The sequence below is a fragment of the Dendrobates tinctorius genome, unplaced genomic scaffold (genome assembly GCF_039654945.1).
Source record: "Dendrobates tinctorius isolate UK_male_01 unplaced genomic scaffold, ASM3965494v1 ptg000089l, whole genome shotgun sequence".
NCBI lineage: Eukaryota > Metazoa > Chordata > Amphibia > Anura > Dendrobatidae > Dendrobates > Dendrobates tinctorius.
Genome location: NW_027361757.1, coordinates 15,324,571 through 15,468,749, shown reverse-complemented (window position 1 = coordinate 15,468,749; position 144,179 = coordinate 15,324,571).

The window sequence follows — 144,179 nt, the reverse complement described above, 5'->3', positions numbered from 1 at the left end:
TATGGCTTAAGATTAAAGGGGTTTTCCAATCTGAAATGAAACGTGCCCACAGTGTCACAAATCCCCTGGATTCCCCAATCGAACGAGCTGTCACTTGACTGCATGTATGTGATTTGCATACTTGCAGTCTCATGCTGACTATTCTCATCTGCCTCAGCAGATTTTTTTCTTATTTCAGATGAGAAAACACCTTTAAAGTATGATTAACCAGTTAAAGGTTAGACCACTTACCGATGTTCCTGATCAGGCACATTTTTGGGGTTTTTGCAACTGTGGTTTAAAGATCTGACAATCCCTGCCTCCCACCGTTGGTACACCCACTCCTCCTAGCCCATGATATGCAGCTGTGGGGAACATTATACTGAGAGCTGTGGAGACATTATACCTGGCCTGTGGAGATGTAAGGGAGTGAGATATGATGTCTTTCTTGCTTCCCCTCCTCAGATTGCCCTTCCTACTGTGTATATAGTGCTAAGTTATAACCACTCCACATACCAGACCTCTGTCCTTCCCTTGTAGGGGAGGTGGACTGACGTATGGACCTGTCTGCAGTGGGAATGTAAAGGTATAGTGTGCTTTAGGTGGACTGTTGCATTTATAGATGGGAGACAGCTGAAATAGTGGAGATGGGTGCAACACTGAAGTTTGGCCACAAGATGGGAGTAGAGAGAGTTGTGAGAAATGGACTTAACATCAGCTTATGGCTACGAAACCGCATAGTCATGGGGGGCAGGGTTATAGGAACTCTGGGAGGAATCCTCAAGGAGGGGGATAAAAAGCAGGGAGAGAGTTTTAAAAGCGGTCAGTCCAGGGAGAGGAGCTGAGGAGAAGAGTAGACCTGAGGACAGTGGTGAAGCTCCAGAAGGGACTGACATCTGAGACAGTCAGGGGGGTGACCCTGACAGGAGAAGCCGCAGACGGAGAGACAAGAGAAGCCGCAGACAGAGAGAGAGCCTGGGGGTACCACAAGACGGAAGGACTCGGGCAGGCGAAGCGCTGTAGTGGATAGGCCTAGGCAGCTGCAGTGAAAGAGCTGCGAGGGCCATCATACAGAAGTAAGAAAGAAGCGAAGGTACCCGGGCCTGTGTGCGGAGAGTGTCTAGCTGCTGCTGTATGTTGCTGCGGTCGTCAAGAGGATGGCCAATAAAGAGGACCTGTTGGACGCACTTCAGTCTCCGTCTCAGTCTATTCGCGGCGAGAAAAGGTGTCACCCCCCAGTCAGCTCACGTGCCTATACCTTAATAACCTCCCTCTCCAACATCACTGAAGGAGAGCTTACTCATCTCCTTTCCAAATCACACCTCACCACCTGTGCACTTGACCCAGTCCCTTCCCACCTGCTCCCCAACCTCACTAACATGATCATTCCAGCCATAAACCATCTCTTCAACCTATCCCTATCTTCTGGTACCTTCCCCTCTGCCTTCAAACATTCCACCATAACACCCATCCTCAAAAAATCAAGCCTTGACTCTACTGCTATGCCCAGTTATCGCCCCATATCACTGCTCCCGTTTGCTTACAAACTCCTTGAACAGCATGTCCATGCTCAACTTTCCTCCCACCTCTCATTTAACTCCCTCCTTGACATCCTCCAATCTGGCTTCCGCCCCCATCACTCCACTGTAACTGCCCTGACCAAAATTACTAATGACTTACTCACAGCCAAAGCTAACAGACAGTTCTCCATCCTCCTCCTTCTCGACCTGTCCTCTGCCTTCGACACAGTCAACCACTGTCTACTGCTACAGATTCTTTCTTCCCTTGGCATCAAAGACCTTGCCCTGTCCTGGATTGCTTCATACCTTTCTGACCGCTCATTCAGCGTTTCCCACTCCCACTCTACCTCCTCATCCCACCTTCTCTCTGTTGGAGTCCCCGAAGGCTCTGTCTTGGGGCCCCTACTTTTTTCCATCTATACTCTTGGTCTAGGACAACTCATAAAGTCCCATTGCTTCCAGTACCACCTGTATGGACGACACTCAGATCTACCTCTCTGGCCCAGATGTCACCTCTCTGCTGTCCAGAATCCCCGAGTGTCTATCAGCCATATCCTCCTTTTTCACCTCACACTTCCTAAAACTCAATGTAGACAAAACTGAACTCATTATCTTTCCTCTATCTCACGTATCTTCCCTACCCGATCTATCTATTATGGTAAATGGCATCACACTCTCTCCCGCACCTGAAATCCGCTGCTTGGGAGTAACTCTCGACTCTGCCCTGTCCTTCAAACCACAAGTCCAAACTCTTGCCACCTCCTGTCGCCTCCAGAATGTGTCCCTTCCTCAGCCCTCAATCTACTAAAACTCTTGTACATGCCCTCATTATCTCCCACCTTGACTACTGCAACACTCTCCTCTGTGGCCTCCCTGCTAACTCTCTTGCACCACTCCAGTCTGTCCTCAACTCTGCTGCCCTACTAATCCACCTCTCTCCTCGCTACTCCCCTGTCTCTCCCCTCTGCAAATCCCTCCACTGGCTCCCAATTCACCAACGAATCCAGTTCAAACTACTAACACTGACCTACAAAGCCATCCACAACCTATCCCCTCCCTATATCTCTGAACTAATCTCCCAATATCTTCCCTCATGTAATCTTTGATCCTCCCAAGACCTCTTACTCTCCTACACACTTATTCGTTCCTCACACAACCGCCTCCAAGATTTCTCCCGAATATCCCCTATCCTCTGGAACTCCATGCCTCAACACGTCCGATTATCCACCACCCACGGATCCTTCAAATGGAACCTGAAAACCTATCTTCTCAGGAAAGCTTACGGCCTGCAATAACCATTCTGCCGCCTCACCACCGCCCGAGCCGCCGCCTCAAAACGACCTGAGCTGCTGCACCCCCAACCTTCTGTCTCTTCCCCACTATCCCATAGAATGTAAGTCTGCAAGTAGAGGATCCTCTCCCCTCTGTTCCAGTCTGTCATTGTAAATTTGTTTACTGTTAACGATATTTATAACTTTGTATGTAACCCCCTTCTCATGTACAGCGCTATGGAATGGCGCTATATAAATAAATAATAATAATAAAATAATGCTTATGATTATCCCCTGTGGTACTGCTACATTTAATGATGTATTATCACTAGTTTTTAATGGTATTACCACATGTATGTGTTACCATTGTGTAGAAAGTTGTAACATATTGTCTTGTATTCCTGTGTTATATTATTGCATAATATAATGTGCCTGTTGTGTATGTACGGTTAGGTTAAGATAGTGCATCCTCTTGGGGACATTGGAGGAGGGCACTTTAGTTTATAGTTTGCATAGTCATGGGTAAGTGTAGTTCTGTTGCGGGCCACTAGATGGGGGCATAATAGTGGGCTCTATAGATATAGCTGATAGGATGTTCATAAAGGGTTAAGAGTAGGATGGGCTGTTGTAGTAAGTAAGGTCAGACACGGCCTGGGTTCCCTAGTGTCCACATGGACTATAGGCCCGGACAGCTTGCCAGCCAAACAACGTTCAAGTGCTGCAGCCCACGTTACCCACGGCCAATGTGTATCACAGCAGGGGGCCTGTACAGAAACAGAAATGGGTCGCCCTCCCAGGGCTGTGGGGTACTCTGTACCGGGCCAGTCTCTCAGAGGGGAATGTCACAGCAGCGGTGACCCGGTCCGTGGCCCTGGGCGCCCATGTAAAAGGGATTAAGTGATGGAATAAAGTTTATGAGTGAATGATCCGTGACGCCACCTGTGGTGTTCGGCAATGAAGATGTTTAGCCGACGCTGCAGACAGATCCTCTGGGATAGATAGTGTGGTGCAGCAATGATTTTGTGGCCCTCCACAGGTAGGGCCGTAGTCCCAGGGCAGTGTAGATGAAGAGGTAGTGAGGAGAGGGGCACAGTGTGATGTTAAGCACAGAGATGTAGCAGTGCTGAGTTGGTTAGCGCAGGAATAAGCGGAGGACACCAGGACATGTAGTTCCAAAGCTTTACTCACAGTCTGTTGTGCATACAGGTGCCTGCATCCATGCCGTGTTCTCCGGGTCAGGGGCTCAGTCAACCTCCAGGCCAGATGAAGTACTCCGTTCCAACACTCCGCCAACATATGTGCCTTTTCTGAACGTCTCCCTTTTGAGCCTAAAGTGAAGTACTCACAGTACTGAGTTACACTGGAGCTCCTCCTATCAGATGTTCCTATGAACTCTACTTGTACGGCAGACAGCTGTAGCCTGCTTCAGGGACTCCTGGTTACCAAGTCCCGGCTCAGTCTCGTTGCTGTTGTGCCCCCAAGTCTTGTGTGGGAATAAAGTGGTGACAACTTCTATTCCTCCGGTGTCTGTCGCAGGACCATTAGTATCCATACAACCTCGGGGACCGGACCCGGGCCTTGCGTTGTGAACTTGGGAAGGGTTCTGCTCTAACCCTAATCCTTAGTCCTCCTCTCCTTATGTTCTGTACTAATCCTTCCTTCTTATGGAGAGAGTCAGGCTTTCCACGAATGTTGCTTCCCTGTGCCAGTGGACCCAGGTCACTGAGGTCGGCTGCAGCACTTCCTTCATCCATCCCACTCAGGGGATCTTCACTCTTCCACTGACTCTGTCAGACTGACTAAATCCTAAACTCTTCCCGCTCTTTTGGTGCCAACTAAACTCCACCCGCCTCCCAGCACTCTTCGTATTCCAAGCAGGGAGCCACCAAAGGTGCTTTGCTACACTACTATGTTGTGTGGGATGCAGGTGTTGGAGTGTGGTCAGGTGTCTCCAGCTTACCTGAATGCTGGGGTACCACACTTCAGGAGGAGGTGCAGTACCTCTTTGGCGACTGAACCCTCAGGGGCACCACAGAAAGATGTGGCGACTTCTCACCTTGGCTGATGCTTTTAGGGCAGGAGTCGGCTGGACAGATGAAGTGAAGGAAGCTGGGACTTTGAAGAGTTCGGCACAGACAGGCCGGATGCTTTACCAGAGGCAACCAAACCTGGGGACTGATGATTTCGAGTCTGGGGCGAAACAAGCAGAAGGAATTGTCATCATGGCAAGGCTAGGCCAGAAAGGAACTGGGGAGCATTCTAGGACCGTCTGGTCCGGGTGTGTACTGCACAGAAGTAACAGGCAGAAATGGAAACATGAGGAAACAAGCAAATGTCACAATGTACCAACTGTGGATATAACGTGTGAAATACTCAGTAAAGAAAGTGTTAAAGTTGACTCAGACTGTGTCTCCATTGCAGGGGGTCACTTGGAAGAGGGACCGTTATTGCCTGGGAAGTGCCCAGAGGAAGCTGATCCTGAAGATGCAGGTATGCAGAAGAGAACAGTACATTTTTCTGTAGGGGAAGGACTGAACATGAATATAACAGTAATTCAGGTCACGACTACAGTTCTGTTCCTCCCTTACAGAGACATACTATATACAATATGTGAAGGGTATCATACTATATTGGGGACTGTGGGTGACATTATACTAGGAGTATCATATTGTGTAGAGTGCTTTTAGGGCTATCACAATGGGGGCTGTGGAGACAACATATTTTAAAGGGGGCTGTGGTCACTACACTGCATAGCGGGCTGTAAGGGACATACTGAGGTATGTGGTGACCATGACCATACTATGCTAGGGGCTGTGGAGACCATACGGTATAGGAGTCTGTTGGGGACATTATACTGTATAGGAGACTGTGACCATATTATATAGATCTGTGGTGGACATCACACTGGATATTGGGGAACTGTGGCAGATGTCATACTGCAAGGAGAGGCTGCGATGGACATCAAAGTGTATATTGAGGTCTGTTGCAGATATCATACTGTACGTGCAGCTGAGGTGACCATCATACCATGTTGGTGGGACAGTGTGAGAAGTTTGATCCAATATAGAGAGAACAATGTGTTAGGCAGTATGAGGGTATAGTGTGAAATGGGTGCACAGTACTGAGAGGGGTAAGCATGGCAGGGGACAAGTGTGGAGTTATAGAGAGTGTAAGGGAAAACAGTGGAGAGGGGACAGCCATGGTATAGGCCATGTTTCATAAGGGCAGACAATGTGGTGGTTATAGCTGATAATAGCAGACAATTTGGTGATGATAGCTCAGAAAGGCAGACAGTATGGAGATCATATACAACAGGAGGATCATTTATGCCATAATATGGACAGATATTTTTATGCAGAGGGCATTGTAATAACACTATTATTTCTAAGGGCAGAAGACCTGAGAACAGGGATTTTGCATAGATAAGCAGTGGATGTGAAAAGTCTTCATGTCATCTGGACAAGATGGAGATGAAGAGAAAGAAACGATTCACTAAGGCTACTTTCACACATCAGGTTTTTTCTGACATGCAGGATCAGAATCTCGTCTGAAAACCCAATGAAACAGATCCATTTTTCCGCCGGATCCATCAAGCGGATCAGGCAAAAATCCGGATCCGATTCATCAGGTTTTCCATCCGTTTCTTCCGTTTTTTTATCCGTTTTAAGACGGATCCGTTTTTTTAAAATGCCCATGGGAGTCTTCCAAACGTGATTGGCTACTGAAAACCTATATATACCGTATTGCTACAGCCCAACTTTGACAGGTTGTAGAGGAGCAAGTGCAGGTTGAAGAGGAGAGCAAGTGGCTTGCGAAGATGGAAGGCGTGATAGCAAACATTCAGAAGATTAATGTTGATTTTACTGGTGAGGCGAATTGTTTGAAAGCGATTGTTCTGGAGAAGGAGCGAGAGAGACAGCAGTGCATCATGCTTCTGCGCCGACGACGTTTGTAGATCCACCCCATCACAGCCAAGAGAATGACGCGTGGGGTGTATTCTACACTATACATGGAGCTATGAGGAAACCCTGAGAAAATTTTCTCATATGTTAGAATTAGTGTTGAGCGATACCGTTCGATACCCAAAAATATCGTATCGGATGGTATCGCCCAATACGAAAAAAATATCGGGTATCGCCGATTCCGATACCGGAAGTCCCATTCAAGTCAATGGGACTTCCGGTATCGGAATTAAAAAAAGGCCTTTATTTCCTTGTTGGCTAATTCTACATAATTGAAAACAAATAAGAATCATGTAGAATGTATTGTGGGAGGTGGAGGAGACATTAAAAGCATAGTGGTTTATTCAAATCACTTGGCATAGCATTAATTCCAATTTTTTTTTTCAAGACGTTCGGAGTTAAAAAGATATTGACTATGTTAACCTTTTTTATATTTAGTCAGATATGTATGTTTCACAACTTCCATGCTCTTCACCTTCTTTTGTACTTCTCCCACACTTTCTCCTTCATGATCCGCAGCAGTAGCATTTTTTCATCAACTTTTTCTTCACCTTATTCATCTTCTTCTTCTTCACCTTCTTCCCATTAATTTTTTTTTTCCATTCTTCATATTCTTCTTATTCAGCTATTATTAATTTTCATATGTTATTTCTTCATCTTCTTCCTATTCTTCTTTTTCTTCATTTTCTTATGGTGACAGGCATTCCTGTAGTACTTATCTATAAAAGTTATAAGATTACACCTTACGTTCTGCCTGTCACAAAAGATTTACAACAGGATTTGTCCACGTTCAGTTTGGCCTGCAGCAGCAGGCATTTTCCAGGGGCACCACGAGGAGGAACGGACTCACCCCCATTTACTGCTTAGTCTTCTTCTGCTTATAATTTTGATTTCTTCTTTGCTGATTTTTTGTCTTATGCTTAATGTTCTTCTGCTTTCTGTTCTTCTGCTTTTGCTTCTTCTGCATCTTGTTCTTCTGTCTTTTGTTCTGTATCTTGGTGGTTGTCTTCATGCGAGAACCAGCTGACAGTACTGGAACCCGTAGTGGCAGCAGAAGGAACAATAGCCAATGGCACTACTGAGGAACAGCTGACGGTGCTGGACCCCAGTTACTATGCAGGAGGTACCTGTGCTAGAAACCACTACCAAGGACCAGCTGACGGTGCTGGACCTTGGATACCGAGATGGAGGCACCTAGGCCAAAGGCTCTGGCGAGAACCAGCAGACAGTGCTGGCACCCGGATGGGTAGCAGAAGGAGCAAGAGCCAATGGCACTACCGAGGACCAACTGACGGTGCTGGACAACGGTTACTAAGCAGAAGGTACCTGTACTAAAAAGCACTACCAAGGACCAGCTGACGGTGCTGGACCTCGGATACCGAGATGGAGGCACCTAGGCCAAAGGCTCTGGCGAGAACCAGCAGACAGTGCTGGCACCCGGATGGGTAGCAGAAGGAGCAAGAGCCAATGGCACTACCGAGGACCAACTGACGGTGCTGGACCACGGTTACTAAGCAGAAGGTACCTGTGCTAAAAAGCACTACCAAGGACCAGCTGACGGTGCTGGACCTCGGATACCGAGATGGAGGCACCTAGGCCAAAGGCTCTGGCGAGAACCAGCAGACAGTGCTGGCACCCGGATGGGTAGCAGAAGGAGCAAGAGCCAATGGCACTACCGAGGACCAACTGACGGTGCTGGACCACGGTTACTAAGCAGAAGGTACCTGTGCTTAAAAGCACTACCAAGGACCAGCTGACGGTGCTGGACCTCGGATACCGAGATGGAGGCACCTAGGCCAAAGGCTGTGGCGAGAACCAGCAGACAGTGCTGGCACCCGGATGGGTAGCAGAAGGAACAAGAGCCAATGGCACTACCGAGGACCAACTGACGGTGCTGGACAACGGTTACTAAGCAGAAGGTACCTGTGCTAAAAAGCACTACCAAGGACCAGCTGACGGTGCTGGACCTCGGATACCGAGATGGAGGCACCTAGGCCAAAGGCTGTGGCGAGAACCAGCAGACAGTGCTGGCACCCGGATGGGTAGCAGAAGGAACAAGAGCCAATGGCACTACCGAGGACCAACTGACGGTGCTGGACCACGGTTACTAAGCAGAAGGTACCTGTGCTAAAAAGCACTACCAAGGACCAGCTGACGGTGCTGGACCTCGGATACCGAGATGGAGGCACCTAGGCCAAAGGCTGTGGCGAGAACCAGCAGACAGTGCTGGCACCTGGATGGGTAGCAGAAGGAACAAGAGCCAATGGCACTACCGAGGACAACTGACGGTGCTGGACCACGGTTACTAAGCAGAAGGTACCTGTGCTAAAAAGCACTACCAAGGACCAGCTGACGGTGCTGGACCTCGGATACCGAGATGGAGGCACCTAGGCCAAAGGCTGTGGCGAGAACCAGCAGACAGTGCTGGCACCCGGATGGGTAGCAGAAGGAACAAGAGCCAATGGCACTACCGAGGACCAACTGACGGTGCTGGACCACGGTTACTAAGCAGAAGGTACCTGTGCTAAAAAGCACTACCAAGGACCAGCTGACAGTGCTGGACCTCGGATACCGAGATGGAGGCACCTAGGCCAAAGGCTGTGGCGAGAACCAGCAGACAGTGCTGGAACCCGGGTGGGTAGCAGAAGGTACCCATTGAAAGCAAAGTAGCCAGACCGCAAGCCGGCCGCAGTTACCGAAACCCACAGTCCTACAGGGGGTCCCTGTCCCATTGGCACTACGGATCCAGCCTTCAGTGCCAGTTCCCGCAGCCCACATAGGAGTCACCTAAACTGCAGGCACCGTAGAGTCGGCTAACCCGGCCGCAAGACGACAGGACAACGGATTGGTGGCATAGTGACCTTGACACTACCCGGAAACAGCAGGCGTGCTGGAACCAGGCTGGGCAACAGGGAGTCCCCGTGCCAAAGACACTGCCGAGAACCAGCTGACGGTGCTGGAACCCAGATGGGTATCAAAAGCTACAAGAGCCAATGGCACTACCGAGGAACAGCTGACGGTGCTGGACCACGGTTACTAGGCAGGAGGTACCTGTGCTAGAAACCACTACCAAGGACCAGCTGACGGTGCTGGACCTCGGATACCGAGATGGAGGCACCTAGGCCAAAGGCTCTGGCGAGAACCAGCAGACAGTGCTGGAACCCGGGTGGGTAGCAGACGGTACCCATTGAAAGCAAAGTAGCCAGGCCACAAGCCGGCCGCAGTTACCGAAACCCACAGTCCTACAGGGGGTCCATGTCCCATTGGCACTACGGATCCAGCCTTCAGTGCCAGTTCCCGCAGCCCACATAGGAGTCACCTAAACTGCAGGCACCGTAGAGTCGGCTAACCCGGCCGCAAGACGACAGGACAACGGATTGGTGGCATAGTGACCTTGACACTACCCGGAAACAGCAGGTGTGCTGGAACCAGGCTGGGCAACAGGGAGTCCCCGTGCCAAAGACACAGCCGAGAACCAGCTGACGGTGCTGGAACCCAGATGGGTATCAAAAGCTACAAGAGCCAATGGCACTACCGAGAGGAACAGCTGACGGTGCTGGACCCCGGTTACTAGGCAGGAGGTACCTGTGCTAGAAACCACTACCAAGGACCAGCTGACGGTGCTGGACCTCGGATACCGAGATGGAGGCACCTAGGCCAAAGGCTCTGGCGAGAACCAGCAGACAGTGCTGGAACCCAGGTGGGTAGCAGAAGGTACCCAATGAAAGCAAAGTAGCCAGGCCACAAGCCGGCCGCAGTTACCGAAACCCACAGTCCTACAGGGGGTCCATGTCCCATTGGCACTACGGATCCAGCCTTCAGTGCCAGTTCCCGCAGCCCACATAGGAGTCACCTAAACTGCAGGCACCGTAGAGTCGGCTAACCCGGCCGCAAGACGACAGGACAACGGATTGGTGGCATAGTGACCTTGACACTACCCGGAAACAGCAAGCGTGCTGGAACCAGGCTGGGCAACAGGGAGTCCCCGTGCCAATGACACTGCCGAGCACCAACTAGCGTTGTTGGAGCCCAGGGACAATCATGGTGTAGGCCGAGGCCTACTTGGTGGTAGTTTTAGATTGTTTGTAGGCTACAACAGACTGTCAACGTGCTCCAATTAGGCATCTGTCTCCACTCTGTTTCCAGGATTTCACGTGACTACCAACACCGCCAGTTTATGCGTACAGTAGCCGTCTGCCCAATCCACACGTGTTCCTGTGTTACTGGTGTTCTGTAATGTCAGCAGACCCCCTGATGTGTGTCTGCCACTGTCTCCTGCTCTGTCCACCTTCCCACTGCTTGCAGTGGGAAGGTGGACAGCGCAGGAGACAGTGGCGGACACATATTGGGGGATCTGCTGATGTTACAGAACCCCAGTAACACAGGAACACGTGTGGAATGCGTGGACGGCAACTGTGAGCAGGAACTGGCGGTGTTGGAGGTCAGGGGAAATACTAGAGACAGAGTGGAGACAGAGGCCAAATCAGAGAATATTTAAATCTGAAGTAGTTACAATTTGGAGGCAGCAGCAGTTTGCCCTCCACACAGCAGGGGATCAGCTGACGTTACTGACCCCCACTTTCACATGAACGAGTGTGTTTTTCTGTGTGGACAGCACTTCCGAGCACCAACTAGCGTTGTTGGAACCCAGGGACAATCATGGTGCAGGCCGAGGCCTACTAGGAGCGAGGTGTAAAGCAGAGGTATTTTGACTTTGGAGGGAGCAGGACACTTTGCCCTCCACACAGCAGGGGATCAGCTGACGTTACTGACCCCCACTTTCACATGAACGAGTGTGTTTTTCTGTGTGGACAGCACTTCTGAGCACCAACTAGCGTTGTTGGAACCCAGGGACAATCATGGTGCAGGCCGAGGCCTACTAGGAGCGAGGTGTAAAGCAGAGGTATTTTGACTTTGGAGGGAGCAGGACACTTTGCCCTCCACACAGCAGGGGATCAGCTGACGTTACCGAACCCCACTTTCACATGAACGAGTGTGTTTTTCTGTGTGGACAGCACTTCCGAGCACCAACTAGCGTTGTTGGAGCCCAGGGAGAACCAGGGTGCAGGCCGAGGCCTACTTGTTGTCAGTTTTAGATTGTTTGTAGGCTACAACAGACTGTCAACGTGCTCCAATTAGGCATCTGTCTCCACTCTGTTTCCAGGATTTCACGTGACTACCAACACCGCCAGTTTATGCGTACAGTACCCGTCTGCCCAATCCACACGTGTTCCTGTTTTACTGGTGTTCTGTAATGTCAGCAGATCCCCTGATGTTTGTCTGCCAATGTCTCCTGCTCTGTCCACATTCCCACCACTTGCAGTGGGAAGGTGGACAGGGCAGGAGACAGTGGCGGACACACATTGGGGGATCTGCTGATGTAACAGAACCCCAGTAACACAGGAACACGTGTGGAATGCGTGGACGGCAACTGTGAGCAGGAACTGGCGGTGTTGGAGGTCAGGGGAAATACTAGAGACAGAGTGGAGACAGAGGCCAAATCAGAGAATGTTTAAATCTGAAGTAGTTACAATTTGGAGGCAGCAGCAGTTTGCCCTCCACACAGCAGGGGAGCAGCTGACGTTACTGAACCCCACTTTCACATGAACGAGTGTGTTTTTCTGTGTGGACAGCACTTCCGAGCACCAACTAGCGTTGTTGGAGCCCAGGGAGAACCAGGGTGCAGGCTGAGGCCTACTAGGAGCCAGGTGTAAAGCTGAGGTATTTTGACTTTGGAGGGAGCAGGACACTTTGCCCTCCACACAGCAGGGGATCAGCAGACGTTACTGACCCCCACTTTCACATGAACGAGTGTGTTTTTCTGTATGGACGGCACTTCCGAGCAACAACTGACGATGTTGGAGCCCAGGGATAGTCATTTTGTAGGCTGAGGCCTACTTGGAGGCAGTTTAAGATAAGACGTTGTTTGAATTTGGAGGCAGTAGCAGTTTGCCCTCCACACAGCAGGGGATCAGCTGACGTTACCGAACCCCACTTTCACATGAACGAGTGTGTTTTTCTGTGTGAACAGCACTTCCGAGCACCAACTAGCGTTGTTGGAGCCCAGGGAGAACCAGGGTGCAGGCCGAGGCCTACTTGTTGGCAGTTTTAGATTGTTTGTAGGCTACAACAGACTGTCAACGTGCTCCAATTAGGCATCTGTCTCCAATCTGTTTCCAGGATTTCACGTGACTACCAACACCGCCAGTTTATGCGTACAGTAGCCGTCTGCCCAATCCACACGTGTTCCTGTGTTACTGGTGTTCTGTAATGTCAGCAGACCCCCTGATGTGTGTCTGCCACTGTCTCCTGCTCTGTCCACCTTCCCACCGCTTGCAGTGGGAAGGTGGACAGCGCAGGAGACAGTGGCGGACACATATTGGGGGATCTGCTGATGTTACAGAACCCCAGTAACACAGGAACACGTGTGGAATGCATGGACGGCAACTGTGAGCAGGAACTGGCGGTGTTGGAGGTCAGGGGAAATACTAGAGACAGAGTGGAGACAGGGGCCAAATCAGAGAATGTTTAAATCTGAAGTAGTTACAATTTGGAGGCAGCAGCAGTTTGCCCTCCACACAGCAGGGGATCAGCTGACGTTACTGACCCCCACTTTCACATGAACGAGTGTGTTTTTCTGTGTGGACAGCACTTCCGAGCACCAACTAGCATTGTTGGAACCCAGGGACAATCATGGTGCAGGCCGAGGCCTACTAGGAGCGAGGTGTAAAGCAGAGGTATTTTGACTTTGGAGGGAGCAGGACACTTTGCCCTCCACACAGCAGGGGATCAGCTGACGTTACTGACCCCCACTTTCACATGAACGAGTGTGTTTTTCTGTGTGGACAGCACTTCTGAGCACCAACTAGCCTTGTTGGCACCCAGGGACAATCATGGTGCAGGCCAAGGCCTACTAGGAGCGAGGTGTAAAGCAGAGGTATTTTGACTTTGGAGGGAGCAGGACACTTTGCCCTCCACACAGCAGGGGATCAGCTGACGTTACCGAACCCCACTTTCACATGAACGAGTGTGTTTTTCTGTGTGGACAGCACTTCCGAGCACCAACTAGCGTTGTTGGAGCCCAGGGAGAACCAGGGTGCAGGCCGAGGCCTACTTGGTGGCAGTTTTAGATTGTTTGTAGGCTACAACAGGCTGTCAACGTGCTCCAATTAGGCATCTGTCTCCACTCTGTTTCCAGGATTTCACGTGACCACCAACACCGCCAGTTTATGCATACAGTAGCTGTCTGCCCAATCCACACGTGTTCCTGTGTTACTGGGATTCTGTAATGTCAGCAGATCCCCTGATGTGTGTCTGCCACTGTCTCCTGCTCTGTCCACATTCCCACCGCTTGCAGTGGGAAGGTGGACAGCTCAGGAGACAGTGGCGGACACACATTGGGGGATCTGCTGACGTAACAGAACCCCAGTAACACAGGAACACGTGTGGAATGCGTGGACGGCAACTGTGAGCAGGAACTGGCGGTGTTGGAGGTCAGGGGAAATACTAGAGACAGAGTGGAGACAGAGGCCAAATCAGAGAATGTTTAAATCTGAAGTAGCTAAAATTTGGAGGCAGCAGCAGTTTGCCCGCCACACAGCAGGGGATCAGCTGACGTTACCGAACCCCACTTTCACATGAACGAGTGTGTTTTTCTGTGTGGACAGCACTTCTGAGCACCAACTGGCAGTGTCGGAGCCCAGGGAAAATCAGGTAGTAGGCCGAGGCCAACTTGTTGGCAGTTTGCGATTGTTTCTAGACTACTACTAACTGTCAATGTACTCCAATTAGGCCTCTGTCTTCACTCTGTTTCGAGTATTTCCTCTGGCTTCCAACCACGCCAGTTGCTGCTCTGAAATGCCGTCTGCACAACCCACACTTGTTCCTGTGTTACTGGGGTTCTGTAACAGCAGCTTCTCCCTAGAGGTGAGTCAGGCAATGTCTCCTGCTCTGTCCACATTTCCACTACAAGTAGTGGGAATGTAGACAAAGCAGGAGACATTGCCGTGCTCAACTCTGGAGATGAGCAGATGTTACAGGACCCAGGTACCACAGGAACAAGTGTGGATTGTGCAGACGGCACTTGAGATAAGAAACAGGCGGTGTTGTAGGCCGGAGGAAATACTCAAAACAGAGTGGAGACAGAGGGCAAATCAGAGAACATATTAAATCAGAGGTAGTCAGAAGTTGTAGGCAGCAGGAGAGTTTGCCGTACACACAGCAGGGGATCAGCTGACGTTACCGAACCCCACTTACACATGAGAGAGTGTTTTGTCTGTGCGGACAGCACTTCCGAGCACCAACTGGCATTGTCGGAGCCCAGGGAAAATGAGGTAGTAGGCCGAGGCCTACTTGGAGCCAGGTGTAAATCTGAGGTTGTTTGACTGTGGAGGGAGCAGGACACTTTGCCGTACACACAGCAGGGGATCAGCTGACGTTACCGAACCCCACTTACACATGAGCGAGTGTTTTTTCTGTGCGGACAGCACTTCCGAGCACCAACTGGCATTGTCGGAGCCCAGGGAAAATGAGGTAGTAGGCCGAGGCCTACTTGGAGCCAGGTGTAAATCTGAGGTTGTTTGACTGTGGAGGGAGCAGGACACTTTGCCATACACACAGCAGGGGATCAGATGACGTTACCGAACCCCACTTACACATGAGCGAGTGCTTTGTCTGTGCGGACAGCACTTCTGAGCACCAACTGGCGGTGTCGGAGCCCAGGGAAAATCAGGTAGTAGGCCGAGGCCTACTTGGTGGCAGTTTGCGATTGTTTCTAGACTACTACTAACTGTCAACGTACTCCAATTAGGCCTCTGTCTTCACTCTGTTTCGAGTATTTCCTCTGGCTTCCAACCACACCAGTTGCTGCTCTGAAATGCCGTCTGCACAACCCACACTTGTTCCTGTGTTACTGGGGTTCTGTAACAGCAGCTTCTCCCTAGAGGTGAGTCAGGCAATGTCTCCTGCTCTGTCCACATTTCCACTACAAGTAGTGGGAATGTAGACAAAGCAGGAGACATTGCCGTGCTCAACTCTGGAGATGAGCAGATGTTACAGGACCCAGGTACCACAGGAACAAGTGTGGATTGTGCAGACGGCACTTGAGAGCAGAAACAGGCGGTGTTGTAGGCCGGAGGAAATACTCAAAACAGAGTGGAGACAGAGGGCAAATCAGAGAACATATTAAATCAGAGGTAGTCAGAAGTTGTAGGCAGCAGGAGAGTTTGCCGTACACACAGCTGGGGATCCGCTGACGTTACCGAACCCCACTTACACATGAGCGAGTGTTTTGTCTGTGCGGACAGCACTTCCGAGCACCAACTGGCGTTGTCGGAGCCCAGGGAAAATGAGGTAGTAGGCCGAGGCCTACTTGGAGCCAGGTGTAAATCTGAGGTTGTTTGACTGTGGAGGGAGCAGGACACTTTGCCATACACACAGCAGGGGATCAGCTGACGTTACCGAACCCCACTTACACATGAGCGAGTGTTTTGTCTGTGTGGACAGCACTTCTGAGCACCAACTGGCGGTGTCGGAGCCCAGGGAAAATCAGATAGTAGGCCGAGGCCTACTTGGTGGCAGTTTGCGATTGTTTCTAGACTACTGCTAACTGTCAACGTACTCCAATTAGGCCTCTGTCTTCACTCTGTTTCGAGTATTTCCTCTGGCTTCCAACCACGCCAGTTGCTGCTCTGAAATGCCGTCTGCACAACCCACACTTGTTCCTGTGTTACTGGGGTTCTGTAACAGCAGCTTCTCCCTAGAGGTGAGTCAGGCAATGTCTCCTGCTCTGTCCACATTTCCACTACAAGTAGTGGGAATGTAGACAAAGCAGGAGACATTGCCATGCTCAACTCTGGAGATGAGCAGATGTTACAGGACCCAGGTACCACAGGAACAAGTGTGGATTGTGCAGACGGCACTTGAGAGCAGAAACAGGCGGTGTTGTAGGCCGGAGGAAATACTCAAAACAGAGTGGAGACAGAGGGCAAATCAGAGAACATATTAAATCAGAGGTAGTCAGAAGTTGTAGGCAGCAGGACACTTTGCCATACACACAGCAGGGGATCAGCTGACGTTACCGAACCCCACTTACACATGAGCGAGTGTTTTGTCTATGCGGACAGCACTTCTGAGCAACAACGGGCGTTGCTGTAGCCCAGGAAATAAAGTTCAGGTCATAGAAACATGAACACAACAGGAGACCTGGATCCTGTTGCCAGCCAATTATTTATTCTGGAAGAGGACTGGCAAATTCAGGTGAGATCCAGGCCTTGTTCATTTTCACAAAAGTAAGCCGGTCAACATTATCAGCGGATAGTCGCGTGCGATGGTCTGTTACCACACCACCTGCAGCACTAAAGACACATTCCGATAATACACTGGCAGCAGGGCAAGCCAGCACCTCCAATGCATACTGGCTAAGCTCTGGCCATGCATCCAGCTTAGAGACCCAATACTTGAACGGGGAAGAGCCGTCTGGGAGAACACTAACAGGGCACGACAAGTAGTCTGTCACCATCTGACGGAAACATTGCCTCCTGCTGACTGGAGCCGTCTGTGATGGTGTAGCCGTTTGTGGCGGTCCCACAAAACTTTTCCACATTTGGGCCATACTGGCCTTGCCTTGTCCTGCGGCACTGCCTCTGCTACCTCTTTGTGCAGAGCTTCCTCCACTGCCTCTACCCACATGGCTGGTTTGAAAAGCACTACCAGCAACACTTGTGGGGGGAATGGAGAACATGATGGCCTGCACAAGTGTTTCTTGGTACTCCCGCATTTTTCGCTCCCGGTTCAACTGTGGTATGAGGCTTTGTAAGTTGTCCCGGTAGCGAGGAACTAGGAGGGTGTACACCCAATAATCAGCCGTGTGGAGAATGTTGGCGATGCGGCGGTCATTTAACAAGCACTGCAGCATGAAATCAACCATGTGCTGCAGACTGCCAACTGGACCGGAAACGCTGTCCCCAGCTTGAGGCAGCATCTCTGCCTGCTCAGCATCACCCCACCCTCGCTGTACACACTGACTACTAGAGCCTTGTGTACCTCCCTCCTCTGGAGAGATGTGTTCCTCCTCCTCCATTGACTCCTCGTCATCCTCCTCACTAAGTGTCCCCTGCCTGGGCCTTTGTGTGGAAGCACGTTGCGCAGACTTGCCAGAAGCAGATGGCATTTCTGACTGCTCATCCTCGACCTCTTCAAAAACCTCCTCACTTAGTGCTTGTAAGGTTTTTTGAAGCAGACAGATGAGGGGGACAGTCATGCTGATTAGTGCATCATCTGCACTGGCCATCCGCGTGGAGTCATCGAAGGCACGCAAAACTTGGCAGATGTCCCTCATAGTGGCCCACTCAGTGGTGGTGAAGTGTGTCCGGCGCACAGTGCGACTTGTTTGCGCTTGATGCAGCTGGTACTCCATTACTGCTGCCTGCTGCTCACACAACCGCTCCAACATATGTAACGTTGAATTCCACCTGGTGGGGAGGTCACATATGATGCAATGTTCTGGCAGGCGGAATCGGCGTTGCAGAGATGCAATGCGCGATCTTGCCATGCTGGAACGCCGCAAGTGAGCACACTCTAGGCGAACCTTGTGCAGCAGTGCATCAAGATCCGGATAGTCCCTCAGAAAGCTCTGCACGACCAAATTGAGCACGTGTGCCAGACATGGTATGTGAGTGAGGTTGCCTAGGCCCAGAGCTGCCACTAGATTTCGGCCATTGTCACTCACTACCAAACCTGGCTGGAGATTCGCTGGCACAAACCACACATCGCTCTCCTGCTCGATGGCATTCCAGACCTCCTGTGCTGTGTGGCTCCGATTCCCCAAAGAAATTAATTTAAGGACGGCCTGTTGACGTTTGGCCACACCTGTGCTCATATCTGGCCTAACAGGCTCACGCAGTGCTGATTCCGAGGAACTAGAGTAGGAGGAGGACTAAATATGTACAGACTGCATTCCTGCAATCCTTGGAGTTGGCAGAATATGTACAGAGCCACTCTCCAGATCTGTACCCGGCTCCACAACATTGACCCAATGGGCAGTGAGGGAAAGGTATCGTCCCTGTCCATGGCTACTGGTCCACGCATCGGTGGTCAGGTGGACCTTGCTACTGACGGCATTTAGTAGCGCATTTTTAATTTTTCCCTCCACATGCTTTTGCAGGGCAGGGACAGCTTGCCTGCTGAAATAAAAGCGGCTGGGCACATTGTATTGTGGAACTGCCAATGACATAAAGTTCCGGAATGTGTCAGTCTCCACCAGCCTGAATGACAGCCTCTCAAGGGCCAGTAGTTTGGCAATGCCGGCATTCAGAGCCAGTGCTCGGGGATGGTTTGCCGAGTATGGCCGCTTTTTCTCCCATGCCTGTGCTACCGATTGCTGGTGAGTGGCCTGGGAGGGTGCTGATGACTGCGAACGTGGTTCAGTGGGTGGAATTTCACTGGGTCTCTGGACAACAGTGGCAGTGGTTCTTCCATGGCGTTCCAGTGAGGAAGCCGAACCAGCTGTGTGTGAGCTGGAGGAAGAGGCCCCAACACGAGCTGAAGAGGTGGTAGGTGCTGCTGAAGGTTGGCCTACATCTTCAGTGTGTCTGTGTAACTCCACCTCGTGCTTGGTACGCACATGTTTCCACATATTTGTGGTATTGAGGTTGGTCACATTTTTGCCTCGTTTCACTTTCTGATGACACAGCTTGCATTTGACAAAGCAAATGTCATCTGCAACTGTGTCAAAAAAGACCACGCACTGCAAGTCCTGGGAGCGCCCGTTTTGTGTTTTGGAAGAGGATTGCTCCTCACGGGTGCCAAAGTGGAGGCTACAGGCAACCAAGTCTGCCCCCGCCCTCTCCCTCCTCTTTTGGCCGTTCGGGGAATCTCTTCCTCAGAGCTGCTCCCACCACCTTCCTCTGGCTGACGCCATGATGGGTCAAGGACCTCATCATCTCCATTCCCCTCTTAAAGCACCGGCTGGTCCTGGGTTGTCACGCCAGCACCGTACGCACCAGAAATTGGCAACTGAGCCTCATCATCATCTGATGCATACTGAGGTGTGCTGACCATAGGCACTGGCCCACCCGCCTCTTCAGATTCAGAGGGACAAAGCAGTTGCGCATCACTGCATACTCCCTCTTCTTCACGCTCTAGAATGCTGCTTGGCTGGCCACCTCTTTCCAAGCCAACAGATTCTGAGAACAGAAGTAAAGATTGAGATGGCTCCTGTCCAGGGCTCTCAGACTGCCTGGGCAATTTGGCAGGTGGTGAAGAGACAGATGGTTGCTCTTCAGTGCTCTGGCCTTGGGAGGATGCGGAAGTCATTGAAGTGGATGCGTTAGCTGCCATCCATCCGACAACGGCTTCAATTTGTTCGTCACGCAGCAGTGGGGTACGGCGAGGTCCTACAAAGCTGCGCATGAAGGACTATTGCCTGGTAAAAGTGGGGGATGCCGGGTCACTGGTGGCTGCAGCAGACACCGAATCCCCACGTCCTCTCCCTGCTGAATCCCCCCGTCCTCTCCCTGCTGAAACTCCACGGCCACGACCACGTGCCTTACTCCCTGCCTTCTTCATCTTGGTAGACTGATAAAGATAGGCAGAAAAGTAAAAAAGGGGTGGCTTAGTGTTCTTATTCCTGAACACCTGCTAACCAGTATAAGAAACACAAATTTGGCTAAGAGTGTGTGTACTACACTTTAATATGATCTAATGTGGCCTAGACAACTGTAAAGTGGAGTGTTTGGTGAACTTTATTTCCTTTTTTTTTTGGGTGGGGGGAAAGGAAAGGATGTGACCAAAGTTTGAAAGCTATAGTATCACAAACTTTTTGGAGCGATTACAATGCGGGAAGCTAACCTACAATGCAATTGATGAGGCTCCAAAAAATAGGGTGATACTAGCCTGGCTGGCCCTGAAGGGCACAAGCCAGCAAAAAGGCTCCTCTATCTAATCCTATATAGTGTTTGCAACCAACCAATGACAATGGATGCGGTTGGAAGCACACTAATATAGGAGCAAAAATCTGGCTAAATTTGCTGCAAAAAAAGGACTATGTATGAGGCAGTGACGCACGCTGAGCGGACTACAGCTAGCGGTGGCTGTAGAACACACTGCAACGTGAGCTGCACTCACACACAGAGAGACCTATCAGACAGCCAAAAACAGTGCAGAGAAATGGGCTATAGCACTGAAAGGCTGCTGAAAGGCTCCGCTGTCCACTCCTTTAGTGTTTGCAACCAACGTATATGGATACGTATGGAAGCACACTATACAGGAGAAAAAAAAAGCAGCAATAAAAGAAAAATGTGTATGAGGCAGAGACACACGCTGGCCGACCTACAAGCAGACGTGCCTGCAGGACACACAACACAGCGTGGGTCTGCACTCACACAGCCCTTGCAGACAGCTGTGAAAACAGCGCTGATAGGGAAAAGCAAGCTACAGTGGTGGTTTATGTAGCCTGGATAAAGCACAATATTGTTTTTAGAATCGCTATTTCTAACTGTCCCTCACAGTCTTCAACAGCAGCCTGTCCCTAACTGAATTCACAGCAGAGTGACCAGAAATGGCGGCTGCAGCGCTTTTTATAGTGCATCATGACATCATTTCAGCAGCCAATCACAGCCATGCCAGTAGTTAACATGCCTACATGCCTAACAGGTATGCCCACACTTCTGAGGATCCCCATTGGCTGAATCAAATCGAGCGGGCTCCTAGCATTATGGGAACTTCCGATTCCGGTATTCGATATGAAAAAAGTATCGGAACTAAGTATCGGAATTCCGATACAGCTAATATCGGCCGATACCCGATACTTGCGGTATCGGAATGCTCAACACTAGTTAGAATGCAAATGGAGAACTTTGATTTATTGGTGGAACGAATTAGACACCTTATCAGAAGAAGTGACACATATTGCCGCTTCTCAATTTCACCGGCGGAGCGTCTGATGGTGACTCGTCGGTAAGCCATTTTTATTGTATCTCCTCCTTTTAAAGCACACTTCTAACTGTAATGTTATTTCTGTTATTTTGTACTCATTTTCCCCTTTTTTTGTCACAGATTCCTTGCAACTGGTGAATCCCTTTCGTCACTCCATTTCCAGTTCAGACTTGGGATTTCCACCATCTCCGGAATTGAGAAGCACACATACCATGCATTGTGGGACTCTTTACATGACGAGTTTATACCACATCCCACAATGGAGAGTTGGCTGGAAATTGCAGATAAATTCCAACAAATCTGTCAGTTTCCCAATTGCTTGGGTGCAGTGGACGGACAACGTATCTGCATCGTCAATCCTGCTGGATCTGGATCGGAATGTTTTAACTATAAAAAATAGTTCTCTATTGTGCCCATGGCCATCGCTGACGCTGAATACAAGTTTATAGCGGTTGATATTGGGGCCTATGGCAGCTCCAATGATTCCCTAGTTTTCAAATTGTCTGCAATGGGGCGTCATCTCTATGGAAACACCTTCCAATTTCCACCCCCAAGACCACTGCCTGAAACCTCTGGGCCACCAATGCCATTTGTTTGTGTTGGGCATGAAGCCTTCCAACTATCAGAACACCTGCTGAAACCATACTCCAGTAGTGGATTGATGCCAACTAAAAGAATTTTTCATTACCGCTTCACAAGAGCACGAAATGGTGAGTTCTATTGACCCTTATCAACCTGAAGACTGAAACTGTGGATGAAGTGGTGAAAGCTTGTGTGGTTCTGCACAATTTTGTTATATGCAAGGAACAGATTTGCATTGATGACCACTCTGAAGAAACCACCTTGCATGATTATCACAACATTACTTATAGAAGTTCTGTGTCAGTTTCAAGAATGAGGGACAAATTTGCTGAATACTTTATTTCACCTCAAGGAAGATTAGACTGGCAGGATGAGAGAGTTTGAAAAATTTGTCTTGTACCTTGTAACCAAAAGTTATTGACCTTCTTTACCCAAAGTATTTTACCTTCTTTACCTAAGTTGTGTACCTGGTTGTGTTTTACCCAAAGTATTTTACCTTCTTTACCCAAAGTATTTTACCTTCTTTACCCAAGTCGTGTACCTGGTTGTGTTTTACCCAAAGTATGTTACCTTCTTTACCCAAAGTATTTTACCTTCTTTATCCAAGTTGTGTACCTGGTTGTGTTTTACCCAAAGTATTTTACCTTCTTTACCCAAAGTATTTTACCTTCTTTACCCAAGTTACCCACAGTATTTAACTTTGTTTTAACCAACATTTTTTACCTTAAAAACCTTATAACTCAATAAAAGACAAATTTTAACCAATAACTTTTTTTATTTACAAATTCTTAAGACCAAAAAAAATTATAAATCGACATAGTGGGGGGGTGGAGGGGCTGTCAGATTGGGACACTTCGACATTGGGAGTGTGGAGAGAGAAAAGTGATGGTGGTGGTGGTGAAGGATCAGTAGGTAAAACAGGTGAAGGGGTGGAGAAAGAAATAGAAAGAAATAGAATGGGTGGGCATGAAACCGGGAGTAGTATTGGGAATTTGGAAGGTTTGAGGGGTGGAGTAGATGGATTGGTAGGCAGAAGTGGTGGAGGCTGGAGAAGAGGGGTGGGTTTGGGGCATGATGGGTGTTGAAGGAGACTGGTGGTAGTGGGCAGGGAGTGGAGGTGCGGATGATGTGGTTGGGAAGTGGTACGGGGCGGTATGTTGATACGGGGCAGGGTGCTGGTACGGGACATGATGCTGGTATGGGGCATGATGCTGGTATTGCAAAGGAGGGGGAGGAGGGACAGTGGCTGGAGGGGGAGCAGGTGTGGGAGGAAGTACCGGGGTGGGTGGAGGGGCTTGTGAGCTAACATGCGCTAGAGCAGACTGGCACGATTGTATTACATGCATCTGCTGATCAGGAGATAGCTTATCCATGCGCTCGAGTACCGACTGGAAAAATCTGTGGTTGGGAGCGTTACTTGCATCTGACTGCATCCTAACCAGGAGTGTGCGCAATTCAAGAATACTCTTGTTGAGCATATTAAATCCTGCGGTCATTTCCTCAGACAACAGTTTCAGACAGTTCTGAAAGGATGCACTCAGATGCAAGAATTCGGGCGCATAAGTCTTTTCCTGACCCCTCTGGCGCTACCGCCGAGAACCCACAAGTGTACTAGAGGTGGCAGCAGCAGAGGGGTGGGGTAAAGGAAAAGCTATATCCTCACCAGCAGATTCATGTAAGGCAGTGGGCCACGACGCTCCAGCGCAAGGGGATGGGACCGAGGGATCAGATGTGAGGGAAGGTTGGGAAGGTGCAGATGGGACGGGACTGTTGAAGTGTCCCTCGGTGGCGGACTTCTGAGGCATCGCCCCAGAAGGGTTCAACTCTGCAGGCTCCCGAGTGCTGCAGATGGTGCTGTGGAATAAAGAGAAAAAAATATAATTAATATATTGATATTACATGGCCCTGGCAGAAAACAAAAAAAGGGTTAGACATGTAAATATTTTTTATTAAATGGGGTGGGTAAAAATTACCTTCTGCTCACCATCGTTGACCGGAGGAATGACAGGGCATTGGCATATTTGTACTTGCTCCTGCATCCTCCAGATCCACTCGGGGCCCGCATCTCTTTCTTGAATTCCTTCTTGAACCGATCCTTGATTGACCGCCACCACTTGACAATTCTCTCGCCTGAAAAGTGAAAGCACAAATTGGTTAGGATACAACACTGTACACCCAGCAACATGACTGAACTGTGTATACTTATGCGCATTATGCTGGGCCCGAACATCGAGGCCCTCCCAGCTGGGCAAAAGTTGCCGGCATACTTCTTCTCAGAGCCGACGGGTCACAATGACATCGGCGTGGCTGCAGTCCCCCATATTCCATAGTGGCTCCCGCTCACGGATCAGATCGATGAGGAGGTCGATATCTAGTCCGGCCTCCTCCTCACCGTCTGACTCGGGAGCACACTGTGAAGGCTGTTAACCCCTTAAGCCCCAAGGGTGGTTTGCACGTTCATGACCGGGCCAATTTTTACAATTCTGACCACTGTCCCTTTATGTGGTTATAACTCTGAAACGCTTCCATGGATCCCGGTGATTCTGACAATGTTTACTCATGACATATTGTACTTCATGTTAGTGGTAAAATTTCATTCATATAACTTGCGTTTATTTGTGAAAAAAATGGAAATTTGGCGAAAATTTTGAAAATTTCACAATTTTCCAAATTTGAATTTTTATGCCCTTAAATGACAGAGATACGGCACACAAAAAACTTAATAAATAACATTTCCCACATGTTTACTTTACATCAGCACAATCTTGGAACCAAAATTTTTTCTTGTTAGGAAGTTATAAGGGTTAAAAATTGACCAGCGATTTCTCATTTTTGCAACACCATTTTATTTTTACGGACCACATCACATTTGAAGCCACTTTGAGGGGTCTATATGATAGAAAATACCCAAAAGTGACACCATTCTAAAAACTGCACCCCTTAAGGTGCTCAAAACCACATTCAAGAAGTTTATTAACCCTTTATGTGCGTCACAGAAATTTTTTGAATATTTAAAAAAAAATGAACATTTAACTTTTTTTCTCAAAAAAAATACTTCAGGTTCAATTTTTTTTATTTTACCAAGGGTAACAGGAGAAATTGGACTGGAAAAGTTATTGTGCAATTTGTCCTGAGTACGCTGATACCTGATATGTGTTGGGGGACCACTGTTTCGGCGCATGGCAGACCTCAGAAGGCAAGGAGCGCCGTTTGACTTTTTCAATGCAAAATTGGCTGGAATTCAGATCGAACACCATGTCGCGTTTGGAGAGCCACTGATGTACCTAAACAGTGGAAACCCCCAACAAGTGACCCCATTTTGGAAACTAGACCCCCAAGGAACTTATCTAGATATGTGGTGAGAACTTTGAACCTACAAGGGCTTCACAGAAGTTTATAACGTACAGCGGTACAATTAAAAAATCATATTTTTTCCACAAAAATGAACTTTTCACCCCCAATTTTTATTTTCCCAAGGGTAACAGGACCCTAAAAGTTATTGTGCAATTTGTTCTGAGTACGCTGACACCCCATATGTGGGTGTAAATGACTATTTGGGCACATGGCAGAGCTCGGAAGGGAAGCAGCGCCATTTGACGTTTTTGGCAGGAATTGAGATCGGACACCATGTCGCGATTGGAAAACCCCTGATGTACCAAAACAGTGGAAACCCCCCACAAATGACACCATTTTGGAAACTAGACCCCCCAAGGAACTTATCTAGATGTGTGGTGAGAACTTTGAACCCCCAAGGGCTTCACAGAAGTTTATAACATACAGCCGTACAATTATAAAATCATATTTTTTCCACAAAAATGATCTTTTCACCCTCAATTCTTATTTTTCCAAGGGTAACATGACCCTAAAAGATATTGTGCAATTTATCCTGAGTGCGCTGATACCCCACATGTGGGGGTAAACCACTATTTGGGCGCATGGTAGAGCTCCATGGAAGCAGCGCCATTTGACGTTTTTGGCTGGAATTGAGATCGGACATTGAGCACTTTGAACCCCCAAGGGCTTCACAGAAGTTTATAATGCCCAGGCATGAAAATAAAAAAATCTTATTTTTTCCACAAACATGATCAATTAGTCTCCAATTTTTTTATTTTCCCAAGGGTAACAGGAGAAATTGGACCCCAAAAGTTGTTGTCCAATTTGTCCTGAGTACGCTGATACCTCATATGTGGGAGAAAACTACTGTATGGGCACACATCGGGGCTCGGAAGGGAAGTAGTGATGTTTTGGAATGCAGACTTTGATGGAATGGTCTGCAGGTGTCATGTGCGTTTGGAGAGCCCCTGATGTACCTAAACTATTGAAACTCCCCACAAGTGACCCCATTTTGGAAACTAGACCCCCCACGGAACTTATCTAGATGTGTGGTGAGCACTTTGAACCCCCAAGTGCTTCACAGAAGTTTATAACGCCTGGGCGTGAAAATAAAAAAATCATTTTTTTCCACAAAAATGATATTTTTGCCCCCAATTTTTTATTTTCCTAAGGGTAACAGGAGAAATTGGACCCCAAAAGTTGCTTTGCAATTTGTGCTGAGTATGTTGATACCCTATATGTGGGGGTAAAACACTGTTTGGGCGCATGGCAGAGCTTGGAAGGGAAGGAGCACTATTTGACTTTTTCAACGCAGAATTGGCTGGAATTGAGATCAGACGCCATGTTGCATTTGGAGAGCCCCTGATGTGCCCAAACAGTGGAAACCCCCAATTCTAACTCCAACCCTAACCCCAACACAGCCCTAACCCTAATCTCAGCCCTAACCCTAGCCCTAACCCTAGCCCTAGCCCTAACCCTAACCCTAGCCCTAACCCTAACCCTAATGGGAAAATGGAAATAAATACATTTTTTTAATTTTATTATTTTTCCCTAACTAAGGGGGTGATAATGGGGGGTTTGATTTACTATTTATGGCGGCTTTTATGTTTGGCAGCTGTCACACGCTAAAAGACGCTTTTTATTGTAAAAATAGTTTTTGCATCACCACATATTGAGAGCTATAATTTTTCCGTATTTTGACCCACCGAGTCATGTGAGGTCTTATTCTTTGCGGGACGAGTTGACGTTTTTATTGGTATCATTTTTGGGCACGTGACATTTTTTGATCGCTTTTTATTCCGATTTTTGGGACGCAGAATGAACAAAAACCAGCGTTTAATGAATTTCTTTTGGGGGGTGCGTTTACACCGTTCCGCGTGCGATAAAATTGATAAAGCGGTTTTATTCTTCGGGTCAGTACGGTTACAGCGATACCTCATTTAGGTCGTTTTTTTATGTTTTGTCGGTTTTATGCAATGAAAACTATTTTATATAAAAAATAATTATTTTTGCATCGCTTTATTCTGCGAGCTATAACTTTTTTATTTTTTTGCGGATGATGCTGTATGGTGGCTTGTTTTTTGCGGGACAAGCTGACGTTTTCAGCGGTACCATGGATATTTATATGCGTCGTTATTGCACTTTTTGTTCGGTGGTATGATAATAAATCATTATTTTTTGCTTCGTTTTTTATTTTTATTTTTTAAGGGGTTCACTAAAAGGGTTAACTAATGGGACAGTTTTATAGGGCGGGTCGTTACGGACGAGGCGATACCAAATATGTGTACTTTTATTGTTTTTTTTATTATTTTCAAAAAATGAATTTATTGGGGAATATTTTTTTTTTTACTAATTTATTTAGCGATTTTTTTTAAATTATTTTTACACTTTTTTTTTTTACTTTATTACATTGTCCCAGGTGGGACATCACTGTCCTGTGACAGATCGCTGATCTGTCACATCACAGATCACTGTGACAGATCAGCGATCTGTCACAGGCACTGCTGCAGACTTAATCATGCCTGCGCTTTGCAGGCAGTGAGGAAGTCAGCTCCCTACAGGCCCCCGAAGGTCCCCGTCGCCATCTTGGATCCGGGGGCCTGTAGGGAAAGAGCCCCCCGCAGCAGCACTGCAGATTGCGCTGCCGTGGGGGGCTCAGGGAAGCACGTAGGGAGCCCCCTCCCTTCCGATGCTTCCCTTTAACCCCCCCGGTACACCGCGATCGTGTTTGATCGCGGTGTACAAGGGGTTAACGTGCCGGGGACGATCTGTGACCGCCCCTGACACATTGTAACGGGTGTCAGCTGTGATAATCAGCTGACACCCGGCCGCGATCAGCGGCGCTCACCAAGTGGGCGCCGCTGATCGCTATGACGTACTATCCCGTCCCTGGAAATTAAGTCCCAGGGCACATGGACGGGATAGTACGTCTCATGGCAGAAAGGGGTTAAATAGACAAAAAACAACAACATTAAACTCAAAACAACAACATAATGTTGGGAAAAAAAGGTGCTTACCCGCTGTCGACCGCCCGGCCGCTCACGCCGACGACCCTGGAAGGCGCTTTGAGGACCTCTGGATCGAGCATCAGAATCAGAAGACTATAAAATTCAAACAAACAAAAATTATGTGCTTTGATGTAGGCGTTGTGTGCAGTGTGATGTCTGTAATAATAACCACTTTTTTATGTGTTGTGTGTAGTGTGATGATGTATTTCTGCGATGCATTCAAGAAACTTACCAATTGAGAGCCCTCTCCGGGTATCTCTACACCCCCTCGGTCTTCTTCTGGAAGCACCTCTTCTGCTGCTTCAGCTTCCTGTTATACAAAAAAAGATAAATATATATATATATATATATATATACACATACATATACAACAGTAGGTGGACAGTATGTGTAAACTAGGGTAGTGAAACATTTCCCAATAACTGGATTGGCCGAAGAGGCCCACTTGATTGGCCATCACGTTCACCAGACTTGACCCCCATGGATTTTTTCTTTTAGGGAGTACTCAAGGACAAAGTTTACAGTCAAAATTCAAAACATGTCAGCGATTTGAAAAATTGCATAAGAGATGCATTTCAACAAATTAATACCCAAAGAGACTTGTGCAAAATTGTTTGTCGAAGCATAAGAGGCAGACTTCAAAGCTCTGCAAATTGTGATGGAAAACAGTTTCAGCACCTGCGTTGATTTAAAAGGGGAGTGAAGGGGAGTGTAAAGGGGAGTTGTGGACAAATCATACTGTGTATAGGGGAGCCGTTGGACCATCATACTGTGTATATGGGCGCTGTATATTGGGGGATTCTGAGGATATTATTAAATATTAAGTGGTGCAATTAGAAGCATTATTGTTATAAGAGCACATTGTGAACATCAAAAGAATACACAGGGCATTGTTACTTTCTAGGGGGAAAATGTGCTCACTGTTTTCTAGGGCACTTGCACAGGGCATTAACATTTTCTAGCGGACAATTTTACCATCTAGAGGGCACGATTTTGTGTGACAGCAAATGGAGCACTGTTATTGTGCCAAATAGCCGGTGCTGTAAAAGGGACGACGGGCTCGGATATAGCATATCAGAGAAGGATTGGGATAAAATTTAAGGGCTTTAAACTTTAAGGGCTTTGGGATTATTGGTCAGAATAAACAAATATATATATATATATATATATATATATATATATATATAGAAATACATACATAAAAACAATACCAAAACAAATTATTTACCTCTAAAAGCTGATGATGCGGGGGAGGGCTCCCAAAAGAAGAAAACATGTCTGCCGCTGGATGGCTGTAGCTGTCTGTCTGGCTGGCCTGACTGTGCGGCTGCTGGCTGCTCTGCGGCTGCTGGCCACTCTGTGGCACCTGGCTGCTCTGCGGCTCCTGGCTGCTCTGCGGCTGGCCACGCTCTCTCGCTGGCCCCGCTCTGTCGCTGCCCGCTCTGCGGCTGGATGCTCTGCGGCCGGCTCCTGTGTGCCTGGCTCCTCTATGGCTGGCTGCTCTGTGGCTGGCTGCTCAGTGGCTTGCTCCTCTGTGGCTGGCTGGCTGCATGGTAATGGATGAGGGCCTCACTGGCATTGTTTATATCTGTTTCCTGGGGGCTGGCCAATTGGATCTGAGCATGCTCAGACCTAAAAACCGCATTCAATGGCCGGATCAGGTTTTTTCTCGATCCGGCGTATTCCGGCACCCATAGACTTCCATTATAGCTGTCTGTTTTTTCGCCGCAGACAAAAAACGTTACAAGAGACGTTTTTCCCGACGCCAGAATGAAACATTTAGCCGGATCCGGCGAAAACCAGAAGAAACGGAAGGCCATGCAGCGCGATTCGGCGCTAATACAATTCAATGAGAGAAAACCAGATTCGGTGGCAGATTTCAACGGATCCGGTTTTTGAAAAAATAGCTGGATCCTGCCTCTCGGAAAAAAACCTGATGTGTAAAAGTAGCCTAAGAGGTCACCTATAAGGTACCTGAATGTTAATGTCTACTTGTTGATACTGATTACGTCTCATCAGTACTGTGGTTCCTGTACGGTCTGCAGTCTGATAAAGACTCATACAACTCTCAGCATCTCATTACATTGTTAATGACATATTGAGAGTTGTAGGTTTATGAGATATAAATGTATATGGGCCTGACTTGCCCATACTATTGTGGCTCGGTTTGAGGATTTGATCCACTAACCTGCTACTCTGTGGTAGGTTTCTCTGAGCTATTGCCTTTTCTTCCCTGTCCAAATGCTAACGGTTCCAATTTGTCTTTATTCCCCCTTCTTGGTTTGCTCCTCTCCAGGTGTTTTTATGCGCCCTGTCACATTCTTGGTTGGGTTTTCTACGTTCACCCTTCACTGCACTTCCTTGCTGACTATACCTCTAGGTGGACTTGGGTTTAGGAGTTTCAGCACTTCAGGTAAGAGGTTTACCTTTCATCATAAACACCAGTTGAATTCCTGTGGTTGGTCTGTTTGTTTTCCTTCCCAGATCATCTTCCTTTCACCTCTTTAATTTTCTGGAAGGTTACTTTTGTTCCGTTTATTTTTGGCTCTCCTTATTTTTACTTTCTAACTTATATGAATGAGTTTTAATTTTCTCACCAAGTTTTTTCATATCTTTCTGCACATTTTCCTGTCCTCTTGTTGGCAGTGTGTTGCAGCCCCCTCACTGGTTCTTCAGGACTCAGGAATGAGAAACCCCTCAACAGCATTTCAGGGAGTTAGATCCTAGGTGGTATTTTTGAATTGTGCATTTAGGCTCTCTATTCTGTACTGGGACAAGTTGGGTGAGGTGCTGCTACTCCCTGTAGTAGGTCTTCCCTTTTTCCTTTTGCTCTTGAGTGAGTGTGTTTTGTTCATAACACAATTCATTGGTGTACTAAACTTGGTGATGTATTGATTTACTGATGGTGGTTCTAGTGATGTATTCATGTACTGATGATAGTACTGGTGTTGTGTTTATTTACTGACAATGTTCTCCAGATATACTGTATTCATGTACTGACTGGGGTACTGGTGATGCTCTAATGTACTGATGGTGAGTTCTGGTGATTTGTTCAAGTACTAATGGTGGTTCTGGTGACAAATGTACTCATGATCATACTGGTGTTGTTTCTTCTTACTGACAGTGGATCTCGTAATGTATTCATGTACTGATTGAAGTTCTGGTGATGCATTAATGAACTGATGGTGGTACTCTTGATATTATCTTTGATGTTATCAGGTTCCAATGATTTTAGAGCCACTGGATCTATTATCTTCTACATGCCACAATAAATACCGATCACATCATTTAGCCGATTGAAAGAGGGAGTGGACTACCTCTCTTATCCCAGTGGTAACCTTGCATCATGATCATGGGGATCTGATAGTAGTCATGGCAGCTGGAGGTTCAATAATGACCTCCGGGTCTGCCAGCTACAGAGGACTTTTAGACCTAGTCATAAGCAGGGTCTAACAGTCTTTCTGTCAGAGCAAAGCTGACACGTCTAATGGATTGCAATGTGTAATTTATATAAAGGTACTATGGAATTTGATTGCATGGGATAAACGAATCTGAGCCCAAGGTTGAGACAAACTGCATTAACAAAGCAATAGTAAACATAAACTAACAGAGGAAATACTGAAATTACAGCGAAGTGCAAAACAGCACAAAATAGAAATGTTCGACAGCTATGCTAGCGGAATGCGACTGCTAATGCAAGCAAGTCCAAAAATTATATGCAGTAAGAGTGCGACCTGCACTTATACTTAGTTGTCCAGAAATATACAAACAGTGAAGCCGACACCTTTCATGGAAGTCCAGTAATATGAGGACGGTGAACCACAAGGAGAAGGTTTTCTAGTGTACTTCCTTTAAGGCTGAAAAAGTCCCGCTAAGGTCCAGCACCGCAGCCACACACAGTCCAGGAGTTAATGTTCAGAACATAATATCAAAAAGTCTTATGGCCCACAGCAGTTCCAGAGATGTGTAAATGTGAGCAGTCTGGATGCAGTGACAGACAAGAGGCAGAGCAAAGATTAACAATTTTTACCATTTTAATTGAACAGGGGGATAACTCCTTGCAGGGAGATGAAGGGTTAAAAGAGGGATTAAACAGTCCAATTGCAAAGGTTATGCAGAGTTAATGAACAAGGTAACGACAGTTCTTTCGTACACTTATTGTGTCAGAAGTTCCTCAGACTGCAGATACTACTGGGGGTTAGTAATGCCAACAACACCTGGCGCGGTGCTTGTTCAAGAAGGTTCTGGTGGTAACAGCGGTGCGTCTACTGGCGGCAGTGGTTGGTCTCCAGCACCTTCCGCTGAGTCCCTAGTCCATAAGCATATTCAAGAGGAACAAACAAGGCCACAGCACTATCAGGGTCCAACGTGAGTGTGCAGGTATGTACTGATAAGGCCGCAAACGTCTGTCCAGGACCCAGTTTTCTCTATGTGGCACGCGCGCTGTACTCACGGTCACAAAGTGCATGGCACCTCGCTCTCTGCCAATTACCAGACACACTGCACTTCTCCCCCTGGAATCCCCGCTGGTGATGGCGGGAGTAAACGGATGCGGGCCGGAGCTGTCATGGTGCTCAAGGGACGGAGCACTCCTCTCTCAGTGCTGCGCACTGTCGGTTCCCGCCAAGACTGACTGCTTCCACGCACGCTGTGGCCCCTGTGGCTTAGCCACGCCCTCTGCTTCCGAATGCAAAGGTCTCTCTGGTCTCTGACTCTAATTTGGACAACAGAGGAGACATTGTATGAAAACGAACAAAAGGGATGGCACTCACCGTTCTGAAGAAGTTAATTTATTTTCAGATAAAAAGCATAGGCTCAGGAGAGATGTGTGAACTGTGGACAACGGCCGTTTCACGCCAACTGCACTTCAACGGGTCCTGGAGTCAGGTAACAGGAAGGTCGAACTAAATACACTCATAGTTGTGAACTCACCTCCTAGTTACCGACACCTACTCCCACTTAAGAGAGTGACCAAAAATGTGAATATACATATAATACAATTAAAACACAATAACTAAATACAGAAAAACACCTAGACACTGTTGATATCATTATAATTTTTACAAGAAAACAGACATATCAATTTTTTCATTTAGTCCTAGTGGTCCTGTAGCATTAGACCGCAGAATCCATCTGGATTCTCTCTGTAAGGGTGGTTTCACATTAGCGTTTCCAGCAGCAGTGTCGGCCTGCGCACGGCGATGCTAAGCCCCGCCCCCTGCCACGCCTCCTCCGGTAGCTCCGCCTAGGGGCGCATGACGCTGCATGCGACCTGCATCCCTTATCTTTAGCACTGGGGATGCAGGCCGTGCACAGGTATGCGTTTGGCGGCGCATGCGTCCTTTTGACGGTGCGCCGACCAGCGCCAAGCACAACCTGTTGCAATTTGGTGCGCTGAAGTGAGATTGGATGGAGGCGTCTGTGAGCAGCAATTTTCAAGTCAATTTTTACCACCAAGATTGTCTGTTAGCCCCAAGTTTTACATTTTCACACTGGGAAATGGGTAAAAATGGCAACTGAATTTGTCCCACAATTTCTGCTGAATGTAGAAATACCCCATATGTGACTGTACTGTACTACTTTGCTATATGGAGTGACTTGGGAGGGACAGAGCGCTATTTGCTTCCTGGAGCGCAGATTTTTCTAGACTAGTTTGTGGATTCCATATAAAGAGCCTCTAAGTGCTAGAAATGCAGAACCCCCTACAAGTGACCCCATTTTGAAAATTATAACCCTTTGGGAATTTATCTATAGATGTAGTGATGATTTTGACTCCATAGGTGTTTTCCAGAATCAGGCAGCAGTAGATGTTACTAAGTGAAAATTGCAAACTGCCATTTTAGTGACCAGTATGCTGTAGGGACCAATACCTTGCTTTTATCAGCACATTATGCCCAGATCATGCTTCTGGAGACATGCACCTGTAAATTAGGCAGGCTCTCATCACTATAGAAATGCCAAACATGTGTGCAGTATATGTAGTTTAGGCACACTGGGGCTCAGAAGGGAGGGGGCATTTGGATTTGGTAGCGGAGAATTTTCTGAATTTCCTTTGGCAGGGGAGGAGCCTTTTTGCTTTTCCAGAGCCTTTTCTGCTGCCAGTAACGTGGAAGCCCTCTATATTTCCGTTTACAGATGACATATCTGAGTTGGGACTAGCTTTTTTTCTGGATTGAGTGGAAGCTTTTATTGGGAAAATTTTACATAACATTTGGGATTACAGTTATACAGCGCTTTATGCTGAGCACTTACTTTGGTGTTTCCATCTAAATCTCTGAGTAACGTGATTCAGATGAAACCCCTGATGAATCCATTCACTATAGTAAGGCAGCAAAATTACTCTGGACTCCGTCTGGCCTCTGTTCCACGGTGTCCTTCCTTTCAGAAGTGCACAAAACTGTGGTCGACGGCACTTTTATGCAGTCATAAAAAGACGGACGCCACCGGATCACAGGTCAGAGTGGAAGATAAATGTGTGCCGAGCTTTACTGCTATCTTTGGGAGGCAGAATGAAAAATCAACAGCATGTGAGGAATTGGTTTTATTTATTTTCTATGTCGCTCCTCATGTGGTATAAGTGAATAGGCGATTTTATTCTTCGGGTCGGTACGATTACAGTAATACCAGATTTATATTGGGTTTTTATATTTAGCTGCTGTCACACACTAAAAGACGCTTTTTATTGCGAAAACTAGTTTTTGCGTCACTATATTTTGAGAGCTATAAATTTTTTATATTTCAGCCGACTGTCATGTGAGGGCTTGTTACAGAATGAACAAAAACCAGCAATTCAGGAATTGCTTTTTGTTTTTTGCTTTTTTAATACCGTTTCGTGTGTTGTAAAACTGGTAAGACAGCTTTGTTGTTTGGGTCAGTACGATTACAATACCTCATTTATAAGTTTTTTTATATTTTGGCGCTTTCTACACAATAAAAACTATTTTATAGAAAAATAATTATTTTTGCATCGCTTCATTCTGAGAGCTACAACTTTTTTACCCAATATGTGGACTTTTCTTGTTTTTTTATTTACATAAATAAATGTATTTATTGGAGAAATATTTATTTATTTTTCTTTATTTAGGGATTTTTTAAAAAATATTTTTACACTTTATAATATTTTGTTTTTACTTTTTTACCTTGTCCCAGAATGGGACATTACTACTGTATATTACATCAGATCGCTGATCTGACACTCTACACTGCAGAATATCAGATCAGAATCTGACAGGCAGGTAAGGAGGCATGCTGGCACCTGCTCTCAGCAGGCACACACAAGCCACCTTACCTGCAAGACCCTGAAGGACCCCATAGCCATCTTGGTGCTGGGGATCTCCATGGAGACCATCTGGATGTCGCGATCATCACGATGTGGTGATGGAAGGACGCAGAGAGTCCCTTTTCTGCACAATGCTTCTCTATGCCGCTGTCACTACTGACAGTGGCATCAGAGGGGTTAAATGTCCACGATCTGTGCTAGCACCGATCATGGGCACTGCTGCGTGGTGTCAGCTGTCACATACAGCTGACACCCTCATGCAGTCGCCACAGCGCTCAGCATGAGACCACGTGATTGTGCCATGGTATTAATGCTGCTCCGGGCACAAACGCACCTCTCGCAGAGCAGTACTAGTACAACAAAGGTCTCAAAGGGGTTAATACTAGAAGTTAGGACTGTCCCAATTGTGGTACACCTTGAAATGTTCCCTGTGCCATTGGCTGAAACACAACCTTAAAGCATGATTGATCCATCCTCATGCTTAATAGTTGGTGAGATGCTTTATTCCTAAAATTTTTTGCCCTTTTTTCTCCACACATACAGTGTGGAAAATGTAATGACACCTAAGGATGAGGTTGTATGCCCCCCGCAAATCTAATTTTGAAAACCATTTGGCGCTGGACAATTGGTTATACAAATCGTGGATGAGTGGCAGGGGATATGTGTTTCTTACACTAATTTTATTTAGTTCTCAAAAGTCAAGCCATGGGTGGAGACAACCTTCTTTTTTTTTTTACAAAAAAAACCTGCAGCAACAGGAGACATGGAAGGGCGGATATGCCCCTTGCGGAGACTCTCAGATATGTACTCCTTCATGGCAACCCGCTCGGGACCAGAAAGGGTAAACAATCGGGCTTTTGGCAATTTAGCCCCAGGAATAAGGTCAATGGCACAATCAAAAGGGCGGTGTGGTGGTAACCCCTCAGCCTGATTTTCAGAGAACATGTCCTCGAAGTCTTTCAGGTACTCTAGAATACCCTCCAGACCGACGGACAATACAGAAACAGAATTCAGACATTTGTTTTCGCAGTTGGACCCCCATTTAAAAATTTCCCGGGCCTCCCAGTCAATGAATTGATTATGACATTGCAGCCAAGGAGACCCCAAGACCAAACCAGCTGGAAGGTTGTACAGAACTAAACAGGCTATCTGCTCCAAATGAACAGACCCCACCTTAAGGACGAACTCTTTAGTAACAGAGCGGATCCCATCCTTGGTGAACGGGGTTGAGTCAATAGCCGCCACTCTCATGGGTTTGTCCAACCAGACTGTCCCTATCTCACAGTGGGCCACCAACCTCGAGTCAATCAAGTTCACTGAAGACTAGTGTTGAGCGACTTTTGGTTTTTTAGGGTCGAGTTTCGTTTCATGAAACCCGACTTTTCCAAAAGTCAGGTCGAGCAAAATCGGCCGACTATAGGGAAAAGTCGGGGTCGTCCCGAAACACGAAACCCAATGTAAGTCAATGGAGAATTAAAGTCGGCAGTGAGAGGAGGACAGGAAACACACCAACAGTGCCCATTTGAATGCCAAAAGCATAAATTCTTGTTACTGAAGCTTGTCAACCTTAATTAACTTCATAATACTAGTTACGCACTGAAAAATGGGGGTTATTTGGCTACAGTTGTGGGGGGGAGGGCTGGCCCCAGGTTTTCGTGGGCCCAGGGCCAAAGAGCGCCCCTTTAACACATACCACAACTCATGATGCTCCGATACGGCAGAGAAATAGCAGTATAGTACAATGAAAAATACTTCACTTCTTACATCTCATGACTCATATCCATTTTAAATTCTCCAGTACCTCCAAAAACGGACAGTATATAACTCCATACAGTATTATGGCCAGCGCTTAGTGCGCTATACAGAGTAATGAGGCCCATATATTTCTCCATACGGAATCATTATTCCCATATAATGTTTCAAACCGTATATGATGATCTCCACATAATGCTACAGTATATGTTGGTCCCAATGGATGAAGTTCCACTGTCTTATGGGCCCAAATAATGCTCCATATATAATGGGCACCATTTCTACTGCTCTAGTGTATAATGGGCCCTGTAAATGCTGCTCCAGTGTCTGATGTCCACCTTTGGAATGCTCCAGTGTATGGTGGGCCCCATATATCATTCACCAGAGTATAGTGCTCCCCAAAAATTGCTGTCCCAACATTGAAAACAATTACATAAGTCTCCTTGCTAGGGAATCCCTGCACTACTCTGAACTCCTTGTCGTCCCCATCTTCCATCTCACTGCACTTGGCTGTTTAGGCCCTCCCACCGGCAGAGACACTTTTGCGTACTATGCGGTGCCCTGTGCCAGTGCCATCGCCCATGAGTATGCCCCCCCACCTTCTCAAGGAACCTGCACTTTCATCTGCACCTTCCTCTTTGTCACCGTGTAAGGTGGTATAGTATGCGGGAAGGGGAACCTGAGTTTCCTCTGGGTCAGATTCTGGCTGTGTAGAGTGCGAGGGGAATGTAGAGGTCTGGGTCAATGTACCAGCAGCATCATCCAGCAGTGGCTGGGCCTCAGTGCACTTGTGGCGTCCCCAAGAGTACGGTCGCCACTGTGGCATTGCCTTCCTCCTAGGGAGTGTGTTGTCAAGCTTGGGAGCAACGAAGGATCTCTCTAGCAGTGAAACCAGCACACAACACATTTCCCACTCCAGGCCAGCAGGGAGACCTCTGAACATGACTGCTGAGGAGCTGCTCTCTGTGGTCGGGAGGAGGTAAGTTAGGGCACTCTGTGCAGGGAAGTGTGTGGACGTGAGAAGGGGAGCTGGAGGATGAGCAGAGTTAAGGCTCACTCCTAGCTGGAGCGCATGGTCCGGATTCCGGTCTCCGAGTTTGTAGGGACACTGACGGTCCTGCAGCAGAAACCGGGGGAAGTAGCAGCTATAAATGCTCTGTACCCAACTAAGGCTCGGAGGCCCCAGCATCGACGTGTGCGAGGCAGAAGGAAAAGGCTACAGCTGTCTGCCATACAAGTAAAGTCTGAGGAACATCTGTTAGACAGGAGGCGTTTCAGTGAACCACGGTCCTGTGAGTGCTTCCCCCACAAGCGCTAGAAAGGAGACGTTCAGGAAGGTACATGTTGGCGGAGTGTTGGAAGGGAGCTTTCCATTCTGGTCCTGGAGGTTGGCAGAGGTCCTGACCCGGAGGACACAGCACGGAGGCAGGCATCTGTGTAACCTGCAGACTGTGAGTAAAGCTTTGGAACTGCACGCTCTGGTGTCCTACAGTTATTCCAGCACCGCTACATCTGGGTACCAGCACCTACACCGCCTGTGCCTTTCCCCCATCACTACATCTACACTTCCCTGGGACTCCAGCTCCACCTGTGGGGAGCTTCACCATCTTTGCTGCACAACACCATCAGTCCCAGAGGATCTGCATGCAGCGTCGGCCTAACATCTATGTTGCCGAACACCACAGGTGGCGTCAAACTATCTATATAAACTCTTTACCATTATACCACGCCATTTACATGGGCGCCCAGGGCCACCGTCCGGGTCACCGCTGCTGTGACACATCCCACTGACACCGGCCCGATACCGAGTACCCCACAGCCCTGGGAGGGCGACCCATATGCCGACTGCTGATTGGGCGGCGTTATTCCCACGAACCTCCAAACAGTGTCCCTGAAGGCAAAGTTTTTGGTTTCCGGGGGCAGTATGATTGCAAAGCTGAACCTTAAAGGAATGTCCAAAAGGGCACCACCAGGAGTGGAGCCTGTGGCTTAATTGGACTGCACCCGGGAAACCACTACCATACAAGCTACAGAAAAGATGGACAGATTGCAAGCTTTGTCGATTCTGTGTGTGGTGTGGTATGTCCGTTTGTAGTTGTGCTAGCGATTTCTCAGCTTTATTCCGTTAACGACCGAGACTCCGGCATGGCCCCGCGGTACGCATCAAGCTTACTAGAGGGATACGCGAGGCTGTGGCACGTGAGATCGAGCAATAACAGGTCTAGCATTCCAGTACATGTCCGGGGCTGCATGCACACTACACTGAAAGGACCAGCTTTTGTCACTTACAGGTGCAGATAACCTGCTGAACTCCGTTAGTGATGGGGATCTGGGATTCAGATTATTCCCTGCGAACGATGATTTCCCAGTAAGTTCAGGTCAATCACAATTCCGGAGTTGGGCCTAACCGTCATTCCTGAAAAAATTACGTGTCCAAACCACAGGTGCTGTAGCTTGCTTAACAGCTCGGCAGCCGTTCTCAGGCCCAGTATGGATTCAACAACATTGTAGAAAGTTGATAAAGGTACAGTTTCACCGGATAACACGTATATATGTAGCCTAGTTTACACATTAAAAATATATGTCTATAGATCAGGAGGCAGACTCAGATGTTCTCAGGCCCAGTATGGATTTGACCAGATTGTACAAAGTTGAGAAAGGGTACTTTATCACTGGATAGCAGGTATATATAGCATAGTTTAAACATGTAAAATCTCCGTGTTCTCAGTATGGATTACACAGCAATCTAAAAAGTGGAAAAAAGGAAATGCATTTGAGGCGTACACAACTATATACTTTTGGTGTTATTTTTAAATCTTCATATATATTTCTGTCTCAGTAATACAGTCCAGCCTCTCCGCAATAGGAAATGAGATGCATACAATTAGTGACATAAAGGCTATTGATTGCAGAAATCTAGGAATTATTATTCACGGGAAAAACTTCTGTCACAATTCTCATAGGCGATGCTGACCCTCAATTAATTTGTGTGTTGAGACAGTGAAAACATTTTTTTGTGAATAAAGTCTTGCTGTATCGCACTTCCGTGGATTCCATCACTGTTACTCATCTCAATCCTATTTTTATCACAGGGAGCGATGTAAACATGGTGCTCACTGGCTATCATGATCTGTCACGTAACTTTGGAGTGCAAAAGACAGAAGCCACAGGCCGTAGGCGATTCTATTTGATTGGCATGAGAGGGCACATTTTGAAATGTGTGCAGGAATGTCACACGTTTGTGAGTAGGAAAACTGTGAAAGCTGATGATAAACCACCACTGCATGTAATTGTGAGTCGACGTTCATAAGAAATGGAAGCCACTGATCATCTGGAGCTAGAGCCCGGCCAGCAGGACAGGGCATAGCTACATCTTAACCATCATCGTTCAGTTCAATCAATTTGTAGTGGCAGTCCCAGTGAAGGATTTGACAGCCCAGACTACACAGCGGAGGAGCAGGGAGAGGTAAACATTGCAAATGCTGGGGCCCTGCCCAAGCAAGGGGGGTACACTCGTGGGCGTCAGTACTGGCACTGGGCCCCTCATAGTACGGCGGTGTGTCTGACGGCGGGTGTGCACCACCACTGTCAGAGACACTTGATTGCACTATGAGGGACCCTATGCCAGTGCCCGCGCCCAAGAGTCGGCCTACCCACCTGTCCAGGGCAACGGCATTAGCACGGTTTTGTGCGCTAGGTGGTGACCCTGGCCATGGGGGGCCACCCACTTAGGGAGGTTTACAAAGTGGCATATGTAGATGTGGGTCATTCAGCTGCTGCAAAAGGCGAAATAGGTCAAGTTCGCGGAATAGGAGGAGGACCAAAGCAAGCCATTTTTCTGGCAACCTATGTGTCATCAAGGGAAGGTGGGACAAAATCCTTGGAAACCCATGCATGGTTCATTTTAATGAAGGTTATATCATCCACATTTTGGGTTGACAGACGGGTCCTTTTTTCTGTCAGGATTGATCCAGCTGCACTGAAGACTCTTTCCGATAGCACACTTGCAGCTGGGCAAGCGAGCTCCTGTAAGGCATATTGTGCCAATTCAGGCCAGGTGTCCAGTTTAACGGCCCAATAGTCAAAGGGGAATGACCTGTGCGGGAGAACATCGATATGGGAGGAAAAGTAGTTGTTAACCATAGTTGACAACTGCTGTCTCCTGTCACTTTCCATCGATGCAGTATTACCAGTTGTGTGAGCGGTTCGTGACAAATCAGTCCACAACATTGTCATGAAACCCCTGTCTCCAATGCCACTTCTGCTGTGTGCACCACGAACACCTCTGCCAAGCTGCCCCCGGCCCGAACGGCTCGTGTGAGAACCATCACCGCTGCTGTGTGCTGGGAATGCCTCAACCAACCTGTTAACCAGAGTTGCTTGTTTAGTAGCCAATATTAGGTCAAGGTTCTCCTGTGGCATGATGGTTTGTAATTTGCCTTTATAGCGTGGATCCAGGATGCTGGCCAACCAGTAGTCATCATCGTTCATCATTTTGGCAATGCGTGGGTCCCTTTTTAGGATCTGCAAGGCATAATCTGACACGTGGGCCAATGTTCCCGGTGTCAATGATGCACTGCGAGTGCTGGGTGGAGGAGCACTTTCTGGCAAATCCACATCCCTCCAGTCACGCACAAACCCTGTTCCAGACCTTGCCACGCCAACATTTTCACTTGCCAAACGAGATGCATCCTCCTCCCCTAAGTAATCATCCCCATCATCATCCTCCACCCCCTCTTCTTCCTCCACCTCGTCCAGGAGAGGTCCCTGAGCAGACAATGGCTGAATGTCATCAAGGATTCCCTCCACCTCTTCCTCCTCGTCAACATTGGCTGCAGGCGCCTGCTCCTTAAGGTGCGTCAAAGTTTGCATGAGCAGACGCATAAGTGGGATGCTCATGCTTAGGATAGCGTCGTCTGCGCTTACCAGCCGTGTGCATTCCTCAAAACACTGAAGGACTTTACAGAGGTCTTTCAGCTTCGACCACTGCACACCTGTCAACTCCATGTCTGCTCTCAAAGTGCCTGGCCGTGTATCCTCCCACAAATGCATTATGGCCTGCCTCTGCTCGCACAGCCGCTCAACCATGTGCAGGGTGGAGTTCCACCTTGTTGCAATGTCGATAATGAGGCGGTGGTTGGGAAGGTGGAGCAATCGCTGCAGCTTCTGCATACGAACGGAGTGTACAGGCGACCGGCGGATGTGCGCGCACAGTCTTCGCACCTTCTGGAGCAGGGCTGTTAACTCCGGATAATTATTGAGGAAGCACTGCACCACCAGGTTCAAGGTGTGAGCCAAGCAAGGTATGTGGCTGAGTTTTGAAAGGGCTATGGCTGCCACAAAATTACGGCCGTTATCACTAACTACCTTGCCTGCCTCAAGATGTACACTGCCCAGCCATGACTCAGTTTGTCGCTGAAAGTACTCGGCCAGCACCTCGGCAGTGTGTCTGTCGCCCAAACACATCATCTGCAACACAGCCTGCTGACACTTTCCACTAGCTGCTCGATAGGGGGACACCTCGTGTGCAACAGTGGCAGCTGCAGATGGAGTGCTGGTACGACTGCGCTCTGTGGACGAGCTTTTGCTTCTGGAGGAGGAGGAGGAGGGTCGAACGCCTACAGCCAACTGTTTCCTATACCGTGGGCTAGGCAGCACTGTCCCACCACCGCTGTCCCCTGTGGACCCTGCATCCACCACATTAACCCAGTGCGCAGTGATGGACACGTAACGGCCCTGGCCATGCCGACTGGACCATGCATCAGTTGTGAGGTGCACCTTTCCACTCACTGACTGTTTGAGTGCATGGACAATGCGGTCTTTCACATGATGGTGGAGGGCTGGGATGGCTTTGCGAGAGAAGAAGTGGCGACTGGGTAGGTCATAGCTTGGTACTGCATAGGCCATGAGTTCGCGGAAAGCTGCGCTTTCCACCAACCGATAGGGCATCATCTCTAACGAGATTAGTTTGGCAATGTGGGCGTTCAAACCCAGTGTACGCGGATGAGAGACTGAGTACTTTCTTGACCTACTCATAGTGTCTGGGAGAGTGAGCTGGACTTGAGAGCTGCATATGGTGGAAGTAGCTGTGGACAGGGCGGACTGAGAGAGGGTTGATGATGGTGATGGAGTTGGTGTTCTTTCTGATGGCCTAGATTCAGTCTTTCGTTGATATAACAGTGGGATTCCCTGACTGCTGTGGCCTTGCAACGACACCTCAACATTTGCTGCTGTGCTAACCGGTGGGCTTACAGTGGGGGAAACAATGTAGCGTTGCTGACTACCTTCTTTGTGATCATTTGCACATGTGGTACTTGAGGTTTGGTGTTGTGTCCACGCTTGCAAGTGCATGCTGGTTAAATGTCTAAGCATGCAACTGGTATTCAAATTTTTCAGATTTTTCCCTCGGCTAAAGGTCTTTGCGCACTTCTTACAGATAACCTTGGCCTAATCATGAGGATTTTGTTCAAAAAACTGCCACACTGCACTCTTCCTACTTTGGCAGACATTTTGCGGCCTAGCACGCTGTGATATTTTGAGCCTCTGGACAAGCTGTCCAGCAACTCTTTTGATTTTTGGAACCTGTCTTTGGAGTGCTCCGGGCCTGCCAGATAACAGCTGTTGCGATGTCGATGTCTGCTGTGGATGCTCCTCCTCCTCATCTGAGCTATTGGAAGCAGCACCCTCTTCCCCCAATGGATGCCAATCTGGGTCAACAACTGGGTCATCCATCACCTCCTCTTCAATGTCATGTACACCTTCCTCTGTGTCACCGTGTATGGTGGTATAGTGTGCGGGAAGGGGCACCTGAGTCTCATCAGGGTCAGAATCTGGCTCTGTACACTGCGAGGACAATGTAGTGCTCTGAGTGAATGTACCAGCAGAATCATCTATCAGTGGCTGTGCATCAGTGCACTCCATGTCAGATTCATCTTGGCCTGGGTAATTCACCATTTCACTTGATAATCCAGGCATGGTATGTGAAAACAGCTCCATGGAGTAATCATTAGTATGGCCTGCGTCATCCTTCAATCTTGGTTGGGGTGAAGGACACAAGGAAAGGTGTGGTTCATGAACATTAGCCTCCAATGACGACTCAGTGCTTTTATTTTTTACAACTTCAGAAGAGGAGGCGATAGAGCTGGAGGCTGAGTCAGCAATGTAAGACAAAACTTTTTCCTGAAGCTCTGGCTTTAAAAGCGGTTTGCCAACTCCTCAAAAACTAAGCCTTCGAGGCCTTGTGGAGCCAGACGATGACGCAAGCTCAACACCTCCTGCATTCGGTCTTATTTTGCTTTTGCCACTACCATCAGATCCACCACCAACACCATCATTACCAGCTGCCAACCCCCGCCCAATTCCACGGCCTCTTCCACCAGCCTTCCTTATTTTTGGTAGAAATGTAGACAAAATCCAACAAACTATATAGTAATGTAAAACATGGTACAAGGTGTCTATAGGACAGGGGAGATTTTGAATTTCTGCACACACTTGTGGACACTGGACACTTTTGGATTGTGTGAGGCCCACTGAATATCACAGCGCTATGTCACAGGCTCGATGTCGCAGGTGTGAAAAATGTCACTAGAGGATAACAGAGATTTTGAATTTCTGCACACACTTGTGGACACTGGACACTTTTGGATTGTGTGAGGCCCACTGAATATCATAGCGCTATGTCACAGGCTCGATGTCGCAGGTGTGAAAAATGTCACTAGAGGATAACGGAGATTTTGAATTTCTGCACACACTTGTGGACACTGGACACTTTTGGATTGTGTGAGGCCCACTGAATATCACAGCGCTATGTCACAGGCTCGATGTCGCAGGTGTGAAAAATGTCACTAGAGGATAACGGAGATTTTGAATTTCTGCACACTTGTGGACACTGGACACTTTTGGATTGTGTGAGGCCCACTGAATATCACAGCGCTATGTCACAGGCTCAATGTCGCAGGTGTGAAAAATGTCACTAGAGGATAACAGAGATTTTGAATTTCTGCACACACTTGTGGACACTGGACACTTATGGATTGTGTGAGGCCCACTGAATATCACAGCGCTATGTCACAGGTTCGATGTCGCAGGTGTGAAAAATGTCACTAGAGGATAACGGAGATTTTGAATTTCTGCACACACTTGTGGACACTGGACACTTTTGGATTGTGTGAGGCCCACTGAATATCACAGCGCTATGTCACAGGCTCGATGTCGCAGGTGTGAAAAATGTCACTAGAGGATAATGGAGATTTTGAATTTCTGCACACACTTGTGGACACTGGACACTTTTGGATTGTGTGAGGCCCACTGAATATCACAGCGCTATGTCACAGGCTCGATGTCGCAGGTGTGAAAAATGTTACTAGAGGATAACGGAGATTTTGAATTTCTGCACACACTTGTAGACACTGGACACTTTTGGATTGTGTGAGGCCCACTGAATATCACAGCGCTATGTCACAGGCTCGATGTTGCAGATGTGAAAAATGTCACTAGAGGATAACGGAGATTTTGAATTTCTGCACACACTTGTGGACACTGGACACTTTTGGATTGTGTGAGGCCCACTGAATATCACAGCGCTATGTCACAGGCTCGATGTTGCAGGTGTGAAAAATGTCACTAGAGGATAACGGAGATTATGAATTTCTGCACACACTTGTGGACACTGGACACTTTTGGATTGTGTGAGGCCCACTGAATATCACAGCGCTATGTCAGAGGCTCAATGTCGCAGGTGTGAAAAATGTCACTAGAGGATAACGGAGATTTTGAATTTCTGCACACACATGTGGACACTGGACACTTTTGGATTGTATGAGGCCCACTGAATATCACAGCGCTATGTCACAGGCTCGATGTCGCAGGTGTGAAAAATGTCACCAGAGGATGACGGAGATTTTGAATTTCTGCACACACTTCTGGACAGTGGACACTGGACACTTTTGGATTGTGTGAGGCCCACTGAATATCACAGCGCTATGTCACAGGCTCGATGTCGCAGGTGTGAAAAATGTCACCAGAGGATAACGGAGATTTTGAATTTCTGCACACACTTGTGGACACTGGACACTTTTGGATTGTGTGAGGCCCACTGAATATCACAGCGCTATGTCACAGGCTTTATGTCGCAGGTGTGAAAAATGTGACTAGAGGATAACGGAGATTTTGAATTTCAGCACACACTTGTGGACACTGGACACTTTTGGATTGTGTGAGGCCCAGTGAATATCACAGCGCTATGTCACAGGCAGAAATTGGCTAGTGTATGACAAACTACAAGGTGTATATAGAATTGGGCAGAATAGGAATCTCTCTAGAGTGTAGGTCTGTAAGAACGGAACAAGTCCTCGACTTATCCTTACAGAGCGACACACAGATAGCTTCACTGTGGCCGTGATAACAGCTGTTACACGGTACTGAGAGAGGAGCGTGCACGTACACGGCTGTCCAGTGTACGTAAAATTGTCAAGCTCCATGTTTTTTAAGTATACGGACTGACACACGCTGTCTCTCTATAGTTTTGAATGTGATCAAACAGCAAATATATTTAACTGTTTGAAAACTAGACAAAACTAGAAGGTGCAGATCTGTAAGAACGGAACATGTCCTCGACTTATCCTTACAGAGCGACACACAGATAGCTTCACTGTGGCCGTGATAACAGCCGTTACACGGTACTGAGAGAGGAGCGTGCACGTACACAGCTGTCCGGTGTACGTAAAATTGTCAAGCTCCGTGTTTTTTAAGTATACGGACTGACACACGCTGTCTCTCTATAGTTTTGAATGTGATCAAACAGCAAATATATTTAACTGTTTGAAAACTAGACAAAACTAGAAGGTGCAGGTCTGTAAGAACGGAACATGTCCTCGACTTATCCTTACAGAGTGACACACAGATAGCTTCACTGTGGCTGTGATAACAGCCGTAACACGGTACTGTGTGAGGAGTGTGCACCACTGTATGGTGTGAAAAAATGCACGCTCAGTACCTCACCAGGACAAAAATAAAAAATTGGGATTGCTTTTAAAAAAGCAGTTTGCAGAGCAGTGGGTAAACAGCAATGTAGCCGTCAGGAAGCCTTAGAAGGCAGCCTAACAACCAACACCGCTGATCCAGCAAAATATAGCCTCCACTTGCACTGCACACACAGTGACTGGTGTGTTGTACAGGCAAAATCGCTAGCAGCAGAAGCAGTTTTTGGTGTCTTCTTCCCAGCCTAACGCTCTCCCTACAAAATAATCAGCAGCAGCAGCTCTCCCTATTCTGAGATCAGCATGAGTAACATGGCGGTCGGCGTGCACGCCCTTTTAAACCTCCTGTGACGCCCACCAAAGCAAGCCAATCACTTGCATGCCCTTCTGAAAGATGGTGGTGACCCCTGCCCATGTCATCACGTTGCCCACAGTGTCCGTGGATCCTGATTGGCTGAAAAATAGCGCAAAACAAACTTTTGAAACGCGACTTTGGCGCTTATGTCGCCGACCTCGTGGCCGACCTCATCCTAGGGTCGGGTTTCGTTTCATGAAACCCGACTTTGCCAAAAGTCGGCGACTTTTGAAATTTTTCGACCCGTTTCGCTCAACTCTACTGAAGACCAATCCACAAAAGGAGAAGAGTAAAAAAAAATGTTCACACCTACTTCCACTTTTAACAATAGTATGAGGGCTGAGGAAAAAAGTACCTGTGGGTATGGATAATCTCCTTGGCAGTTACCCAGACCTAGTCGTTTCCTGAGACCTTGGAATCCGGGGGATAGGAGGGACAGTCCTTTATCCAATGACCCGGATCTCCACAATAGAAGCAGAGTTTTTCCTCTCTGCGACGTCTCATCTCCTTTTCCTTCAAGGAAACAGCCCCCACCTCCATGGGCTCAACCAACGCCGAAGACTCTTACTTCACTGGCAACAGAGGAGCATCTCGTTGCACAACACCTCTTTTTCTCAGCCTGCGGTCCATACGGACGGCCTGGGTCATAGCCTCCTCAAGAAAGTCGGGCGGTGGGTGCAAGGTCAAGGCATCCTTTAGATGCTCAGAGAGACCACATCGGAATAGCCCCCTGAGTGCCGAGTCATTCCAGGAAACTTCGGGTGCCCATCGTCTGTACTCCGAACAGTACCACTCAGCTTTCCCTGGATAAGACTCATAATCGTGTCCTCTGCCAATCTCACCAGATCAGGTTCATCGTATATAAAACCCAAGGCCTCGAAGAACCGATCCACAGACATTCTCTCAGGAGAGGTAGGGGATAGAGAGAAAGCCCAGTATTGTGGCCCCTCACGTAACAGGGAAGTAACTATCCCCACCCTTTGGCTCTCATCACCCGAGGACGCAGAGAAAAAAGTAATTTACAACTCTCTTTAAATATCTGGAATTTTTTCTTATCCCCAGAAAAAGTATCCCAAGTTTTGCAGAGGGTTCAGGAGAGGATAAGGACACATCAGACATGGTACCCTCCCCATTGCCTGATGAGGAAGAGGCACCCCGAACAGCATTAACAGTATCCGCCAATTCTCTCTGTACCTGTTGGTGAGAAGAAACCAGCGCTCTTGCTCATCAGAAAGGTTCTGCATCAACTTGGTCAGGTTAGATACCTGATCTGACAGAGCATGTAGTGGGTCCATAGAAAATACACACACACACAAAAAAACAAAACCTGAAAAATTGTATGGATCGTGATAATGTAATAACACCAATGGTGTCACTGGCGTTGCCTTGGGAGCTCTATCAGGGGGCGCGTGAATGAGCACAGGGAGTGCAGGCAGAAGGCATGCTGTGCACAAGGACCTGAGATTAGTGTAGTGAGCACAGGATCTGGCACTAAACAATCACGTGACCAGGGGGTGGGGCCACCACACGTGAGGGCAGGGAAGGACACTAAGCTCGCAGAGCACAGGGCAAAGTCAGTAAACGTGGTCAAGGAGAGCTGAGAGTCAGAAGCCAGATGAATGTGCAGTACTTAGGAACATGACAAAGAGTAAACGGGGACAAGCCAAGGGGATCAGATAACCAGGAGAGACAGAGCAGTACAAAAGCAGGATACAGAGACAGAAGTCAGGGGACAAACCGAATCATACACAGCAAGGCTCACAAGCACAGAGGCACACATTTAAGGACGAGTCAACAACCACTAACCAAGTATATGGAAGTATCATTGACACTAAATGCAGGTACTGCCAACATTAAATAGCTACCCCAAAACCAAAGGCAGGTGGACTAAATAAACCCTGACCTGACCAGAATGGAGGCAGAACCATCCTGTCCAGTGTCATGACAGAAAATAAGTATTTAATACACAACCAATTTTGCAAGTTTTCCCACCTGCAAAGAATGGAGAGGTCTGTACTTTTTATCGTAGGTATACTTCAGTTGTGAAAGACAGAATCTTAAAACAAAATCCAGAAAATCACATTGTTCAATTTTTACATATATAGAGAAAAGAAATCATTTCAGTTCACCATTTGCGTAGGAACCTGGATAAATTCCTTCAGCGAAGCAAAGGATTGAGTCCCTGCCAAACTCCACAAACCATGAGCAAACATAATCTCGCTTCAATGTTAAAAATTGAAAAACCTTTATTCCAAATTTAAAAAAACAAAACAAAGGATAACGTAGAATACAAAAATTAGTTGCAAATGCAAATAGATTAGAGGGTGCGGAAAAAACTGTGAACAAACCGGATGTGTTTCGAACACTGAAGTGTTCTTAAACTCGGTATACACAGAATAACAAATCACAGGTCATTTATAGGAGTTACGCCTCAATTGATAATGTCGGCTGAAAATCACCTGAGAAATAGAGGAGAGGTAAACTCTAACATGGAGTGAAATACTAAAATCAACCATAAAGACATAGAAAAGAGAAAAGAAAAAATAAATATATAAATAAATAATCATGAACAAACCATAGTATGATATGACAAATGTATTCAATAACGCAAGATGATTTTCTCTTTTAAGGTTTAAGACTGTGGGAACTGGTGTATTTAAAACAATAAATCAAAACTGCTTCCCCATTACAGAGAGTTTTGTCCCTATCACCACCCATGAATATTATTTGGGAATGTGTTCAATAGCATAAACTAAATCAATCAGCAAAAATTCTGCTGTCACAGACCTGTAAGTTTATCTTTAAGAAACCCTCCTACTCTGCACTCATTACCTGTAATTAATTCCACCTGTTTAAATTCGTTACATGTATAAAATACACTTGTTTGGGCTAAAGGACCGTAGGAAAGCTGCTTGGTGAGAAGGCAACAACTGTTAGCACAATTATTAGAAAATGGAAGAACTACAAGATGACTGTCAATCTTCTTCTGTCTGGGGCTCCATGCAAGATCACTCTTCGTGGGGTAAGGATTACTCTGAGAAAGGTCAGAAATCCACCCAGAACTAATGTACATGAGAAGACCTGGTCAATGTCCTGAAGAGAGCTGAGACCACAGTCTCAAACATTACCATTAGTAACACATTACGCCTCCATGGATTAAAATCCTGCAGAGCACGCAATGTCCCCTGCTCATGCCAGCACATGTCCAGGCCCATTTCACCAATGACCATCTGAATGATCCTGAGGAGGCATGGGGGAAGTTCATGTGGTCAAATGAGACCAAAATAGAACTTTTTGGTATTAACTCTATTCCCCATGTTTGGAGGAAGAATAAGGGTGAGTATAACTCCAAGAACACCGTCCCAACTCTGAAGCATGGTGGGGGAAACATGATACTTTGGGGGTGATTTTCTGCAAAGAGGACAGGACGACTGCATTGTTTTGAAGGGAGGATGGATGGGGCCATTTATCGCTAGATTTTGGCCAATAACTTCCTTCCCTTAGTAAACTGTTGTGATTAGGTAACCAAGGAGGATAGCAGGTGAATAGGCTAGGTAACCAGATAACCAGTGGGGTTGGTAGCTTAGCGGACTGCAGAGCCCTAAGCTGACGACACAACTAGAATTAGCCGTGGGGCGTACCTACGATTTCCTAGATGACTCGGCACAGCCAAAGAATTAACTAAGCCTGAAGAGAGAAATTGGAAAGCTAAAATGCCCCAGAGTAGAACCCCAAAGGAATAGATAGCCCCCGAACATATATTGCCGGTGAGACAAGATGAGGCACAAAACACAGGCAGAAAATAGAGTAATCAAATGATGGGGCCCAAACTGTCTAGATAGAACAGGACAGAAAAGGATACTGTCTGCAATCACGCAAAAAACCCTAAGAAAAATCCAACACGTCTGGTATGCAAAAATACTGAGGCCACACGACCTCTCCCCCACTAAATCAGAACTCTGGTGTGAACTGGACACTAAACAAAGATACTGATATACTGATATAACAGGGGATTAGAGATACAGAAAAGACTGACACAAGCTGTAGCATATGAAACAAAGTCCAGCACAGGTCCCATCAGGGAACCCGGCTGAACTTACACCAGCCGAGCAAAAATCAGAGAACAGCAAAAATGAATCAAAATGCAAAAAAGATTCAAGCAGACAAATAACTTATCTGAAAGATGCAGGACGGAGCTGGAGGCAAGCAGACTTTCAAAATGCTCAGGAAGCAAACCAAATCACCGGCAACAACTGAGGGAAGGTTGCTCACTTAAATCTCTCCAGTTTGTAACACCTGACCTCCAATCATCATCCTAAGGTGATTGACTTCTGTCAGCCAGACCAGCTCCATTACCAGCAGCAACCACCAGAGGGAGGCAACACTCAGAAGCCAGGTCAAAGGTGTTCACAACAGTAAATGTATTGAAGATGGGCCATGTCTGAGTCTTCCAGCAAAACAATGTCCCGAAACACACAGCCAGGCCAACTAAGGAGTGGCTCAGTAAGAAGCATTTAAATGTCAAATAAGATGCAAATTAATTACTGTATATACTCGTGTATAATCCAAGATTTTCAGCCCATTTTTTTAGGCTGAATGTCCCCCTCTCGGCTTATACACGAGACATATACCTGGGGGTCGGCGGGGGTGTCAGAGATCATACTGAGCCCCTGGCGCAGTCTCTGCAGCCCCCCCGCTTCTCCCACGGTCTCCCTTCCTGCCTTCAGAGGTCACGTGGTACCGCTCATTAAGCTCATGAATATGTGCATATTCATGAGTTTAATGAGCGGTACCACGTGACCGCTGAAGGAAGGAAGAGCTGGTGGAGACCATGGGAGTCGGAGAGGCGGGGTACAGAGACCGCACCAGGAGGGGGTAAGTATATCCAATATTCACCTGTTCTGGGTCCATCGCTGCTCATCACTGTCTGCTGCGTCCTGTGTCAGTGACATTTAGGCAGCAGGGGGTGCGGTGATGTGGTTAGTGCACGCCGTGCCCTCTGCTGACTGGACAGTCACTGACACAGGAAGCAGCAGACAGCGGTGAGCAGCGATGGACCCCGGACAGGTGAGTATGGCATTTTTTCTTTTTTGCAGCAGCAGCATATGGGGGCATAATATATGGAGTATCTTATGGGGGCAGCATATGGTGGCATATTCTATGGAGCAGCATATGGGGGCATATTCTATGAGGCAGCATATGGGGGTATAGTCTATTGGGCAGTATATGGGGGCATAGTGTATGGAGCAGCATATGGGGCATATTCTATGGGGCAGCATATGGGGCATTTTCTATGGGGCAGCATATGGGGGCATAGTGTATGGAGCAGTATATGGTGGCATATTCTATGGGGCAGCATATGGGGGCATAGTCTATGGAGCAGCATATGGGGGCAGCATATGGGGGCATATTCTATGGAGCAGCATATGGGGCATATTATATGGGACAGCGTATGGGGACATATTCTATGGAGCAGCATATGGGGGCATATTCTATGGGGCAGCATATGGGGGTATATTCTATGGGGCAGCATATGGGGGCATAGTCTATGGAGCAGCATATGAGGGCAGCATATGGGGGCATATTCTATGGAGCAGCATAAGGGGACATATTCTATGGAGCAGCATAAGGGGGCATATTCTATGGGGCAGCATATGGGGCCATAGTCTATGGAGCAGCATATGGGGGCATATTCTATGGAGCAGCATATGGGGAAATATTCTATGGGACATCATATGGGGGCATAGTCTATGGGGCAGCATATGGGGGCATAATCTATGGAGTAGCATATGAGGGCATAATCTATGGAGGATCATATGGGGCATAATCCATGGAGCATTTTATGGGGGCATAATCTATGGAGCATCTTATTTGGGCATAATCTATGAAGCATCTTATGGGGGCATAATCTATGGAGCATTTTATGGATTCATATTCTATGGAGCATCTTATGGGACATAAGCTATGGAGCATTTTATGGAGCATCTTATGGGTGAATAATCTATGGAGCATCTTATGGGGGCATAATCTATGGAGCATCTTATGGGGTCATAACCTTTATGGAGCACTATATGGGGCATATTATTCTATGGAGCATCTTATGGGGGCATTATTAGCCTTTGTGCAGCATTATATGGGGTGGATTTTGTATGGAGCATCTTATGGGGCCCATCATGAACTGTATTGAGCATTATATGGGGCTCCTGATTCAATATGGATATTCAAAAACATTTAACCTACTGATGTCTCAATATATTTTACTTTTATTGGTATCTATTTTTATTTTTGAAATTTACCAGTATCTGCTGCATTTTCCACCCTAGGCTTATACGTGAGTCAATACGTTTTCCCAGTTTTTTGTGGCAAAATTAGGGGGGTCGGCTTATACTCGGGTCAGCTTATACACGAGTATATAAGGTATGTAAAAATCATACAATGTGATTTTATGGATTTTTTTTTTCTAAAGATTCTGTCTGTCACAGTTGAAGTGTACCTAAGATAAAAATTACAGACCTCTCCATTCTTTGTAGGTGGGAACACTTGCAAAATCAGCAGTGTATCAAATACTTATTTTCTCCACTGTACTTTTCATCATTGTGGCAGAGTTCTATTTTTACCTCATCGATTGGCACGACTTGTTTCCAAAATACATCACACTTGTTTAAATGTTCTATTGCATACTTCTGAGGCTGAATTTTATTGTGAGGATGCAGAAAATAATTTCTTCTGATAACTCTGATGACTGATGCCATATTTGTGCAGGTTTCTTCTTTTTTTCTTTATATTGCAAAACAAAAAGTGGAGTAAAATGCGACCAAAAAGTCACATGTGAATAGAAATGGTATCTCTGAAATCATCATCTTGTCCTGCAAAAATTTTGCTCCCACTCATCTCCGTCAGCGGAAACGTATACTATCTATCGCTCTCAGACATTGGAGACACGAAAAAAATTTTTTTATCTTTAAAATTGTTTTTAGTGTGTAAATGCAGCAAAACATAAAAATATATATATAAATATTGTATCTCTGCAATCGTACTCACCCAAAGATTAAAGCTGTCTTATCAGTTATACAAAATGATCAACAACATAAAAAATAAAACAAAATAACAATTCCTGCCTCTCAAAATTTAGAAAAGCAATTGAACGAAAATGTTACGTTATCCAAAATGATACCATTAAAAAATTAAAGTTATCTCGCAAAAAAACAAACCACCACATTACTTTGTCAGCTGAAACATAGAAAAATTGTAGCTCTCAAATATGTTGATGTAAAAATATTGATTATTTTATAAAAAAAAAGAGTTACATAGGTTGAAAAAAGACCTATGTCCATCAAGTTCAACCTTTCTCCACCAATTGTACATTTCATCACTAAATTAACTATAACCCGCAATGTTATGTGTATTGAGGAAATCTTCTAGCCCTTTTTCAAAAACTGTTATAGTGTCTGCCATTACTACCTCTTGTGGTAGGGCATTCCACAGTCTTACTGCACGTACTGTAAAAAACCCTTTCCTATTTAGCTGCCAGAATTCCCATTCTTCCATGCGTAATGAGTGCCCCCTGGTCCTTAGTATGGTCTTTGTAAGCAAGAAGTCATGTGCTAGTGTTCTGAACTGGCCACACATATATTTATACATGTAAATGAGATTTTCTCTGAGGCGTCTTTTTTCTAAGCTAAACAAGCCCAACATTTCCAACATTTCATCATATGAGAGGCCTTCCATCCCTTGTTATAATCTAGTTGCCTGTCTTTGATCTGATTCTAACGTCTGAATATCCTTTTTAAAATGTGGAGCCCAATTTAAACTTTGTTGTCACAGGGTTACCGCAACAGAGAGGAACCAGAAGACTGCATCGTCTGATTGCTCCTACTCCTGAAAACAAGCACTGCTCCTTCTTTTTAAATGGTGTTTATTTCTTTTGGCAGAACAGGGGTTAATTGTCCATCTTGAAAACTCTGGGAGTATGAGCTATCAGCTGAGCTCGGTTAGCCACTCCCATCCCCTTTATAATCTGGGTCCTGATTCAAACCCATGTCAGAGCTAGCTTTTGCTGCATGGCTTGGTAGAGAGGTGTTTGTTTGAGAAGGAGTTTTTAAGGAGTTATCTGTGATTGTTGCGTGGTTTGTACGTGTGATAGCTCCCTTGCCTCCTCTGACTTTGGTTATTCCCCCATCCTCCACTCCCCAATACATTCCTCTGTTATATGTATATGAACATTTGCATGCTTGCTATTTCAGTTTACTCTTGTCTGTGTTGCCTTGTTCGTTGGGATGGTGTACTGCAGTGCACAGTAGTGCCCCTCTTGCCTGGGTGGGGGAAACGAACAGACTGAGGGCTGATTCAGGCGATAAGGCAAGGGTGGCAGTCCCAGTATCTTCACCTTCAGAAGTATCCCTGGGAATAGGGCAAGCTAGGGCACCCCCAGTTGTAGGGACAGGGAAGGAGCCCCTGGTTCTTGGTCTCCTAGCAACTGAGTCGTGACTCTTGCCTTCCACTTTCACACCCTGGTCCTCTTCCTGACTTGCTGACTTAACAACATCACTGTTGGCAACTGTGTCTCATCATCATCCACCTCCTGTAACAGTTATTGCATTTTCTCTCCGTCACCTTCATGTGATCGTGGCTGCTCAAATATTTGGCCATCGCTATCTGCGATCTCCTCATGTCCCGCTTGAAATAGCCAGGGCTAGAGGTCAGAATCTATAAATGAAAATGTGAACATTTCTTTGGAGTGTCCAAGTGTGGGATCTAGTGATGAGCGAATGTGCTCGCCACTACTCGTTACTCGCCAGAATATCACTGTGCTCGGTGTAATCGGCAAGCACTGAGCATTTCTGGGATTACACGGCGGGAACTCGGGTCTCCACCCAGCACTTTGGCGGACTTTAGAGACCCAAACACGGTGCAGGGATTGTCTGCCAGGCCATGAAACACTGCAGCCATCTTTGTTGTGGTTGCGCAGTGATTGGCTTGCCGCACATCATCATCATGGGCATTCAGCTCCGGATTGAGAGAGTGTAGGGAGAGCGGCTGCCTTGATAGGGTCAGAATTGGCGATTTATTAGGTAGGGAGGGGTCTGCAATCCTAAATACTCACATCCAGCTAAACCAACAGTCCTTATAAGGACTAATTCCGAAGTATATAGATTCCAGTCTTAGGCAGGCAGGGTAGTGTACGTCGCTGTATGCACATCAGTGCAAGGCCTGCAGGCACTGTATGTGTGTATATAGAGCATTGCATATATCAAGAGGGTCCATTCCCTTCCTGTGTTCTGGTGCTGCTGCTACCTGTGGGATATATTAGCCATATATAGCTAGCCCCAGGTGTAATTGGAATACAGGCCACACATTTTTTGGTATGGTATCTCCGTGCCTGTTCATATCTGTGCGTGCTCAAAGTTTGGCAAGTTTACGGCTTTTTTCTCTTTTTTGCCTGGCTGTCAGTTTTGGATAAAAACAGCAGTATTTAAGAAAAAAAAATACAGGCCACACATTTCTTGGAGTGGTGGTATCTCCGTTTCAGCTCATATCTGTGCGTGCTCAAACTATGGCCAGTTTACGGCTGTGTAAATATATTTTTTGGCTGGCTGTCACTTTTGTTGAAATACAGCAGTATTTAGCCCTCCAAAAGAAAAGGCCACACATTCATTGTAGTGGTATCTCCGTGACAGCTCATATCAGTGCGTGCTCAAACTATGGCCAGTTTACGGCTGTTTTATTTTTTTGGGCTAGCTGTCACTGTTGTTTAAATAGCAGCATATATCATATCTGTGCATGCAGAAATTTTGGCCAGTTAACGTTTTTTTCTCTTTTTTGCCTGTCTTTTAGTTTTGCTTCAATAAAGCAGTATTTAGGCCAATAAAAAAAGGACTACCCATTATTTGGTGTGGTATCTTGGTGCCAGTTCTTATCTGTGCGTGGTGAAATTTTGGCCAGTTTACAACTTTTTTCTCTTTTGTGCCTGGCTGTTAGTTATGCTTCAATAAAGCATTATTTATGGACAAAAAAAATTAAAAAGGCCACCCATTTTTTGGTGCGGTATGTTCGTGCCAGTTGTTTTCTGTGCATGGTGAAATTTTGTCCAGTTTACGGCTTTTTTCTCTTTTGTGCCTGTCTGTTATTTTTGGATCTATAAAGCAGTATTTAAGCAAAAAAAAAAAAGGACACCCATTATTTGATGCAGTATCTTAGTGTTAGGTTCCTGTCGCTGCATAGCAGGAATCCCGAGCCTTGCATTCGGCAGTCTCCCATACCTTTTCGGCCACAGAGGAGGCTGCTCAGCAGACTCATTGATCCTGGCGAACAATGTAGAATTGATCTTCAGCTCACCTGGTTCAGCCTGTCCAGTCCTCCTTTCCATAATCTCGGTGCACGGAGTGGATCCATCCCCATCTGGGAGAAATGCTCAATGAAAAAAAAGTTTTTTATGGTTCCAGCACACGATGTGAAAAAATTAAGAAAAGCCTTTATTTAATCCATAATTAAAAAATGCAATTCCAGTGATGATAAAAGCATGTGTAGGCTTACGCGTTTCGGATCATATTTGACCCTTAATCATAGCATAAAATACTGAATAAATGTTGCACTTATCAAGGAAAAGCAACCAGAGAAGGCTGCCTTGGGTAACACCCACCAAAATCAGCTGTGAAACTGACATCACTAATTCAAAGTTAACAATAGTACCTCACTAGTTTAACCCTATGATGCATCCATCTTATGCAAACATATTACAATGTGAATTCTCACTTAATAATAGTCTAATGATTAAACCAAAAACAAACAAACTTCAGCCTCCCTAGTAGCTGGGATTAAGGGCACACACCACCGCACCCGGCAAAAAAAAAACAAAAAAAACAAAAACATATTAATATAGATACATCAATTCATGCTTCAGATTTAATCCTGCTGGATATCTAGTATTAAGTTTTAGTATCCATCGAGCTTCAATCATCTGGAGTAATTTAATTCTATCGCCACCACGCCGAGGAGCAGGAACAAATTCCAAAGCACTTACTCGCAGGCTATTCAATTCTCCCTTATGTTCATGCAAAAAATGTTTAGAAGCCCCCGAAAGACTACGGGTAGTAATATTATTGATGTCATAAATGTGTTCCGACAATCTTTTTCTTATGCTACGACTTGTGGATCCTACATACTGTTTTCTGCATGTCGTGCAAAAGGTGATATAAACACAGTAATCAGTGGCACAATTCATAAAAGTTTTGAGCTTAAATACTTGACCCTCATTATCATCACTGGAATTGCATTTTTTATTTATGGATTAAATAAAGGCTTTTCTTAATTTTTTCAGATCGTGTGCTGGAACCATAAAAAACTTTTTTTCATTGATCCTGGCGCTCTGCTCAGACCAGCACTGTGGGATTGGTTGCTGCTGCCACCTCTGGTCCAGCTATAGCAACGCATGCTGGTCAGCAGCAAGCTACTGACTAAGTCCTCCTTTCGATCCCCTGAGCATGCCTGTGGGACGATCTCTCATTGGAGATCGGAGGTCACATGCTCAGGTCCTTCGCCAGCTCGGATTGGACCATCAGGAAGGTCCCGGAAGGACGCTGCTACAAAAGGGTCTTCATGGCCAATCATCCAGGCGCTAAGAAAGATTTTGTTGAGACTTGTGTGAGTGATGATGGATGCATGGAACTGGCGACTGACTCATTAAATAACTCCTCCCTTTGATACATATGTGTTAGGGTTAGTTTAGCTTGAGTCAGCGCCTCATGGTGGCAAAGCATGTGCCACAGTGCTCCAGTCAAAGCACAAAGGTTAGTGCCGCAATATCTCCCGTACCTCTGGGCGGTACAAGTCTATCCGCTGCACCCTGTGACAGCTAACAGGGCACAGTATTTTCCTAGCATCACTCTCTAGCACCGCTGCAGCGGCTCCGTGCACAAGTAGGTCTAGAAGGACTCTGACTCCGTTCCTCTGGGCAGAGTTCTGTGACCACATCGCTTGCACTCATATCATATTAGCTCGACCTTGTGAAGTAACAGGGTTCGCCTCGTACACTCCGGGTGAGGTAACCCGAGCGTGCTATTATCCGTCATTACCTAACAGCAGGTTACATCTCTGCACGATAGACCCTGGGCTGCTAACGCACCTCTTACCATCGTAACTTGTTGTGAGTTCATTTTCCCCTTCGTCACTGAGGTCTGGTGAACTCCCTATTCTGGTGAGGGAAGGTAGTGAGCCTGATTATCAGGCACCTGAGCCTAATGATGATGACTGGCTGAGTGGAGTCACTGACTGGATATAAGGCTGCCGACGCCCTTCTGCCCTGCGGGTGATTTCTCTGTGGACTTCTAGGACTCCAGTCTGATTCCTGCTCCTCTAAAGCTAAGTTTTCTGCTTTGCCTTTTTGCATTTGTGTTTTGTTTTTTGCCTTGCTTTTCTTGATTCTGCCATTCCCTACTGGGGTGAGCTGAATCTCTTTTTGCCTGTTGCTCTGTCTTCAGAATATTCCTGAGTACTGACATAGTCTTTTTGAAGCCTAGCGTCTTCAGGGCCTTTTTCACTGTCAGTCTGTTGGCTCTTATTTTCATAGGGTTTTTCATGGATTGTACAACAGCAGCCTTCCTGTCCTTTCCTATCTAGTTAGCTTGGGCCCCGTCTTTGCTCAGTCTATCTTTCTGTCTGTGTTGTGTTCTTTCTTCTTGCTTCACCGTCATTATATGTGGGGGGCTGCCTTTTGCTTTGGGGTCTGCTCTGGGGCAGTTTAGATTTCCCTTTCTGTCTTTAGGCTATCTAGTCCTCCGGCTGTGATCGAGGGGTCTAGGGCATCGTAGGTACCCCCCACGGCTACTGCTAGTTGTGTTGATAGGTTCAGGGGTCTGCAATCCGATAGCTGCCAACCTCTCTGGTTTTCTGGACTTAGCTTGCATTTCTGTTTTTGCCTCCTGCGGTGACTCAATCATAACAGTAACTATTTGGTGCGTTCCGCTAACCCTTAATACTTGGTGCCAGCTGTTATCTGTGCGTGGTGACATTTTGGCCAGTTTACGGCTATTTTCTCTTTTGTGCCTGTCTTACTTATGGTTCAATAAAGCAGTATTTAAGCCCCCCAGAAAAGGACACCCATTATTTGGTGCGGTATCTTGGTGCCAGCTGTTATCTGTGCGTGGTGACATTTTGGCCAGTTTACAGTTTTTTTCTCTTTTGTGCCTGTCTGTTAGTTTTGGTTCAATAAAGCAGTATTTAAAATAATACAAAATTAATACAGTCTGTTATCTCAGGCCGAGGCCTGGTGTATCTGTGGTGGAAAATTGTTTGCTTTGCAGGCATACTTATCACATCAAATTTTTCTCACAAGAAATCCATTTGTATAGAGTTTTGAAATCTTTCAGTAGTCATTTTAAAATGGGCAAGGCAAGGGACGTGGAAGTGGACGTGATGCTGATGGTGCATGTAGAGAACGAGGCCGTGGTCAATCAGAAAGTGGGCCACAGCAAAGACTCACATGTGCGTGGTCGACCTTCCCGTCCCAGTTTCTAGGGAACCGCACCACACCACTATTGAATCCAGAGCATTGTGAAACGGTTGTTGGTTGGATAGCGGATAAAGCTTCCAGTCACTTAGCTATTACCACCACCACCACGTCTTCCACACGGTCAAGTCTGAGTAGCCGTGAATGTGGACCGGATATTACTTACCCTGACCCTCCTTCCTTCCACCATGCTGAATGCCTTGAGACAACTGATCCCACACTCGAACACTCGGAAGAGTTGTTCAGGTATCCATTTGTAGATTCGTGCCTCTCGCCCGCTCCACTTGAAGCAGGGCAAGATGATATTCCATGTAGCGATGCACAAATCTTTGAGCAGCCACGGTCACCTGAGGTGGATGATGATGAGACACAATTGTCGGAAAGTCAGGAGAAGGAGCAGGGTGCCCACAGTCAACCAGCACCATCATCAAGCCCGTCCACGTCCTTGTCCCAGCCCAGCCTTCAGTTGTCTATACCCCAGTCATTGGAACGCAAGCGGAAATATGTAGCCAATGCCACACAGGCCACAGTACTTAATTCGCACATTTCTCATCTGCTTGTGCTCGAAATGTTGCCTTTTAGGCTCTTTAAGACGGAAGCTTTTCGCAACTTTATGGCGGCGGCTGTCCCAAGGTACTGGGTCCCCAGTCGCAACTATTTCTTCCGTTGTGCTGTACCTGTGGGCTGTGGGATACTCGGTACCGGGCCGGTCTCTCAGAGGGAAGTGTCACAGCAGCAAGGACCCGGTCCGTGGCCCTGGGCGCCCATGTAAAAAGGGGGTTTGAGTGATGGGAATGAAGTTTATGAGTGGATGATTTGTGACGCCACCTGTGGTGTTCGGCAAGGGAGGTGTTAAGCCAACGCTGCAAACAGATCCTCTGGGACAGATGTTGTGGTGCAACAATGATGTTGTCGCCCTCTACAGGCAGGGCTGTAGTCCCAGGGCAGTGAAGATAGGTGTTTAGGAAGAGGGTGCAGTGTCTGGCACAGAGATATAGCAGTGCTGAAGATGTTGCAGGAAGGAGGCAAGGACACAACAGGGTGCAGTTTCTTTACCTTTACTTTGCTTGGTAAATGCAGTCCAGGTTACAGATGGTACAGGAGCTGGTTAGCCTGGAAGCAACTCAGGAATGGGTTGTGTAGTCTCCTTCCTAGAGAGACCCTTCATTGCTTCCAAGCATGACATCACTCTCCATGAAGGAAGGTAATGCCACTGTGGCGACCATACTCCTGGGGGCGCCACACCTGCATTACACCAGCATGTGTCCCACAACATTACCAATGCCCTCAACAATGCTTTTACTGGGAAAGTCCACCTAACCATGGACATGTGGACAAGTGCCTGTGAGCAGGGACGGTACATCTCACTGATGGCACACTGGGTTAATATAGTGGAAGCTGGGACCCTGTCGAACCTTTGGATGGAACACATTCTCCCCATGCCGAGGATTGTGGGTCCTACATCAATTAGGGTTGCCCCCACAGTCTACAGCTCCTGCACCTCATCCTCCTCCTCCTCTTCTTCAGCCTCCATCTCTGAAATTAACACATTAGTCAGAAGCTGGAAGCATTGCAACACTGCCTCAGCCAAGCGGCAAATGGCTGTGCTGAAGCTAATCTGCATAGGTGACAAACCGCACAATGCAGAAGAGTTGTGGACAGCGCTGAAAGAGCAGTCAGATATTTGGCTGACACCGCAGAACCTACAAGCAGGCATGGTCATGTGTGATAATGGCTGGAACGTGGTGGCGGCTCTGAGGCAAGGTGAGCTCACACACGTACCTTGCCTGGCTCATGTGCTTAACCTCGTGGTTCAACATTTTCTCAAAAGCTACCCGGAGCTGATAGTGAAAGTACGCCGTCTGTCTGCCCATTTTAGAAAGTCAGCTACGGCTTCAGCACCAGTAGCTGGACTTCAGCAGTGTTTGCATCTTCCAGCTTACCGACTGGTGTGTGATGTCCCCATGCGTTGGAACTCTACACTGCATATGTTGGAAAGGATTTGTGAGCAGAAGAGGGCAGTTGTTGACTACCAGTATCAACAAGGTCGTTGATATTCAGTTGCGACTCCACGCATAAGACCTCAGGAGTAAACATGGATGTCAGACATATGTACCATCTTCCAGAACTTTGAGGACTGCACCAAGATGGTGAGCGGCGATGACGATAATTAGCATCACCATCCCACTTCTCAGCATTCTGAAAACCTCTCTGCTCACAATTAAAGATGATGCATTGCAGGCAGAGCAAGGAACCATACTGGGTGATTACACTCAGCCCAGCCTTATGTCGTCGCAACGTGGATTGGTAGACAATGAGGAGGAGGAGGAAGAAAAGGAGCTACTTTCATGCACTGTAGATGGTTCTACAAGCACAGCAGTCATACCGCCTGTTCACCGGGAATGACCTGAGGACAGGGAGGAGGAGGAGGAGGAGGATGACACCACGGTTAGACGTCCTGTTGGTGAAGATACAGAAGGCTTGCCTGTTAGCAGTCTGGCACGCGTGGCTGACTTTATTTTGCGCTGCGTTTCCCATGACCCTCGGGGACACTCATTACTGGTTGGTGACACTTCTAGACCCACGCTACAAGAAAAACTTTCAATCTCTTCTTCCAGAGGCAGAGAGGGGTACAAAAATGTTGCTGTATCAGAGGGCCCTTGTAGCGGAATTACTGAAAAAATTACCATGTGAGAACCCTGGCAGCAGACGTCAGAGTTTGTTGTACCGCCGTCAAAGCGCGAGAGACAGAAGTCCAATCCAGCTCAGGCAGAGGAACAATGGCAAAGTTCTGGGCCAGTTTTCTCACACCCTCACATCGTGCCGCCACTGAGGCAAGGGGTGGTGTCACAAGAAGTGCAAAGTTTGGGAAGATGGTGAGGGAGTACCTTGCAGATCGTACAAGCGTCCTCCGTGATTCCTCTGTGCCTTTTAATTATTGGGTATCCAAGCTGGACATGTGGCATGAACTGGCTGTCGACACCTTGGAGGTCCTTGCCTGCACTGCTGCTAGTGTTCTGTCAGGGCGTGTTTTTAGTGTCGCTGGTGGAATTATAACAGATAAGCGCATCCGCCTGACAATGCAGACAGGCTGACTCATAAAAATGAACAAGGGCTGGATTGGCCAAGACTTCTGTACACCACCGAATGAATACATCGAAACATAACCTCAAATTAATTTTTTTCCTTGGTTGGGTTGCAGTCTGCTTCATGATTAGGTCTGTTTGGTGTTATCCTTCTCCTTATCCTCATCCTCATCATCCACAACCAGTAGAACACCAGGGTCAACGCATTCCATGATGCAAAAGTCACTATATTTTTAATTAAATCCCTGTCTCTGAGCTGTTGCTAGGGACAAACATCTCATTGTACACATTCTGGCTTCATATCTGTGAACCTGTGTTCGCCCCTCCCTTTTGTTATTTTCTGTCATTGGTGGATTCACCATTTTTTTAATTTGTTTGATTTCAGTATGATTTCTTATTATGTTTCCTCATTCTCCACCACTATATCACCAGGGTTAACGTGTTCTGGGCTGCTACAGGCACACTTAGCTTGAGCATGTGTGGCGCCCCTGAGGCTCAGTCGTCACAGAGGTACTGCACCTTCTCCTAAGGTGTGGTCCCCCACCATCCAGGTAAGGTGGGAGCTCATGACCACGCTCCAACACTCGCCCCCACACAACAGGGTAGTTCAGCAAAGCCACATTGCAGCTCTTGCTTAGAGTGTAGCAGAGCACCTTTGGTGGCTCCCTGCTTGGAACACGAAACGTGCTGGGAGGTGGGTGGAGTTGAAAATACATAAAAGAGTGGGAAGGTTTAGGATTTAGGTCAGTCAGTCAGTCAGTGAGCAGTCACTCAGAGAGGAGTGAGGAAGGAAGATCCCTGAGAGAGGGATGGAGGAAGGAGTGCTGCAGCAGACCTGAGTGACCCGGGTCTGCTGGCACGGGAAAGGAAAGAAGGAGAAAGACATTGAACTGAAGCCTGAGCTTCCATAGGAAAGAAAGACAAGTATGGAACGTAGGAGAATAAGAGAACACAGAGGACGTGGGTTAGAGGAAGAACCCTGCCTAGTTCTAAGTGCAAGGCCGGGGCCCGGTCCCTGAGGTTGTATGGACACTAATGGTTCTGCAGCAGACACCGGTGGAGTAGTGGGCTGTAAATGCACTACTCCCATCTAAGACTTGGGCCACAACAGCAACACGGATAGAGAGCCGGGACTCAGGAGTATGGAGTCCCCGAAAGAGGCTACAGCTGTCAGCCGTACAAGTAGAGTTCTTGGGAATATCTGTTAGGAGGAACTCCAGTGTAACTCAGTACTAGGAGATCTTCACACTAAAAACGCTATAAGAGGAGACGTTCAGAAAGGCACATGTTGGCGGAGCGTTGGAAGGGAGCATTCCATCTTGCCTGGAGGTTGGCTGAGTCCCTGACCCGGAGGACATGGCATGGAGGCCGGCACCTGTGTGTACTACAGACTGTGAGTAAAGCTTTGGAACTACAAGCCCTGGTGTCCTCCATTGATTCTTGCACCAACAAACCCAGCACTGCTACATCTGGGTACCAGCTTCTACACCACTTGCACCTCTCCTCTTCCCCTACATCCACACTACCCTGGGGCTACAGCTCCACCTGTTGGGAGCTTCACCATCTTGGCTGCAACCCATCACCAGCCCCAGAGGATCTGCAAGCAGCGTCGGCCTAACATCTCACTTGTTGAACACTACAGGTGGCGTCACAAACTATTCCATCTAACTACATTCCACCATTCACAATTTTCCCATTACTTGGGCGCCCAGGGCCATCGTCCGGGTCACTGCTGCTGTGACACATCCCACTGATACCGGCCCGGTACCGAGTACCCCACAGCCCTGGGAGGGCAACCCAACTTGGCGTCACAAACAGGATGACGAGACCCGATGCCATCGAACAGGATGACGAGACCCAATGCCATTGGGTTCTGTGCGCCTAAGATTTGTTGGACTTAAAACTTTTGAGAATGTGCAGAAGACCCAATTTAATAGACTGTGAAATGAACATTAAAAATGGCCGCTGGCGCGGAGAAGAAGGGCGTGACGATATGGGAGGTCCTAGGAAAAGACTGCGAACAGTCTTGGGCCTCCCCTGCCTGAATTACTATGTGACAGCAACATGGCCCACCCCCCGAGGGGTTCGTATACTGGCTTGGTATGGAGGCGCTGGAAGAAGATGCCGCTTCAAGAAGGAGGGGCAGAAGCCAGTGGCGGGAAAGGGGCTGAGGCAGGAAGAAGAACGCCAGAACGCCATTTTGGAAGAAGACGGGAGGAGGCCTGAGGAGCACAGGGAGGTTATGCTGAATCTCCCTGGCGCCATGGCTGAAGGCTCCAACCCAGTATCCGAGATGAACCGCCAGTAGTTGGAGGAGGAGATTGCCCAGCTGACCCAATGTTTGCAACTCAGGCAGGAGGCCTTGTGGAGGCCCGGGAGGGGCCTACACCTGCCGTAACCGCCGCTGCTGCCACGGAGCTTCCCCAGGCAGATTCCGCGGAGCCTGCCGTCGCCATCACACCAACGGCAGCATCCGGAGCCCCCTCGCTCCCACCACAGGAAGAATTGTATGAGGCCCCGGGAGCTGAAGCGGAAGAAGAGAAGTCCCCGTCCGGACCTGACGTGGCTGCGCTGGTCCCTACAGAGACCCCCGTGAACTCAGAGCCGCCGTTAGCTCCACCACTGTTCCTGGTGACGCACCGAGCGGCGTCCACTGCCACGATGCCTGCACCGGAGCAGAACCCACATCGCCAGGAGGCTCCAGGTATGTCTGATGTCCCTGCACCTGGGAAGGCCCTGGGGTGTACCGTGGTCGCAGCGGCTGGCCAGGTCGTGCTAGATCTGGTCTGGGAACGGAATGCCTGTCCCCGGGGGAGAAACACCAGAACCCCTGATGGTGGCACCGCGGTACCAAACCAGCCTGGATCGGTCTCGGGAGGAATGGGAGGATGATGAGAACTGGGCTAGCTGTCAAGCTACCATCCGGCAACTGGCAGCTGAACACCGGGAGAGGGAGCAGCGCCGGCTAGCGGTACTAGGCCCAGATTTGGACCGGAAGGAGCGGGTCCGTGCACTTCATTATGGTCCCAGAGATGCGGCAAGTTGGGGCCACGTTCTGAATGTGAACCATGAGAGGGGGTTCGGCTTCATCCATGACCCTAGCCAGATCTCTGACCTGTTCTTCAACCGGAGAGATGTGGAACCTCATTTGAGAAAGGGGCACCCTGCAAGGAACCTAAGCCCGGGAGATCATGTGACCTTCACCAGACATGAAGGATTGAGAGGCTGGTGTGCTATGAACATTAGGCGAGTCCCGGAGGATCTCATCCAGACCTGCAGGCAGGAACCATCTACTGCCCCCATGTGCAAAGGTGTACCAAAGGTACGGAAGACCTCAAGCTTCACTCCACTGGAGGAAGAGTACCTCAAGACTGCTCATGCATTTCTTTCATCTGGTAGCAGTTCCCAGTTATCAGCTTCCAGAACCCCAGGAGGGAACAACAACCATTAGTCAATAAATCTCGTTGCCCAGAAGGGTATTTGCACAGTTGTGCCATTGTTTCTATTTTTGCACCAGTTTCCTATTTTTGGTTATCCTGTCCTAGTTTATTTTTCCAGTGTTGCCCTGTTTTATTGGCAGCCTTTTCCCTTTGAACTATAGAGATCATGAACGCTGAATGGTCCAGAACTGTGTTTGTAAATATTTGCACCTCATTAGGTGCCCTCTCTTGGTTTTACATAGACACTTTGCGAAGATAAAGTCTACCTCATGTGGAGCGTGACTCCAATCAAAGGACACTGCAAGAGATCCCGGCTGGGAGCGGTGTCCAGCATTTACAAGAATTATTGAAAGTTTTAATGTGAAGTATTTGATGATGTGTCTTATGATAACCGTTATATAAGATGTAGGAATGTTTTAATAATGAGATGAGAGATTTGAATAAAGAATGAGGACTTGGAAAATGTAGATGGTGAACCAAGTATATAGAAAAAGTAGAAAGTGTGAAAAAGGAAAGATGATGAAGATAGTGAGTAACAGATAATAGCACTTTGAATTTATTGAGAATTGCACTTTTGAATTAAGACTTTAGATAGTTAATTAAGACTTGTTTGCAACGTTCAAGAATGAGTACCTCCCACATTGGGAAGTTTAGTATAAGAAATGTTTATTCAGCATTTCAAAAATTTGTATGTTCCTGTGTTGTCAACTTTGTTTGCCTTGCAGCCCGCGGACATGCTGTGTTTAACAGGGGGATATGTGGCATTGCGGCTCTTGCTTAGAGTGTAGCAGAGCACCTTTGGTGGCTCCCTGCTTGGAACACGAAACGTGCTGGGAGGTGGGTCGGGTTGAGAATACATAAAAGAGTGGGAAGGTTTAGGATTTAGGTCAGTCAGTCAGTGAGCAGTCACTCAGAGAAGAGTGAGGAAGGAAGATCCCTGAGAGAGGGATGGAGGAAGGAGTGCTGCAGCAGACCTGAGTGACCCGGGTCTGCTGGCACGGGAAAGGAAAGAAGGAGAAAGACATTGAACTGAAGCCTGAGCTTCCATAGGTAAGAAAGACAAGTACGGAACGTAGGAGAATAAGAGAACACAGAGGACGTGGGTTAGATGAAGAACCCTGCCTAGAAGTTCTAAGCGCAAGGCCGGGGCCCGGTCCCTGAGGTTGTATGGACACTAATGGTTCTGCAGCAGACACCGGTGAAGTAGTGGGCTGTAAATGCACTACTCCCATCTAAGACTTGGGGGCACAACAGCAACACGGATAGAGAGCCGGGACTCAGGAGTAAGGAGTCCCCGAAGCAGGCTACAGCTGTCTGCCGTACAAGTAGAGTTCTTGGGAACATCTGTTAGGAGAAACTCCAGTGTAACTCAGTACTAGGAGATCTTCACACTAAAAGGCGCTATAAGAGGAGACGTTCAGAAAGGCACATGTTGGCGGAGCGTTGGAAGGGAGCATTCCATCTTGCCTAGAGGTTGGCTGAGTCCCTGACCCGGAGGACATGGCACGGAGGCCGGCACCTGTGTGTACTACAGACTGTGAGTAAAGCTTTGGAACTACAAGCCCTGGTGTCCTCCATTGATTCTTGCGCCAACACACCTAGCACCGCTACATCTGGGTATCAGCTTCTACACCGCCTGCGCCTCTCCTCTTCCCCTACATCCACACTGCCCTAGAGCTACAGCTCCACCTGTGGGGAGCTTCACCATCTTGGCTGCAACCCATCACCATCCCCAGAGGATCTGCAAGCAGCGTCGGCCTAACATCTCATTTGCCGAACACCACAGGTGGCATCACAAACTATTTCATCTAAATACATTCCACCATTCACAATTTTCCCATTACTTGGCGCCCAGGGCCACGGTCCGGGTAACTGCTGCTGTGACACATCCCACTGATACCGACCCGGTACCGAGTACCCCACGGCAATGGGAGGGCGACCCACATGCAGGGACTGAGCTGGAAACTAAGACCTCAGGAGGCAGGAAAAAATCATCAGCCGGGATAGAGGGAGTCGGCTGTCTTAAATCCAGTCAAAAACTCCAGATGTCCAATCATCCTCCTCATTATCAGATGGCAGGCCTCTGTTAATTAGATCAGCTCCATTACCTCCTGTAACCACCAGAGGGAACCCGGAAAGAGAACTCGTGACCCCTCTGTCGATACAACCAGCTCCACTACCTTCACTAGTAAGAAAACGAAAAAATAGTCAAAATAAGCATTAATAAACTATAATAAATACTGAAGAAATAACTTCAATCCAAAGAATAAGGCAAAGGCCTAACAACAATTAGAAATTGGAAATGCTCCCATTGAAATATTACACATAGAAAAAACGGAGCAGAGAACACCATCCAATAAAAAACACTAATTTATTGATTCAAACAATTGAAAATACAAAAGGGTATACATACCAATATTGGCTTATACAGTAAAAAGGAAAAGGAGGAATACTAAGGCCAAAACAGAGGTACACATGGTGATCTTGCGACCAAGGGTTATAAAGTATATAAAGCGACAATATGGTACAACATGATAAGTCCCGGGTCACCGCCTAGGGGGTCACAGAGGGGCACATTGATGCACTGGCGATCATGGGTAAGTGACAATAATTAGATGTTGAAGGGCACCTGATTTGTTTAATGTTTTAGACAATACTTATTATATCCTGTATGGGTACTTTGCCCGGGACTTATCATGTTGTACCATATTGTCGCTTTATATACTTTATAACCCTTGGTCGCAAGATCACCATGTGTACCTCTGTTTTGGCCTTAGTATTCCTCCTTTTTCTTTTTACTGTATAAGCCAATATTGGTATGTATACCCTTTTGTATTTTCAATTGTTTGAATCAATAAATTAGTGTTTTTTATTCGATGGTCTTCACTAGTAACCAGAGGTAGGCCAGAAAGTGAATTCAAAACACCCTAGTATACTTGTAAGAAATGTAACCCCCATGGTGAAATGTTTGTCTGGCCATGCACTGCTTGTATGGGCGTTCCAAGTCTAGGAGACCCGTTCCTTTACATTGGGCCTAGTTTTTAATGAGGCCTTCATTAATGTCTCCTCCTCTCTGCCACTAGATGACTGGGTTAAAGTGTTCTGTGCTGCTACAGGCTGTCCAATTTTTTGGCAACGGTGTTGGTATGATGCCCGTGAATAATTTTTAACCAAAATAAATGTTACTCACGCAGGGAGTTGCTAGGGACAAACATATTGTGGCTTGATATCTAAGAACCCGTCTTCGCCCCTTCCTTTTGGTAGTTTCTTTCATAGGTGGATGCACATTTTTAATTTATTTAATTTATTTCATTATGATTTTCCATTAGGTCTCCTCCGTCTCCACCACTAGATGACCAGGGTTAACGTGTTCTGGGTTGATACAGGCAGTCCAATTTTTGCCAAGGGTGTATAGGATGCCCATAGTATACTTTTTAAAAATGTACCCCCCATGGGGAGAGTTTTTCCTGCCCATGCACTGCGTGTATGGGCATTGCTAGTCTAGGAGACCCGCTCCTTTGTAATGGGAAATTTTTTTGTCCAAGGGGGGATTGTGGTGCGTGAAAATTTGGGTCAAGGCGGCCCTTGCATTCAATGCATAAGGAAACTGTATGGCAGGACCAGCGGAAGACTGTCAAGTGGGTTTTCATGTGGCCTTCCAGTATGTGGGTTCAAAAGCTTATTGGGGTGCATATGACTTGGTAGCAGGGCACGACTTACAGTAAATGCATAAGAAAACAGAATGGGAGTACAAAATGCAAAATGTGCAGTAGATTTTCATTGACTCATCCAGTACCTTGGTTCAATGGCTTATTGGGGTGCAACAAATGTTGACAAATTGATTTACGTGGAGGTTGCAGGCTTAGACTTCATGAAATTTGTGATTTCTGAAAGCTCTGAAAGTTCTCTTGTCATTATCTGAAAGGCATAGGAGTAATTAATTGAATCTGAGTGGTTGGATATAATTTCCAATTCTGACTATATATCTGAAATTGTGCTGTCTATGATATATGTGGCACTAGGCATTATGTTTTTGTCAAGATCCAGTCCAGAGTTTGTTTTCTGCTGTCTTCTCTTTGGACTGGTCATGCGGGGTTAATCCCCTCTACCTCGCTCTGGAGTGGGATGGTCTATTTCAGTCTGTCATGATCTCAGTGCGGGTTTGACTCGCACACGTGGGGTTAATGTTTGGAACCAGTGCTGATGACTGGCATTTCTGGGGTTAAAGGTTGTGATCCCGATGCAGGCTTACCTGCACACCTGGGGCTATGATTGTGGCCTCTCCCTGGTTCTGGGGGAGGCTTCTTATAGCCTCAGGACGCTCCCATCCCTGTCAGTTATACTCTTGCCCTTGGCATTGTGTGGTGACCCCTGAGTGTGTTAGTGCTGTGTTCTGGTTGCTTGATTCTCTGTGTATGACTCGGTCTGTTCCCTGGATATTGCTTTGGATTCTGCCTGGTACCTCCTATGTCTGTTTGGTTTTGATCTCTGCTTGGCCCTGATTATCCGCTCTGTCTCCTCCCTGGTACTGTACTGATATCTTGTGTATGACGTTTTGCTTTGTCTGACCTCCCGTCTGTTTATCCCTCCTGTACCTCGCTGGTCTGTACCGTGCATGACTTCTGCTTTGCCATAATCTGAGTTCTCTGGCTTCTCTGACACTATTAGTTGAAGCACGCTTTGTCACCTCTGCTGCCCTGCTCCCCAGGTAACTCTTAGCACTGCTTCTGTACTCAGGACACGTGCACTGGCTCTATGAGCAAGTGTAGTGCGGTGTCTCTGACATTATAACTGACCCTTTCAGTTTTTTTTTTTGTTTTTTTTTTTCTGAAGAAAAAAAAAGAGTGTGTGTGTTATCCTCATGGATCCCATACAAGCCTTGGCTGATCAGGTCAAGCACCTGACCCAAATGTTCCATAAGCTCAATGTGGAACAACGCACGATGGCCCAGACCCAGCAACAGTTGGTGGTTACTGTGCAGGGGGCTGTCGAAGCAGGGGCTTCTGGTTCTGGGGGTAGGGATGTGTCATTAGCGTTCCCCGAATCTCCGGTCAAATTACCAGACCTTTTCTCAGGGGATAAAAAGGAGTTCAGGTCTTTCAGAGAAGGATGCAAGCTTTTTTTTTCTCTAAGGCCCCGCTCCTCCGGGGATGAGTTCCAGAGGGTGGGGGTCATTATTTCCCTACTTCGGGGGGCTCCGCAAGCATGGGCTTTCTCACTGTCTTCCTCTGCTCCTGAACGTATGTCAGTGAACGCATTCTTTGAGGCCCTCGGGCACATTTATGATGAACCTGACCGAGTGCGATTGGCAGAGGACATGGTGATGAGTGTCTGTCAGGGGAAACACTCAGCTGAGTGGTTTTGTTCTGAGTTCCGCCGCTGGGCGGCAGAGGTCTCTTGGAGCGACGCCGCACTCCGAGGACTCTTTCGCAGAGGCTTGTCCAAGCGGCTGCAGGATGCCTTGGCGTTACATCCCCCACCTAACTCTCTCGAGGACGCCATGACCCAGGCCGTCCGGATGGACCGCAGGCTGCGGGCCAGAGGGGTGATGCAGGTGGATACTCCATTATTCCCCAGTGGAAAAGAGACTGCCCCTGAGCACATGGATGTAGGTGCCTTCTCCCTGAGGGATACGGAGAGGAAACGCCGGAAGGACAAGCAGTTATGCTTTTACTGCGGTAAAACGGGACATTGGAAAAGGGAGTGCCCGAATTGCCCGTCTTCAAACCCGGTCGGCGGGAAACGACTAGGTCTGGGTAGTCAACGGGGAGGCTGCTCAGACCCTCAGGTACCATTTTCCTCGTTTTCTAAAGTAGTACTGCCTGTGGAACTGTTTGTGGATGGTACTTCTTTTTCCTCTACAGCCTTCGTGGACTGCGGATCATCTATTAATCTTATTGACTCCCAATTGGTCACACACTGCAAGATAGGGACAGTTAGGCTCAAGGTTCCGATCAAGGTGATGGCCATTGACTCATCTCCCCTCACTAAGGAGGGAATTCGCTTTATGTCTGATGTGTTTTCGCTCAGAGTGGGCGCTACTCATGTGGAAAACATAAGTTGTTTTGTGCTGGACAATCTACCTGCAGGGTTGGTGTTGGGCATGCCCTGGTTACAACACCATAGCCCAGTTATTAACTGGAAAACGGGGGAGATTGTACAATGGGGGTTTAATGATTTTGAGTTATATGATAAATCCGCACTGCTGGTTGAACCTGTTAAATCTGTGTCTGTATCATCTGTCGAGCTGGAAGGTATTCCGGAATGCCTGAAGGACTTCGAAGATGTATTCTCCGAAAGCGAGGCCGAGACGTTACCGCCACATAGACCCTTTGACTGCGCTATTGAGCTGGTCCCGGGGGCTAAATTACCCAAAGCCCGTCTGTTTAATTTGTCCGGTCCTGAGCGCTTGGCTATGAAGGAGTACATTACTGAAAGTCTGCGCAAAGGACACATACGTCCTTCAGTCTCACCTGTGGCGGCAGGTTTCTTTTTTGTAAAGAAAAAAGATGGCGGGTTACGTCCCTGTCTCGACTTCCGGGAGCTTAATCAAATTACTGTACGGAATACGTACCCCCTTCCGTTGATTCCCGATTTATGTAACCAACTATCAGGGGCAAACTGGTTTTCTAAACTGGACCTTCGGGGGGCATATAATTTGATAAGGGTCCGAGAGGGGGATGAATGGAAAACCGCGTTCCTCACGACCGAGGGACTATTTGAAAATTTAGTCATGCCGTTGGTCTTACCAATGCCCCTGCCATATTTCAGAATTTCATCAACGTGGTATTCTCGGATCTCATTGGTCGTTTTGTCGTTATCTACTTAGATGATATTTTGATATATTCCCCCGACAAGTATTCTCATTTGGAACATGTACGAACTGTGCTCCAAAGGCTGAGAGAAAATCATTTGTATACCAAATTGGAAAAATGTGTATTCTGTGTACAAGAGTTGTCCTTTTTGGGGTTAATTGTATCCGGTGAGGGTTTTCGCATGGACCCCAAGAAGGTGCAGGCCATTGCGGATTGGGTGCAACCCCGAGATCTTAAGGGTCTTCAGCGCTTCTTGGGGTTCGCCAATTATTACCGCAAATTTATCCGGGGGTTTTTGCAAGTGGTCAAACCTCTCACGGATCTAACATGCAAAGGTGCGGATGTGAGAAATTGGTCCTCGCTCGCAAAAGAGGCCTTTGCGACGCTGAAAAAATGTTTTATGTCTGCTCCTGTGCTAGTGCAGCCAGATCCATCCAAACCATTCGTCGTGGAAGTGGACACCTCTGAGGTGGGGGTGGGGGCGGTGTTGTCCCAAGGGCCTGCCACTCTAACCAACCTCAGGCCATGTGCTTTCTTTTCCAAGAAGTTCTCTGCTGCGGAAAGAAATTATGACGTAGGCAGTAGAGAGCTTCTTGCGGTCAAATTGGCGTTTGAAGAATTGAGGCACTTTTTGGAGGGGGCCAGTCACCCGGTTACGGTGATCACGGATCACAAAAATTTGTCATACATTGAGTATGCTAAAAGACTAACGCCCAGACGAGCCCGTTGGTCACTTTTTTTTTCCCGTTTTCAGTTTACAATTACATTTCGTCCAGGGTCTAAGAATGTCAAGGCTGACGCCTTATCATGCAGTTTTCAGCCGGTGTCGCCCCCTGAGCCACCGTCCTCCATTCTTCACCCTGGGGTTGTGATAGCAGAGGTCTCATCTGAATTGGAACGGGAGATTCAGGGGGCCCAGTCACAGGCCTCGGCGGCCAAGCCGGAGGGGAAGTTGTTTGTCCCAGAGCAACTTCGCCTGAAACTCTTGCAGGAGTTCCATGAATCCAAGCTGAGTGCTCACCCTGGTATTTCAGCCACACGTCTGGCGGTGGCTAGGATCTTTTGGTGGCCTACCCTTGGTTCGGACATAAAAAAATTCATTGCTGGTTGTGGTGTCTGCGCTCGTTCTAAAAGCTCTCATAGCCGGCCGGCAGGGGAGCTAATACCCTTGGCAGTGCCCGAAAGGCCATGGACTCACTTATCCATGGATTTTGTTACCAATCTCCCTCCATCTAAGGGTAATACAGTGGTATGGGTAGTGGTGGACAGGTTTTCTAAACAGGCTCATTTTGTACCCCTGTCCGCACAACCGTCAGCTGAGACGTTGTCCAGGTTGTTTGTGCAGCATGTGATCCGGTTGCATGGGGTACCCCTGAATGTGGTGTCTGATCGTGGTGTGCAGTTTGTGGCTAAGTTTTGGCGTGCTTTCTGCAAAAAATTAGGTATGTCTCTGTCCTTTTCGTCTGCATACCATCCTGAGAGCAATGGGCAGACGGAGCGCACTAACCAGTCCCTGGAACAGATCCTCAGGTGTCTAACCTCTGCTAGACAGAGTGACTGGTGCGATGCACTGCCGTTGGCTGAATTTGCCTTCAATAGTTGGGTGAGTCAATCCACTGGTAGGTCCCCTTTCTTGATTAACTATGGGCTCAGTCCTCATTTTGGTGAGTTTTCTCGTCTGAATTCGGGGTGCCCCGGGGCTGAGGACTCTGTTCAGCGGTTAAAAGATACATGGGCAGAAGTCCAGCGGCGTATATCCAGGTCTCAAGGCAGGTATAAGTTTTTCGCGGACAGGAAACGAACACCTGGTCCCATGTTTCGGGTGGGAGAGAAAGTTTGGCTCTCCACGCGAAACATTAAGTTAAAGATTCCGTCAGCCAAGTTAGGACCCAAATTCATTGGCCCGTACAAGATTGTGGAAAAAATCAATCCAGTGGCGTATAGGCTGTGCCTTCCACCCTCTTTCAAGATCCCTAACGTCTTCCATAAATCTCTACTGAAACCTTTTGAAGCTGTCCGGGGAGACTCCGAGTCTGCTGCTTCTCCTGTTTTGGTCGAGGGGCAGGTGGAGTACGAGGTTGGTCATATCGTAGATTCCAGGTTGATACAGCGGTCGGTACAGTACCTGGTTCATTGGAAGGGGTATGGACCGGAGGACAGGTCCTGGGTACCGGCCCGGTTGATGCATGCTGATCTCCTGGTATGGGCTTTCCATGCTAAGTACCCGGGCAAGCCTGGGGGTCCAGAGGCCCCCCGTTGAGAGGGGGGTACTGTCATGATCTCAGTGCGGGTTTGACTCGCACACGTGGGGTTAAATGTTTGGAACCAGTGCTGATGACTGGCATTTCTGGGGTTAAAGGTTGTGATCCCGTTGCAGGCTTACCTGCACACCTGGGGCTATGATTGTGGCCTCTCCCTGGTTCTGGGGGAGGCTTCTTATAGCCTCAGGATGCTCCCATCCCTGTCAGTTATACTCTTGCCCTTGGCATTGTGTGGTGACCCCTGAGTGTGTTAGTGCTGTGTTCTGGTTGCTTGATTCTCTGTGTATGACTCGGTCTGTTCCCTGGATATCGCTTTGGATTCTGCCTGATACCTCCTATGTCTGTTTGGTTTTGATCTCTGCTTGGCCCTGATTATCTGCTCTGTCTCCTCCCTGGTACTGTACTGATATCTTGTGTATGACGTTTTGCTTTGTCTGACCTCCCGTCTGTTTATCCCTCCTGTACCTCGCTGGTCTGTACCGTGCATGACTTCTGCTTTGCCATAATCTGAGTTCTCTGGACCCTGACACTATTAGTTGAAGCACGCTTTGTCACCTCTGCTGCCCTGCTCCCCAGGTAACTCTTAGCACTGCTTCTGTACTCAGGACACGCGCACTGGCTCTATGAGCAAGTGTAGTGCGGTGTCTCTGACACAGTCCTCTGCAGCCTGCGGGCCAGCGTCAGCTATACTGCAAGCTTCCAAGCTAGTGCCTCTGACCTGTATTCCTGTAGTGTTCCTTCTGACCCTGATTACCTGCACCTGTGTATGACCTGGCTTGATCTCTGGACTCTGCTCCTGGTTTTTCCGTTTCTAATGCCACGCTTTCCGACTGGCTTTTGACTCTCCGGCTTGTACCCTGACAACGGCTTACGTCTTTTGTTTCTGATACCACGTTCCCGGTAGGTTCTGACTTCTCGCTCATCCCTGACTATGCACTTGCTTTCTCCCTTGGTACTTCTGCTCCTGACAGTTGCTGACTTCGGCTAGTCTGACCTCTCTTTCGTTACCTGTGACACCTGTGCTGTTGCTCTGTGTTACTATGCTGAGTGTGTGTGTGTGTGTGCAACCTCTCTTCCCTTGCCAGCACCGCCTTGTGGAAGTTGCACTGTACTGTACTGCACTGCAGCAACATGTTACAGTTTCCTTGCAAATAGGATTGTACTCTATTTTGGCTGTCGATCAAATCAGAGAATAGAGACTTATTGTACCAGAGTAATCCCCTTGTTCTCACTTTCTTCTTTTTTGAACCCATTAGACAATTGAGAAAGCTTACTATTTCATATGTCATTGCTAAGTCAATATATGATTCAACAGCTTCAGGTTTTATAAAGAGTTGTAGATTTTTTCTGTCTTTCAGTCATTTGTAGACTTCATCCACAATGCACTCCTGTAAGATGTGGAAGCATGTACTAGGAAATTCCATATGATTGCATTCAAAAATCCTAATCTTCATAACATCTGGATCTGCACATCGAGCTTGGTCAATGATATTTCCAAATAACAACACATCCTGGTTTCCAAAAACTTCAGACCATTTGTGTACATTAAAGACCTCACTTGAAAAGCTCCTTTTTGTGTTGGCTGGTTGATCACATTGGACACAATACACTTCATATAACTTTGATAAAGCAATGCGGTTAATTTAGCTCAGTAGCTCATTAGAAATATATCTTTTGCCACTATATTTTTTTCTTTCTTATTGAAAGCCATTACTTTGGCTGCATCAAATGGTAATTGTTCATTACCAAAAAGTGACAGATGAATGCTTGTAGATGCAGAGGACTGAATGTAATCAATTTTGCAGAGATAACTTCTAGGATAGAGACTGCATGTTTCCTCTTTCCTGGATTATAAACAGGAAGATTAGTAAATGCTCTTATTATCTCTAAGTACTTTTTCGCAAGGCTGTCAGATCATCGATTGTGTCTCCAATATTTACTCCACAGCTTAAAGGAACAGGAAGGGAAAATGTAGCAGGTTCACATTTATGTTTTAGAACATCTTCACATTCTCGCAGTTCTCTCTTGTATTTCCGGAATACATAGTATCAGTAGTATCAGCTATTTGTTTCATTAATTGCCTGGAGATACTGGGAAAGTTGATTGTAATGATTATCCAGAGTGCTCAATGGGTTAAGATTAAGTTTTTCTTGAAAGGCTGAATAAATATACAGTGGGGAAAAAAAGTATTTAGTCAGTCAGCAATAGTGCAAGTTCCACCACTTAAAAAGATGAGAGGCGTCTGTAATTTACCTCATAGGTAGACCTCAACTATGGGAGACAAACTGAGAAAAAAAAATCCAGAAAATCACATTGTCTGTTTTTTTTTCATTTTATTTGCATATTATGGTGGAAAATAAGTATTTGGTCAGAAACAAGCAATCAAGATTTCTGGCTCTCACAGACCTGTAACTTCTTCTTTAAGAGTCTCCTCTTTCCTCCACTCATTACCTGTATTAATGGCACCTGTTTAAACTTGTTATCAGTATAAAAAGACACCTGTGCACACCCTCAAACAGTCTGACTCCAAACTCCACTATGGTGAAGATCAAAGAGCTGTCAAAGGACACCAGAAACAAAATTGTAGCCCTGCACCAGGCTGGGAAGACTGAATCTGCAATAGCCAACCAGCTTGGAGTGAAGAAATCAACTGTGGGAGCAATAATTAGAAAATGGAAGACATACAAGACCACTGATAATCTCCCTCGATCTGGTGCTCCACGCAAAATCCCACCCCGTGGGGTCAGAATGATCACAAGAACGGTGAGCAAAAATCCCAGAACCACGCGGGGGGACCTAGTGAATGAACTGCAGAGAGCTGGGACCAATGTAACAAGGCCTACCATAAGTAACACACTACGCCACCATGGACTCAGATCCTGCAGTGCCAGACGTGTCCCACTGCTTAAGCCTGTACATGTCCGGGCCCGTCTGAAGTTTGCTAGAGAGCATTTGGATGATCCAGAGGAGTTTTTGGAGAATGTCCTATGGTCTGATGAAACCAAACTGGAACTGTTTGGAAGAAACACAACTTGTCGTGTTTGGAGGAAAAAGAATACTGAGTTGCATCCATCAAACACCATACCTACTGTAAAGCATGGTGGTGGAAACATCATGCTTTGGGGCTGTTTCTCTGCAAAGGGGCCAGGACGACTGATCCAGGTACATGAAAGAATGAATGGGGCCATGTATCGTGAGATTTTGAGTGCAAACCTCCTTCCATCAGCAAGGGCATTGAAGATGAAACGTGGCTGGGTCTTTCAACATGACAATGATCCAAAGCACACCGCCAGGGCAACGAAGGAGTGGCTTCGTAAGAAGCATTTCAAGGTTCTGGAGTGGCCTAGCCAGTCTCGAGATCTCAACCCTATAGAAAACCTTTGGAGGGAGTTGAAAGTCCGTGTTGCCAAGCGAAAAGCCAAAAACATCACTGCTCTAGAGGAGATCTGCATGGAGGAATGGGCCAACATACCAACAACAGTGTGTGGCAACCTTGTGAAGACTTACAGAAAACGTTTGACCTCTGTCATTGCCAACAAAGGATATATCACAAAGTATTGAGATGAAATTTTGTTTCTGACCAAATACTTATTTTCCACCATAATATGCAAATAAAATGAAAAAAAAACAGACCATGTGATTTTCTGGATTTTTTTTTCTCAGTTTGTCTCCCATAGTTGAGGTCTACCTATGATGTAAATTACAGACGCCTCTCATCTTTTTAAGTGGTGGAACTTGCACTATTGCTGACTGACTAAATACTTTTTTTCCCCACTGTATGATAGCTGTTGATAACCTGATTCTCCTGTAAATAAATCTGCATAGTCGTCCTTCAATATAGTGCCACCTACTCTCAACATATTTTCAGGTTTCCATTACCATTTGCAATTAAAGAAAGGCTTTGACAGGTTTAGGTTTAACTGTACACTTGAAAGATGTTGTGTTATTTTTTTTAAAACTAACAGTCTCCTGTCCACAATCACGTCATTCAGACTGCATTGTTGCTTCTTCTCAAAAGCTTTAATGAAAGCATCCATGATTTTCTGGCACATTAGTTTATAGTCTTGCAGTGATTTTAAGGAACCTGCATCACTTGCTTTGTGCAAAATTACTGATATTTTTTAAAGCAACAATTCGGAAGTGTTAGTTTTGCTGGAACAGATACAGATTCTTTGCTTCTTTTTCCTTTCAGACAGTTCTCCTTAACTGTTGGTGATTTTCAATCTGATTTCTTATTTGAGCATTGAGAAATGGATTTTGTAGGGGAAGAACTCACTTTTCTGACATTTGAAAATAATGTTTCTGAAGCATTAATTCTTTTACATCCACCATCTTGCAATGTACGATCTTTGCCTTCAGTTTCACAGTTCTCTGAATGCTTTGCTTTCCCATTAGAAGACGATTTCAGTGAAGGAACGGTATTTTATTTATCTGATACAATAACAATTGAAAAAGTAGAATGATCTTCCAGGGTTTCTGGGGAGAAAACGAACACTTTGCATGGAGGTGTAAGTGATTGTTATGTTTGGGAACTGCCATTTACGTTGATATGTTGTCAATCTTGCATTGAAGTCCCATTAATCATAACTTGGGTAGATTCACTTAGACCTTTTCTGTCTATTGTTGGAGACTTCTGGATGTCAGCAGCTTTCATTTTTGGAGAAAAATCTTCGGTCTGTAAGATCTGACAGCTTGTACTTGCAACCTGTTTTCCATTTACTTCTTTCTGATTAACACAGTTAAATTTCTGTAGACTGGAAGATTTGTCCAAATTTCGTCTCTCACCAGCTTTTGACATAAACTGCAGAGACTTTTGAACTCTTGTATGTGTTTTTCTTAATTGCAAAATAGCTCGGTGTAGTTTTTTGGATATGCGCTAGTTTTTACATAGATGGACTTCATCAGACAGAATACCTAAAATAACTTTAATATTTTCTTCTGCCTGAAAGAACTTGCAAATCCTTGTCACTTTTTTAACAAGTACTGACAGTATACTCTTCTTCATATTCAGTCGTTTCTTCACTTTTGGGTGATTCAAATTGTGCTCGATTTGTCCTTGTTCTGCCTTCTTCCACGTATGACGCTGTGTGCATTCCAGCATACGGCTTATAACCTTTCATCCACTCCCAGAAACAAGACTGTATGGGTGCTTAAGTCTATTATTTATTGGGATGATATGGACAACGATGGGAGATGATAACAGATGGATAATTGAGCAGATTGTTGTACAAAATGTGGATGATTCAGGTAAAAACTACAAAAGACAGATAATACAGCATATCAGTACTAAAACCTACAAAAGACAAAATGAAAAAAACCCTGCTATAATTAAATAAGTAAAAAACAAAAGTGCATTTAAATCATACAGAGTTCTTAGTAATACTGTATTTGATCAAACATAGCATAAAAGCCGTCCCACCATCGACAATGTGACTCTGTGGTCGGGGCGGTCCTACACTGTCTAGTATTAATAACCTTATCATGTGTCAAAGTTGACGTCTGTGTGAATAAGGGCAGACAAGGACCGGGTCCCAACCACTAGGACACCAGTCAGGGGAAGCCTTTTTACTTATTTAATTATAGCAAGGTTTTTTTCATTTTGTCTTTTGTAGGTTTTTGTATGCTTTTTGGCCATGTGAACATGCATTTATATGCTGCATGTGTACAAACTCAAACCAAGCTCAATTTTTGTGTTTTTTCTTTGTATTTTTGCATTCTGTGCAAGCTGGGGTGTGGCCTCCCTCTCCTGAGCTGGAAATTGTATTTAAAGGCTTCCCCTGACTGGTGTCCTAGTGGTTGGGACCCGGTCCTTGTCTGCCCTTATTCACACAGAAGTCAACTTTGACACATGATAAGGTTATTAATACTAGACAGTGTAGGACCGCCCCAACCACAGAGTCACCTTGTCGATGGTGGGACGGCTTTTATGCTATGTTTGATCAAATACAGTATTACTAAGAACTCTGTATGATTTAAATGCACTTTTGCTTTTTACTTATTTAATTATAGCAGGGTTTTTTTCATTTTGTCTTTTGTAGGTTTTTGTATGCTTTTTGGCCATGTGAACATGCATTTATATGCTGCATGTGTACCAACACAAACCAAGCTCAATTTTTGTGTTTTTTCAGCATATCAGTACTAGTAGACAGTATACAATACACGAATACTGGCAGGTAATAGCAATGCAGGGTATTATCACAACAGTAGCAATGATACAGGATGCTGTTATCATGCATTATATAAGAGCTGGTCAATATAACATATACAGCAGCAAAGGAGAAATATCTAACACAACTAGTGGCTGCCAGCTTTACACTCACTGAACAGAGGATGCATAACTAGAGAATGCTTATAACAAACATGCAGTGAAATAACATCACAGGAGCTGAGCATGCATTGCAAACATCATGGTGGGCTACATTATGGCTTCTAATACAGATGCATAACTCATAATTGCATTATCCTAACCGCCTAACCGGATTCCCCTTGTTATAGCAATGGTTTTGCAAAGAGCTGAGCTAAACACATGTGGGCGTCTCAGGAGACGACTGGAGAATGGTTACATGTTGTTGACCAAGGCTAGAAGAATGGGAAGTTCTGAACAATTAACCATTCAGGGAACAGAAAATGCCAAACACAGGAATAAAAGAGAAGGGGCAACTTATGACACCTAATGGTCATAGCTGTAACAGCACTTAAAAATATCTAGCTGCACAAAATGGGCAGAACAGTCCTATATTGACATTAGTAACCAATGCTTTTCATGGAACGTGGCTACTGGTGAAAGCTTTCACGATCGATTGAACAATCTTAACTACTTTGGTCGAAAGTGGATCAAGGTTGTCGTTCAAGGAAATATTACTAGCTTGTAAAAATGGAGATCCTGTTGTTAAATTAATGACAGGTATCAAATCGATTACTTGTTTATCCTGTGGCATATTGTTAAAATTCCTAAAAGGTTTAATCATTGGTTCTTTTGCTTCCATTGATGGTTGTATTTCTCGAACCAGGCTGTTGTTATAACCACCTGTAGATAAATAATAACTGTTTGATATAGTAATTTCCATATCAGGAAAAATTCTCAAGCCACTTGGTTCTTTTGCTTCTGTTAAGGAGCTGCTCTGTAATGTACTTAACGTTGCATTAACTTTCTCAAGTTCCATTCCAAAGATAGAAATCCTGTCTATACGGTTTTCTAAATCTGTTACAAAACATTAATCCGCAAAGGACATATCTGGCCATTTTACAATGTCAGCTACAGCTTCAGCCGCACTTTCCAGGCTTCCTCAGCGTTTGCATCTTCCGGCTCACCGACTGGTGTGTGATGTCCCCATGCAATGGAACTCTGCATTGCAATGCCATGGATAAGGAAAGAGTACGGGAGTACTGGACCCATTTTTCCTGGACCCATCCGGTACATGTGTTCAAAGGCGTATTGGAGTGCATATGACTTGGCAGCAGGGCAAGCCTTGCTATCAATGCATAAGGAAAGAGTACGGGAGTACAACATGCATAATGTGAAGTGGATTATACTGGCTCCATCCGGTATGTTGGTTCAAAGTTTTATTGGAGTGCATATGACTTGGAAACAGGGCAGACCTGTCAATCCATAAGGAAAGAGTATGGGTGTACAACATGCATAATGTGAAGTGGATTTTCCTGGACCCATCCAGTATGTGGGTTCAAAGTTGTATTGGAGTGCATATGACTTGGAAACAGGGCAGGCCTGTCAATCCATAAGGAAAGAGTACGGGAGTACAACATGCATAATGTGAAGTGGATTATACTGGCTCCATCCGGTATGTTGGTTCAAAGTTTTATTGGAGTGCATATGACTTGGAAACAGGGCAGACCTGTCAATCCATAAGGAAAGAGTATGGGTGTACAACATGCATAATGTGAAGTGGATTTTACTGGGCCCATCCAGTATGTGGGTTCAAAGTTGTATTGGAGTGCATATGACTTGGAAACAGGGCAGGCCTGTCAATCCATAAGGAAAGAGTACGGGAGTACAACATGAATAATGTGAAGTGGATTTTCCTGGACCCATCCAGTACGTGGGTTCAAAGGCGTATTGGGGTGCATATGACTTGGCAGCAGGGCATGCCTGTCAATGCACAAATAAAGAATATTGGAGTGCAACATGCATAATGTGAAGTGGATTTTACTGGGCCCATCCAGTATGTGGGTTCAAAGTTGTATTGGAGTGCATATGACTTGGAAACAGGGCAGGCCTGTCAATCCATAAGGAAAGAGTACGGGAGTACAACATGCAAAATGTGAAGTGGATTTTACTGGGCCAATCCAGTATGTGGGTTCAAAGGCTTATTGGGGTGCATATGACTTGGGAGCAGGGCAGGTCTTGCATTCAATGTAACAATTTTTTATGGAGGCCCTCCTGGACATCTTGTGAAAGGGGTATTGGGTTGCGTCTTAATTCTTGGCAGCAATTGACACCATAAGATACTCCATATGTAATTGACCCCATATAGTGCGCCATATATAATTGGCCCCATAAGATGCTCCATATGTAATTGGCCCCATGTACTGCTCTATATGTAATTGATCCCATAAGATGCTATATATGTAATTGGTCTCATAAGATGCTCCATACAGTATATAATGAGCCGCATATATGATGTTCCAGTGTATGATGGGCCCCATATAACTGACCCCATATATTGCTCCAAACAGTAAAAAAACAATATAAATACTCACCTCTTGCTGATCGCTGCTCAGCTCTGGACTCCTCAGCGTCACCATTTTCTGGCTTTCAGCACTGTGAGTGTTCAGGCACAGGGCAACCAGTACTGATATCATCGCGACCTGAATGTCACAGTCAGAGGATGCGGAAGACGCCGCAGTGGTGGAACCGGGAGAGGTAAGTATCTCAAGTGCCGGGGCCAGGAGCATGAGGTTATGTGCACACGTAGTAAAATGTCCTGCGTTTTTGGTTTTGCAAAAACCGCACCTCTTGGCAGAAACCTCACGTGCGGTTTTGCTGCGGTTTTTAATGTGTTTTTTTTTTGCAGAATTGTCTACGGTTTTCTACAAGGAAAAGATAAATAAAGTTTGACAAACTACACTCCAGGGAAAAAAAAAGGTGATGTCATTTCCTGCTCCAACCCCCCCAGACTCCATTTTCTTTTTAACAAAAAAAGAATGATGACTGACAGAAATGAGCAGCAGAATGCCCAGCGGGATGAAGATGTGCAGCGCCTCTGCAGGCCCTTCCGAATCCTCATGCTGGGGTGTTTGCTGCAAATCCTGATGCAGCACAGACAACAGGTAATAGATTAGGGTTTGATTACGTTCGTGTTAATATTTTTTTGGATAAGGAACGTGATTATGTTTTGGATTAGATTATGGATAGGATTGGGGTTTGTTGGGAATAGGGTTATGGTTGGGTTTTGGATTAGGGTTGTGATTGGGTTAGGTTATTGATTAGTGTTTTGATTATTAATAGACTTTGGATTGGGTATGGGATTATGGATTGGGTATAGGATTAGGGTTTATTGGTGGGTTTTGGATTAGTGTTGTGGTTTGGTTAGGTTTGTGATTATTGTTTGGATTATGAATAGATTTCGGATTGGTGTATTTTGGGAAATCAGAGTTTAGATTATGTTTTGGATTAAGAATATTTTTGGGAGGTTATGAATCATAAAATTGTTCACATATCTTTGTTTTTTGAGTGTGCTGTGTACTAAAAGTATATTTTTATTTTAGGCTCTGCAGCAGCAGCGCAGAAGGAGAAAGCAAGGGTGTAAATTTTGGGTGCACCCACTCTTAGTGGACAGAACCGACAAAGGACATTTTAACATTCTTTATAATGATTTGAGGCGGTAAGTTGCAAAATAACTCAAGCTATTTTGCAATTTAAAATGTGTATAAAAGTATGTAATCATTAACTAACCATTTTTGCTTTGGTTTACTTTGCAGATATCCTGAAAAGTTTGTGTCCTTCTGCCGGCTTCCAATCACCGCCTTTGATCATCTGCTTGAAATCTTTGGTCCTCATATTACATTTGCTGATACGGTCATGAGGAAGGCGATCACTGCTGAGGAAAGGCTGCTCATCACCTTGCGGTAAGTAAATAATTTTCGGTTGGAATGTCATTACGCCCCTTTCACACATCAGTGTATCCGGTACCGGTTATTATATTTGGACCATGTAACGGAGACACTGACACAGGTAGACACACTCTAATTAATGGGTGTATGTACATGTCAGCGTGTTTTTTTCCAGCTCCAGCTTTCTTTTTACACTGGGGTGTTAGCGACAACATAGAATACTTCATAGAAGACCTGAAAGGCGGTTTAGGCATCTATAGTGCCCATACATGCTGACAGGTTATATTACATTTTTGTGTGACATTTCTAATTTTTTTTTTTTTCTGGTATTTGGCCACAGGAGAGAGCTGCACATCCCTACACCTCCAATTAATAGTTGATAAATCCACCATCTCTCAAATTGTGAGGTGCACATGTGCCGTCATCTGGCAGAAGTTGCAGCCCATGGTGATGCCTTCCCCAACCGAGGAGACTTGGCTGCAGGTCGCAGCAGGCTTTCAGTCTGTGGCCAATTTCCCAAACTGCATAGGTGCAGTTGATGGTAAACATGTAAGAGTGCAGAAGCCACCACAATCAGGATCACGCTTCTTTAATTATAAGAAGTATTTTTCAGTGGTCCTGATGACGGTGGCTGATGCACATTACAAATTTGTTGCCATCGACGTTGGTGCTTATGGCATTACTGGGGATTCTCGGGTGTTGCGAACATCACATGTTGGACAGCAAATTCTTCGAGATGGCGGTACGCTCCCAGCCCCAAGACCTTTGCCGGGTTCCATACATCCAGCGCCCTTTGTGATGGTATCGGATGAGGCCTTTCCATTAATGACAACCCTGCTGCGCCCATACCCACGAAGAGGACTGACTGCCCGGTGGAGGATTTTTAATTATCGGCTGAGTCGTGCACGAAGATATGTGGAATGCACCTTCGGGATCATGACTAGTCAGTGGAGGATCTTTTACACTGCCATCCAGTTGGATCCAGACACCATTGGCACTGTGATTAAGGCCTGCTGTGTACTCCACAACTATTCTCGTGAGTACAGCTCCGAGGTAGATGTGGAGTACTAGCAGCCACAATGCAATCCAGTGCGCCATGTGGGAAGACCATCCAACTCGGGTGTGCATGTGAGAGAAACCTTTACTGACTATCTTATGAGTCCAGAAGGTGCCGAGCACTGGCAATACTCCTGTGCTGGTGTTCGGCAGTCTGAACAGCAGTGAAAGATCAGAGAAGAAGAAGATTGAGCGGCAGCAAAGAAGGACCCGTCTTTTTCTTTTGCTATTTATTTTTTTTGGATTGATAACAACATAGTTTCTATAGGCACAGGCCGGACCACCCGACCCTCACTATGGAGAAGGAAACGTTTGTTGGTACTTTTATACCAGTGGTCTATTGATTGGACTGAGGATGTACTATGCTAAAATTATAGTTTATATGTATCCTTACGCAAAAAAAAATATTGGAATTGCTAATTTTAGGGTCATCATTTTAAAATTTGCACAAAGGGTGGTTTATTTTAATTTATGTAGGTCCCATTCTCCCCGGAACTTACACCATCACCATACTTTGACTCTACCTAATAGACACTGGCCGTATGTAGCCCCCTTATAATTTGGAGAAAAAACACTAAGTAAAAGTAACCAGAAAGATTTATTAGAAAAACAATAAACTTTATGACAAACATTGTCATTATTTTTTCAATTTGAAAGATAACATATGGCCACAAACATTTTGGGCCAACAACAAAAAGGTCAGCCAGAAACTTTATTATGTAGTTCAAATTATGGTACTGTGGGTAGTACCCATAGTTTGTTGCGGCATCCTGATTGTAAGCTTGATTGGTTGGGGGTCCAAGCAGCTCACTAGTGTATGGGTGACTGGCTTGATATTGTAGAATTTGTGTTTGGCCTTGGGTTTTTTTTCGGAATAGTCCGAAAACCGACATCAAAATGTCATCATATGGCAAAATAGGTGTGGGATCATGCAATGCTGTAAGCGACATTTGGACCATGCTTGTGAAAATGTTCTGGCGATCAGGTGGCAGAGAGCGAGCCTTGTTAGCTATTTGTAAAGCGAAAAAATCAAATTTGTCTACCGTGGTTGACTTTTTTTTATCAAGGCTAGCATCTCATTTGCCGCTTTTATTGTTTTATCCTCTGTTTTTTTTTAAATTTTTTTGGGTTTGGCTCTCCTGACACCGGACCGCCAGCCCTTCCTCTAACAACTGTTTCCACTACAACACAATTTTCATCAGCGGCGGACGACGATGCCCCAGCATCTGCAGACAATGGGCCACCACCAGAACCATCTTCACCAGCTGAAGAACAGGTCGCAGGAGCTCCAGTTGAAGGTCCAGATGCCTCTTCCGAATCTTCCTCTGCCAGAGGGACAATGTTGCCTTGAGTGCTGTTTGAGAAAAAAATAAAGCATAATCTCAATATCTTGCAGAGACAGCGTGCAAATGCAAGACAAGTGACATGCTGTGGGGACAAAACACGTGTCACATGTCCGGGGTCGTAGCTCTACAACCTCCACTGTTTGAACACATAGTGGAGAGGGAAATTCATCACATGTCTTCTACTATGCTGTTCTATGTGGGCACAACAAATTAAAATAACGGTGCAGTTGTATGCAGCGTTGAATACGCAGCCAACTGTGTTATACCACCTACAAATACAGGATAGATTGCTTTAAAAGACTTTGTATAAATAAAAATTATTTACCTACGTAATGTCCTGCCAGTTACCAAAAATTGTAGTTCCTCATAAAAAGGGAAGGAGTGTCGGCTGGGAGAGGATCCACTTTTATTGCAGCTTGCCACATATTTATGGAATCTGTCCTTCACGGACCTCCATCGTTGCTTTACATCTTTCTCTAAGAAAAAAAGCAACAAAACATTAATTTTAATATTTAGGTACACCAATTTTTGTAGTGTAACGAAAATTAGAATTACCAATTTGCAACTGTGTTGTATTGTTACAAGAATCCCAGTCAGGATACAGCTGGCGTAACACTTTGGTCCAGCAGTGATCGCGGTAATAGCGGTCCTTGTAGGCCTCGTCCGAGGGGTCCCATATAGGTGGAAAATCACGGACCTACAATATAGAGATTCCGATCATTAGATACTATGCTTACCCAAAAAAAAAAAACACAGGGAAATGCATTATGCAAAAAAAAAAAAACCCTACCCCTAACCCTACCCCTACCATAATCCGTACACTTAGTACAATACCTACCATAATCCCTACACTTAGTACAATCCCTACCATAATCCCTACACTAATCCCTACACTTAATACAATCCCTACCATAATCCCTACACTAATCCCTACATTTAGTACAATCCCTACCATAATCCCTACCATAATCCCTACACTTGCACAACATAAAGAAATTGCTCCCCTTCATACGCCTCTTTATGTCGTTTTTACCTGATGCTAAGAAGATTTTATGTTCTCAATAAAGCAATTATTATTTTATCTCCTGGAGACGCTGGAAAAATCCTTCTTTATGTTGTGCATGCACTATACACCCGGGTCAGGGTGTTTCCGTGCGTCGGAAGTGTGATAAGGAGTGAAGAGGGGTGAGCTGAATACTTCTTGTTTGTGCATAATCCCTACACTTACTACAATCCCTACCATAATCAATATCACAAACAGAATCTAAAATACGTCCTGGGTTCCCCAATTACGTGTTGGCTGGGAAGGGTTAATGTATGCGCAGCCTTTCTGGCTCTAAAAATAGGGGGGACCACACAAAAAAAAAATTTACGTGGGGGTCCCCCTATATTTTTGGGCCAGAAAGGCTACACAGACAGCTGCGAGCTGATATTCATAGCCTAGGAAGGGGCCATTGATATTGGCCCCCCCGGCTACAAATACCAGCCCGCAGCCGCCCCAGAAATGGCGCATCTATTGATGCCTTTCATCGGTGACATTAAGCCCGGTTAATAATGGAGAGGCGTCAAGAAGACGCCGATCCATTATTAATCCAAAAAAGTAAAATTTGAAATAAAACACTGAGACAAAAAAAAACCTTTAATGAAATAAAAAAACACAGTTTTTGACAAAAAATCTTATTTTACACTCAATCCATTGCGACGCCCTCGTTCTCCTAGAAAAAAAAAGATTAAAAAACAAATTCATACTCCTTGTTCCGACGCAGTCCATAAACGAGGGTCCCACGACGATCTTCCATGGAGAACAGTCACATCCTGAGATGTAAAACACAAGCCGCGGAGACACCATCACGTGTTTCTCAACGCAAGCAATGACTAGCCAGGTCTTTCCCTGGGAAGGAACAACCACGGGAAGGGCAGTCTCCAATGAAGGAAACCAACTATGCCAAAACATGGTATCCATCCACAGACAGCTGTTTCGGGGTATTGCCCCTCATCAGTGTGGAGTAGGAAACTGGCTAGTAGGAGCAATGTCTAGTAAAAGACTGTGAAAACTGAGGATGAATGAACTCATGGAGATCATCATCCAACACTGCGGAGACACCATCACATGTTTCTCAACGCAGTGATCTAGAGCAATGCTCCCATCCCTTATGGGAAATATGCAAAAACATGCAAAACACAAGCCGCGGAGACACCATCACGTGTTTCTCAACGCAAGCAATGACTAGCCAGGTCTTTCCCCGGGAAGGAACAACCACGGGAAGGGCAGTCTCCAATGAAGGAAACCACATATGCCAAAACATGGTATCCATCCACAGACAGCTGTTTCGGGGTATTGCCCCTCATCAGTGTGGAGTAGGAAACTGGCTAGTAGGAGCAATGCCTAGTGAAAACTGAGGATGAATGAACTCATGGAGACCATCATCCAACACTGCGGAGACACCATCACATGTTTCTCAATGCATATTTCCCATAAGGGATGGGAGCATTGCTCTAGATCACTGCGTTGAGAAACATGTGATGGTGTCTCCACAGTGTTGGATGATGATCTCCATGAGCTCATTCATCCTCAGTTTTCACAGTCTTTTACTAGGCATTGCTCCTACTAGCCAGTTTCCTACTCCACACTGATGAGGGGCAATACCCTGAAACAGCTGTCTGTGGATGGATACCATGTTTTGGCATAGGTGGTTTCCTTCATTGGAGACTGCCCTTCCCGTGGTTGTTCCTTCCCGGGGAAAGACCTGGCTAGTCATTGCTTGCGTTGAGAAACACGTGATGGTGTCTCCGCGGCTTGTGTTTTGCATGTTTTTGCATATTTCCCATAAGGGATGGGAGCATTGCTCTAGATCACTGCGTTGAGAAACATGTAATGGTGTCTCCGCAGTGTTGGATGATGATCTCCATGAGTTCATTCATCCTCAGTTTTCACAGTCTTTTACTAGGCATTGCTCCTACTAGCCAGTTTCCTACTCCACACTGATGAGGGGCAATACCCCGAAACAGCTGTCTGTGGATGGATACCATGTTTTGGCATAGTTGGTTTCCTTCATTGGAGACTGCCCTTCCCGTGGTTGTTCCTTCCCGGTGAAAGACCTGGCTAGTCATTGCTTGCGTTGAGAAACACGTGATGGTGTCTCTGCGGCTTTTGCTTTGCATGTTTTTGCATATTTCCCATAAAGGATGGGAGCATTGCTCTAGATCACTGCGTTGAGAAACATGTGATGGTGTCTCCGCAGTGTTGGATGATGATCTCCATGAGTTCATTCATACTCAGTTTTCACATCCTGAGATGTGACCATCCTCCATGGCTGCAGAAACACACTGACAGGAGCTAAGCTATAGTGCCGTAAAGCGAGGTCCCGGAGCACCCAAACACAGGTAAACTCCGCGACAAAGTGCAGGAGCATCGCGAGGTGGTGAGTATGTATTTAATGTTGTATGTTGTATGTCCTTTATTGTATGTTACATGTATCGTATTGTATGTGTCATGTATGGTTTTTTCTTTTTTTTTTTAACCATTTCACTGAGCAACTGTGCACGGTCGGCGCCGGGACTACTCTCCCATACTATAGCCGGATGGGAGCAGCAGTCCCATACAGTGACTAAGCACAGTTGTGGGCCTACCGTCGCATGGGGACTGACGCACACAGACTGACGCACACAGACAGACACATACAGACTGATGCACACAGACTGACGCACACATATACATACATGCATACATACCAAATCAATGAGACGGCCCACATCGATCCCCATGCGACGGTAGCCTTCCATGATGTTAAAGATGGCGACTTCCTTCTTCTTCCCTACACTACACTCCGCCCACACACTTCCTCTTCCTCCCTACATCACTTCCTTCTGCTGCGGTTTTGCACCCAATTCCGCCGCAAAAACCGCAGATATTTTTATCTCTGCGGTTTTGCTGCGGAATTGCATGACTGAATAGAAGTCAATGGGTGCAGAAACGCAGCAGAACTGCACAAAGAATTGACATGCTGCGGATTGTAAACCGCAGCAAAACCACGCAGAAAAATCAGCAGCATGTGCACAGGTTTTTTTTTTTTCCATAGAAAATAATGGTACTGTAAAACGCAGCAGAATCTGCTGCGGAACCGCAGAACCAAAACCGCTGCAGTTCCCCAGCAGAATCCGCACCGTGTGCACATAGCCTGAGGGGGAGCCCATTCATGGGCGCTTGCCCTAGCACAGGCTCCGGGCCCCCATAGTGTCCCCGACTGCGAGTGGGCCCCCCCGCATGTTCAGGGCTCTGGCACTTGCCATGGTGTGCAGGGTGCTGACGCCGGCCCTAGTGCTCACTATGAGTTTTCTGTGAATTTTTGAAGCTATGTTTTTTTGCTGCATCAAAAACACAGCAGTTAAAGCAAACTGGATGGGATTTATAGAAATCTCCTGCCCACTGTGCTTCTTTTTAAGTCAGCGTAAGCTGACCTGTGGTGCGTATTTCAAATCTGCATCATGTCAATTTTTCTTAGGCAGAAGTCAGACTTGCGAGAAACTCACACGAGCCTTGCATGTCAATGCCCAGCACTGTCGCCAGCACTGTCGCCAGCACTCGGAACGGAGCTTGTGGCTACATAGAAATCCACACTGCAACAATACTGCCCCCACTCCACCTCAGGCGCATCGACCTCAATAATAAAAGGCTGAGACAGCTCAGGCTGTAAAAGGATCGGCGCAAAAGAAAACACCTCTTCAACATATCAAATGCCTCCCTGGCAGGACTGGACCACTTGGAAAAGTCCCTCACCTTCCTGGTCATATCCGTAAGAGGTTTGGCTACTACCGAAAAGTTCTTTATGAATTTACGGTAGTAGTTGGCAAAACCTAAAAACCTTAGTAACTTCTTCAAATCCTCAGGATGATCCCAATCCAATTCCAACCAGACTTTCGCCGGATCCATGTGAAAACCGATGGAAGGCAATTCATATCCTAGGAAAGGGATCTCCTCAACCAAGAACATACTCATGTTTGACATATAATTTATTGTCTCTGGGTATATGTAACACCTGACTGACATGTACCTGGTGAGACTCAAGGTCAGGTAAATTAATATGTCATCCAGATAGATAACCAGGAATTTGCCAACCAAGTGACTAAAGATGTCATTTATAAAGTGTTGAAAGACGGCAGGCGCGTTTGTCAACCCAAAAAGCATCACCAGATTTTCACAGTGTCCCTCGGACATATTGAAAGCTGTTTTCCACTCATCACCCTCTTTAATCCGGATGAGATTATTCGCCCCCCTGAGGTCCATCTTAGAGAACCATTTTGCCCTTACAATTTGAAGAGGTCTGGAATGAGAGGGAGTGGATAAGGATCACGGACAGTGATTGATTTGAGTTCACAGAAAGCCAGGCAAGGGCGTAACCCCCCATCTTTTTTCTTTACAAAAAAGAAACCTGCAGCAATGGGGGATGAGGAAAGTCTGATATGACCTTTAGCCAGGCTTTCCACGATGTAGTCCTTCATGGCCTGTCTCTCTGGACCAGAGATATTATAGAGTCTGCTCTTGGGCAGCTTGGCACCAGGAACGAGATTAATGGCGCACTCATAAGAACAATGGAGAGGGAGTTCTTGGCACCCCTGCTCCGAGAACACATCCCCAAAATCTGACAGGTAACTAAGCACAGACTTAGTATCCACCCTAGCAAACCAGGTACCCAAGCAGTGTCCTTGACAATATTCACTCCATCTTACTTCTTCCTGAGTCTGCCAGTCTACTACAAGATTATACAGGGTGAGCCAAGGGTCTAAGTACTGCAGGCATCGGCAGACCATCTAGCACATAACAGTCTAACACCTCAGGGTGCATGGCCCCCACTTGATTCTGTAAGTCTTGGACGACTTGACTAATATATCCCTGTCTCAAGGGGGCAGAGTAGATGGCGATTATGGGTATGGGTCTGGACAGAGTATGCGTGATGAGGCCTAGGACCTGTACAACCTACCGTCGATCAAATTAAATCCTGTCCCACTATCCAGAAATGCAGACAAGTCCACCTTAAACTCACCCAGGTGGTTTGCAGCTGGTACGAAAAATTGTGTCCTACCCACAGAGGTGATGAGGACACGTGGGTTGCTAACCTCCCCATAACCCGGACCACCTAGTTTTCCTGACGGTTGTTTACTATGTGATCGGGAGGGACACGTGCCCATGAAATAGCCCTTTTTACCACAATTGAAACACATTCGCTCCTTATGCCGGACAAAAGGTAATTTACCACAGTGAGGTGCCGCCCCACCTGCATGGGATCCTCAGTAGGCTCATTGCTGACCTCCCTTGACCTCGGACCTCCCACACACAGAGGTGACTCCCTATGTCTTTGGCGAAGATGGCGATCAACCCGGATCACCAAAGACATGGCTGCCTCAAGGGAGTCAGGAGTCTCGTCAAAGCTAAAGCATCCTTCACCCTTACTGTAAGCCCCTCACAGAACTGATTACAGAGTGCGTGGTCATTCCACTTGGTGTCTGTGGCCCACCTCCAGGACTCAGAGCAATAATTCTCTGTCGGCTGGTCTCCTTGCTGAAGATGTAGACTAAGGAGATGTGATCTGGGTCATCATATATAAGGCCCAGCGCCAGAAAAAATCCCTCCACCATCTGAAACGACTGAGAGTCAGATGGGAGAGAAAATCCCCACACTTGGGGGTCCCCCTTGACAAGCGAAATTACTATCGCCACACGTTGCTCGTCTGTACCTAAGTAAACCAGACGTAGCCTGAAGTACAGTTTACAGACCTCCCGGTACACAGCAAACTTTTCACGCCCCCCAGTGAACCTGTTAAACCACTTAACACCAGATCACATACAGTACATTTCTATCAGCTTTTGTTTTGGCCAAAGGATTTTTAAAGCCGCCACCACGTTAAAGAGACTCTTTTGGTTGGGCCCTACTTTACTCTAAGCTATTAAACATTTCTTAAAATACCCAATACTCTTTTTAGGCATGTTTTTATTTATGTTTCTTTAAGGGAATGAGCCACATACTGTACATTTTTTAAAAAATGACCATTAATACCATTGTGGTAGTTCAACTCACTTGGCAGTACATGAAGGTAGTAAAACAGGAACACTGTCTCTTTAAATCTTCAGTTGGTTTATTATATGGCAGCATAAACCAACAAGAAGGGGAAAGTAAACACAGCCCTTCAGGCAAAAACAGGAAAATAACAAAATGCTGTAACACAGTCCATATGTTTGCGGGTAGAAGCCCGCTCTGCAACAACACAGGCTCAGTCTTTCCTCCTCAAGACACAAACCACTGGAGAATCCTCTCTCCAGTCCTGCTGAGCAAAGACTGCCTCTGGAGCCCAGCTATTTAGGCCCCAGGCCATGTGACTCCACCCCCATGTTACTGAACACATGACTGGCATATAACACACGTCCTGTCAGCACACGGCGGTGCCAGCTCTGTAGGTGGAGATAAAGTGAACATCCTCCCACCCACTCTATGGATAAAAACCAGCCGATTTATGCAACTTACCTTAATCTTCACACTTCGTGTGCTGGAGGAAATACTTTGAGTTTCACATGACTGACGCCATTAAGCGTAGTGACACATATTTCCCCTCCAGTACTTTACCAGTAACTTTGTCACATATCCCTCACTCTCTGCCCAAAGCCGGGAGTTTTGCCACCTTCACGCACTAAGCAGGGGAGTCTGGACAGGGAATCTGCCTTCCCTGGCCTATGCCTGACGTGAAAAGTTAAATATTTGAGGCCTAAGAGCCACCTAGTTACCCATTTATTCTTACTCTTCTTTTCCCTCAACCACCTCAGAGGAGCATTGTCAGATACCAGCTTAAACCTACGGCCTAGCAGGTAATATCTCAGTGTATCTACTGTCCATTTTATGGCTAAGCACTCCTTGTCAATGATGGCGTTGTTTCTCTCCCATGAAGAAAGCTTCCGGCTCAGATACAGGATGGGATGCTCCTACCCATTCACTTCCTGAGACAGCAATGTTTCCAAGTCGACTTCTAATGCATCTGTCTGGACCACAAACTCTTTGCTGAAATATGGTGCGACCAGAACCGGATGTTTACAAAGAGCCTGCTTCATCTCTTGGAAAGTCATCTCAGTCGCAGCTGACCATTTAATCGTCGACAATCTTGTGCCTTGAAGGAGGTCCATCAACGGTGCACCAATTATGGTGAAACTTAGGATAAACTGCTGGTAGTAAGCCACAATTCCAAGAAACACCCTCACTTGCTTCTTGGAAAGAAGTTGTGGCCATTTCTGGATTTCCGTTATATTGTTTATCTGAGGCTTGATTTTGCGCCTCCTGATGACATATCCTAGGTATTTGGACTCTCCCTTCCTTATGGCACATTTTTGGGGTTTTACGGTGAACTCCGCATTTCCCAACACATTGAGGATTGCCTGTACCTTTGGTAGATGACTATCCCAGTCAGGGCTGAAGACTACAATGTTATCTAGGTAGGCCGCGGCATACTTCTTATGCAGAGCCAGGTCCCGATCCATAGCCCTCTGGAAGGTTGCTGGAACTCCCTGCAGGCCGAAAGGCATTCTGGTGTATTGGAAACACTCATCAGGCATTGAGGAGCCCATCTTTTCCTTGACACTCTGGAACATGGGGATCTGCCAGTAGCCCTTCATCAGGTCGAGGGTTGTAATGTACCTCGCGGTTCCCAGTCACTCAATAAGTTCATCCACACAGGGCATCGGATGCGCATCACATTTGGAAACCTCATTCAGCCTGCGGTAATCATTGCAAAACCGCCACTCATGGTCGGGCTTAGGCACAAGGACGATGGGAATCGACATTCACTTTTCGACTCCTCAATCACTCCGAGACCTAACATCCTCTTCACCTCATTTGCTATTACCTCCCAACGTGCTACAGGAATTCTATAGAGCCTTAGCTTCACCCTTACATGTGGCTCTGTCAACACGTTATGCTCGACAACCTGCATATGCCGTGGCAACTCCGAGAACAGGTCACGGTTCTGCTACTACAGTTCTCGACACATTGTCTCTGGGCAAGCATTAGAGTCTCTGCAATGGTGATATCGTCCACTGCGGCTTTGGCATTGGCTCCCAGGCAAGGTGTTTCTAGCGACTCCCAATCTCGCCATGGCTAGAGCAAGTTCCTTGGTATATTTGGTGCGGCTTTCTTCAGCCTGGCTGGTGTACCACGGTTTGCTTTTACACCACCTCAAATGGACCGTGTATCTTGACTAGGAACTTGCGCTCCATCGTGGGGATAAGCACTAGAATGCAGTCCAGGGGCTGCAACTACCTTAGCCTCACTCAACGGTTGTGACCAGAAAAAGCCCCCCCACACACACACAAAAACATGCCCACGAGAAAATTGCCCACAAGGAAAGTTGCCCTCACAGAAAACTGCACACACGGAAAATATTGCCAACATGGGCAAAATAACAATAGCTTATTAAAACAGTTTATAAAGAGGGCTATAGCTGTATTCACACAATGAAAATTGGGCACATGAGAAATTGCCCACATGAACTTAAAACACTTTATTAAAGAGTTCTAAGGTTGTAGTCAAATATGGAAAAATGGGTATATGGGAGATGGATCACACAGAAAATTGTCCACATGGACAAAATAAGAGTATATTAAAGAAGTCTAATAACAACAATAACTCCAGTTTATTAAACAATTGCACACCGACAAATTAGCCAATATAATGCAAAATAGCCAACTCTTTAAGTATTTAAGGTTATCTTCCACCTGGTGATAGTCCTGTACAGAAGTGATACAGTGCCTCATACTTCCTCTTTTTTTCTCAAAGGCGATCTGCATTAACCAGTGTTAATTTGTGGCAAGACAAGTCCCAATGTGGTACTTGCAGGTACGCAGGATGCAGTGATGAGTCGCGAGACGGTTTGGTGCTTTTTATAATAACGTTTATAGGCCTAGAGGTAACTATCCTCAGTCACAGCCTGACCAACAAAAAGGGGTAACAAGGGTTGCCATCGCAGGGGCTCTATACAAGCAAACACAAACGGGGTAGGACACGACTACGTCCGGCAATAGCCGGTCACTATAGGGCCGCTGTATGGCCGACCAGGGGTCCTTAATTATATAGTCAACTTAGCCGTCCAGACGTCCCTCGCCGATCGGGATGGTGGTCTTTCGGCATAGCAGTCGCTGGGCTCAGTTGCTGAAGCGTTGACAAAGTCTTCGAGTGCTCCGGCGCTCTGATGACACTGGAGCACCACAGGCCCCAGCGGAGTCCTTGGACGGATGGGCCGCAGCCCCTGGACTGGGGCAAGCGGCAGCAATGTGGGGTGGCGAGGGGCCGGCCACCTGCGCAGCTAACAGCTGCGACGGGGAATCCGCAGCAAGCAGAGGCTCGGCCCCTGCCGCTGACTGGAGCGGGACAGTGGCGGCCACCGACGGCAATGGACTTGCAGCAACCACGGGTGAGGGCAGAACGGCTGTGGACAGTGGGAGACAGGCCGCAGCCGCCGGCTGGAGTTAGGCGGCAGCGGCCGCTGGGGTCCACGGGCAGGCCACAGCCGTGGGCAGGAGCGAGGCGGCAACAGCCGCTGGTGACCGCGGGCCGGCCGCTGCCACGGGCAGGAGGAAGGCAGCGGCGGCTGCTGGTCATCACGGGGCAGCGGTTCTCGGACAGTCGTCTCGGCGCTGTCCCACTGATGTCCAGGGGAAGTATCTTTCCTGTCTCTGGCCTCCTTCCTGGCTCGGGTGAGTCACTCTTGCTCTCAGTCGCTCCCACGATCTCCTGCTCCTTCTGTCTCGTTCTGCTGATTCACTGTGACTCGCGTTCCCCGCCCCTTTTATATTGGCTCCTCCCCCAGTCCACCTGTCAGTCTCCACGGTATGTCCCTGAACTCTGTCCGCCGGAAACAGTTTCCCCCGGAACCCAGGTGACGGTCCCCTAGGTTCCGACCCGGACACTCGATGGGGACCCTCTCTCCCACACTCCCCCACCTTGTATGCTCACCAGTCCTTGGGCGAGGGCTTTAGTAGACTCGAGTTAGTCTTTGGAGATGACAGTTCTTGTCGCCATATGAACTGGTCCTGTTCGTAACGTTCAGGGGGTTTGCCAGCTGTTGACCGCTCGGAGCGTCTAAGTTCGACCGGGGTGGAGCTTTCTGGGGTGGTGGATGGTGGTGGGTTGGTCAATTCTGGCAGGCTAACTGGGTCTGCTGCAATGTCATTACTTGGAGGGCCCACAGATGTGGCTGGGAAGTCCTCTTCATCATCTAGGTCCCAGATCGTTGACGGGGGGTTGGGGACCTGAATGATCGGCTCGGGTCGCATGGGATCAGTGGATGCACAGGGGCGCAACATATTTCAGTGCACAGTACGAGTGAGAGGTACACCGTCTCTTTCCGATTGTTTTTCATACACAGGCCCGTCGGGGCTTATCCGGCGCAACACTCGTTATGGGTTCTCCTCCCACCGTGGTTCTAACTTGTTTTGGGGGCATTGATCTAGTACGAGTACCCGATCCCCAGCCTGGCAGTCAATTGGTGGGGGCAGCGCTCCCCCCGGGTGTTCTAGGTCCTGGAGCTTCGTATGGACGATTCGGTGGAGGGTCTGCAGCCGGTGCTGGTGGTTTCGGACCCACGAGGATACTCCGGTCCAGGGTAGAGGTTCCTCCGGGTTTAACTCCACTTCCGTGATTCCTTTGCCTTCCCGTCCAAACAGCAATGAGTAGGGGGTGTAACCAGTCACCCGGTGCACCAGGTTATTATATATACACACCAGCTCAGGGACGTATTCAGGCCAGCGGTCCTTTCGGTCGCTCTCCAGGTTACGCAGCATTTGGATTAGTGTTCGATTGAATTGTTCGCAGACTCCGTTTCCCTGCGGGTGGTATGGTGTAGTCTGAGACTTATCGATACCGTAGAGATGATGTAGTTCTTCCATGACTCTTCCTAGGAAGCACGCTCCTTGGTCCGAATGTATTCGCTGCGGGCAGCCGTAGACTTGGATAAAGTTTTTACAAATCACATAGGCGGCCAACTCCGCTGTCTGGTCTCGGGTGGGGGTGACCACGGCGAACTTGGTGAAATGGTCCACCATAACGAGACAATGTTTATACCCCTGATAGGCCGGACCTATGGTCAGATAGTCCACCGTGAGGAGCTCCAGGGGAGCTGATGTTACAATTGTCTGCACCAGGGCTCGTTGCGCGGGAGGTTTAGCGAGCTTGCACGGGCGGCAGGTTCGGCAAACTTCTTCCACAGCAGCGTGCAAGCGTGGATGGTACACTATCTGCTGCAGCCATAGCAAAGTCTTTTGAGCACCAAAGTGAGCCCCCTTTTCATGGGCTTCCCGAGCCAGTTGGCTGAGATGGGTTCCGGGCACGATTACATGCCATATTGTAGCCGACGTTGTTCGTGACACGGCTTTTCGATATAAAAGTCCCTTTTTGATGACTAGCTTTTCCCACTGGCGCAGCATCAGCAACATATCCTGGGTCAAAGTCTGTCTCTGTGAGCCAGTGGGCAACTTGCCTGTAGCCACCCATCGGAGCAGGAGTCCAATTTCTTTATCTTCCTGTTGCTGCTGAATCCATTTGTCGCGTGGCTGTTCCAGTATTCCCCCTGAGAGCTCCGGATGAGGCGCTTCTTGCGCGTTGACTGTAAGCGCGGCGGTGGTGAGGGCAAACGGCATCTCCTCCCCCTCTAATTCATCGTCTCGATTCCTCCTTGGGGTGGTGTGTCGGATTCCGGAGAGTGCATCGGCGTGCACGTTTTCAGCTCCCCGTTTGTAGATGATCTGTAGTTGAACTTGGCCATCCGAGCCACCCACCGCTGCTCTAGGGCCCCCAGTTTGGCATTCTCCAAATGGGATACCGGGTTGTCATCCGTCCACACCAAGACTTCGGAGCCCGCCAGGTACTCTGTGAACCGCTCCGTCATTGCCCACACCACCGCAAGGAGCTCGAGCTGTAATTGTCCAGGTTGCGTTCAGAGTAGTGCAGCGACTGGCTACCATAGGCGATCACTTTCTCCCGGCCGTCCTGCACATGTGACAACACAGCTCCTAGTCCCTGGAGGCTCCCGTCGGTATGCAGGATGAACGGTTGCAAGAAATCCGCATATGCCAATACCGGGGTGTCCGAGAGTGCAGCTTTGAGATCTTGAAACGCATCCTCTTGCGATTGCTGCCATTGGATCTTCCGCCCATTTGCCCCGGCTGGAGCCCCCTTCAGCAAGTCCTGCAGGGCTCGGGATCGGCGTACAAAGTTCTTCACGAACCGAGGATAGTAGCCGGCCAACCCCAGGAAGGCCCGCACGTCTTTCACCGTCTCGGGTGTAGGCCACCCTCGGATGGCAGCAGCCTTTTCCAGGGATGGTCTGACACCCTCCGCCGAGACGGTATGCCCCAGCTATTCGATCTGGGTGCGGAACAGGTGGCATTTCTGGGGCTTCACCTTTAACCCGTACTTCTGCAGCCGGCCGAGCACCTGCCCCAACCGCCACAGGTGGTCCTCGAACATGGTGGAATAGATGATATCGTCCAGGTATATCAACGTGGCTTCAAAGTTGAGGTCTCCTAGACACCGCTCCATCAACTGCTGGAAGGTTCCTGGGGCGTTGGCCAGCCCAAACGGCATCCGATTAAACTCGAACAGTCCCATGGGAAGGATAAATGCCATCTTGGCTCTGTCTTCCTCTGACATTGGCACCTGCCAGTACCCACTGGCCAGGTCTAGAGTTGAAAAATACGTCGCGTTCCCCAAGGCGGACAGAGATTCTTCTATGCAGGGCAGCGGATATGAATCCTTGATGGTGCAGGCATTCAACTTTCGATAGTCCAAAAACTCAGAGTGCCATCTTTTTTATGAACCAGGACAATGGGGGCTGCCTAAGGGCTCTGGCTTTCTCGTATGACCCCTTTCTGAAGCATTTGGGCTAAGAGGGTTTTCACTTCCTGGTATAGCTGCGGTGGTATTTGCCGATATCGCTTCCGGATGGGGGCCGCTCCTGCCGTGGGGATCCTATGCATGATGGCCATGGTACATCCGAAGTCATCCTCATGACTGGCGAAAACACTGTAATATTGTCCAAGAAGTGTCTCTACCTGGAGGAGTTGGGCTGCCGCTAGGCCGGAAAGTTCGGCCCGCATTCTGTCCAGGATGGCTCGACCTTTCTCCTGGGTCAAGGATACGGCAGTTTGTTGGGTTTGTACTGTTACTGCCCAAGGATCTTCGAGCTGCACCTTCAACTGGACCGCGGGGTTCAGCAGCATCTCCTCCAAAGGCCTCACTAGTTTGGCCATTTCGGCCCGGGGCTTCAGGGCGATATCTTGGTCTTCCAGGTTGACAAAATGCACCAGGACGGTCCCCTCCCACACCGTGGCCAGGGAGCGGGCTACCAGTATGCAAGGGTGCAGGCACTCCGAGTAACATGGTTCCACCTGCACCTCCACGCCCTCCAGTGGCATCGGGGCGCGGATCGGCAGGGCTACCACCGTCTGCCCTGGAGGAAGCACGCGCGGGGGGCCGCCAGCGCGATGACCTTGCACAGCGCCTTACATTCCTGGCACTTCTGGAGCACTCGCACCTCCCGCACCAACCGCTGGAAGACCTGCCCTTGGGCCGTGCAAGAACCCCAGTGGCTCAGAGTCTCTTGTGTGGGCTCATTGAGGAGGAGGTTGCCGAACTCTCGTAGTATGTTCATACCGAGAGTAACCGGATGTTTGCTGTTTGTGTCTCCCTGGGTCAGGACCACTCCCTGGCGGCCGAGTGATTTGCCGCTTATCGAAATCTGCATCCAGGCTACTCCGACGACAGGAAATGGTAGCTGGTTGGTGGCTACCAACTTTATCATGGTCCCCCACTGAGGTCCCACTGCTTCGGGAAAATGCTGCCGAAAATAAGTCTCTGGCATGGTCGTTACTTGCGATCCCGTATCTACTAGGCATCGCACGGCACGGCCTTCGATCTCTGCCCATACCACTGGGCACCGTGCGACCAGGTCTTCATGCCTTCCTCCACCCCATGTGACCGGCTCCGGGCGGCGTCTCCACGGCTCAGGGTCCTCTGCTCTTCTTGGCCAGTGGGGCGGGTTTCCCCTGGAACGTGGGCACTCTCAGACGGAGTGTCCCAATTCTCCACAATCGTAACAGGCGAATGGTCGTGGGGACCGACTTGGGTGGGGGCCGCGATGGTTCATGCCTCCTTTACCCGGCCCGGCCGGCTTTCTTGGCTTCGGCCAGTTCACCTTTAATACTCTGTATCTCTTGCTTCACCTCTTGTACCCAGTGGGGTTCGCTCAGGGCGCGTACGGATGCTTCGATACTCCGAGCCATCCCCATGGGGACTGTCACCTCTTGCTCCTGTTCCCGAACCCGTGCCTCCTTCCCTATTTCTGAAAAGGTCAGATGTGGGTCCACTCGCACCCGCTCCCACAAAGCCTGTCTTGCCAGGGTGTCTCGTAACCTGGTCACTAACAGGTCATGTAATGTTACGTCCACGGTCCCCATGCCGACTCCATCCTTCCTTTCAATGGCTAAAAACAGTTCCTGCAAATCATTCATATACTGGGTCACTGTTTCCCCCTCTTTCTGCATGCGACTAAACATCTGGGTTCTCAGTTCCCCCACATCGGTCGGGTCCCCATAGGTCTGTAACACCCTGACGAAGGTGTTTTGCTGCCCCCGGGGCCTCAACATTACGGTATCCGGGCTTCCCCATCCAACGCCATCAGGGCCACCTCTGCCTCTAGGTCAGGGGTAAGCGGATGCATCCTAAATAACCCACGCATTCGCTCCGTCCTCCACAGCATAGTATTGCTGCCAGAGAACCTGGGTACATTGCTTAGCATAGCCCCCAAAGAAATGCTGAGTCGGGGGCCATCGTTGTCTGCGCTCGGAGACTGCATCCTTCCGACTACGCCAAATGTGGTGCTTGCAGGTACGTAGGATGCAGAGACGAGCCGCGAGACGGTTTGGTGCTTTTTATAATAACGTTTATAGGCCTAGAGGTAACTATCCTCAGTCACAGCCTGACCAAAAAAAATGGGGTAACAAGGGTTGCCCTCGCAGGGGCTCTATACAAGCAAACACAAACGGGGTAGAACACGACTACGTCCGGCAATAGCCGGTCACTATAGGGCTGTGGTATGGCCGATTACGGGTCCTTAAATATATAGTCAACTTAGCCATCCAGACGTCCCTCGCCGTTCGGGATGGTGGTCTTTTGGCGTAGCAGTTGCTGGGCTCAGTTGCTGAAGCGTTGACAAAGTCTTCGAGCGCTCCGGCGCTCTGATGACACTGGAGCACCACAGGCCCCGGCAGAGTCCTTGGACGGATGGGCCGCAGCCCCCGGACTGGGGCAAGCGGCAGCGATGTGGGGTTGCGAGGGGCAGGCCACCTGCGCAGCTAACAGCTGTGACGGGTAATCCGCGGCAAGCAGAGGCTCGGCCCCTGCCACAGACCGGAGCGGGACAGTGGCAGCCGCCGACGGCACTGGACTTGCCGCAACCACGGGTGAGGGCAGAGCGGATGTGGGCGGCGGGAGACAGGCCGCAGCCGCGGGCTGGAGCGAGGTGGCAGCTGCTGCTGGGGTCCACGGCCAGGCCGCAGCCGCGGGCAGGAGCGAGGCGGCAACGGCCGCTGGTGACCGGGGGCAGGCCGCAGTCGTGGGCAGGAGGAAGGCGGCGGCCGCTGGTCTCGTGAGGCAGCGGTTTTTGGATGGTCATCTCAGCGCTGTCCCACTGATGTCCAGGTAAGTATCTCTCCTGTCTCTGGCCTCCTTCCTGGCTCGGGTGAGTCGCTCTTGCTCTCAGTCGCTCCCAAGATCTCCTGCTCCTTCTGTCTCATTCTGCTGACTCACTGTGACTCGCGTTCCCCGCCCCTTTTATATTGGCTCCTCCCCCAGTCCACCTGTCAGTCTCCACGGTCCGTCCCTGAACTCTGTCCCCCGGAAACAGTTTCCCCCGGAACCCAGGTGACGGTCCCCTTGGTTCCGACCCGGACACTCGATGGGGACCCTCTCTCCCACACCTCTACAATCCATCAAAGAGAAACCACAAGCTGGGATGATTGCAGTGAAACAGGGAATTATGTGCATTGTGAAATCCCCCACAACAATTTGTAGTTTTTTGTGACTGTTCCAGGGCTGCATTATGATGATTCCATATTCTAATAGAAAACTAAGGATCTCTATCAGCTGCACCTTCAATATATGTAGAAAAAAGTATTTGAGCCTCTCATAGCATTCTTCATGTTAGAATGTGGCAACAAGCTTATCAAAAACACATCTCACTTGTTTAATTGGCACAAAGGCTAATGCAGCATGAGACTTCAGTGTCGTAGAGACTTCTGTCTTAAAACCAACATTTTTTTATTTTTCTGATGAGACACTGACACAGATAAAAATAAGACCCTTTGACTGCAGCATGTGGAAAGGCAATCCTTAATGGAGTCATACAAGCCTTCTTAAATTGACTAAAACCTTTTGAGGTACCAGATTTGGAATCAGTAGCTTCATTATTTCAAACACTCTCTTATACGTGTGCATGTCCTTTGTATTTGTGGCGCCCCTGAGGGTTCAGTCACCACAGAGGTACAGCATCTCATCTATAGGTGTGGTACCCCACTCCCACATAAGGAAGGAGCACCACCCAGGACTCTAAAGGCCCCGTCACACATAGCGATCTCGCTAGCGAGATCACTGCTGAGTCACAAGTTTTGTGACACAACAGCGATCTCACCAGCGAGATCGCTGTGTGTGACAGCGATCAGCGACCGGCCCCCCTGCCGGTATCGCTGATTGCTCTGGGAAATCTCTGGACATTTCTTTCGCTGCTGATCTCCCGCTGGCCAGCACGCATCGCTGCGTGTAACAGGCGAGAGACCAGCGATCAGCGATAAAATAATAAAAAAAATATATATTGTTACTCTCACCTTCCGACGTCCCGCGCAGCATTCCCGCCTCTCTCCACGCTCCGGTCCCAGTAATCCTTTGCAAGAATGACCGCGAGACATAGCGATCCCGCGAGAACGGACGTCATCGCGGTAATTCTCGCAAAGGATTACTGGGACCGGAGCGTGGAGAGAGGCGGGAAGGCTGCGCGGGACGTCGGATGGTGAGAATAACAATATTTTTTATTTTAATTCTATTTTTGACATGAATCAGCGCTGAACACAGCGATGACGCGCGCGCAGCGTCGCTGTGCTAATCGCTGGTGAAGCTGTCTGTTTGACAGCTCGCCAGCGATCATATAGCGACTCACCAGCGATCCTCACACGTTGATATCGCTGTCGGGATCGCTGGTAAGTCGCTATGTGTGACGGGGCCTTAAGACCTGCACCCAACACAGACTATTGCAGCAAAGCACCCTGGACGTACCCTAAGGGGGGATAGTCTCATCCCAGGCTGGGTAGTAAAGGATGTTGGGGGAGTGGGTGGAGAAGGTAGGAAGAGAGAGGATGAGCTAACAGAGCAGAAAAGAACAGTGCAGAGAGAGTGAAAGCAAGCAGACGTGCTGTGAGGCAGCTCCCTGTCAGAAGGAGCTGCAGAGAGAAAGCTGAAAGGGAGAGACAGAAGGAAGCTCCCAGAAGAGAGAAAAGGGTCCTTGGGACACGGGTAGTGAGAAGTCCACCCGGCTCGTATCCACGCTGACTGTTGTCAGGTGGAGGGACCAGGTTGCAGTGGGGTACCGGCCCCCGAGACTAGTGGAGCAATCACCAGTCTCAGCTAGCAAGCTGAAGCCAGGGGCACCTCTAGGTGCTTCAGCTACAGCCACAGTTATCTTTATTGAAAAGGCAGCCATAAGGGAGCAAGGGGACGCAGAGAGGACATCACCCGACAAGGTCCGCGGCTGCTGGCTTGGGACACTGAATGTGAGATGTTGGGCAGGAAGGGCGGAAAGCCAGCACAGTGAGACGGCCAGGAGAGGCATATACAGGAAGAAGTCCTGGAAAGGTGTATCCTGATGTACCTGGGAGTTTGTTGGACTCTTCACCTGGAGAACACAGCGCCAAGCGGGCATCTGTGAGCACCAGAACTGTGAGTAAAGCTTTGAAAACTGCACCCAGCTGTGTTCTCTAATCATTCCTGCGTTACCTGCCTTGCGCCACATTCACCAACCTCATCTTTAACATCTACATCCAAACTGCCCTGGGATACAGCTCTACCTGTGGAGAGCTCAACCATCTCTGCTGCCCTGTCACCATCCCAGAGGATAATAATATAATAATAATAATAAATTTTATTTTTATAGCGTCGACATATTCCGCAGCACTTTACATTTCAGAGGGGATTTGTACAGACAATAGACATTACAGCATAACAATAATCACATACAGTAGATTATAACAAATAACAAGAGGAGTGAGGGCCCTGCTCGCAAGCTTACAGTCTATGAGGAAAGAGGGAGACACGAAAGGTGGGTGGTAACAGTTGCTCTGATTGTATGGACCAGCCATAATGTTAAGTGTGTAACAGTACAGACACAGAGGGCTAATGGATGCATAAAGCATGTGGGAACATGATGCTGGGAACCTGGTTATGGTAACACTTTTGGCTCTGCCACACAGGGATAGGTTAGGTTAATGTGTTGAGGCGATAGGCCAGTCTGAATAAATGCGTTTTCAGGACACGCTTAAAATTGTGGGGATTGGGGACTAATCGTATTGACCTGGGAAGTGCATTCCAAAGAATTGGCGCCGCACGTGTAAAGTCTTGGAGACGGGAGTGGGAGGTTCTGACTATTGAGGATACTAACCTCAGGTCATCAGCAGAATGGAGGGCGCGGGTAGGGTTGTATACTGAAACAAGGGAGGAGATGTAGGGTGGTGCTGAGCCATGGAGGGCTTTGTGGGTGAGGGTAATAAGTTTATACTGAATTCTGGAGTGGATGGGTAGCCAGTGTAATGACTGGCACAAGGTAGAGGCATCGGTGTAACGATTGGCGAGGAATATGATCCTGGCTGCAGCATTCGAGACAGATTGGAGAGGGGAGAGTTTGGTAAGAGGGAGACCGATTAGAAGAGAGTTACAATAGTCGAGACGAGAATGAATAAGAGAAACAGTAAGAGTTTTTGCAGAGTCAAAAGTAAGAAAAGGTCGAATTCTAGAAATGTTTTTGAGGTGCAGATGACAAGAGCGAGCCAGTGATCGAATGTGGGGGGCAAAGGAAAGCTCGGAATCAAGTATGACCCCAAGACAGCGGGCATGTTGCTGGGGAGTAATAGTGGAACCACACACAGAAATAGCAATGTCGGGTATAGGTACATTAGTAGCAGGAGGAAACACCAGGAGTTCAGTCTTTGACAGGTTCAGTTTCAGATATAGTGAGGACATGATATTAGACACAGCGTTTAGACAATCGCCAGTGTTTTCTAGAAAGGCTGGCGTGATGTCAGGAGAAGAAGCGTATAATTGGGTGTCATCAGCATAGAGATGGTACTGGAAACCAAATCTACTGATTGTTTGACCAATAGGGGCAGTGTACAAGGAGAAGAGGAGGGGGCCTAGAACCAATCCTTGAGGAACCCCAACAGTAAGGGGAAGGTGAGAGGAGGAGGAACCGGCAAAAGAAACGGTAAAGGAGCGGTCGGAGAGATAGGAGAACCAGGAGAGAACAGTGTCCTTGAGGCCAATGGAATGGAGCATAGTGAGGAGGAGCTGATGATCCACAGTGTCGAATGCTGCAGAGAGATCCAAGAGAATTAGCATGGAGTAATGACCATTTGATTTAGCTGTTAGCAGATCATTAGAGACTTTAGTGAGGGCAGTTTCAGTGGAGTGTAAAGAGCGGAAACCGGATTGGAGAGGGTCAAGAACAGAGTTTTCTGAGAAATAGCGGATAAGACGGGAGTGGACCAGGCGTTCCAGGAGTTTAGAGATGAAGGGAAGATTAGAGACAGGTCTATAGTTAGCGGCACAGTTTTGGTCGAGGGATGGTTTTTTAAGTAGTGGATGTATGATGGCATGCTTAAATGAGGAGGGAAAAATACCAGAAGAGAGAGAGAGGTTAAATATTTTAGTTAGGTGAGGGGTGACAGCAGGGGAAAGGGACTGGAGGAGATGTGACAGAAATGGGTCACTGGTGCAAGTAGTTGGGCGAGAAGATGCAAGGAGCCTGCTTAGGCAGAGGATCTGCATAGCAGCGTCGGTCCCCAGACCGAATACCACAGGTGGCGTCACAAACACTTTATTATAAACTTTACAAACTGTATTTCTCTGTAAATATTCCTTTAACTGGACACCTAGGGACACGGACTGGGTCACCGCTAAAGTGACACATCCCCTTAAGAACCAGCCCGGTACCGAGTATCCCCATGGCCCTGGCATGCGATCTGTTATGAATGAGTCACCGAAGGAGGAAAAAACAAAAATACAAGCTAAGTCCAGAAAACCAAAGAGGTTGGTAGCTATCGGATTGCATACCCCTGATCCTATTCACCACAACTAACAGTAGCCGTGGGGGGTTCCTACGGTGGCCTAGACCCCTTGTTCACAGCCGGAGAACTAAATAAGCCTAAAGAAAGAAAGGGGAAATCTAAACTGCCCCAGAGCAGACCCCAAAGCAACATGTATTGTCGGTGAAAAGCAGATGAAAACACAAACACAGACAGAAAGACAGGTTAAGCAAACGATGGGGCCCAACTAACTAAATAGGAAAGGACAGAAAAGATGCTGGCTGCAATCCGCAAAAAACCCTACCAAAAATGTCCCAACGGTCTGATAGGGAAAAAGGCCCTGAAGTCGCTAGACTTCAAAATCACTATATCAGTACTCAGGTATATTCTGAAAACAGAGCAAAGAGATAAACTGATCAGAGACAAAAATGGAGCTCAGCCCGTCCCAACAAAGGCAGGCTGAACACAAAACACGAAGCAAACAGACAAAATCTCATGGAAAAATAAGAGAGCAAAAACTTAGCTTTCTGTAGACAGGACTAACTGCTTGCAAGAGCTCAGAGCAGAAAGGACCACCAGCACCCCTGTAGGGCGTTGGCTGCCTTATATCCACTCAGTGATTCCGGGTGTCCAATCAGGCTCCACCTGTTCAGATGACAGTTTCTTCTCAACCCAATCAATTTCACTACCTCTCTTCACCAGCAGAGGGAGTTCATCAGACATCAACGGTGAAGGGGAAAATGAACTCCCAACAGTACCTCCCCCTTGAGGAGGGGTCACCGAACCCTCATCCACGCCACCAGGATGATCAGGATGGGCCCGATGAAAAGCACGAACCAATCTTTCGGCATGAATATCAGATGCAGGGACCTAAGAATTATCCTCCTGGCCATAACCCTTCCATTTAACCAAATACTGGAGTCTCCGTCTGGCCAGGCGAGAATCCAGTATCTTGTCAACCTCATATTTCACATTACCTTCCACCAATACAGGGTCCGGAGGTGCCACCACAGGAACTACTGGCTCAACAAACCTCTTTAACAGAGACTTATGAAACACGTTATGGATCTTAAATGTAACAGGAAGAGACAATCGAAAAGAGACAGGATTAAGAATCTCCAAAATCTTGTAAGGTCCAATAAATCTAGGTTTAAACTTGGGAGAAGCCACCTTCATAGAGATATTCTTTGATGACAACCAAACCATATCACCCACCTTAAACTGGGGACCAATGGTCCTATGACGGTTGGAAAACCGCTGGGCCTTTTCCTGGGAGAGAGACAACCTATCCACCACTTGGTCCCAGATCTGGTTTATTCTCTCCACCACAGTGTCAACACCTGGGCAGGCAGAAGACTCCACCTGCCCTGAAGAGAATCGAGGATGAAACCCAAAGGCACAAAAAAAAGGTGACATCAAAGTGGCAGAACTATCTCTATTATTTAAAGCAAATTTGGCCAAGAGCAAAAATGAAACCCAATCATCCTGATCAGCAGAAATAAAACATCTCAAATACGACTCCAAAGTCTGGTTTGTTCTCTCCGTCTGCCCATTGGTCTGAGGGTGAAACGCAGAGGAGAAGGACAACCGAATTCCCAGCTTGGAACAGAAAGTCCTCCAAAATCTAGAAATAAACTGAACTCCTCTGTCAGATACAATGTTCTCAGGAATCCCGTGCAAGCGAACCACCTGTTGCAAAAACAAGGGCACCAACTCTGAGGAAGATGGCAACTTAGGGAGTGGTACAACATGGACCAACTTAGAGAATCTATCACAAATCACCCAAATAACAGTCATTCTCTGAGAGACAGGCATATCAGAGATAAAATCCATTGAAATATGGGTCCATGGACTCCTGGGCACCAGCAAAGGCATCAGCAGCCCACTAGAGCAAGAACAAGGTTTAGACCGGGAGCAAGTCCCACAGGACTGCACAAAACTCCTGACATCACGAGACAAGGTGGGCCACCAAAAAGACCGACTCACCAAATCTCTAGTACCAAAAATACCTGGATGACCAGCCAATGCAGAGCAATGAACTTCAGACATCACTCTCTTCCTCCACTGGTCAGGAACATACAATTTTCCAATGGGACAAAGCTCAGGTTTGTCCTCCTGAAACTCTTCCAGAGCACGTCTCAAATCGGGCGAGATGGCAGAAAGAACTACCCCCTCGCCTAAGATGGTAGCAGGCTTGGTCACAACAGGAGAATCAGCAAAGAAACTCCTAGAGAGGGTGTCTGCCTTGACATTCTTAGTGCCCGGAAGAAAAGAGACCACAAAATCAAAACGTGTGAAAAACAAGGCCCACCTAGCCTGTCTGGGATTCAAGCGTTTGGCCGACTCCAGGTAAATCAAATTCTTGTGGTCAGTAAGGACCACGACTTGATGTCTAGCTCCCTCCAACCAATGTCTCCACTCCTCAAATGCCCATTTCATGGCTAACAGTTCCCGATTCCCCACATCATAGTTACGTTCAGATGGAGAGAACTTTCGGGAAAAGAAAGCACAGGGATTCATTTTAGATGTAACAGGATCTTTTTGGGACAAAACAGCTCCTGCACCAATCTCAGAAGCGTCCACCTCTACCTGAAACGGGAGTGAGATATCAGGTTGCCGCAAAACCGGAGCAGAAGTGAACCTTCGCTTCAGCTCCTGAAAGGAAGAAACAGCCTCCGGAGACCAATTCAGCACATCAGCACCTTTCTTAGTCAAATCAGTCAATGGTTTGGCAATACCAGAAAAATTAGCTATAAATTTACGATAAAAATTAGCAAAACCCAAAAACTTCTGGAGGGCCTTCAAAGAAGTGGGCTGAACCCATTCATAAGTGGCCTGTACCTTGGCCGGGTCCATTTCAATAGTTGACGGAGACAAAATAAATCCCAAAAAGGAAATCCTCTGTACCCCAAAAAGGCATTTCGATCCCTTGACATACAGGGAATTCTCCCTCAAAATCCGGAACACAGTCCAAACATGTTCCACATGAGAGTCCCAATCCTCGGAAAAGATCAAAATATCACCCAGATAGATGATCAAAAATTTATCCACAAAGTCGCGGAAAATATCATTCATGAAGCAATTGAAGACAGAAGGGGCATTAGTGAGCCCAAAAGGCATCACCAGGTACTCAAAATGTCCCTCTGGAGTATTAAACGCCGTCTTCCATTCATCCCCATGCTTAATGCGAATAAGATTATACGCCCCCCTGAGGTCAAGCTCGGTAAACCAGCCAGCACCTTTAACTCTAGAGAATAGATCAGAAATCAGGGGTAACGGATACTCATATTTAATAGTAATTTTGTTGAGGGAACGATAATCAATACAAGGCCTTAATGAACCATCCTTCTTGGCCACGAAAAAAACCCAGCACCTAAGGGTGAAGAGGATGGTCTAATATGACCCTTCTCCAATGACTCCTTAATATAGGATCGCATAGCCTCGTGCTCGGGTACAGATAAATTGAAAAGTCGACCCTTGGGAAATTTACACCCCGGGCTCAGCTCAATTGCACAGTCATAACTCCTATGAGGAGGCAAAGACGCAGACTCATTCTCACTAAATACATCATAAAAATCAGCCAAATAGTCAGGAACATCAAGCGACTGGGGAGAGGTGGAGAAAACAGGAGCGTCACTAAGGGCACACCGACAACCCCAACTCACCACAGACACAGATTTCCAATCCAAAACTGGATTATGGATTTGCAACCAGGGAAACCCCAGAACAATGGTATCATGCAGATTATGCAACACCAAAAATCTGCAATTTTCTTGATGGTCTGAGGCGACCCGCATTACCACCTGGGTCCAAAACTGAGGTTTATTCTTCGCCAAAGGAGTAGCATCAATACCCCTCAAAGGGATAGGCGTCCGCAGAGGTGTCATAGGAAATCCACAATGTTTAGCAAAATCCAAGTCCATCAGGTTCAGAGCTGCTCCCGAATCCACAAAAGCCTTAGCGGAAAATATGGACAGGGAGCAGATCAGAGTAATTGCCAGAAGAAACAGGTTGAACACCACCCACAGCAAATGTGTGTGCAAAACATTTCTCTCGTTTAGGGCAGACAGAAAAAATATGCGAGGCATCTCCACAGAAAAAACACAGCTTATTACGCCTTCTGAACTCCTGACGTTGCGGCCTAGACAAAACTCTATCACATTGCATAGGTTCAGACATTTGTTTAACAGGTGGCAGCACCTCTCGTGCAGTTTTGCGTTCACGCAAACGCCGATCAACCTGAATGGCTAATGACATAGAATCGTCAAGACCAGAGGGATCAGGAAATCCCACCATAGTATCTTTTATGGTTTCTGACAAACCTTTCCGAAAGAGAGCTGCCAAGGCACCATCATTCCAGGTAGTAAGGACCGCCCACTTTCGGAATTTTTGACAGTACAACTCTGCAGAATCCTGACCTTGGCTCAATGCCAACAGGGCCTTTTCAGCCTGATCAATAGCATTAGGTTCATCGTACAACAGCCCCAAGGCTTGAAAAAATGCGTTCACATTAGTTAGAATAGGATCATCAGGTTTCAAGGAAAACACCCAATCCTGAGGATCGCCGCGCAGCAAGGAGATGACAATTTTAACCTGCTGTGTGGAGCTCCCCGATGAGTTAGGCTTCAAGGCAAAAATAATTTACAATTATTCTTAAAGTTCAAAAATTTAGACCGATCCCCAAAAAACACATCAGGAGTAGGGATCTTTGGCTCAGCAACATGTGAATGAGCAAGATAGGTGGAAATTCCCCGCACTTCAGCAGCGAGCTGCTCCACACGATCAGACAATTGCTTCATCTCCATTGAGAAGAAAAAAATTCCCCCTACGGCCTCAAAGACATAGAGGAAAAAATGTACACACAAAAAAAACAAAAAAAAAAATTCTGACCCTTTTTTTTCTTTCCCTTTTTTTTTTTTTTTAATAATTCTTTCCTGCTATTGAGTACCCTAGAATCTGCGGTATGGCTGGTGATTGTGTTATGAATGAGTCACCGAAGGAGGAAAAAACAAAAATACAAGCTAAGTCCAGAAAACCGGAGAGGTTGGTAGCTATCGGATTGCATACCCCTGATCCTATTCACCACAACTAACAGTAGCCGTGGGGGGTTCCTACGGTGCCCTAGACCCCTCGTTCACAGCCGGAGAACTAAATAAGCCTAAAGAAAGAAAGGGGAAATCTAAACTGCCCCAGAGCAGACCCCAAAGCAATAGACAGCCCCCAACAAGTATTGTCGGTGAAAAGCAGATGAAAACACAAACACAGACAGAAAGACAGGTTAAGCAAACGATGGGGCCCAACTAACTAAATAGGAAAGGACAGAAAAGATGCTGGCTGCAATCCGCAAAAAACCCTACCAAAAATGTCCCAACGGTCTGATAGGGAAAAAGGCCCTGAAGTCGCTAGACTTCAAAATCACTATATCAGCAGTCAGGTATATTCTGAAAACAGAGCAAAGAGATAAACTGATCAGAGACAAAAATGGAGCTCAGCCCGTCCCAACAAAGGCAGGCTGAACACAAAACATGAAGCAAACAGACAAAATCTCATGGAAAAATAAGAGAGCAAAAACTTAGCTTTCAGTAGACAGGACTAACTGGTTGCAAGAGCTCAGAGCAGAAAGGATCACCAGCACCCCTGTAGGGCGTCGGCTGCCTTATATCCACTCAGTGATTCCGGGTGTCCAATCAGGCTCCACCTGTTCAGATGACAGGTTCTTCTCAACCCAATCAATTTCACTACCTCTCTTCACCAGCAGAGGGAGTTCATCAGACATCAACGGTGAAGGGGAAAATGAACTCACAACAGCGATCCATAGTAAAATGTACTAACATGGCGGATATGAGTTACCCACCTTGACTTGCCAAGTGTACAGTTGGTAAAAACACTGGGTACTTTATCAAAGAGGTGCCATCTCCATAGATGGTATCTTTGTTAAGTTAAAGCATAAGATCTTTATCGCCTAAAACTAGAATTCTGTTTTGATCATCCTTTCCTGAATCATGAAGTATCAGTTGGGTATAATTTTGCAGAATATAAAAATGAATATTTTTTGGGTTAGAAAAATTACCATATATACTATGATGGACAAGGCTTCTCGCAAGAGATGATTGTCTTGGCACATGGGCCAATACATTACTCAATACAGACAACACCGTTCCCATCACATTGAGCGTGGAGTAGCTCTTACTGCTCTGTCTTCTCTCATTTTGCTCCTGGTAATGTTTGCTACTGCTTTTTGAGGTCAGGAGACATGACAGTGTTCTGTTGATTCATGATCTACAGTCACGCTGTGATGGTGTTTGGTATGGAAGAGTTGCCTCAATCTGTCCCTTGAAGCTGGGACCCTAACTATCCTTGTCCTGGGGGTACTCTTAAAAGTAGAGAGGCCTGGGTCTCTGACCTTACTATGCTCCTGTTAAACCCGACCTGTCCCCTCCCCCACCCAATGAGGCATGGAACAGAAATGTAAGGTAAACAAAACACAAAGCCAAAACAGGGATAACAGAAAAAACCTCTAGCACACAAAAGCACAAACCAAGGAACAGGGAGGAGGATAGGGACAGGGAGGAATAAAGTAAGTGGGAATAGGGATCAGTAGATAAACACACACGTACTTCAGTAAACTACAGATCACTACAACTACAACTCTACTCCAATTAGTTAACTTAAGCACACAGCACAGGAAGATGAATCTTTCACCAGCAGGGAATAAAACGCCCAGAGCCAGTATATATATAGAGATAGTAATTGATAAGCGATTGCAGCTGAGAACAACCAGGCTGTAAGGTCTCTTACTTAACCCTCTTAGCACTGTAGCAAAGGAACTCCATTTAAAATAGGACATGAATCACACCATCGCTAAAGAGGACTGCGATTCATGACCATTCAACTCCAAGTCTTTCAGGGGGACGTGACATCCTTGTGACAACTACACTTTCATCTTTTGTTTTGATAATTGAATGGCACTTTGTAGAGCGATGCAGTTTGTATCTCCAAGTCACCACAGCATTGATGCAAAATATTCAAACTCCAAGTAAATCATAACTTTGTTGTTCCTCTGGCTTCTTGAAAACTCCATTGTTGGAACTACAAGAGGGAATAGAATACTTTAGATAAACTGAAAATGCACTTATATTGAGGAGAAATACTCATTTGGGGATAGATCTATTAAAGTACATGTTTTAAGTACCATATATACTCGTGTATAAGCCGATCTGAGTATAAGCCGACCCCCTTAATTTTGCCACAAAAAACTGGGAAAACTTATTGACTCGCGTATAAGCCTAGGGTGGAAAATGCAGCAGCTACTGGTAAATTTCAATAATAAAAATAGATACCAATAAAAGTAAAATTAATTGAGACATCAGTATGTTAAGTGTTTTTGAATATCCATATTGAATCAGGAGCCCCATATAATGCTCCATACAGTTCATGATGGGCCCCATAAGATGCTCTGTTGTGAGTTCATTTTTCCCTTCACCGTTGAGGTCTGATGAACTCCCTCCTCTGGTGAAGGAAGGTAGTGAGGCTGATTACCAAACACCTGGGCAGCTAGATGATGACTGGGTGGCTGGAATTGAGGACTGGATATAAGGCAGCCGACGCACTTCTGCCTTGCTGGTGATCCTGCTGGATTCTTGGAGACCAGTCTGATTCCTGCGTCTCAAAGCTAAGTTTTTCTGCTCTGCTTTGTACACTTCAGTTTTGTTTTTGTTTTGCCTTGTTTTTTGGGAGCTCTGCCATCCCCGGCCGGGGGTGAGCTGAATTCCATTTTTGTCTCTGATCTGTTGATCTTTTGCTCTATCTTCAGAATATACCTGAGTGCTGATATAGTCTTTTGAAGCCTAGCAACTTCAGGGCCTGTTTTTCCTATCAGTCGGTTGGCACATTTTGGATAGGGTTTTTGCGGATGGCAGACAGTGGCTTTCCTATCCTGTCCTATTTAGTTAGCTTGGGCCCCATCATTTGCTCAACCTATCTTTCTATCTGTGTTAGTGTTTTCATCTTGCTTCACCGTCATTATATGATGGGGGCTGCCTATTGCTTTGGGGTCTGCTCTGGGGCAGTTTAGTTTTTCCCCTTTCTGTCTTTAGGCTATGTAGTTTTCCGGCTGTGATCGAGGGGTCTAGGGCACCGTAGGAACCCCCTACGGCTACTGCTAGTTGTTGTGGATAGGTTCAGGGGTCTGCAATCCGATAGCTGCCAACCTCTCTGTTTTTTCTGGACTTAGCTAGTATTTTGTTTTTTCCTCATTCGGTGACTCATCATAACAATGCTCCATACAAAATACACCCCATAAAATGCTGCACTGTTATGGATGAGTCACCGAAGGAGGAAAAAAACAAAATAATAGCTAAGTCCAGAAAACCAGAGAAGTTGGCAGCTATCGGATTGCAGACCCCTGAACCTATCCACAACATCTAGCAGTAGCCGTGGGGGGTTCCTACGGTGCCCTAGAGCCCTCGATCACAGTCGGAGAACTAAATTAGCCTAAAGACAGAAAGGGGAAATCTAAACTGCCCCAGAGCAGACCCCAAAGCAATAGGCAGCCCCCAACATATAATGACTGTGAAGCAAGATGAAAAACACTAACACAGATAGAAAGATAGGTTGAGCAAATGATGGGGCCCAAGCTAATTAAATAGGATAGGATAGAAAAGCTGCTATCTGCAATTCGCAAAAACCCTATCCAAAAATGTACCAACAGACTGATAGGAAAAACAGGCCCTGAAGTCGCTAGGCTTCAAAAAGACTATATCAGCACTCAGGTATATTCTGAAGTCAGGGCCAGAAATCAACAGATCAGAGACAAAAATGGAATTCAGCTCACCCCCGGCCGGGGATGGCTGAACTCCAAAAAACAAGGCAAACAAAACTAAAGTGTACAAAAGGCAGAGCAAAACTTAGCTTTGAGAAGCAGGAATCAGACTGGTCTCCAAGAATCCAGCAGGAACTCACCAGCAAGGCAGTAGGGCGTCGGCTGCCTTATATCCAGTCATCAGTTCCTGTGACCCAGTCATCACCTACCTGCTCAGCTGTTTAGTAATCAGCCTCACTACCTTCCTTCGCCAGAAGAGGGAGTTCATCAGACCTCACTGGTGAAGGGAAAAATGAACTCACAATAGTACCTCCCCCTTGAGGAGGGGTCACCGAACCCTCATCCATGCCACCAGGGCAATCAGGGTGAGCCCGATGAAAGGCACGCACCAATCTTTCGGTATGAATATCAGAGGCAGAGACCCAGGAATTATCCTCCTGACCATAACCCTTCCACTTAACCAAATACTGGAGTCTCCGTCTAGCCAGACGGGAATCCAGTATCTTCTCTACCTCATATTTCATGTTACCTTCAACCAATACAGGGTCAGGAGGTGCCACCCCAGGAACTACTGGTTCAACAAACCTCTTCAACAAGGACTTATGGAACACATTATGAATCTTAAACGTGACAGGAAGAGCCAACCGAAAAGAGACCGGATTAATAATCTCCAAAATCTTGTAAGGTCCAATAAATCTAGGCTTTAGAGTTGAGCGACTTTTGGTTTTTTAGGGTCGCGTTTCGTTTCGTGAAACCCGACTTTTCCAAAAGTCGGGTCGAGCAAGATCGTCCGATTATAGGGAAAAGTCGGGGTCGTCCCGAAACACGAAACCCAATGTAAGTCAATGGGGAATAAAAGTCGGCAGTGAGAGGAGGACAGGAAACACACCTACAGTGCCCATTTGAATGCCAAAAGCATCAATTCTTCTTACTTAAGCTTGTCAACCTTAATTAACTTCATAATACAAGTTACGCACTGAAAAATGGGGGTTATTTGGCTAAAGTTGTGGGGGGGGAGGGCTGGCTGCAGGTTTTCATGTGCCCTGGGCGAAAGAGCGCCCCTTTAACACATACCACAACTCATCATGCTCCGATACGGCAGAGAAATAGCGGTATAGTACAATGAAAAATACCTCACTTTTTACATCTCATGACGAGGCCCATCTATTTCTCCATACAGAATCATTGGTCCCATATAATGTTTGAAACAGTATATGATGAGCTCCACATAATGCTACAGTATATGTTGGTCCCCATGGATGAAGCTCCACTGTCTTATGGGCCCAAATAATGCTCCAAACATAATGGGCCCCATTTCTAATGCTCTAGTGTATAATGGGCCCTGTAAATGCTGCTCCAGTGTCTGATGTCCACCTTTGGAATGTTCCAGTGTATGGTGGGCCCCATCTATCATTCTCCAGAGTATAGTGCTCCCCAAAAATTGCTGTCCCAACATTGAAAACAATCAAATAAGTCTCCTCACTAGGGAATCCCTGTACTTGTCTGGATTACTCGTCTTCCCCATCTTCCATCTCACAGCACAGTATTTCAACTTTGCAAGTGCTGTGTTCCTGAGCAAGCAGGGGGGGTCCACTCATTGGCGACGGCACTGGCACAGGGCCCCTGATAGTACGGTGGTGTGTCTGATGGCGGGTGGGCCGAACCTGCACTTTCATCTGCAGCTTCCTCCTTGTCACCGTGTAAGATGGAACTGTATATGGGAAGGGTAACCTGAGTTTCATCAGGGTCAGATTCAGGTCGTGTAGCGTGCGAGGGGAATGTAGTGGTCTGGGTCAATGTACCAGCAGATTCATCGAGCAGTGGCTGGGCATCAGTGCACTTGTGTCGCCCCCAGGAGTACGGTCGCCACAGTGACATTACCTTCTTCCTAGGGAGTGTGATATCATGCTTGGGAGCAACGAACGATCTCTCTAGCAGGTTAACTGATTGGGCGGCATTATTCCCACGAGTCATGACCCTCCAAACAACGTTCATGAAGGCAAAGTGTTTGTTTTACGTGGGCAGTATGGTTGCAAAGCTGAACCTTAAAGGAATGTCCAGAAGGGCACCACCAGGAGTGGAGCCTACGGTTAAATTCCACTCCACCTGGGAAACCTCAACCATGCCAGCTACAGAACAGATGCACACATTGCAAGCTTAATTCCATTAACGAACGAGACTCCGTCATGCCCCACGGTCCGAGTCCGGCTTACTAGAGGGACTCGTGAGGCTCTGGCACATGAGATTGGCCAATAACTGGTGTGTCATGCCCTTACATGTCCGTGGCTGCATGTGCGCTACACTGAAAAGGCCAGCGTTTGTCGCTTACAGGTGCAGATAACCCGCTGAACAACGTTAGTGATGGGGATCACTGATTACAATTATTACCCGCGAACAATGATTTCCCAGTAAGTGCAGGTCAACCGCAGTTCCGGAATTAGGCCTAACCGTCATTCCTGAAAAAATGAAAAACTTACGTGTGCAAACCACAGGTGCTGTAGCTTGCTTAACAGCTCGCCAGCCGTTCTCACGCCCAGTATGGATTACACGTGATTGCACAAAGGTGAGAAAGGGTACCGTATCCCCAGATAACATGTATGGATAGCGTACACATTCAAAATATATGTCTATACATCAGGAGGCAGGCTCAGATGGTGTTAGGCCCAGTATGGATTGCACGTGATTGCACAAAGGTTAGAAAGGGTACCGTATCCCCAGATAACATGTATGGATAGCGTACACATTCAAAATATATGTCTATACATCAGGAGGCAGGCTCAGACGGTGTAAGGCCCAGTATGGATTGCACGTGATTGCACAAAGGTTAGAAAGGGTACCGTATCCCCAGATAACATGTATGGATAGCGTACACATTCAAAATATATGTCTATACATCAGGAGGCAGGCTCAGACGGTGTTAGGCCCAGTATGGATTGCACGTGATTGCACAAAGGTTAGAAAGGGTACCGTATCCCCAGATAACATGTATGGATAGCGTACACATTCAAAATATATGTCTATACATCAGGAGGCAGGCTCAGACGGTGTTAGGCCCAGTATGGATTGCACGTGATTGCACAAAGGTTAGAAAGGGTACCGTATCCCCGGATAACATGTATGGATAGCGTACACATTCAAAATATATGTCTATACATCAGGAGGCAGGCTCAGACGGTGTTAGGCCCAGTATGGATTGCACGTGATTGCACAAAGGTTAGAAAGTTTACCGTTTCACCGGATAACATGTATGGATAGCGTACACATTCAAAATATATGTCTATACATCAGGAGGCAGGCTCAGACGGTGTTAGGCCCAGTATGGATTGCACGTGATTGCACAAAGGTTAGAAAGGGTACCGTATCCCCAGATAACATGTATGGATAGCGTACACTTTCAAAATATATGTCTATACATCAGGAGGCAGGCTCAGACGGTGTTAGGCCCAGTATGGATTGCACGTGATTGCACAAAGGTTAGAAAGGGTACCGTTTCCCCGGATAACATGTATGGATAGCGTACACATTCAAAATATATGTCTATACATCAGGAGGCAGGCTCAGATGGTGTTAGGCCCAGTATGGATTGCACGTGATTGCACAAAGGTTAGAAAGGGTACCGTATCCCCGGATAACATGTATGGATAGCGTACACATTCAAAATATATGTCTATACATCAGGAGGCAGGCTCAGACGGTGTTAGGCCCAGTATGGATTGCACGTGATTGCACAAAGGTTAGAAAGGGTACCGTATCCCCAGATAACATGTATGGATAGCGTACACATTCAAAATATATGTCTATACATCAGGAGGCAGGCTCAGACGGTGTTAGGCCCAGTATGGATTGCACGTGATTGCACAAAGGTTAGAAAGGGTACCGTATCCCCAGATAACATGTATGGATAGCGTACACATTCAAAATATATGTCTATACATCAGGAGGCAGGCTCAGACGGTGTTAGGCCCAGTATGGATTGCACGTGATTGCACAAAGGTTAGAAAGAGTACCGTTTCCCCGGATAACATGTATGGATAGCGTACACATTCAAAATATATGTCTATACATCAGGAGGCAGGCTCAAACGGTGTTAAGCCCAGTATGGATTGCACGTGATTGCACAAAGGTTAGAAAGGGTACCGTATCCCCGGATAACATGTATGGATAGCGTACACATTCAAAATATATGTCTATACATCAGGAGGCAGGCTCAGACGGTGTTAGGCCCAGTATGGATTGCACGTGATTGCACAAAGGTTAGAAAGGGTACCGTATCCCCAGATAACATGTATGGATAGCATACACATTCAAAATATATGTCTATTCATCAGGAGGCAGGCTCAGACGGTGTTAGGCCCAGTATGGATTGCACGTGATTGCACAAAGGTTAGAAAGGGTACCGTATCCCCAGATAACATGTATGGATAGCGCACACATTCAAAATATATGTCTATACATCAGGAGGCAGGCTCAGACGGTGTTAGGCCCAGTATGGATTGCACGTGATTGCACAAAGGTTAGAAAGGGTACCGTTTCCCCGGATAACATGTATGGATAGCGTACACACTCAAAATATATGTCTATACATCAGGAGGCAGGCTCAGACGGTGTTAGGCCCAGTATGGATTGCACGTGATTGCACAAAGGTTAGAAAGGGTACCGTATCCCCAGATAACATGTATGGATAGCGCACACATTCAAAATATATGTCTATACATCAGGAGGCAGGCTCAGACGGTGTTAGGCCCAGTATAGATTGCACTTGATTGCACAAAGGTTAGAAAGGGTACCGTATCCCCAGATAACATGTATGGATAGCGTACACATTCAAAATATATGTCTATACATCAGGAGGCAGGCTCAGACGGTGTTAGGCCCAGTATGGATTGCACGTGATTCCACAAAGGTTAGAAAGGGTACCGTTTCCCCGGATAACATGTATGGATAGCGTACACATTCAAAATATATGTCCATACATCAGGAGGCAGGCTCAGACGGTGTTAGGCCCAGTATGGATTGCACGTGATTGCACAAAGGTTAGAAAGGGTACCGTATCCCCAGATAACATGTATGGATAGCGTACACATTCAAAATATATGTCTATACATCAGGAGGCAGGCTCAGACGGTGTTAGGCCCAGTATGGATTGCATGTGATTACACAAAGGTTAGAAAGGGTACCGTATCCCCAGATAACATGTATGGATAGCGTACACATTCAAAATATATGTCTATACATCAGGAGGCAGGCTCAGACGGTGTTAGGCCCAGTATGGATTGCACGTGATTGCACAAAGGTTAGAAAGGGTACCGTATCCCAAGATAACATGTATGGATAGCGTACACATTCAAAATATATGTCTATACATCAGGAGGCAGGCTCAGACGGTGTTAGGCCCAGTATGGATTGCACGTGATTGCACAAAGGTTAGAAAGGGTACCGTATCCCCGGATAACATGTATGGATAGCGTACACATTCAAAATATATGTCTATACATCAAGAGGCAGGCTCAGACGGTGTTAGGCCCAGTGTGGATTGCACGTGATTGCACAAAGGTTAGAAAGGGTACCGTTTCCCCGGATAACATGTATGGATAGCGTACACATTCAAAATATATGTCTATACATCAGGAGGCAGGCTCAGACGGTGTTAGGCCCAGTATGGATTGCACGTGATTGCACAAAGGTTAGAAAGGGTACCGTTTCCCCGGATAACATGTATGGATAGCGTACATATTCAAAATATATGTCTATACATCAGGAGGCAGGCTCAGACGGTGTTAGGCCCAGTATGGATTGCACGTGATTGCACAAAGGTTAGAAAGGGTACCGTATCCCCAGATAACATGTATAGATAGCGTACACATTCAAAATATATGTCTGTACATCAGGAGGCAGGCTCAGACGGTGTCAGGCACAGTATGGATTTGACGGCCCAGACTACACAGCGGAGGAGCAGGGAGAGGTAAAGATTGCAAATGCTGGGGCCCTGCCCAAGCAAGGGGGGCCCACTCGTGGGCGTCGGTACTGGCACTGGGCCCCTCATAGTACGGCGGTGTGTCTGACGGCGGGTGTGCACCACCACCGTCAGAGACACTTGATTGCACTATGAAGGACCCTGTACCAGTGCCCGCACCCAAGAGTCGGCCTACCCACCTGTCCAGGGCAACGGCACTCGCACGGTGTCGTGCGCTAGGTGGTGACCCCGGCCATGGGGGGGGGAGGCAGCACAGTTAGGGAGTTTTAGAAAGTGGCATATGTTGATGTTGGACATTCAGCTGATGCAAAAGGTGAAATAGGTCAAGTCCCAGGAAGAGGTGGACCAAAGCAAGCCATTTTTCTGTCACCCTATGTGTCATCAGAGGAAGGTGGGACAAAATCCTTGGAAATCCATGCGTGGTTCATTTTAATGAAGGTTAGATCATCCACATTTTGGGTTGACAGACGGGTCCTTTTTTCTGTCAGGATTGATCCAGCTGCACTGAAGACTCTTTCCGATATATCACTTGCAGCTGGGCAAGCGAGCTCCTGTAAGGCATATTGTGCCAATTCAGGCCAGGTGTCCAGTTTAGCAGCCCAATAGTCAAAGGGGAATGACCTGTGCGGGAGAACATCGATATGGGAGGAAAAGTAGTTTGTAACCATAGTTGACAACTGCTGTCTCCTGTCACTTTCCATTGATGCAGTATTACCAGTTGTGTGAGCGGTACTTGAAAAATCAGTCCACAACATTGTCATGAAACCCCTGTCTCCAACGCCACTTCTGCTGTGTGCACCACGAACACCTCTGCCAAGCTGCCCCCGGCCCGTACGGCTCGTGTGAGAACCATCACCGCTGCTGTGTGCTGGGAATGCCTCAAGCAACCGATTTACCAGAGTTGCTTGTTTATTAGCCAATATTAGGTCAAGGTTCTCCTGTGGCATGATGTTTTGTAATTTGCCTTTATAGCGTGGATCCAGGATGCTGGCCAAACAGTAGTCGTCATCGTTCATCATTTTGGCAATGCGTGGGTCCCTTTTTAGGATCTGCAAGGCATAATCTGACATGTGGGCCAATGTTCCCGGTGTCAATGATGCACTGCGAGTGCTGGTTGGAGGAGCACTTTCTGGCAAATCCACATCCCTCCAGTCACGCACAAACCCTGTACCAGACCTTGCCACGCCAACATTTTCACTTGCTCCACGAGATGCATCCTCCTCCTCTAAGTAATCATCCCCATCATCCTCCTCCTCCTCTTCTTCCTCCACCTCGTCCAGGAGAGGTCCCTGAGCAGACAATGGCTGAATGTCATCAAGGATTCCCTCCTCCTCTTCCTCCTCATCAACATTGGCTCCAGACGCCTGCTCCTTAAGGTGCGTCAAAGTTTGCATGAGCAGACGCATAAGTGGGATGCTCATGCTTAGGATGGCGTCGTCTGCGCTTACCAGCCGTGTGCATTCCTCAAAACACTGAAGGACTTTACAGAGGTCTTTCAGCTTCGACCACTGCACACCTGTCAACTCCATGTCTGCTCTCAAAGTGCCTGGCCGTGTATCCTCCCACAAATGCATTATGGCCTGCCTCTGCTCGCACAGCCGCTCCACCATGTGCAGGGTGGAGTTCCACCTTGTTGCAATGTCGATAATGAGGCGGTGGTTGGGAAGGTGGAGCAATCGCTGCAGCTTCTGCATACGAACGGAGTGTACAGGCGACCGGCGGATGTGCGCGCACAGTCTTCGCACCTTCTGGAGCAGGGCTGTTAACTCCGGATAATTTTTGAGGAAGCACTGCACCACCAGGTTCAAGGTGTGAGCCAAGCAAGGTATATGGCTGAGTTTTGAAAGGGCTATGGCTGCCACAAAATTACGGCCGTTATCACTAACTACCTTGCCTGCCTCAAGATGTACACTGCCCAGCCATGACTCGCTTCAAGTACTCGGCCAGCACCTCGGCGGTGTGTCTGTTGCCCAAACACATCATCTGCAACACAGCCTGCTGACGCTTTCCACTAGCTGCTCGATAGGGGGACACATCGTGTGCAACAGTGGCAGCTGCAGATGGAGTGCTCGTACGACTGCGCTCTGTGGACGAGCTTTCGCTTCTGGAGGAGGAGGAGGAGGAGGGTCGAACGCCTACAGCCAACTGTTTCCTATACTGTGGGCTAGGCAGCACTGTCCCACCACCGCTGTCCCCTGTGGACCCTGCATCCACCACATTAACCCAGTGCGCAGTGATGGACACGTAACAGCCCTGGCCATGCCGACTGGACCATGCATCAGTTGTGAGGTGCACCTTTCCGCTCACTGACTGCTTGAGTGCATGGACAATGCGGTCTTTCACATGATGGTGGAGGGCTGGGATGGCTTTGCGAGAGAAGAAGTGGCGACTGGGTAGGTCATAGCGTGGTACTGCATAGGCCATGAGTTCGCGGAAAGCTGTGCTTTCCACCAACCGAAAGGGCATCATCTCAAACGAGATTAGTTTGGCAATGTGGGCGTTCAAACCCAGTGTACGCGGATGAGAGACTGAGTACTTTCTTGACCTACTCATAGTGTCTGGGAGGGTGAGCTGGACTTGAGAGCTGCATATGGTGGAAGTAGCGGTGGACAGGGCGGACTGAGAGAGGGTTGATGATGGTGATGGAGTTGGTGTTCTTTCTGATTGCCTAGAATCAGTCTTTCGTTGATATAACAGTGGGATTACCTGACTGCTGTGGCCTTGCAACGACACCTCAACATTTGCTGCTGTGCTAACCGGTGGGCTTACAGTGGGGGAAACAATGTAGCGTTGCTGACTACCTTCGTTGTGATCAGTTGCACATGTGGCACTTGAGGTTTGGTGTTGTGTCCACGCTTGCAAGTGCATGCTGGTTAAATGTCTAAGCATGCAACAGGTATTCAAATTTTTCAGATTTTTCCCTCGGCTAAAGGTCTTTGCGCACTTCTTACAGATAACCTTGGCCTGATCATGAGGATTTTGTTCAAAAAAGTGCCACACTGCACTCTTCCTACTTTGGCAGACATTTTGCGGCCTAGCACGCTGTGATCTTTTGACCCTCTGGACAAGCTGTCCAGCAACTCTTTTGATGTTTGGAACCTGTCTTTGGAGTGCTCCGGGCCTGCCAGATAACAGCTGTTGCGATGTCGATGTCTGCTGTGGATGCTCCTCATCTGAGCTATTGGAAGCAGCACCCTCTTCCCCCAATGGATGCCAATCTGGGTCAACAACTGGGTCATCCATCACCTCCTCTTCTATGTCATGTGCACCTTCCTCTGTGTCACCGTGTATGGTGGTATAGTGTGCGGGAAGGGGCACCTGAGTCTCATCAGGGTCAGAATCTGGCTCTGTACACTGCGAGGACAATGTAGTGCTCTGAGTGAATGTACCAGCAGAATCATCCATCAGCGGCTGTGCATCAGTGCACTCCATGTCAGATTCATCTTGGCCTGGGTAATTCACCATTTGACTTGATAATCCAGGCATGGTATGTGAAAACAGCTCCATGGAGTAATCAGTAGTATGGCCTGCGTCATCCTTCAATCTTGGTTGGGGTGAAGGACACAAGGAAAGGTGTGGTTCATGAACATGAGCCTCCAATGACGACTCAGTGCTTTTACTTTTTACAACTGAAGAAGAGGAGGCGATAGAGCTGGAGGCTGAGTCAGCAATGTAAGACAAAACTTTTTCCTGATGCTCTGGCTTTAAAAGCGGTTTGCCAACTCCTAGAAAACTAAGCGTTCGAGGCCTTATGTAGCCAGACGATGACGCAGGCTCAACACCTCCTGCATTCGGTCCTATTTTGCTCTTGCCACTACCATCAGATCCACCACCAACACCATCATTACCAGCTGCCAACCCCCACCCAATTCCACGGCCTCTTCCACCAGCCTTCCTCATTTTTGGTAGAAATGTAGACAAAATCCAACAAACTATATAGTAATGTAAAACAAGGTACAAGGTGTCTATAGGACAGGGGAGATTTTGAATTTCTGCAGACACTTGTGGACACTGGACACTTTTGGATTGTGTGAGGCCCACTGATATCTGAGCGCTATGTCAAAGGCTCGATGGCACAGCTGTGACAAAAGTGACGAGAGGATAAGGGAGATTTTGAATTTCTGCACACACTTGTGGACACTGGACACTTTTGGATTGTGTGAGACCCAATGAATATCTGAGCGCTATGTGACAGGCTCGATGGCACAGCTGTGACCAAAGTGACTAGAGGATAAGGGAGATTTTGAATTTCTGCACACACTTGTGGACACTGGACACTTTTGGATTGTGTGAGGCCCAATGAATATCTGAGCGCTATGTGACAGGCTCGATGGCACAGCTGTGACCAAAGTGACAAGAGGATAAGGGAGATTTTGAATTTCTGCACACACTTGTGGACACTGGACACTTTTGGATTGTGTGAGGCCCAATGAATATCTGAGCGCTATGTGACAGGCTCGATGGCACAGCTGTGACCAAAGTGACTAGAGGATAAGGGAGATTTTGAATTTCTGCACACACTTGTGGACACTGGACACTTTTGGATTGTGTGAGGCCCAATGAATATCTGAGCGCTATGTGACAGGCTCGATGGCACAGCTGTGACCAAAGTGACTAGAGGATAAGGGAGATTTTGAATTTCTGCACACACTTGTGGACACTGGACACTTTTGGATTGTGTGAGGCCCAATGAATATCTGAGCGCTATGTGACAGGCTCGATGGCACAGCTGTGACCAAAGTGACTAGAGGATAAGGGAGATTTTGAATTTCTGCACACACTTGTGGACACTGGACACTTTTGGATTGTGTGAGGCCCAATGAATATCTGAGCGCTATGTGACAGGCTCGATAGCACAGCTGTGACCAAAGTGACTAGAGGATAAAGGAGATTTTGAATTTCTGCACACACTTGTGGACACTGGACACTTTTGGATTGTGTGAGGCCCAATGAATATCTGAGCGCTATGTGACAGGCTCGATGGCACAGCTGTGACCAAAGTGACTAGAGGATAAGGGAGATTTTGAATTTCTGCACACACTTGTGGACACTGGACACTTTTGGATTGTGTGAGGCCCAATGAATATCTGAGCGCTATGTGACAGGCTCGATGGCACAGCTGTGACCAAAGTGACTAGAGGATAAGGGAGATTTTGAATTTCTGCACACACTTGTGGACACTGGACACTTTTGGATTGTGTGAGGCCCAATGAATATCTGAGTGCTATGTGACAGACTCGATGGCACAGCTGTGACCAAAGTGACTAGAGGATAAGGGAGATTTTGAATTTCTGCACACACTTGTGGACACTGGACACTTTTGGATTGTGTGAGGCCCAATGAATATCTGAGCGCTATGTGACAGGCTCGATGGCACAGCTGTGACCAAAGTGACTAGAGGATAAGGGAGATTTTGAATTTCTGCACACACTTGTGGACACTGGACACTTTTGGATTGTGTGAGGCCCAATGAATATCTGAGCGCTATGTGACAGGCTCGATGGCACAGCTGTGACCAAAGTGACTAGAGGATAAGGGAGATTTTGAATTTCTGCAGACACTTGTGGACACTGGACACTTTTGGATTGTGTGAGGGCCACTGATATCTGAGCGCTATGTCACAGGCTCGATGGCACAGCTGTGACAAAAGTGACGAGAGGATAAGGGAGATTTTGAATTTCTGCAGACACTTGTGGACACTGGACACTTTTGGATTGTGTGAGGCCCACTGATATCTGAGCGCTATGTCACAGGCTCGATGGCACAGCTGTGACAAAATAGAGGATAAGGGAGATTGGATTGTTTTTAAAAAAGCAGTTTGCAGAGCAGTGGGTAAACAGCAATGCCAGCCTGTCAGGAAGCCTTAAAAGGCAGCCCAACAACCAACACCACTGATACACCACAATATAGCCTCCCCTTGCACTGCACACACAGTGACTGGTGTGTTGTACAGGCCAAATCGCTAGCAGCAGAAGCAGTTTTTTTTTCTTCTCAGCAGGACAAAAAAAAAAAATTGGGATTGCTTTTAAAAAAGCAGTTTGCGGAGCAGTGGGTAAACAGCAATGCAGGAATGTCAGGAAGCCTTAGAAGGCAGCCCAACAACCAACACCACTGATACACCACTATATAGCCTCCCCTTGCACTGCACACACAGTGACTGGTGTGTTGTGCAGGCCAAATCGCTAGCAGCAGAAGCAGTTTTTTTGTCTTCTTCCCTGCCTAACGCTCTCCCTACAGAATCAGCAGCAACCTCTCCCTATACTGAGATCGGCAGAAGTAAGATGGCGGTCGGCGTGCACGCCCTTTTATACCCCCTGTGACGCCCACCAAAGCAAGCCAATCACTTGCATGCCCTTCTGAAAGATGGTGGTGACCCCTGCCTATGTCATCACATTGCCCACAGTGTCCGTGGATCCTGATTGGCTGAAAAAGAGCACAAAACAAACTTTTGAAATGCGACTTTGGCGCGTAAGTCGCCGACCTCGTGGCCGACCTCAACCTAGGGTCGGGTTTCGTTTCATGAAACCCGACTTTGCCAAAAGTCGGCGACTTTTGAAATTTTTCGACCCGTTTCGCTCAACTCTACTAGGCTTAAACTTAGGAGAAGCCACCTTCATAGCGATATTTTTTGATGACAACCAAACCATATCACCCACCTTAAACTGGGGACCAATGGTCCTATGCCGGTTGGAAAACCGCTGGGCCTTTTCCTGGGAGAGAGACAACTTATCCACCACTTGGTCCCAGATCTGGTGCATTCTCTCCACCACAGTGTCAACACCTGGGCAGGCAGAAGGCTCCTCCTGCCCTGAAGAAAATCGAGGATGAAACACAAAGTTACAAAAAAAAGGTGACATCAAAGTGGCAGAACTAGCTCTATTATTTAAAGCAAATTCGGCCAAGGGCAAAAATGAAACCCAATCATCCTGATCAGCCGAAATAAAACATCTCAAATACGACTCCAAAGTCTGGTTTGTTCTCTCCGTCTGCCCGTTGGTCTGAGGGTGAAATGCAGAGGAGAAGGACAACTGAATACCCAGCTTGGAACAGAAAGTCCTCCAAAATCTAGACACAAACTGAACTCCTCTGTTAGACACAATGTTCTCAGGAATCCCGTGCAAGCGAACTACCTGTTGCAAAAACAAGGGCACCAACTCAGAGGAAGATGGCAACTTAGGGAGTGGTACAAGATGGACCATCTTAGAGAATCTATCACAAATCACCCAAATAACGGTCATTCTCTGAGAGACAGGCATATCAGAGATAAAATCCATTGAAATATGGGTCCATGGCCTCTTGGGCACCGGCAAAGGCATCAACAACCCACTAGAGCGAGAACAAGGTTTAGACCGGGAGCAAGTCCCACAGGACTGCACAAAATTCCTGACATCACGAGACAAGGCGGGCCACCAAAAAGACCGACTCACCAGATCTCTAGTACCAAAAATACCTGGATGACCAGCCAATGCAGAGCAATGAACTTCAGACATCACTCTCTTCCTCCACAGGTCAGGAACATACAACTTTCCACTGGGACAATGCTCAGGTTTGTCCTCCTGAAACTCTTCCAGAGCACATCTCAAATCGGGCGAGATGGCAGAAAGAACTACCCCCTCGCCTAAGATGGTAGCAGGCTTGGTCACAACAGGAGAAACAGCAAAGAAACTCCTAGAGAGGGCGTCTGCCTTGGCATTCTTAGTGCCAGGAAGAAAAGAGACCACAAAATCAAAACGTGTGAAAAACAAGGCCTACCTAGCCTGTCTAGGATTCAAGCGTTTGGCCGACTCCAGGTAAATCAAATTCTTCTGGTCAGTAAGGACCACGACCTGGTGTTTATCTCCCTCCAACCAATGTCTCCACTCCTCAAATGCCCATTTCATGGTCAACAGTTCCCGATTCCCCACATCATAGTCACGTTCGGATGGGGAGAACTTTCGGGAAAAGAAAGCACAGGGATTCATTTTAGATGTCACAGGATCTTTTTGGGACAAAACAGCTCCTGCACCAATCTCAGAGGCGTCCACCTCTACCTGAAACGGGAGTGAGACATCAGGTTGCCGCAGAACCGGAGCAGAAGTGAATCTTCGCTTCAGCTCCTGAAAGGAAGAAACAGCCTCCGGAGACCAATTCAGCGCATCAGCACCCTTCCTAGTCAAATCAGTCAATGGCTTGGCAATACTAGAAAAATTAGCTATAAATTTCCGATAAAAATTAGCAAAACCCAAAAACTTCTGGAGGGCCTTCAAAGAAGTGGGCTGAACCCAATCATAAATGGCCTGTACCTTGGCCGGGTCCATTTCAATAGTTGACGGAGACAAAATGAATCCCAAAAATGAAATTCTCTGTACCCCAAAAAGGGGTATTTCGATCCCTTGACATACAGAGTATTCTCCCTCAAAATCCGGAACACAGTCCGAACATGTTCCACATGAGAGTCCCAATCCTTGGAAAAGATCAAAATATCATCCAGATAGATAATCAAAAATGTACCCACAAAGTCTCGGAAAATATCGTTCATGAAGGATTGGAAGACAGAAGGGGCATTAGTGAGCCCAAAAGGCATCACCAGGTACTCAAAATGTCGCTCCGGAGTATTAAACGCCGTCTTCCATTCATCCCCATGCTTAATGCAAATAAGATTATACGCCCCCCTGAGGTCAAGCTTGGTAAACCAGCAAGCACCTTTAACTCTGGAGAATAGATCAGAAATCAGGGGTAACGGATACTGATATTTAACAGTAATTTTGTTGAGGGCACGATAGGCAATACAAGGCCTTAATGAACCATCTTTTTAGCCACGAAAAGAAAACCCTTCACCTGAGGATGGTCACATTAGACCATCCTCAGGTGAAGAGGATGGTCTAATGTGACCCTTCTCCAACGACTCCTTAATATAGGATCGCATGGCCTCGTGCTCGGGTACAGATAAATTGAAAAGCCGACCCTTGGGAAATTTACACCCCGGGCTCAGCTCAATTGCACAGTCATAACTCCTATGAGGAGGAAAAGACGCAGCCTCATTCTCACTAAATACATCATAAAAGTCAGCCAAATAGTCAGGAACATCATGCGACTGGGGAGAGGTGGAGAAAACAGGAGCATCACTAAGGGCACACCGACAACCCCAACTCACCACAGACACAGATTTCCAATCCAAAACTGGATTATGGATTTGCAACCAGGGAAACCCCAGAACAATGGTAAAATTATGCAACACCAAAAATCTGCAATTTTCTTGATGGTCTGGGGCGACCCGCATTACCACCTGGGCCCAAAACTGAGGTTTATTTTTCGCCAAAGGAGTCGCATCAATACCCCTCAAAGGGATAGGCGTCCGCAAAGGCGTCATAGGAAATCCACAACGTTTAGCAAAATCCAAGTCCATCAGGTTCAGAGCTGCTCCCGAATCCACAAAAGCCTTGGCGGAAAATGTGGACAGGGAGCAGATCAGAGTAATTGCCAGAAGAAACTTAGGTTGAACACCACCCACCGAATACGTGTGAGCACAACGTTTCTCTCGTTTAGGGCAGACAGAAATAATATGCGAGGCATCTCCACAAAAAAAACACAGCTTATTATGCCTTCTGAACTCCTGACGTTGCTCCCTGGACAGAACTCTATCACATTGCATAGGTTCAGACATTTGTTCAACAGGTGGCATCACCTCTCGTGCGGTCTTGCGCTCACGCAAACGCCGATCAACCTGAATGGCTAATGACATAGAATCGTCAAGACCAGAGGGAACAGGAAATCCCACTATAGTATCTTTTACGGTTTCTGACAAACCTTTCCAAAAGAGAGCTGCCAAGGCATCATCATTCCAGGTAGTAAGGACCGCCCACTTTCGGAATATTTGACAGTACAACTCTGCAGAAACCCGAATGCCAACAGGGCCTTTTCAGCCTGATCAATAGCATTAGGTTCATCATACAACAACCCCAAGGCTTGAAAAAATGCATCCACATTATTTAGAATAGGATGATAAGGTTTCAAAGAAAACGCCCAATCCTGGGGATCGCCGCGCTGCAAAGAGATGACAATTTTAACCCGCTGCGTGGAGCTCCCCAACGAGTTAGGCTTCAAGGCAAAAAATAATTTACAATTATTCTTGAAATTCAAAAATTTAGACCGATCCCCAAAAAACACATCAGGAGTAGAGATCTTTGGTTCAGCAGCATGTGAATGAGTAAGATAGGTGGAAATTCCCCGTACTTCCACAGCGAGCTGCTCCACACGATTAGACAATTGCTTCATCTCAATTGAGAGAAAAAAAATTCCCCCTACGGCCTCAGAGATATAGAGGAAAAAATATACACAAAGAAATTCTGACACCTTTTTTTTTTTTCTTCTTACAATTCTTCCTTGCTATTGAGTACCCTAGGATCTGCGGTATGGCTGGTGATTCTGTTATGGATGAGTCACCGAAGGAGGAAAAAGCCAAAATAATAGCTAAGTCCAGAAAACCAGAGTAGTTGGCAGCTATCGGATTGCAGACCCCTGAACCTATCCACAACAACTAGCAGTAGGTGTGGGGGGTTCCTAAAGTGCCCTAGACCCCTCGATCACAGCCGGAGAACTAAATTAGCCTAAAGACAGAAAGGGAAAATCTAAACTGCCCCAGAGCAGACCCCAAAGCAATAGGCAGCCCCCAACATATAATGACTGTGAAGCAAGATGAAAAACACTAACACAGATAGAAAGATAGGTTGAGCAAATGATGGGGCCCAAGCTAACTAAATAGGACAGGATAGAAAAGCTGCTATCTGCAATCCGCAAAAACCCTATCCAAAAATGTACCAACAGACTGATAGGAAAAACAGGCCCTGAAGTCGCTAGGCTTCAAAAAGACTATATCAGCATTCAGGTATATTCTGAAGACAGAGGCAGAGATCAACAGATCAGAGACAAAAATGGAATTCAGCTCACCCCCGGCCGGGGATGGCTGAACTCCAAAAAACAAGGCAAACAAAACCATAACTAAAGTGTACAAAAGGCAGAGCAAAACTTAGCTTTGAGAAGCAGGAATCAGACTGGTCTCCAAGAAACCAGCAGGAAATCACCAGCATGGCAGCAGGGCGTCGGCTGCCTTATATCCAGTCATCAGTTCCTGTGACCCAGTCATCATCTACCTGCTCAGCTGTTTGGTAATCAGCCTCACTACCTTCCTTCGCCAGAAGAGGGAGTTCATCAGACCTCACTGGTGAAGGGAAAAATGAACTCACAACACTGCACAAAGGTTAAAAATGGCCCCATAAGATGCTCTATAGATTATTATGCCCCATATGCTGCTCCATAAAGGTTGATGGCCCCATAAGATGCTCCATAGAATAATATGCCCCATATGCTGCTCCATAAAGGTTATGGCCCCATAAGATGCTCCATAGATTATGCCCCATATGCTGCCCCATAAAATGCTCCCTAGATTATGCCCCCATAAGATGTTCCATAGATTATGCCCCATATGCTGCCCCATAAAATGCTCCATAGATTATGCCCCCATAAGATGCTCCATAAGATGCTCCATAGATTATGCCCCCATATGCTGCCCGATAAGATGCTCCATAGATTATGCCCCCATAAGATGCTCCATAGATTATGCCCCCATATGCTGCCCTGCCCCATAAGATGCTCCATAGAATAAGCCCCATATGCTGCTGCAGTTAAAAAAAAGACATACTCACCTCTCCGTCGCTGGGGGACTGGTGCCGGTGTCACCGCTGGCTCAGGACCTGGCACCTGAGATATTCACCTGTCCCCGGTCCATTGCTGCTCGCCGCCATCTGCCGGGTCCTCTGTCAATGAGCTCAGGCAGCAGAGGGCACAGTGCACACTAACCACGTCATCGCGCCCTCTGCTGCCTGAACATCACTGACAGAGGACGTGGCAGACAGCGGCGAGCAGCGTTGGAACGGGGACATGTGAATATCGCATATACTTACCCCCTCCTGGCAAGGTCTCTGCAGCCCTGCTTCTCCCACAGTATCCCTTCCTTCCTTCACCGGTCACGTGGTGCTGCTCATTCAATATGCTCACATGCATATTCATGACTTTAATGAGTGGTACCACATGACCGCTGAAGGAAGGAGCCTGAGACCACAGGGCAAGCAGGGGGCTGCAGAGACGCTCCAAGGGGGTTCAGTATGATCTGACACCCCCACTCCCCCTCCCTCGCCGACCCCGTGGCTTATATGACTCGCGTATAAGCCAAGAGGGGGACTTTCAGCCCCAAAAAATGGGCTGAAAATCTCGGCTTATACGCGAGTATATACGGTAGCCAAAACATATTCGGCTTGGACAGCAGGAAAGTCATTGTTCATTGGGGTTATATTACAAGGAATGACAAGATTAAAAGTTGGAAACAATGCCGAAGGCTGGAAGGCCCATTTGAAATAATGACAATGAGGAAAGCCATTTGACTTCAACGGGCTCCATTGAAATGCAATGCTGTACAAAACAGGCAACAAAGAAAATGCAAAGGTATCTGGGCCCACTTCACTTCTCCAAGTTCTACATTTTTGACTCACTCTCACCTAGTCCCAGAGTATAGATTCTGTTCTTACAAGTTGCCATTCCACTGTGCTACGTGTCATTACAGCCTCAGTGTGGTCTGTATGAGCCCAAAGACCCTTATTTAAATCCGTTCTGTATTTTCTTTGCTGCCTGTTTTATGTTGTAATATATTTCATTAGAGTCCAGGACCAATATCGGAATACAAAATCATGTGCCTCCCCACCCTGCAGTCAGGGCCGGTTTTAGGCAAAGTGGGGCCCTAGGCAAAGTTTAAAATGGGGCCCCAAAAGCTAACATATTGCACATCACACAGAAGCATTTCGATTGTATTTACATGCGCTGAGTTCAGGCCGCTAAATGATCGACAAAATTGAAGAAGTCGATCAATACTTGTTTCCCGGCCTCTTTCCACCGCCTGAGAAAGAATGATGGGGACAGAACGATCACTAATGGATCACTAAGGGTGTGTGCACACATTGCGGTTTTTGCTGCGGATCCACAGCAGATTTGGTCCTGCGGATCCGCAGCAGTTTCCATGCGGTTTACAGTACCATGTAATCCTATGGAGAACCAAATCCGCCGTGCACATGCTGTGGAAAATTCCGCACAGATTTGCTGCGGTTTATTTTCCGCAGCATGTTACTTCTTTTTTGCGGAACCGCAGCTGCAGTGTACATTCCGGGACATACAAATCAATCACTCTCTCTCTCATCCGCACTGCCAAACCTCACTAGAACCTGCATCAAATCCACTGTACACATGCTAGGAATCCGCAGGAAAAATGCATGTGTTTTGCCCTGCGGTTTCTGCCAAGAGATATGGATTCTCTGCAGAAAAAGCTGCAGACTAATCCGCAGCGTGTGCACACACCCTAACAGATCACCATACAGTATCATGTTATCAGCAGCACATCTACAGTTTACACCCCATAGTCCTCCATATAATATAATCTGCCCCATAGTCCTCCATACAGTATAATACACTCCTCAGTCCTCCATATAGTATAATACACTCCTTATAGCCCTCCATATATTAAAATACACTGCTCAGTCCTCCATATAGTATAATACACTCCTCATATTCTCCATATAGTACAGTATAATGCACCACCATAGTCACACATGTAGTACAATTCACTTCCCATAGCATAATACACCCCATAGTTCTTCATATAATGTATTCCCCATAGTCCACGATACAGTATAATGCAGCCTCCATATAGCATAATGCAGCCACCCAAGAGAACATAATGCAGCCACCACACAGAGTATAATGCAGCCCCGCCATACAATATAATGTAACCCCCATAGAATATAATGCAGCCCCCCTCTTATAGTATAATGCAGCCACCCCTTAGAGAATAATGCAGCTACCCCAGAGTATAATACAGCCACTCCACAGAATATAATGTAACCCCCCATAGAATATAATGCAGCCCCACCCCCCATATAGTATAATGTAGCCCCTCCATAGAATATAATGTAGCCCTCCTCATATAGTATAATGCAGCCCCCATCGAATATAATAAATATAATACAGCCCCCCAAAGAATATAATGTAGCCCCAAATAGAATATAATACAGCCCACCTCCCCATAGAATATAATGTAGCCCCCATATTATATAACACAGCCTCCCCTTATAGAATATAATGTAAAATGTACCCCCTATGGTATATAACACAGCCGCATAGTATATAGCCTAGCACCACATTGTATACAGCCCAGCCCACCATGGTATACAGCACAGCATGGTATATAGCCCACCATGGTATAATACAGCCCACCATGGTATACAGGCTGTATACCATGCTGGGCTGTATACCATGGTGTGCTGTATAATATAGCCAAGCATGGTATACAGGCCACCATGGTATAATACAGCCCAACATGGCATAATACAGCCCAGCATGGTATATAGCACCCCAGAATGGAATAATACAACCCAGCATGGTATAATACAGCCCAGCATGGTATATAGCCACCCAGAATGGTGTAATACAGCCCAGCATGGTATATAGCCCCCCAGAATGGTATAATACAGCCCAGCATGGTATATAGCCCCCCCAGAATGGTATAATACAGCCCAGCATGGTATACTACAGCCCAGCATGGTATATAGCCCTGTTATGAATGAGTCACCGAGGAGGAAAAACAAAAACAAGCTAAGCCACAGAAAACCAGAGGGGTTGGTAACTAAGCGGATTGCAGACCCCTGATCCTATCCACACAACTAGTAGTAGCTGTGGCACGTACCTACGATGATCCTAGACGCCTCGTCACAGCTGGAGAACTAAATAAACCTAAAGCAAGAAAAGGGGAAATCTAAACTGCCCCAGAGCAGACCCCCAAAGCAATAGACAGCCCCCAAACATGTATTGTCGGTGAGACAAGATGAAAACACAAACACAGATAGAAAAATAGGCTGAGCAAACGATGGGGCCCACACTAACCAGTAAGGACAGGAAAGGAAATATGCTGTCTGCAATCACGCACAAAACCCTGCCAAAAAATGTCCAACTCTTTCTGATAGCAAAAACCCTGAAGTCACTAGACTTCAATTCCCTATATCAGCACTATGGTATATTCTGAAGACAGAGCAAAAAGAGACCAATCTGATCAGGGATAAAAAGCAAACTGGCATAAACAGAGACATAAGAATGGAAATTCAGCACAGCCCCAGCAGAGGCTAGCTGACCACAAAAACTGAGAAAACCAGACCAAATCTCATGAGAAAAAATAGCAGAGCACACTTAGCTGGAGAAGGCAGGAACAGAACTGGAAACCAGAACCTCAGGGCAGGAAAATCACCAGCACAGAATTAGGGAGTCGGCTGTCTTAAATCCAGTCAGAGACTCCTGATGTCCACTCACAGTCCTCCTCCTCAGGTGGCAGGGTCTCTGCCATTTAGATCATTACCTACTGTTACCACTAGATGGAGCCCAGATGGAGAACTCACGACTCCTCTGTCAACACATCCAGCTCCACCACCCTCACCAGAAGCCAGAGGTAAACCAGAAAATGAGTTCACAACAGTACCCCCCCTTGAGGAGGGGTCACCGAACCTTCATTCACGCCACTGGGACGATCAGGATGGGCCCGGTGAAAAGCACGAACCAATCTGTCTGCATGAATGTCAGAGGCAGGGACCCAAGAATTGTCCTCCTGGCCATAACCCCTCCACTTGACCAAATACTGGAGTCTCCGTCTAGCCAGACGAGAATCCAGTATTTTCTCCACCTCATATTCCACATTACCCTCAACCAACACAGGGTCAGGAGGTGCCGCCATAGGAACCACCGGCTCAACAAACCTCTTCAACAGAGACTTATGAAACACTTTATGGATCTTAAATGTAACTGGAAGAGCCAATCGAACAGAAATCGGGTTAAGAATCTCCAAAATCCTATAAGGTCCAATAAATCTTGGCTTGAACTTTGGAGACGCAACCTTCATAGAGATATTTTTTGACGACAGCCAAACCATATCACCCACTTTAAACCGGGGACCAATGGTCCTAAGCCGATTGGAAAACCGCTGGGCCTTTTCTTGAGAGAGGGAAAACTTATCCACCACTTGGTCCCAAATCTGCTGCATTCTCTCTACCACAGTGTCAACACCTGGGCAGGCTGAAGATACCACTTGCCCTGAAGAAAATCGAGGATGAAACCCAAAGTTACAGAAAAAGGGCGACATCAATGTGGCAGAACTAGCTCTATTATTTAGGGCGAATTCGGCCAAGGGCAAAAATGAGACCCAATCATCCTGATCAGCAGATATAAAACATCTCAAATAAGACTCCAAAGTCTGGTTTGTTCTCTCAGTCTGCCCATTGGTCTGTGGGTGAAACGCAGAGGAGAAGGAAAACTGAATTCCCAGCTTGGAACAAAAAGCTTTCCAAAATCTGGAGACAAACTGGACTCCTCTGTCCGACACAATGATCTCAGGAATCCCATGCAACCGAACCACCTGTTGTAAAAACAAGGGCACCAACTCTGAGGAAGATGGCAGCTTGGAGAGTGGTACAAGATGGACCATCTTAGAAAATCTATCACAATTCACCCAGATAACAGTCATTCTCTGAGACACAGGAAGATCAGAAATAAAATCCATTGAGATATGGGTCCATGGCCTCTTGGGCACTGGCAAGGGCATCAACAACCCACTAGAACGAGAACAGGGTTTAGACCGGGAACAAGTCCCACAAGACTGCACAAAATTCCTGACATCACGACATAAGGCGGGCCACCAAAAAGACCGACTCACCAAATCTCTGGTACCAAAAATACCTGGATGACCAGCCAATGCGGAGCAATGAACTTCAGACATCACTCTCTTCCTCCACTGGTCAGGAACATACAATTTTCCCATAGGACAACGCTCAGGTTTGTCCTCCTGAAATTTTTCCAGGGCATGTCTCAAATCGGGCGAGATGGCAGAAAGAACTACCCCCTCACCTAGGATGGTAGTAGGTTTGGTCACAATAGGAGAATCAGCAAAGAAACTCCTAGAAAGGGCGTCTGCCTTAACATTCTTAGTGCCCGGAAGAAAGGAGACCACAAAATCAAAACGCGTCAAAAACAAGGTCCACCTAGCCTGTCTAGGATTCAAGCGTTTGGCCGACTCCAGGTAAATCAAATTCTTGTGGCTAGTAAGGACCACAACTTGATGTCTAGCTCCCTCCAACCAATGTCTCCACTCCTCGAATGCCCACTTCATGGCCAACAATTCCCGATTCCCCACATCATAGTTGCGTTCAGATGGGGAGAACTTTCGGGAAAAGAAGGCACAGGGATTCATTTTAGAAGTCACCGGATCTTTTTGGGACAAAACAGCTCCTGCACCAATCTCCGAAGCATCTACCTCTACCTTAAATGGAAGTGAGACATCAGGTTGCCGTAAAACCGGAGCAGAAGTGAACCTCCGCTTCAGCTCCTGAAATGCCAAAACAGCCTCTGGAGACCAATTCAGCACATCAGCTCCCTTCTTGGTCAGACCAGTCAGAGGTTTGGCAATACCAGAAAAATTAGCTATAAATTTACGATAAAAATTAGCAAAACCCAAAAACTTCTGGAGAGCCTTCAAAGAAGTGGGCTGAACCCAATCATAAATGGCCTGTACCTTAGCCAGGTCCATTTCAATAGTTGATGGAGACAAAATAAATCCCAAAAATGAAATCCTCTGTACACCAAAAAGGCATTCCGATCCCTTAACATACAGGGAATTCTCCCTCAAAATCCGGAACACAGTCCGAACATGTTCCACATGAGAGTCCCAATCACTGGAAAAGATCAGAATATCATCCAAATAGATGATCAAAAACATATCCACAAAGTCCCAGAAAATATCATTCATGAAGGATTGGAAGACAGAAGGGGCATTAGTGAGCCCAAAAGGCATCACCAGGTACTCAAAATGTCCCTCCGGAGTATTAAACGCCGTCTTCCATTCATCCCCATGCTTGATGCGAATAAGATTATACGCCCCCTGAGGTCAAGCTTAGTAAACCAGCAGGCACCTTTAACTCTGGAGAATAAATCAGAAATCAGGGGTAAAGGATACTGATATTTAACCATAATCTTCTTAAGGGAACGATAGTCAATACAAGGCGTTTCTTCGCCACAAAAAAAAAGCCAGCACCTAAGGGTGAAGAGGATGCTCTAATATGACCCTTCTCCAAGGACTCCTTAATATAAGATTGCATAGCCTCGTGTTCAGGTACAGATAATTTGAAAAGCCGACCCTTGGGAAATTTACACCCAGGCCTCAACTCAATTGCACAATCATAACTCCTATGAGGAGGCAGGGACGCAGACTTACTCTCACTAACTACATCATAAAAATCAGCCAAATAGTCAGGAGCATCATAAGACTAGGGAGAGGTGAGGAAGACAGGAGTGTCACCAAGAGCACACCGACAGCCCCAACTCACCATAGACACAGATTTCCAATCCAAAACTGTATTATGGATTT